We start from the raw sequence: 114187 nt of genomic DNA, 5'->3' as shown, positions 1-114187 counted from the left end.
TCTGTCCCCATCTTGACAGGGGCCTTCTGTTATGGGGGGGGGGGGAGGTATGTCAAGGATCCCAAGCAGCTAAGAGCCGACTTGAGTCGGACAGCAGATGGGGAGGAGGGGGTGGCACTGCAGTGAGCAACCGGGCGTCCTCTGGGCTACCTGACCACCTCCCTCTTAGGACCAAGGGTGCTTGGAGGAGCGGGGGAGGGAGGGGTCGGGCAGATCTTCAGCAGCGGGAACATGCTGAGGGTCAGCCAGTGAGGAAGGGACCAGACGTTTCATGACTGGCACAGTTTATTTAGTTTACCACGTCCTGACACACCTGTGACACTTAGTCTCATAGCGGCCCAATGCAGTCACTGCTGTTTTTGTCCGCAGTCTGCCATCGAGAGATTAACTTACTTGCCTAAGTTCCCACCATTAGTAATCAGTGGAACTTGGACTAAGCACCAAGTTGGGTTTTTTCTGCCTCTGCAGCCTGGTCCCAGGTCCAGAAGCACCTTCCCAGGACACCTTGGCAGATGTGCATCCCTGGAGGAGACGGCGTGGGCTCAGCCCAGGGGTGTCCACATCCAGCCTGTCCCTTTGGCCATTCTGCTTAACGCGCTGACCGTTCCTCCAGGGCTCGGTGGTTCCTGGTGCGCCCAGACCAGTGGCTTCCGAAAGGAGAAAGGCCCTGATCTGTAGCCTTTGTCAACTTTCATGGTGTAAGTGTTCCCACCACGCCCTGTTTCAGGCCACCGACCCGCTGTCACTGTGTGGGTAGGAAGGATGCAGACACGGGCTCTCACAGCCGTCTGAGAGCCAGTTCCACTCCGCCACTGGCCCAAACCCGGCGACCTTGGCTGGTCTGAACTGTGGACACAGCGTTTGGCCAGAGTCCATTGAAGTGAGCGAGGCAGCAGCGTGTGGAGGCCTAAGGATGGGCCAGAGCGAGACCTGAGGTCAAGTCCTGGCCTCCCACTTGTTAACTGTGTGGCCTTGACCTCTTTGCCTGTGTTTCCTCAATGGTAAAACGAGGGCACAGTAAATAGTCCCTACTGTGTAGCGTTGCCACGAGGATGAAAAGAGTTCATGATGTACCAAAAAAAAAAAAAAAAAAATGAAGCCAAGTGCCTTGCACAGTGTCTGGACATAATGCTCAATAAATGCCAGCTCTTTATTACTGTTGATCATTGATCCCAATGGCAGCACCGGCTCTAGAACAGTATTTGAACACTCCCCTCGGTTAGAACCTCCGGCCCAAGTTGTGGGCAGGTGCCAGGCAGGGAGGGGAGCTCCTGGGACTTCTTCCCGGCTGCTCACATGAGGGTTCAGACCCTCCCCTCCATCTCTGGTTGGAGAACAGCACCTCGACTACTTAGGCCCAGCCGGATTCTTGGGCCTTTTCTCCAAGGGGACAGAGGTTAGACTGTGCTTAGCCCTCTCCCGGCTCCTCCTGGCTCTAGAAAGGCAGAGCAAGTGCTGACTTCACCACTGAACTCGCTAAGGCCATCACCTCCCATGTACTTATCAGACCCCAGACCCTGTCCCAGGGACAGAGGCGGCGGGAAGGGTCCAGGACATATAAACAGGGTGGAGTGGGGAGACTCCAACGAGCCAGGTGGCCTGCATGGAGCACTGGGCGCCTGGGCACTGAAAAAAAAATGTCACTGGGCGCCTGGGCACTGAAAGGAGGTAGATGTCACTGGAGCCGCAGCAGCCTGCGACCTCCTGCACCTGGCTGCAGGGCCACAGGCTGGCCCTCTGGAAGTCTGGTCCCTGAGTGTCCTAGCCTTCTTCTCCCTGCAGCCTCTGGCCCCTTTGTGCTCTTCCAAGAGGCTCTCTCGGACTCTTTAGGGCACGAGCCGGGCTGCCTTACAGCCTTGCTCCCCTACTCCAGCCCAGGGACCTGAGATGCATGGCAAGATGGGAAGAGAGGAACAGGGTTCTCAGACTCCGGGGTCCTCAGAAGAGGGAGCGCAGCTGGGTGTACTCACTGGGCTTGGTTGAACGCAGTGAAGACCAGTTCCACTGAGGCCCTTGATCCTGATTTAGGGCCCGAAGGAGAAGTTCTAGGAGATGAGGACTCAACACGCCTTGCCTAGCACGGGGCTGGCCGTGGAGCTGCAGCTGTGCGTGACTGGTGGCCCAGGACACCCCCCCACCTCCTGTGTATCCGTGAAAACAGGAAGTGGGCTGAGAGGTCCCTGGAGCACTCAGTACCCACCCCAGCCAGACGCTAAGCACAGGTGAGGTAACCGCAAGGAGCGGACAGACGGAGAAGACAGGCTCAGACACGCGCATGTAATAAATGGGGCTGAAAAATGTGCTGCTGTCTCCCAAAGTCGGGCCACTAGAGCTGGGATGGGGCCTGAGCAACTTCCGTGCTTGAGAGAGAAAGTTTAGGTCTGATGGACAGGAGACCAGCTTGACACCCTGAATGGCAAGCCTGAGGTTCTGTGCTTGAACTTCTATTTAATAACATAAATGGTGCTTCTATTTAACCTTTTTTAAAAAGATTTTATTTATTTTTAGAGAGGGAAGGGAGGGAGAAAGAGAGAGAGAGAAACATCAATGTGTGGTTGCTAGGGGTCACGGCCTGCAACCCAGGCATGTGCCCTGACTGGGAATCGAACCTGTGACACTTTGGTTCGCAGCCCGTGCTCAATCCACTGAGCTACGCCAGCCAGGGCTCTATTTAACCTTTTAAAAAGTCTATTAAAAATCGTGGGATAGTAGAATGTTCGAGCTTAACCCCCTCCATACCCGGGTCAGGCAGTGCTCACAGCTGCTGCCCCCGAGACTCCCCCCGGCCCAGCAGAGCCAGGCTGGCACGGGAGCCCACAGATCTCTACAGACTCGGAAACACCCAGCCTAGCTGGGAAGGGCCCCGTCTGGGCCTGCCCTTGAGAGGCCTGGTGGCCCGGACGTGGGGCGATGCCTCAGTCACATCCAGAACCAGGGCAGAGGGCACCCCCGCCTCAGCCTGGTCACACGGGTAGGGCCCTGGCATCCCCAGTGCTGACCCTGCGGAGGAGGGAAGGGGTGACAGACTCAAGTGCGTCCAGGTGCTGTTTGCGGAGGCTTGTGGAGAGCCCACCTACGGCAATCGATTGAATTCCTGACTAGTAAGTGGGTGGTAATACTAGACCACCCATTTCCAGGTGAAAATCTGAAGCCCAGAGAAGCTCGACGATTTCTGTCAAGCTCTGAAGCTGGCGTCGCCCCTGCCACCAGGTCGCCTGGGGCCAGAGCCGGTTGCCCAGAGTCGCGCGCTTTGATGGACGGAGGGGGCGGGGGCGCGGGCGCGGATGCTTTAAAGCGCCCCAGTTGGTCGGCTCCCAGCGGTGCGAGGCGGGCACTCTCAGAGCCGCGGGGCGCGGGGAGCAGTGGCCCGAGCAGGGTCCCCAGAAGCATCAGAGGGGCCAGCAGAGCTGGGGCGCCTCCATCTACGGTGGGGAAGGAGCGAACCCCTACGGATAGAGGCGCAGAGCCTGCCAGGGGTGCGGAGTGTCCCACGTTGCCACGGAGATGGCACTGCACGTGTGGTGACGGTGCTCGCGCCCCGAGGGTCCCACCCCCGTGCCCTGCGTCCCTGGGCGAGCATGGAGCCCCCAGAGCCCGAACTGATCCGGCAGAGCTGGCAGGCGGTGAGCCGAAGCCCGCTGGAGCACGGCGCAGTGCTGTTCACCAGGTGAGGGTGGCCCGGGAGCCGCGGTGGGGGGGGGGGGCGGTGCAGGGGCCTGGTCAGGAATGGGTTCGAGGTGGCGGGCCCAGCTCCAGAGGAGGGAAAAACTGACCGTCCAGATGCGCGCAGAGGAGGTGGGAGCTGCGAGCCCTTCTGCCCTTACCCGGCCGAGGGAGCGTCTTGCTTCCAGCGCCCCACATTCATCCCGAGGAGGCTCTCTGGGGGCAGGAGTGGGTCCTCACCATTCCCTTGCACCCGCCACCACGCCCGGTGCTGTGCCTCGTGGGTGTTTGCTCCTTGGATAGTAACTCCAGGGGTGCCTACCGGGCCAGGAAGGGAGGGCTGAGGTGCCCATCCGCAGCTCCTACAGGGGGTGTGGGCTGGATGCAGGGCTGACGGAACACGGGGTCCAGACCCCAGGAGAACGCACTTCCTTCCAGCAACCAAGGGAAGGTTAAACCTTTCCAAGGAGAGGACCAAGCTAGCACATAGAACGGGGAAGGGATGACAGACGCCCAAGTCTCACCCCTCTGGGAAGAGGAGTAAGGGGTTGCCAGCCCCTAAGGGGGAGAGGGAGCCCAACCTGCAACCTCAGCTTGAGGGTCTCTTGGCAGCCTCTCTGCCAGCACCAGAGAGGCAAGACTCCCTCCCGCCGCAGTTTTCCAGGAGCCTCAGCTCCCTAAGCTAGCCCAGAACTTCTGAGGAAGCTTTTGCAAACCCCACCCCACTCCCAACTCCCAGCTCTCCACCCCTACCTCCCCTTAAAAGGGAAATAAATAACCCCTATGAGCCCTCCCAGAAGGGGCTGAGAGCTGCTGCATCGCTTCTCTGTCTCAGTGCTTTCTCCCAAGCCCACTGTTGACTCAGGCACCCTCTGTGGTTGCACCACTCCCAAGCTGTGTGACCTTAGGCAAGTTGCTTAACCTCTCTGGGCTCTTGCTGCCTCTATAAAACTGGGATAACTATTGTACCCACTGTTTAAAATTGTGAGGCATACACTAGTTAACAATGTGTAAAGTACTCAATGCTTAGCGAGTGAGTGTAAGGAGTTCTTAATACTATTGTTATCATGGCTGGCCAGAACCCTCTCAGGCCTGATGAGACTAGGAGATTCTGGCCCAAGAATGGGGAAGGTGGAGAGAGGGGGCAGAGAGAGAGTGTGTGAGGATCCCTTCCTGCCCCAGCACCCCTCTACTGCTTATGGAGGGGCTGCCACATGCCAGGTCCTGGGAGCGGCCTGGGGACACATGCTCTTTCTAGGAAGGAGGTGCTGTAGTTTACGGCTGAAACTCGGCACCCCCATTCCCACTGTGGCAGCCCAGCCCGTGCAGTGCTCGGTGCTTGCGGGTTTGCTGGGGCCTGCTGGGGCCCGCAGGGGGTCACACCCAGGGCTGACATCGGGGCCTCCCCCTACAGGCTGTTTGACCTGGAGCCCGACCTGCTGCCCCTCTTCCAGTACAACTGCCGCCAGTTCTCCAGCCCAGAGGACTGCCTCTCCTCCCCTGAGTTCCTGGACCACATCAGGAAGGTGAGGGGAAGGCCCTGCTGGAGTGGCCTCTGAGACCCAGCAGAGCGCCTTCCCGGGAGAGAATGAGGAACTGGGGAGAGTGAAAACCCCTTCTGTCTTCTGCCCCAGCCTGGTCTTACCCACCTCCTGCTCCATCCCTCTGCGCTAAGCTGGGCCCAGGCTGGGGCACCAGGGTCAGCCTCCTCCTCCTCCTCCGCCCTGCGCTTAGTCAGCTGGCCCCAGCTCTGTCACTGCCCTTCGCCTTGACCCCTAGCTCCTTTAGGTGGTGTTGGTGCTCATCCACTAGGGGCCCTCTGCCTATGAACACCAGCTGGGGTTTTCTTAGAGGCGCTCACAGGGCCTCAGTTTCCCTTCGTCTCAGGCAGACAACATGGTCTTGCAGGCGTGTTTAGGGCGTTGAGTCCCACAGAAGAGGGGGCTTCTTTCAGCGTGTAGCATTAATAGTTTGGCCGTCACACACCGAGAGCCTACTGTATGCAGGCACATGTTGCTTTCTATTTCTGACCCCCGAAAACCAAGTGTCCTGGTGACCTCTCATACCTCCAGTTGAGACCCCCAGGTTCTGGACTGTGGCTGTGAGCAGGGAGATCACTCCAGCTGCTGTTCTGTTTCACTGCCACCTTGGCCTTGACAGGTGATGCTTGTGATTGATGCTGCGGTGACCAACGTAGAGGACCTGTCCTCGCTGGGAGAGTACCTGGCTGGCCTGGGCAGGAAGCACCGCGCAGTGGGTGTGAAGCTCAGCTCCTTCTCGGTGGGTAAAGGGACTCTTCTCTGTCCTGAGCTCCTGACCGGAGGCCGCCACGCTCTGCTAGTCCTCCTTTATCTCCACATGTCCATACCCTCACGTGACTAGGGCTGGGGGCCTTGTTACATACCTGCTGTGCGACCCTGGTGCTGCCTTGACCTCTTGGAGCCTCCAGTTCTTCTCTAGTGTGACTTCTTTTAGAACCATAGAAAGTTAAGAAACCTGTGGGATTCACTGGTCTGCTCAGTTTTCTATTGCCGTGTGTAAGACCATCCCAAACAAACGAGGATTTCTAATTTCTCTGGACTCAGTGGGGTGGGTCTTCTGTTCCCCACGGGGTGGCTCGAGTCACTCATGCAGTGCATCCAGCCGGGAGCTCAGCTGGGGATGGAATGTCCAGAGTGACCTGTCATCCTTGCAGTCCCTCTCCCTGCAGCCTCATCATTCAGGGATGCAGCCGAGCTCCTGTCCAGGCAGCAGCTGGGCTCTACGAGGGAGCGTTCTGAGAGGACAAGCCCGCGCATGCCAGTGCTCTCTGGGCTCTGCTTGCATTACTCTCGCTGCTGTCCCGTGGACCAAAGTCCATCACACAGATGAGCCCAGGGTTAAGGTGGAGGGCCCCTGCTCAAGGCAAGGTTCACTGGGGGCCCCTGAGGTGACTGTCTACCACATAGTCCCGTCACCTTGCCCGATGGTCAGCACCTTGAGGAAGGGCCCAGATCTCTTGTCCTCCCTCTCCCCAGCACTGGCACCGGGCCCGGCCCTCAGTGGGTAGTCGGCAAGTATTTGTGGCACACATCAACCTCATTCTATTACGACGCACAACAAGTGAGGGCCGTTGTTTTTGTTGGAGGCCTACTGTGTGCAGATGCTGTGCTAAGAGCTTTTCATCGATGATCTCAGTTAATCATTTCAAAAACCCAATGAATTAGAACTTTTTTTGTACTTTCTCCGTTTAACTGATGAAGCAACTGAGGCTCAGAGAGGTGAGACGACTTGCTCAAGGTCGCAGCTCGTGAATGGCGGAGTCAAAAGGAGAACTCAGGTCCATCTGGCTGCAGAGCCTGGGCTCCGAGCACCGTGAATGCTGCCTGCAGGGGGCACGCTGAGGCCTGCAGGCAAAGACTTTGCTTGGTCTGAGCTGGTGGTCCTGGGCAATGCCTTGGCCTCACTTATGGGGCGGTCACAAGGTTGGGAGTGGAGTGAAGTGCTTTGTTCCCTATAAGCCCCACATTTCAGGGGGAAAGTGGGCACAAAGTGGCACCCCAGGACTGGGGCAGAGTCCTGCTCAGGGGAGAAGAGAGGCCCGGGAGCCTCTCCCAGTCACAGGCCTCGGCCTTCTCACCTGGGGAGCGGGGGACGCCTTCCTGCCTCTGGGAATGACGGCGCTCCTTCCTCTGCAGACGGTGGGCGAGTCCCTGCTCTACATGCTGGAGAAGTGCCTGGGCCCCGCCTTCACGCCGGCCACTCGAGCAGCCTGGAGCCAACTCTACGGGGCCGTGGTGCAGGCCATGAGTCGCGGCTGGGATGGCGAGTAAGAGGCGGCATCTGCCCAGCGGCCTCCACCTGGTGGCCTTCATCTGTCTGTGTCTGTCTGTCGGTCTGTGTCTATTGTAGCCCAGGCTCCCCTAGGCCTGCCTGCGTCTTGCTCCTTGTCCCCTTGACCATAGAGAAGAGGTGATAGAGCAGGCCTGGGTCTCCACCCCCGGCCCCCCGAAGTGCAGACGGGTGGCTTTTCCTTCAGCATAGGGCTTCTGGATTTTCCTGCATCCTCGGTGGCTTCTTCCCGGCTTGCCCTCTTTCCCCTCTGGAATCTCTCCTTCAGCCATGAGGAGCAGCAGCATACTGGTGGCCCTGGAGGCCTGGGGCCAGGAGGGTGTGGGGCTCTTCTGTCAGCGTCCCCTCCGGGTGAGCCTGGGCCACGTCGGGGAGTGAACGGCTGAGCTCCAGGCTCCTTCTTCAATGCTTTGCTCTCCCGGGTGTTTGCCTTTCACAAGGGAAGGGGAGGGACAGCTTGAGCCTCCATGGCGGAATCCCAGGCAGGTCAGTGGGAGAACCGCTGAGGAAGGGACAGGTGAGACTCTGTGAGGGGCTCGTCGGGGCCTCAGGGACCTACCATGGTGTCCCTGCAGTGTCATCCCCCCCCCATCCCTCCCGCAGCATTTCTGGTGGCAGCTCCCTTTTTGTCACTGTGTAGGAACCGGCTAGCCAGCCAGGGTGGGTGGGGGAGGGGCGGCTGTGGAAGGCCAAGGAAGGAGGGGTGACTTCATTCCGAGAGACGGGAGTCTCCTCTCGCCAGCCTTCCTTCCTGCCTCTGCCAGCACTGCAGGCGGGCCCTCAGCACCCCGTCTTTCATACTCATACTCGGCGTGTGCCAGTACTCGGGGGTGGATAGGCAAGAAAGCAGTCCCTCTACCTTTGCCCCGAGCTGCCTGCACTTTTATCCTTTGCTCTGTGCTGTGGTTGTGTAAACTCCTGAGGAATAAACCTCTTCTGTGTGACTCTCTGGCCCTCTGGGACTGGTCTTTTCTTGGGTGTCAGCGTGTGTCAGATGAAGCTGCAGGGTGGCGGATCTACGGCTGGGCAGGAGGATGGGGTCATGAGGGCCGCTGTGAGAACAGGTGGAAAAAAAGAAAAGGGCCTGGGGAAGCCAATGGTGGAGATGGAGCTAGGGGTCTGTGGTGGAAACTGCCGGGCTAGGCACCAAATCCAGTTCTTCTGCCTGGGCTTGACTACATCTCCCAGCCTCCCTTGCAACAAGATGGGCCATGTGACCAAGTTCTGGCCAATGGAATGTGTGGACATGGATGCTATTCCAAGACCTAGACCCCCAAACTCCTGCAAGCTACTCTGTGCTCTGTCATCCTGCTGCTGGTTTGATGCAGACCTTGCAGTGACCTTGGGGGCCATGTGTTGAAGCTGCAGGGCCATTAGCTGGAAGGAACTTGGGGTTCCCTGAATCACTGCTTGGAGGAGAGAGCCCACTAATCAGAAGTGCCTGGTGGTGCCCAGGTACTTCTCCTACAGGTAGAGCAGGGACTCATTTTGAATTTTACAGGAAAGAGACATAAACTTGTACTGTGTTTGTGTCATTATACATTTGGGGGTCAGCGACCTGCTAGCCCCCCTGCCAGGGATAGGAATGGGCCAGGACAGCAGCAAAGGGCACCAAAGACTCTGAGGAAAGCTCGTAGATCCTCCTCGGAGGGGAAGGTGCTGATCACAGGGCAGGCTTTTAGCAGACATTAAGTGAGTTAATCTGGAGTGTCTATTGGAGTTGAAGAGCAGGGGTGTGTGTGTGTGTGTGTGTGTGTGTGTGTGTGTGTGTGTGTTCAGGAGGGTCAGGCAGACAGGGGGCCGGGAAGGGTGCAGCATTAAGAGTGGACATCATGCCAACAGGCGTGGGGGTTAGCTCCCACTCCCTGCTCCTGGCCTCCAGTGTGTGGGGTCCTGGAGCTGGGCTGTGAGTGGCTGGAAGGGCTGTACCCAGGCCACTGTCCTCACCCTGAGGCTTCAGTTTTCTCAGCAAGACCGAGGCTGCTGCGGCCAGCAGAGCCTCCCAGCCCCCAGCCAGGCTCAGGTGGTGAGGCCTGCCAGGCAGTCTGCCTGCAGGCGTTGGGGCTGGAGCACGTTAGGAATGTCTTCCCACTGTGGCACCGAGGGTGGGTTTTTGTCGAGCCCCACCGTAGCCACTGAGCCAGGGCCTCCACACTGTGTGATCTGATGACAGCTCAGACTCAGGAGGCCATGCCTGGCCTACAGTCCTCGACTGTGCGGCACCCACTCAGGTGAGTGGGGTGACGTGGCTTTGGAAAGACTGAACACTCTCCTCTGACCCGTGTCTTCAGCCACCTTAAGCACAGGTGCTTTTCACCTCTCTTGAAGGCTACCCTTCTGCTTGTGCGTGCGTGCATGCGTGTGTGTGTGTACGTGTGCATGCACGGGGGGGTAGGATGGGTAGCTCCTTCCTTCTCTCAGCCCTGCAGTTCTCTCTGTCTTGTACTCCTCCCCAGTCTATCAGGTCACGTGTCCCATCTTCTACAAAGAGCCGCCCCACCCTACACCCCTCTTCTCTCTCCAGCTACCACTGTTTCTTTACTTCCTTGGACAGCAAAACTTCAAAAGAGTTGTCTTTCCCTGCAGTTTTTCATTTCCTCACTCTTGTGAGCAAACAGGAACCTATCTCACCAGGCTTTCAGCCTCACCCCTCATCAGTTATGGTCAAGCCACCAACAACCTAATTTATCCTGCAAAGTTCAGGGTCAGGTCTCAGCTGTCCTCTCGCTCTTCTGCTCAGCTGCACTTGGAAGAGTTGGTCACTCTTCCCTTTATTTTTAAACTTTTTATGATAAAAAAGTTGTTCACGTGCACAAAAATCCGAGGCTAGAGAATCTCCATGTGCCCTTCACCCAGCCTCAAGGGCGAGCGCTCAGGGCCCCCAGCCCCTTTCATGTTGCTGGAGACTTAGTTGTAAAGCACATCCCACTTCCTGTTCCTTCACCTGCAAAGTCTTCTACGTGAACTACTAGCTGATGCTTTTTTCACTACTTAACCCCGGCCCTCAACACACCAAGAAGAACAGGATCTCCTCACCTCACCTAATGCCCAGTCCGTGTCTGAAATCCCCTGATGTCTGAAAGATGTCTTTCTGCAGCTGGTTTGTTCCACTCGGGGTGTGACCAAGGGCCTCACGGCACATCTTGCTGTGTCTCTTAAACCTTTCATTCCCTACGGTCTCTCCCCCATCTCCTATACCTTGGGTTTGTGGGAGAAACCATCCTGTTTGTCCAGCGGCACGCGCAGCTGATGCTCTCCGTGGTACCTTTGAATTTGTTCTTCTACGGCCGTGTTTACCGTGTTTGGGGCTGGGGCTCCCTCCTTCCTTCTGGAGTTCCTCTTTCTCGGGCTTCAGGGCCAGCAGGCTCCCCCGGTTTTCCTCCTTCCTCACTGCTTCTCCTCCTGCTCCATCTCCTGTGGGGATTCTCCTCCCAGCTGCCTCAGACCCCCTCCTACCTCCACTTGCCCATGCAGAGGTCTCAGCCAGTCCATGCTTCAAACAGCACCCGCGTGCTGGTGGCTCTGAAGTGTACGTCACCTCCCCAGCTCTCCCCTGCTCCAGACTCCAGTATCCGGTCACCTGCCCGACATCCCCACGAGGCACCTCAAATGGGACGTGACCCAAATAGAACTTGGTATTTTCCCCACAGCCGGCCTTCCCAGCATCCTCTGGGCTACGCCAGTTCGCCCCAGTTGTTCAGGCTGAAGAACGGGGAGTCGTCCTTACTTCCACGCTCTCTGTCAGACTCCACGTTTAACCCATCTCCAGACTCTAGACTGGATTTCTCCACCTCTTTCCTCACTCACTGCCCTGTCCTCATCTGCGCTGCCGTACTGTTGCTCCTGAGGCTCCCAACAGAGCCCCAGGGGGGTTTCCGCTTCCATCCTGTCCCCACCCAGTGGCTACATGATCACTTCAGCACCTCACGGGATCATACCGCTCCTGGGCTCCGAATCCCCCAGGAGCTTCCCCCATGACTGGAATAAGCCCTGGAGTCCTGGCTGGGACCTGCAGAGCCCCGCCACCCTTGCAGCTCCGGCCTCACTCTGTTCCAGCCACTCCGGCCTCCCCACCCGTCCTCGGCTGCCCCAGACCCGCTCGGGGCCCCGTCCTGCATCACCTAGTGCCCCGCCTCTTCCCGGCCTCCCCCTGCCCTCCCGCTGACACTGGCCGAGGACGGTGCAGACCTCAGCCCCGAGGGCCACTCTGGGGCCCACTCTGGAAATCTTCATCTGGTCAAATGTGGCTTCTAGTCTGGCCAAAAGCCCAGTCTCACAGCCCAGCACTCACCCTGGAGTTTCTCTGGCCAGGGGAAGGCTGTCACAATGGTGCCTGGGTAGCGCACAGTGCAGAAAGGTCTCCTTTATTGCTCAGGGAGCTCTCAGGGTATCCACAGCAGAGAGAGCGAGGCAAAGCTCTCGCTCTCTCCACCTCTCCAGCAGACCAGGCAGCACTTCCCGGCATTTCCCTGCGAGGGTGGGGCCCCCAAAGGCCTCGGGGGTGAGGGGACCCCAGAAGGGGCAGCTCTGGCCCCAGGGACCAAAGCTGTGAAGGTGTGCTGCTCCAGCCCGGTGACCTCAGGGAGGTCCATCCCTTAGCAGCTCCAGCTCCTTCCAGGTGGAGGGAAAGCCGTGCTGGGCGGGTCCGGATGCAGAGGCACAGGCCAGCAGAGGTCGGGAGACTGTTTATTCAAGGCACGGTCACAGCATGAGTAACAAGAAGGTTCAGCATTCTGGCACATTCCTTTAGTGGTAGCGGCCAAGGGAAGTCCATACCCCTCACCTGGGTCCCCGGAGGATGCAATGCTGCTGATAGGCACTTGGCTTCCAGAAGCATCTGAGGAGGAGGCAGGCAGGCAGGCAGGCAGTCGTGGAGCTGCTCTGGACCAAGTAGGGCACTTCTCAAAGGCTCTGGGCAATACTGGGTCCCCCCACCCTGGAGGCAGCCCCCTCCAGCACAAACCAAATCTGAAAGGGGGTGCTTCGGTGGACAGGTAGGGGAGGGGCGACTGGGCAGTGGGCCGGCAGGCGAGGTGGAGGCCAATGCGTGAGGCAGGTGTGGGCCAGCTCGAACTGGAGGGCAGGTGCCTGGCTGTGGGCTGTGAGGAGCCAGAGTACGCCCATGCTCCACACGGCGGTCAGCAGTGCTCTGGCAGCGCAGTGTGGCCTGGCCCTTGCCCTGGGTCTCTAGGAAGGGTAGAGAAATGAGCGGACTCTGGAATCTTCCTAACATCTGCCTTCTCTCAGAACCAGTCTGCACTTGACCCACATTCAGAGGGGGAAGCCCCAGACACGCTGCCGTGTCATCTGCTGGGATCACTTCAACACCCCACGGGATCACACGGCTCCTGGGCTCCGAATCCCCCAGGAACTTCCCCCGTGCCTGGAATAAACGCTGGCGTCCTGACTGGGTCCTGCAGAGCCCCGCCGCCTAGCCACAGGGCTAGGACCTAGCCACAGGCAGCTTCCCCAGGCTGCCGGGTGGGCAGTGGGAGGAGAGCGGAGGGCCAGCGGCGGCAGCAGCAGCAACAGCCCAGGTGGGGCTGCAGAGACTGGAGGCAGGTGTCCGCAAGTAGCGTCCTGGGAGGGCGGGTCTCAGGCCAACTGCGGCCAGGGCCCCCCCACCGCCCTCCTCACACACCACGTACACGCTCTGGGGGTTGCGCAGTGCCTGGAACTCGCTGCTGGGGCCCTGACCACCCTGCTCTGGAAAGGACCCATCCCCTCGGTGGCTGGTGAAATGCTTGGGGGAGGGGGCCCTGTGGACCACTGGTTTATGAAGGGCTGGCTGGGGATGGTTTCCTCCTTTCCCCAGCTGGACAAGGCGGGGAGGGCCTGCTGCTCCCTGGCAGACTCCAGCTCTCAGGAAGATGCCTCAAGCCAAGGTCTGGGCCAAGGAGAATCTACGGGGTGCAGCTTGAAACTTCTGGAGCGGGGATGTGGGCAAGGATGAAGCAAGGACAAGGCCCAGGTGATCTCAGTTCAGGGGCACCCATGTGCCTGGGACTCAGTGACAACGCCCAGGTGAGGGGCTCCTGGAGCCCACCTTCAGCAGCTTGGCTGCGAGGACCCTTGCCTTTGGAGCACAGGTGGCAAACACAAGGCCTGGGGGCCGAATCCGGCCCTCCACCTTGTTTTCTCCGGCCTGGGACCTTGTTTCCACCCGGAGGCAGCACCGAGCTCTTGCTTAACTGTTAAGGAGCAGTTACATGTATGCAGTCCTGAACTTACATTGGGCCCTTTGAAGGCAACTCCGAGGCTGACGTGGCCCCGGGTGAAAGTGAGTTTGACCCCCTGCTTTGGAGGAAGGAGCTCAGGAGAGCTCCAGAGCCTGCGGACCCCATTAGACTTGGCTTGTCCTGGTCCACGGAGGCCCCGGTGGCCCTTCGCTGTGTCCTCCTCTGCTGGACGGCCTTGTTGTCCAGATGTCCCCGGAGGCAGAGGCCTGCCTCCCCCTCCGCCCGGGGCAGAGGTGCTGGGTGTCCGCAGCACTGTCTCTGCTCGGGACGCGGTTCCAGGACGCAGGACGGGGAAGCTCTGGGAGGGCTTGCTCTGCCAGAAAGGGCTTCTCTGCGGCAGACACAGCTCCACCCCAACATCACCCTGGTGACGCAGGGCATCACCGGGACCACCCTGGAGACCCCTTGAGTGGTCTGCAGTCCGAGAGTAGAGGAAGGGCCCTACCTGGAGGGCCGGGCATGACCAGTGCCTTTGGTTGCAAGCATGGACCCCTTACCCTAAGCTGGGGCCCACCTTGGCCACACTGGGGGCCCGTGCACTCACGGGTGGGCGTGAGGCAGAAGCAGCTGGCAGTGGCCACATCCTCGGCCTTGGGGTTCCCTTCATTAGGCCCTGGGGCTTGGGGAGGTGTATCTGGTTTCCCTCCATGCAACATTTTGGGAGAAGAGAATTCCGTGAATTCACTCGGTCCATGAATTCTGCCTCTGCCCCTCCCACCTGATAGTAACAGCCGAGGTTTGCTCTCATCAAAATGCACACAGGTCCCATTTAATGAGCCCCGAGGGATCGTGTCCCAGCTCCCCTTACAGGAATGGCAAGGAGAAGGGTCTCTGCCCTGCTGCCCCTGGGGACATCCGTCAGGGCCAGAGGAACAGGAAGGGCCTCGGTCACCTTCTCTCAGGTCTGGGCTCTCAGCTGCCCCTTGCTCCGGTGGGTGCAGAAATGTCTTCTTTACAGTCCCTCATGCAGGGCACCTGGGTGAGTCAGTCACCTGCGTTGTGTTGACGAGGCCCAGCACACACACCTTCACTTCCACAGACCGCAGGGGAGGGGTGGGCCACGAGTGGGGGTGGGGCAGGGGCAGGCGCAGCCGCAGGAGTTCCTCGGTGGGGTAGCTGGTGGAAGGGTGCAGAGACCCGGGAGAGTCTTTCGTGGGTTTCTTTCTGCCTCTTCCTTTATACACACATTTCTCCATCTTGACCCCAGGTAGGTCCCCCAGCCTTGCGTCTCTGTGCCCCAGGCTTCGGCCACCTCTCCCAAGACGTGGTGCTGGCCGGCATCCTCTGCTCCGTCCGGGGGTCCCTGTGCACCGCCCAGCACCTCCCATCCTAGCTGGCTGGCAGGCCGGGGCCTTCACTCAGCCAATGGCCAGGTTGGCAGACGTCTTCATCAGGCCTTTCTAAAGTCTGCAGGAAGTGGTGGGGGTCCAGGCCGCCCCCTTGCCGCTCCCTGCCTGGCCCTCCCATGGCCGCCACTCCCGGCTGGAGTCGCCAGGGGGAGGCCTCGGGTCCTGGTCAGTGGTACTGGCTCTGGCCCTGCAGTTCCAGGCCTTCCTGGAACTGGGCCGAGTCCAGCTCCCTGTCGAAGCCCCTCACAGCGTTCTCCTCCTCCTCTTCTTCTTCTTCTTCTTCTTCTTCTTCTTCCTCTTCCGGCTCTCTGTCCATGGTGCCGTAGGTGTGCTGGGCAGGGGAAGAGGCTGGAGTCAGGTTCATCTCTGGCTCTTGCAGCACGGTGGCCACGTACATCTGCTCAGGACAGAGAAGGGAGATCAGGGCGAGGTCACATTTGGGGCAAGGCCCTGGACATCCCCTTCCCCCTTACACCCCACGCCTCAGATGGTCTGCCCCTCTAAGCCATAGGCCCTTCCTCACCAGCAGCCCGAGGCCAGGCCATGCCACCTGCGCGGCTGCTTCTGCTCATTTAGTGAGCACCTGCGAGCTCCCAGGGCCAGTTAGTGCAGGTCTCCTAACTTCTGGCCACTGTTCCTTCGGCCCACGTGCCATTCACCCCTGGTTCCAGGCCGGGCTGAACCCGGGGGAAATGACATCAAGGCTCCCCTAGGCTGGAGTCTGGAGAGACCCCCCCTCCATTCCTGAGCTAGTGCATTTTCTAACTCGGCCTCAGAGGTGCATCCACACTTCCCTCCACTGTGTCACTGCTTCGCCTGTGAATCAGGATTTGAAACCGAGACGACTATCTGAGGCCTTGGCCATGTGACCTGCCAAGTCCAGGAATGGTCCCAGGACCACCTGGGAGGGCGGCAGGACAGAGAAGCTCAGGAAACGCTAGGCATAGCGCTGTCTGCCGTCCTCTGAAGTGGCTTTTAAACCAACCCCTTATTTTGAAAATAGGTCATTATGGGATAGAATTAAGCCTTTCCTGTGGCAATTCACTTCAGCGAAATCAAAGAGCCCTAGCGGATGAGGGAACAGCTTTCCTACAGGAGAACCTAACTGTTGCCTAACACCCAAGGACACCCCATAGATGGCCTTCTGGCCATAAGCAGAAAACGCATAACTGGACGATGGAAGAAGCCAGCAGTCACCCTCCTGCTTGGGGAGTCATGTTACCATCATCAATGGGGACAAACGGGAGATTACGTATCTCTTGGTGTGAGGCACAGCGCGACCTGTAACGTGCTCTAGCACTGAGTGTTGAACTTGAATCTATCAGGCCTTTGGCTTGAACTCCTCATTTTTAGGAGATGCAGGACCCAGTGGAACCTGCTCATGAAGAAACAGTCGGAACATCCCAGAGGTGAGACATGCTGTGGGATCACCGGCCTGGTCTCTCCGTTGAACGTTAAAAACAGGCGGAGCTAGAATTAGGGGGGCGTGCCCAGGTGCCAGGTTACCGGGGCACAGGTACCAGACTGGATCTTGTTTTGGACAAGCCGTAAAAGGTATTTCTGGAAAACTTAGAGCAACTTGAATGTGGACTGGGTATTGGAAGTAGTAAAAATGTATATGGAAAGATGGCGATTGTTAACGAAAAATGAGGGTTATAAAACATTTCATTTTAGCAAAAATTATATATATATGAGAATATAACTTGGGTATCATTCTTCATTTCTGGGTGGTGGAAATATGGACTTTTAATTTTCTTATTTTTAAAGACTTTATGTATGTTTAGAGAGAGGAGAAGGGAGGGAGAAAGACAGGGTGAGAAGCATCGATCGGCTGCCTCTCACACGCCCTCAGCTGGGGACCTGGCCCGCAACCCAGGCATGTGCCCTAGACTGGGAATTGAACCGGTGACCCTCCAGTTCACAGGATGGTGCTCAGTCTACTGAGCCACACCAGTTAGGGCTTTATTTTCTTATTTTTGCTTGTCTGTTTCCCCCCCGATAATCTTCACGATATTCATATACCCTGTTGCAGTACTAAAAGATTCACAAAATCAGTTCCAGTCCTGTGTTTAAAGCTCAAGCTTCAGAGGCAGACCGGGGTCCCACTGTGTTCCGCCACTTGCCTGCTCAGGAGCACCCTGGGGTCTAAACTCACGGACTGCTTTGAGCCTCAGTTTCCCCCTCTGCAGAATAAGGACAAAACCCTTCCTGTGTAGGTGTGTCCTGAAGATCAGGCGCAGGAGTGGCGGCCCGGCACTGCTGTGTGTCTGTCTGTGCTCTCGCCCCACTGCCGCAGCTGCTGAGCCTGCTCCCTGCCGGGCCCCGCCACCCACTCTGCTCTTCCAGACAGCTGCCGACGACTCCCCGAAGGTTCCCCATGGTCTCCTCCAGGCCTCGGCACAGGCTGATCCTCTTCCTCAACTGCTCTTTCCCCAAACCCTATTCCACTTGGCAACTCGGACGTCCACTCCTGGAGTTGGAGCGGATGTTCCCTCCTCCGGGAAGCCTTCCCTGATTGCCCTTGTCAATGTCCCTCCAGCACCCAGCTCAGGGTGTGCATCCGTGGCCCTGCACTCACACTTGTGGCTGGGACATGGTAAGGGCTCATTCCCCTCTAGGCTGAGCCTCGGTGTGGGTGCCAGCGCCCAGCCTGCTGGACCCCTGCATCTGAGTCTGGCCTTGTCTCTTCACGTGCGGATGGGCTCACCCATCTGGCGCCGCCCCAGGCCTTCCATTCAGTCCAGACCTCCAACAGCTCCCTGCAGCCCTGTCTGCGCACCTGTGCCCCTTGGAGGCAGCCTTCGGTCCTGAGGCCGGGCCCCAGTGCATCCCTGCGTCTACACGACTGAGCTTGCTGTGGCTGGGTTCTCCCTGACCTTTCTCTTCCTCTCTGAGTTCCTTCTAGGGACTGTTGAGTTAAACTTGTGTCTTCTATCTTCCTCAATCTTCAGCCAGGGCCACGGCAGCAATCGGACCTGGGCCAAGTCCTGCTGCATCAGCAATTGGACCTGGGCCACGTCCCGAATCCTCCCCAATACCCAGGGCGGGCACTGAGTGCTGGTGCCCGCCCCCCCCGCGATGCTGCTGGAGTGGCCCGCCCCCTGTGGGCACACCCCACCCCCGGCCCGGCCCCCAGGGTGAAGGCACTGACTCACAAGGGAGGTGGGCGTAGAGGACGTGCTGCTTGGCTCCATGTCAAACACGGTCTCCATCTCCTCCTCCAGCTGCAGCAGTGGGGGGAAACACGGAGGGTCACAGGAGGGGCGTATCTGCCCTTTGCCCCCTCCCTCCCCACGTCCGAGTAAGTCTGGGCCCTGCACCTGGGCCTGTGGCTCCCTTTGAAATCAACTGATCTTCTGTTTTTCCAGGACTGCAGCCCAGATGACAGAGCTGAAGCCCAGGGGGACAGAGAGATGACTGGGGTGCTGGGGTGATCCTTCCAGAATGCTCTGTTCTTGAGGACCGTAACGGTGGCAAGTAAGCAGGTGTGGGACTGGGGTTCCAAGAAGATCCTTCTTGGAGTCTAAGAAATGCCTTGACGTCAACTCTTTCTTCTCTCCCCCCCCACCCCGGGGTTCCCCTTTCTGTCTGGAACGAGTTCTAAACCACTAAGGTCTAGGTCCCCTGCCACCGTCCTTCCCCAGAGTGGGCACGTGGACAGCCAGATCACGTGGCAATGTTGCAGTGGGAGGGAAGAGCCAGAGGCGCCATGCACTCTGCCACCTCTGCAGCGGGCGCTCGGGCCAGGGCACGAGGAAGGGCTGGGGAGGGGGCAGTGGGGGCTGCTGCCCTGGGTCCCAGGGACGGCGCAGGCACCTGAGGCCAGAGAATCCTTTTCAAAGGGGCTCCCTGCTCTGACTCAGCTGGGTGACAGTATTTCAGATCAAGTTACTTTCTTTTCTTTATATAAATTCATTTAAAGAGGACACACTTTACTATTATAAACAGATAACTGTGCCATTTGCTACAAGTGGAAAAATAAATTGATGTGAACCAGTAGAAAACCAATGTGTAACCATGGAAAGTAATGCTTTAGTCCCCTGGAAGTCCTCCCAGTGCGCCAATACAGATGCCTCACTGCGGCAGCGCTGGCCTGCAGCAGGGGCTGTGCGGGCACAGCTCCCCGTGGGCCCGGATCGGCCCCTTCTCTCAGAGTAGGCTGCCCCCCACCAGCGAAGAGCAGAAGGAGTCCTGGGGCCCAGAGAGCCAGGTCCCCTCCAGTGAGCCTCCAGTCAAAACCCCAGAACTCCTAAAAGTGACAGCGATGCCCCCTGCCCCAGGTCACTGTCCTTTACTGCCCCCACCCCTCTCCTTTACTCCACCCCCCCCCCCAGCCCTCCCTCCGTCCCCTGGAATGGTGCTCGCAGTTCAGTGGCTGAACAGGCTCCCACTGTGGGGGTGTCAGAGGGGAAAAGAGAGGACAGCTGTCTTCCAGATGTCCCCACCCTGTGAGGGGAGCAGTGTCAGGGCCAGTGCGAGACACACACACACACACACACACACACACTCTGAATTGGCGCATCCCATAATGAGAGAGGCAAGAACCTTCATCTATGTGGTGCTGTGGGAGCCCAGGCCAGGAGGGCGTCCTCGGGCTCTGTCCCCCAGGGACCAGGGAGACGCAGTGGAGGAAGGGCAGGCTGGCAACTCACCTCATAGGTGCGTGTGCTCCGGAACTTCCCCAGAAGAATGCCCACGACGGCGATGACCATGGAGATGATGAGGGTGGACAGGGAGAAGATGGTGATGCTGTGCAGCGACCCTGCCGAGGGGAAGCAGAGGGGCTTGGTGCCTGAGGGCTGGGGCGTGGGCAGGGTCCCCCGCTGAGATGGCCCCGGACTGACAGACGCCTGGGGCCGCTCAGCACCTCTGCGGGGGCTTCGAGCCCAGTGCGGAGAGGCCCCTGCCCAACTCTCTTCCTAACCACTGGCCCCGATGGCCTGACACAGTGACGTTGTCCCTTCATGCTAGGGGACCAGCTTAGCACTGGGCATCTTGTGGATTCCACTGAAAACAATTAATTCACTTAAGTATCCATTTAAGTGCCCATGAAACACGTCCTTCTCCACCCATGAGTTGCCTCCTTTATCACGGTCCCTGCCAAGTGTCGCTGAGTCACTCGTTGGTGCCACTGCCCCGTGTACGACCCCGGCCACACCTCCCCTTCCCGGTGCCCCGTGCACAGTGTCCGTGCTGAGCGCCCCGAGGCGCCGTCCTGAAGTTGTCGTTTTTGTTCTGCTTGGTGATATTTGGTGACTTTTTCAGGGCAGCACTTTCTAACTAGGTACATGTTAAAAATCGGTCTTTACGCCATTACGGCATAACAGTGCTTATAATCATGTTCTGATAACAGCAAAAAAGGTAAACCGCCTTGACATCCAGCAGCGGGGAACTGACTAAAACTGAGAAAGGTGAATTCGGCCACGGAAAAGAAATGTGCTCACACAGAACCAACGTTGTAAAACGAATTTCAAAATTGGAAAGCAACAAACCAATAAACTCCCTTCTGCTTTGCCATTCCCCACTCCCATCCCCAAAATAAAATTAACAAAAACAAAAAAGCACGTGCACAGAGTGAGGTCTCAGAACAATGACCTCAGGCTTCCGATGGCTCAATGTTCATCTTTCTATTTTTGATAATAAACAGGTCGTCCTTGACGCTTAGAAAAAGGCATTATAGAAAGTGACACCTGCGAGGTGGAGGGAAGGCCGGGGGTGAGAAACGGGGGCTGGCAGGACCCGGGCGATGCGCACGGGTGCCGGAGGCCCCAGTGTTTGCAGGTGCCGCCGTGACAGGGAGAGTAAGAGAACATGGGCCCTCCCTGCTCAGTGCCACCGAGAAGGTTACGGCCAAGTGTCCCTGAGGGAAGGCCAGTGAGGGACGAGGCAGAACACGGGACGGGGCAGGGAGGATGATGGGGGGGTCAGTGTGTGCGTCCTGCCTCGGAGGGCACCTCCAGTATCTGACCAGTGGGGACGGGGACAGCAGCTGCCCAGGGTGGGGAAGTAGCAGCTGCAGGGCAGACTCTGACTCCTCCTCCAGGTGTTGGCGGCTCGAGAGACCAGGCATCCTGTGGACCCCCAGGGGGCATGTCACGGGAATGGAGCCTGAGCGCTGACCTCTCACATCCTGCCAGCCGTGGTGAGAATGAAGGAATGTGATGCTTCTTGCCCACCAGAAGGCGGCACACCAGAAGGTGCACGGTTCGGATGGTCCAAGCCTTCCCCTCTCCTTCAAAGGGCTCTCGTACAAGCCCCTGGGACCAGAGAAGACACCCAGCTGGACGGTGCTCAGTCTGTCCTCGAGGCCTTTTCTGCTCTAATGGAGCTGTGGTGGAGGCAGGCAGGGGTGGAATGGCTGGGCAGGCCTGGTACCCACCTAGTCGGAGGATGGAGAAGAAGAGCATCCAGAACAGACCCAGCAGCGGCGCGAAGATGGCCTGGTTGACGGCGGCCATGTGGATCTGCTCGTTGAGCTTGGTGGGCGCGTAGGAGTAGTACATGTTGTAGCGGTCTGAGATGTGCTTCATGAACAGGTACAGCAGCCCTGGCGGCCGGAAGAGGAGGCACACTCAGTGGCTGCTCCCCAGCCGGGGCCTGTGCTGTCCCAGAGTCCCCACAGAACTGAGAAGTCAGATTCGGGGTCTGTCAGAGCAACAGGGGCCAAGGACAGGCTGTGGCAACTGCGGTGCCCACCCGTGGGACTAGAACTCTGCCGGGCTGGTGAAGAGTCTTCCACTCACGCATTCACTCGACAAATGGCCTATGTAAATAGCCGTGCGGCCTCAGCCCCCCACCTGGCCTTGGCCCTGACGCCTCCCGCCCTGCTGACGGGCCCTCCCAGGTTTCCTCCTGCTCCGGGACGCAGCCTGATGTTGTGGGTTCGACTCCTCCTTCCGGTCTGAGGGCGCGCAGCCCCAGGTGTGCCTGAGGGGTGACTCACCAAAAGGGACGATGATGGGGCAGGTGATGCTATAGGCCATCACCACGCTGAAGACGTTCATCATCCACGCGTATTCTCGCCCGTACTGGAAGTCTATGGCCTGGTCCTAGGGCAGAACACAGGAGTCGCCCTCAGGCGGCCTGGTCCCCTTCGTGGGCTGCTCCTGTGGCTCCTCATCCGTCCTCTAGGAGCTGGTCGGCAGCCTGGCTTCCAACCCTGGAGTCCACGAAGCAGCCCCCCCCCGCACCATGCCTCCCGCACAGTGATCCCCCTCCCCAACCCCCTACCCCATGGGGAAACTCGGAGAGCTGCGCTCGGGGAAGCGCCCGGACCTCACCTTTCTGATGTGGACTCTCTCCGGCTCCGACCTGGAGAAGAAGAGGCGGGTGCTGTAGAGGAAGAGTGAGCCCAGGCGCATCAGCTCCATGCCCGTGCCGAGCAGAGAGGCTGTGATCACGTAGTTGACGAAGAAGGCGCCGTTGTCCGGCAGGAACACACACCTGGGTGCGGAGAGGGGCAGACAGGGGCGGAGGGGAAGGGCAGAGGTGTTGAGAGGGCGGAGGAGGGAGAGCGAAGAAAAGGGCCAAGGGAGAGGGGATTACAGATTTGAAAACTAGGACTTTCAACGTTTGCCACCCTAACAAAACCAGAGCTGGCTGGGTGTCCGACATGACCTGCCTGTTGCCGCGCCACAGTGGGGAAACTGAGTGTCGTGTTCATGTGCTCCCAGCCCTGTTGAAGTGCACAAAGGCCTGTCAGAGCGGGGATGGGGACGGTCTGCGTGGAGTGTGGGTGTGTTAGGTGACACCTGTGCTGGCTTGATCTAATTCGGGCCGTTTTACCTGGCCCCATAGACCCTGGAGTGTCCATGAGTAGATTGGATCGGTGAACTCGAATGATGAAAAAATTACATCTTTCTTTCTACTAACCTCTACCTGCAATTAGCATTTCCTCCCAGGAAGAGTGTGGACAAGAAACCACAGTCGTGGACGGCTGACGCGGCTGTGGGCCTGTCCCCACTGAAGTCAGATATGTCCTATCATGCTGCAGTCGCTGCTGATGCCTTCCAAGGTCATCTGGGCTCATCAGCATGTCATAGTGAGGCCAGTTACTGGACAGGCCGCTGAACTATACACGACTGGAAAGGTCCTCTCCACTGATGTGTGTGTGATGTCACTGGCCAGCATCAACCCGGAGTCATTCAGCCACCTACAGGCCGTGCTGCCTGTCCTCACACTGGTGACCCAGGCCTGTCTTGCTTTCCAGTGCCCCGCCCCCCAGTTCTGTCAACTTCCTTGACAAGAGAAGCCTGTGAGCCCTGGACCTATTTAGGACGCCTTCCACCACGGTTCCCCCTCGATGGCGTCCGGGCTGCTGTGGACTCGCAATGTCTTTCTTTCTCCTATAGAAGCGCTGAGATATTCAATGGCCAAAGATGAACTCATTCATCTCGGGAATAAACATGCAACTTGTTACAATTACGGTTTGCAGAAAGCACAGAAGCCTAGGAGAATTCTGGTCCTTGCTCTACAGAGCAAGCTATGGAAGCCCGTGTGTCATTTGCAACATGACACCTTTAGAAAACTGGGATTTTCAATGTTTGTAACCCTAAAAATAAAAACATCGAAACTGGCTGGCTGTGCAGCACGACCTGCTTGCTGCCGCGTCAGAGATTTCTGCCCGCTGAGTCACATCAGCGTTCACACTGGGGCCCTTGAAACGGTAAAAGGTAACTTTAGCTTGCTACGTTTAAAATGGGTCGTCCTGTTATTACATGTGTTGCAAACATCATGCTACAACTTTGATTTTTTAAATATTTGATAACTACATGTCCGTGTAGTTGTTGGAATCCAGGTGTTCTGTGTATTTAAAAGTGTCTAATCAGAGTCTGTATAAAACCGGCAGGATCTGAGTAAGATCTGCGACTTGTTTCCATTTCTTGTCTTCTTTTGTACAGCTATGACACTGTACGAGTCATACAAGAAATGACCACTGGGAGACACTAGATGGAGGGTACCCAGGACGCTTTTGGGGGGCAATTTCCTGTGAATTTACGTTTATTTCAAACACTCCACAGAAGGGGCCCCTGGGCTCTGCCAGATTGCCAGAGGCGCCCGTGGTGCCGGAGAGGGCAGGGGGCTGCCCAGTGAGAGTGTCTGCGTGCGTTCCTTCCACCCGTTGGAGCAAACGAAGGGCACGCAGATCCACTCGGCGGGAGCCCGCCGAAGCCCCGGGTGCACTGGGGGTACTCACTGGAACCTGATGGATGCCTCCTCCAGGTAGTAGATGTCGAACAGCCAGCGGAGAAAGACGTCCAAACTGGAAGCAAGGACAAGGCAGGCCCTTAGTTAGTGAATCTATGAACCCAGGCCTGGGGTTCAATTCTCCCTTAACTGGCTTCCGTTGCCCAAGCCCCAAGGCCTCTTGCGCCCTAACATTCCAGCTGGCCAGCCCACATCGCCTCTTCTCCTTCTCATGCTGGGCCTTCCTGCCTCTGACCCTCTGGCCTCCCGGCTCAAGGCCACCTCCTTCAGCAAAACTTGGCCCGCCATGTCTCCCACAGCGCTCTCTCTGTTCTCTGAAACTCTGCCGTGTGTTGGCCGCGTTTTCCCCAGCTGGGGCTTTCAGCTAACGGGTGGGGTTGGCTTGTCACCCCAGCACAATGATACAGTCTTTGAAGGCAGAGGTCGTGGTTGGCACCTTAGAGTTAGCATGGCACCTGGGCCACGCTAGGCTCATGGCAGGCACTGGACTGTCCACTGAGGAATGGGTTTACCGTGGCCACAGGGCGACCTACAGTGTCTGCGTGAGCAGGTTCCAGCGCGAGGGCAAGCCGGGCTGAGGGAGGAGGAACGCTCGGGCGGGAGGTACCTGGTCAGCCCCATCGAGGGCAGAATGACCACCATGAACACCAGAAAGATGTAGCACTTGTGCACCACGAACAGATTCTGACTTGACCTGGAAGGAAACAAAGAGAGATTCATCTGTGAGGTAGACACGCTAGGAGCCAAAGGCTGCAAACCCCAGGAGGAGGAGAGAGAGAGAGGCCACTCCCTGGCCTAGAAAGTTAACAGCTGCAGGAAAGAACAGCATGATCGACTCGTGATGTCTGCTCTGGGCCCTGGAAGGGGGGGCGTAAGGGCCTTGAACTTTGCGTCTGTTAAAGGGACATGACTGGGGATGCTCAGAATCCCTTTAGAGTGTCCATAACTAACGTAAGCCCTGCTCTTGGCCACGGGAGGAACCAGTGAGGATTTGTCAGGACAAGCCTCCTGGCTTGCTGCCCGGTAGAATGGTAGGTAGGAGCTATTGGTGCAGGAAATAGCTTTGGAGACCCATGTAGCCTTCAGGCCAAAGCAGGCCCACCTGCGCCGGGAGGTAATAGCCACTCTCTATCCGGCTGGCCCCCACAGAACCAGGAGGGCTAACAAAGGGGAGACAGTGCCTGACCATCTGAAAGGGGGGCACTCTAGGGGCCGCACGGGTCTGTGGTCGGTCTGCATGTGCGGGCCCCTCTGCCATGGCCTGGCAGCCTTCCTGACGTTCTCCACGCGAGTCTGGTCCTCTCCCTCTCATCCGTGCCCTCCGCCCGCCCCTCGGCCCACAGCTCCCTCCCCTTGGGGCGCGGTCGAAGGTGGAGGGAGCTGCTCAAAAACACCTGGTCTGGGCCCCACATTCCTTATGGGGGGTCCCTGTCTCAGCATCCCTGAGGCCAGAGGCCCAGGGACCACCCAGTCTCCCCTTTCGGGATGGTGTCAGGTAGCCAACTCCATTCCTCAGGCCGGACGGGAGGACAGCACACCAGGCAGGTGGGTGGTGGGGGGCTGGCAGGGGAAGGGCTGGGAAGAGCAGGCCTAGGAGAGGAGGCCCCAGCTCACCTGGTCCAGTGGGCCTCGAGGAAGGTAGAGAGGTAGACAATGAGAGGCAGGATCACTGTGAAGGCCCAGAGCATCAGGGAGGGGAAGAACTGGGTCACGATCGGGCTCTGCAAGGGTGGAGCCGAGGACGGCAGAGAGACATCAGTGTGAGAAGGTCCCTTCTCCTTCTGGGCCTCCTCTGCCTTCTGCCACATGCCTGGCCTCTTCTCCAGCTCAGTCCCTGAGTGGGCCAGGCTCCCCTGCAGCTGCACAGTGGGCCCGGCCTTTCTCACCTGTCTCAGTGGCCAGAGGTCTGCCTGGATGGGGGCGGGTGGAGGCCAACACCCCCAGGCCAAGTGGCACCCTCAAGGGGCACAGACCTATGCTGAGGTCCCTAGAAGGGCAGCCTGGGCTGGAATCAGCTGCTGTCCCTCACGTCTGGTACCCCAGAGAGATGACACCGTCTTTAATGTGATGCTGTGTGAGAAGTGGTGAGAAGGGGGAAAGGATGTGAATAAAGAGTCCCCAGGGACAGCCGTGGAGCCCCAGCCTGACCCTATTGTGAAGGTGACAGAGGAGGGCAGAAGTAAGCGGTGGGAGTGTGAGTGTGTGTGTGTGTGTGTGTGTGTGTGTGTGTGTGTTGCTAGAACAGAGAAGACAATAATCTGGAAAGAGCGGCCTTCCAGGCCATGGTGACAGCCTGGAGGCCACGGAGTCAGGAGTGGGCCAGTCGGCTCCTCTGGACCCCTGTCAGTGCAGAGCCTCCCCTGGCGCCAGCAGGGGCTCCTGCGGGGCCCAGCTCACCCATCCCGCACCCCGTGTGCCTGTAGTGAGAGATCCAGAAACAGGTCTGGGCGCTGCTTCTCCCCGAGGGCCGTGCTGGAACTTACCTCACTCTTCCCGCCCTCAACCCTGTCCCACAAACGTGGGCCCCAGCTCTGGAGAACTCGGGGAGAGCAGTGCTGTCCCACTGGCCGCACCCTCTGATGCCCCTTCCGTACCCCTCGCAGGCCAGGGTGGCTGACTGAACGAAGCCCTCAGAGCCCACGAGGAACTGAACACCCCCTCCCCCCAAACTCCCCCCAGAACCTGCCTGCAGCTCCTCCGCTCTCTCTGTGCTCCCCAGCCCCAGGCCCTAACGTGGTGGGCAGCCACCCGCCTCCATCCCCTTTGGAACAAAGGAAACTCAATGCCACCATTTACACTGCTGCCACCTCTCCCAGGTGGGCTCCGGAGCTGTGCCCCCCGGGCCCCCCACTCCATCCTCGCCAGAGCTCCATGCCTGGCCTGAGCAGAGGAGGTACCTGCAGCTTCTCGATGGGGCGAGTGACATTGTACATGTCAAAGGTGTTGATGATGATGGCCGGTGTGGTGAGGAAGAAGAAGAGGAAGAAGAGGAAGGTGTTGATCGTGATGAAGCGGGCCCACCAGTAGAAGCGGCGAATGGACAGGTTTTTCCTGGAGAGGGGTGGGGGAAGGGGACACCCTTAGGACCCCGGGTCCCAAACCTCAGATGAGCCCCTGTGCTGTTTCCTGCAGGCCAGCGGCGGGCCCGGGCTGCCCTGGTCTGACTCAGCCCCTTGGACCTGGACCTTCCCTCAGTTGCACTATTTGCAAAAGCTCTGAATGCACTGCATGGGTGAGCCTTGCCCCCAAAACAGGTGAGTTCTTTCTGCAGGAAAAACCTTTCCCCCAAGGGCTGGTGCCCTCCACGCTTGTGGTGAGGTGGGCTTGGGGCTGGGCGGCGGCTGTGGTGACCGAGAGGGGACGTGCCCAGCCCAGTGGGGCTGCAAGTGGGCAACAGAGTTGCCAGGGGCCCCAGTTCCTCTCCCCATCCTGTTGCCTGTTGCTTTCTCCAGTCTCAGAGGAGCTCAAAGGAGAGGGGAGGGCAGAGGGGGCTTACCAAATGATGTCTTTGGGGTGTGGGGCAAGGGCAACCCTCCAGTGGTAGGATTTGAGGACGGTGGTCACCGAGGACTGTTGGGGGTACACGCCACACTGGATGTACTTGTAGTCCTCCAGGATGCTGTGGAGATGGGGGGAGGGGACAGAAGTCTGGGGGTGAGGATGACAGGCTTGGAAGGGTCCCAGGCCAGGGCTCCATAGGTGGGGGCTCACACACTTCCTGGGGCCTCTTGGAGCCTTGGGCATGTCTCCCAGGACCCTGCAGGTGGGCAGTCCTTGGGGTCTAGGTGCAGGAGGAAAGGGGCGTTAGAGGAAGGGACTGCCCAGGGAGGGAGGGGTCCACATGGTTCTCGGTTAATGTCTCAGACCCTTAACAGCAGTGACAGCACACAGACCTGCGCTTTCTCCGAGCTTGACAGGGGAGTACTAATCTCACCCTCATCTAAATATCAACGTCTGCAGTCAGTGCGTGCTCTGCCTGTGCCCGGCACCGTGCGAGGTGGTGATGGGCATAATCCCAACTGGGAGAATTACTGTATCAATTAAGGTGCCTGAAGACACAACCAGAGGGGGGCACGTGCTGGCCCTGGACCCCCATCTTCGATCTCATGCACGTGTCCGCTGTTAATTAAACCTCACATCTACTCTACTGAGTGATGATGTCACAGAAAATGAGCAGTATCGTCTTCTGTAGGTGTGTTGTTTTATGTAACACACACTAATTAGAAAATCTACCCCTTCTTAACCCTCTGGGAGCTGGATGGGGAAGATAGAAGTAACCAAGTTTAACATATAAGAAATCTGAGAGTGTAAGTGGTGTGCAAAATTGCCCACGATTATCTGCAACGAAACTCTAGGCTGCCTGCTCTTCCCGCGCGGGGCTGGGTGGGCGAGGGCGGCTCCTCGGGGAGAGGTGGGCCCACACGCCTCAGGAGGGTGATTCTGGGGCTCTCACCCATTTGACCCAGTCCTAAGGATCTAAGGCTCCTTCCAGAACATCCCAGAGTGGGCCCCATCCACTCCCTATTGAGGCGGGGCTGCCAGAGGCTGGGGCAGAGGGGCGGCCAGCAGCAGGAGAGGGGAAATGGCGAGCTGAGCTTCTCTGCCCTGGGCGGGGGCAGGGGGGACGTGACGTGTGATGAGGGAGGAAACTGGTATCATTCTTGTCCCAGAACAGGGGCCACGAGCTCAGAGGCTACTCTGACTGCTTCATGCTGAAGCAAGGGCGCATGGGGAGGAGGAGCCCACGGCCCGATATCTCTGGGGACAGGCTGGGCCTGGCAGCGGGGATGGGAACAGGGATGCAGCCAAGCTCAGGCGGGCAAGGGCAAGAAGGGGGCTGCCTGCGAGGCCCGGGAGGGTTGGGGGGAGATCAGGGTACGGCAAACCGGAGGGAGGCTCGCTCCTCCTTCCCTCGGCTGGAACGAGGGTGAGGGAAGGTGGCGTCAGGGAAGCAGAGGCCGGCTCTCGGGGCTGGGCAGGGCTAGCCCTGGCACTCACTGCTTCGTCATCCTGGAGTCCTGGAAGGTGACGAAGATCAGGTCCAGACGCTTCAGCCGAACTCGGTTGAACTCAGCGTTGAACTCGTCGGTCAGCTGCTCCTCCAGCTCACTGTAGTACTGCTCTGCGTCTACCTGGGGCGAGACACAGCCCTCCGAGCTGGTGGGGCTGAGCTCCATCCAGGGAGGCCTCGCCCGGGTGGGCTGAGGCTGCTTTCCGCTCAGCAGCCCGGGGACGGGGATGGTGGGCCTGCGGTCTCAGTTCCACCCCCAGCTCCTTCTGCAGTCTGGCTCAGGACCCCAGGGGGGCTCTAAGAACCCAACTGTAGAACAGGAAGAGGCCATGACTCTGAAGTTAGCTCTCTGCTCTTACATCTGGGGGAAGTAAGGCACAGCTGGGGGCCGGGGGCGGGGGGTGCGTTCAGACTTAGGATGGACCCCAGAGAAGTGAAAGAATGCGTCTGCGGCATTCTCAGGAAAGGGGGAGGATTGTCTCTGGACCAGGGTTAAGAGCTGTCCTGAGGCAGGAGTTCAAGTCTTGGGGCTGCCTTTTAGGCACAGCTGGGTGAGTGACGAGATGGGCCTGCCATCTTCACACGTTCACGTCCTATCTCCCTGTCCTCGGGGAGGCTGGCAGGCCGCAGCAGCCTACTGCATTCCCTCCGGTCCTCCCGGCCAAGACCGGAAGTGGGCCGGAGCCAGCCTCCCTGGGCGCTCTGCCGGTGGCTGGGAAAGTCTTCCTCTCCTCTGCATTCTCAGCCCAAGGCAGGCGGGGTGGGAAGGAAGGGAGGAAGGTGCTGCGGCCCCAGAGCATGCTGAGTGGGCCTGGGGCCTGGGGGTGCGCTGCCCGAGTCCTGGACACAGTCTGGGGACCCAGTGCCACAGCCCCTCCTCTGTGGTGCCCCCGGACACCTGTGCCACTTACCTCTTTGAAGCAGGTCCAGCACTTGCAAAAGCACAGGCGAGAGCAAGGGTGGGTCTTGATCATCACCTTCCCACTCTTCTTGGCCTTGGCTGTGTAGTAGAGCCGGCCCCGCATTGCATGGCGCCTGTCAGCCAGGAGGCAGTGGAGGGCGGGGCGGGGAGGGAATCTCGTGGTCAGGGGCCAGCAGAGCCACATCCTTCCCTGCTGCCCCCACCCCAGGTCTCGACAGGCCCCACTGCAGCCTCACCTCTGATCGTCCAAGTCAATCAGGTTCCTGACGTCGTAGCAGAAGTGGACTCTGGTCACCACGCACCCTGGGTAGGCCTCTCTGCAGCCACAGACAACAGATGCTGAGCCCGCCGTGGGGCTGGGACGGTGCCCCCGGCCCTGTGCCCACAGCGACAGCCCGCAGAGCTGGGTGGCACCACCGCCTGTGGTTCCCGGGTCCTGGGTGGAGCATCCAGCTCTTGCCCCTAAAGCCACACTTCAGGGTTGATCCCTGGTGACCTGAGACTGGCCACATCCTCCCCAGATGACCCAGAACAGGGCCAAAGGGCAGAGCTGGAGGTCGCTGCTTACGGAGAGATAATCAGCTCCTGCAGCTGGGAACCTGGGTCACATAAGATGTGTCGAGGTGACCTATTCTAGATGACTGTGGCCTAGGACCTCCCTGGGCTTGTCATTACAACAACAAGGGAAAGGAAGACGCGTTCTCCCCACCGTCCACACCCAGGCCACTCGGGGAACTCTGATGTCAGAAGCCCTGCTGTGGCTCTAGGACTCCCCCGCCCTGAAAGCCTGGTCCTTAGCCCAGTCCCCGGCAAACCTCCGCCTGGGGCATCTCTCTCCCCACCCACCTGTGCCGACTCGCTATCCAGCACGGGGACCGGGAGGGGCGACCCGTGCTCAGACCGCCAACCCACTTACTGGAAGTGCTTAATGATGACTTCTGGGTCTTGGATGTCTCTGGGGACATAGGTGATCATCAGTGTCCTTGAGACCTAGGTGGGGAGGGTGAATGAAGAAGTGAGACGGAGTGCACACAGGGCTCCTGGGTGTTGGGGGCTGTGGGTGGCCCAGGAGCTTCTGGAGCAGGCCTTCCACTGGCCACCCCGGCAGGCGGGAGCACTCGGGGGAACCGTTCAGGGGTACGTGGGTCTGGGTTCTGGGGTGAGGTGAAGTCAACCAGTTGATTAGGGTGGGTGGTCTCGAAGGAGCTGATTCTGCCCACTGAGCCTCTGAAAGGCTGAGGGCAGAAGCCAAGGACGGTCCTCCCCTTCCCCACCAGAGCCGGCCAGTTCGCACGGCCCTCCCTCGCCCTGCCTGCCCCCACCCCTGCTCTGTCAGCCCCCAGAGACCCCCAAGCATTTTGAACACCGGGACTCTGCTGAGGCCCTGTCCTGGCCTGGGGAGCACGCCCAGCCCACTTGCATGCGGGGCGCAAGGGGTGGAGGAGAGTTAAAGCCCCCAGACGCAGCCTCAGCCTCAGCCACTGACGGACAGGGCACCGCCGGGAAGTGCCGCCCCCGGCTGCTCCCCACCGCTCTCCCTGGGACGCTCTCTGGCCGTGCTCTCCTCTGACTCTCCCAGCTCCCCGTGGGGTTCGGTGCCAGCTCCCACCGTGGTGAGTTGCCCCTTGCTGCCCCCTTTTATCAGAGGTCTTCTCTCCCAGGATCACTGACCCCCCCCACCAGTGGTTTTTTCTGGGATCACCTCCCAAATAAGCCAGTGCTGTTCAAATCCTGTCTTAGGGTCTGCTTGGGAAGTGGTGGTTGGGGGGAGGGTAGATAACACAAACCAAGACAGTGGGGAGACATGGGGACTGAACATGGAGTCTCTGACCTCAGGAAGATTCTGGAAGGCTCAAAAGGTCGGGCATGGCTGGAGTGGGCAAGACTAGGGAAAATATTTAGCCAGTGGCTCAGCAGGGGGCACTGGCCCTTTATGATGCCGGTCTAAGCATTTCCTCACTTATGAGTTTCCAGACGGTGAGGAGGTCCTGAGGTCCCTGGAGAGGGGACAGGGCAGCAGGGGTGGAGGGGCAGGAGGCACCTAGGAGCAGCTGTTTACCGACAAGATTGGAAACGGCTCAGTGGTTTAACACCTGGGGTGCCAGGTGCTGGTTCGCAGGGCTAAGCGGGGACTGCTCCCCACGGCGGTGCAGCTGAGCAGCCCTGGAGGCTGGGACTGGCGGGGTCCAGCTGGGGAGGGGCCTGGCTGGGGGAGAGCAGTCCTGGGCGTTCTTTTCATTACCTTGGAGCTCTTCTTGAGCACAAACCCTGAGCAGTGATGAGTCATAAACAAGAGGTTGGTGATGAAGTAGAGGAAGGAGAAGAAGCTATGCAGCCACAGGATCTTACTCCTGCCAGGAGCAAGACACAGGAGGGTGAGACCCCCTCTCCCACCCACAGTCTCCCCATGCCCCCTCGCCCACACACACAGTGTCCCCCGACCCCCCTCTGGCGCTTCCAGACACTGGGGCACCTGGAGGGAACAGCTGTGGTGGGACGAGTGTGTCCCGCTCTAGCTAAAGGAGGTTACCGTTCTCTGCGTGCTTGCTATATGCCGGGCCCAGGGCGGGACTAGATGGCTTGGCATACGTGTTCTCACTAGACTCTCACACCACACAAGGGCAGGACTGTGACTATCTTTATTTTACCTCTAGGGAAACAAGGGCCAAGGTGGTAGGGGAGCCGCCTGAGGTCATTCCTAGCCGCAGCAGAAACAGTGAGACTTCACTGCTATGTCACCACTGGGTCATGCTGCCAGTGGCTGCGACTCCGACCTCCACTGCTGCCTGACCTCTGGGACGTGGGAGTCCGGGGTCCCAGGCAGGCCTGGAGGGAGGAGGGCCTGGCAGACTGGTGATACCTCCCACGGGGCAGGAAGAGCGGTGACACTTGGGCTGTGGGCTCCCGTGACACTGTCCCAAGGCATCTGGTCAGGATGACTGTTCAGAAATAGGGCTACCGTAGCTGGTGCCGTTTGAGAAGAGGAAGGCTTGCCTGGCTTCGAAATACCTCCTCGCCGTTTGCGCCGGTGCCTGACACTTCACCTAACGCTCCCCATCTAGCTGGGCGCTCAGTCGGCAGCTTCCTCAGAGGGGTCCCTGAGGGGCATTCCAGCTCTGTAGCCAGTGTGGATTTATGGGTGTTGCAGGGGCTTTGCTGCCTTAGCTAAAACTGTTGGGAAGGTGTGGGAGCCTCATGCCAGTGGCGGCCTGGGCAGAAGCTGGTGAGCCCTGCTCTGGGGTCGGCGGCACTGCAGGAGGGGCTGGCTGAGAGGGCGGTGAAGAGAGACCACGGCTGCATCCTGCTGGTTGGGGAGCTGGTTGCTGGTTGCTGAGGGATCGCAGGGGTGCAGAGGCAGGGGGCTGGGAGTGGGGAGGGCGGGCAGGAGCATGCGAACCTCCACTCACACCTGCTGGAGCTACCGCTTCCCCTGTCTCAGGAAGTCGGCCGAGCCTGGCCAAGACACCTGGAGGGCCCATTTTCCCAGCACGGACCAGGGAGGTCCCATCTGCCAACCTGATTTGGATACCCATTGGGTTGGCTGACATGAAAAATCTATGGTTCCTAGGCCGCGAGGCCTAGAGGAAGCTTAGAGATCATGGCCAACAGCCCTTCCCCAACCACAGACTAGTAATGCAGCTCAGAGGGGCAGACGCACTGTCCCAGACCCGGGGCCGGCTAACGGCAGACGGGGGGCATGAACCCAGGTTCCTCCATCCCTCCACTGTGGTCTGTGCTTCACTCCATTACCTGGCCCCATTTTGTGGGCAGCGAAGCAATACCTCAAACCTCTACTTGCTATGGGGTCATGGCCTGCTGGGAACTTGGACACACTAAGCAAATAGGGCCATCTGTCTGAGTCTTCAGGAGCGGCTGGTCTGGGTTGTTCCACCCATCATAGAGACACTATACAGAGACGCCCATTACAGGGGACGCTGAGGCACCAGCAGTCCTGCCCCCACCAAGAGAGTTCGACTGTTGGCATCTCACTTAGCACCTGGGTTCCCAAGGAAACCAGGCCTTTCTTGTCCACCAAGAGGCACCCATGTTACAGACCCACACACTGGACTACCCCCCCTCTTCCACCAACACCCCCGCCAGTAGAATGGGAGGTAAGAGGGTCAGGTACCTACTCTGTGGAGACATTGATGATGGTAGTCCGGCCAAAGTGACTGTTCTTTTCTGAAGGAGAAAGAAGCTGACCTCAGGCATGGCGCTTGGTGTGGTGCCAGAATTCCAGCTTCTCGAATAAGTGCCCGAGGCCCACGATCTGCTCGTCCTTTGAGTTCCCCAGAACTGGCCCCCAACTCCCAACAGAAACAGCAGAGGCCTCCTCTTCTCCCTGCGTCTGCTGACTGGGGCTCCTCAACCAGGGAGCTAAACCCAGTCTTGGTGCGGCATCCCCAGAGCATGGCCGACACACAACTGACACCTGGTAGGTGCTTGTTGGGGGAACCTAAGTCCCGCCCTGGGCAGAATGATGGACTCAGTAGCACCGTCACCACTGGCCGTGGCTACAAGAACCCGAAACTCCAGAAAACGTGGGGCTCCCTCATTTGGACAGACTAAACCCTCCGGCCAAGTGTGCCAGTTTGTCAGTTTAGACACCTCCAGGTCTGGTGAAATGTGTCTAGAAACCCTGCATTCTCCTGTCACTGCGGACACCCTGGCTCAAGATGGGAATCTGGGCGGACGGGCTCAGCAGTTGTTTGCTTTGCTGGTGGTGCCTGGTGGCGTGGACGCCGCGTGCTACGTTGAGTTCACTGAGGTCTACTGGTCTACCTCTGGCCAGAGGGGAGAGAAGTAGAGACCTGAGCAATCAGGTAAAGCTGGCTGCCGCCTGGGCACTTAAGGTACAGCTCTACACCACCTAGTTGTATAGCCTTCATACAGCCCTTCCCGTGTCCAGGTGAGGCACTGGCTGTCACTCATGGAGCACCTCCCACAGCGGCACTGTGCCGGGCACTCGGCACGCACTGTCTCTCCATTCCCATGATGGTCCGGGAGACCAGGGCCTGGGGGGATCGACTTACCAAATAGAAGATGAAATAATTTGCTACACTGGGCAAAGGCAGTTTCTGGGAAGTAGACGTGGGAATCAAGATTTTTTTTTTTGCCTTTGAATCTCAAGCCCTCGCCCACGATGTTATTTTGTCAAAAGGACTTAACTCATTATAACAAGTGTGGGAAGAAGCCTCATGAGACAAATTCTGCACCTACAACCTGTGCCCATCAGTGTGAAGACAATCAGGTCCGAGGGCTTCACAGGTCAGAAAAGGGCCTCCAGGAATACCTGGCCAGGTCTGCGCTGCATGGGGTCAGAAATAAACGTTCGGTTCTAGACTGAGTTACTACTAGTGTCTGCTAGGTGCCAGGGGCCAGGTTAAACTTGTGACAAAAGAGGGATCATCTCCAGTCTCCAGGTGACAAAAACCGAAGTGTGGGTTGCCCGAGGTGACATAAGCACGGTAATTACGAGACGTGGAGTTAGAATGTAGACTCCTGGGACCCAGACTCTGGCCCGCCTACCAGCCCAACCCCGAGGTCTAGTGGCCGAGGCCCAGGGCCTGCCGAGCTCTGCCTACCCAGTTGGTTCCCAGTGTAGTTGATGGGGAGGATGATGCCCAAGGACGGGATGCAGAGGATGAACACAAATATGATGAGATGGTACTGGAACGAGATGTAGATGCGGGCATCGTCTCCACACTTGCTGATCAGATCTTTGTTCCTGGAAGAGACACAGACAAGGACATTCATGCCCCAGGAGCCAGGGCGGCCACGGCCTCAGTCGGGGGTGGGGAGCGGGTAGAGGAAAGGGAGAGAGGATCACCCCCTTGGCCCCAAGTTGGAGTTTTTGTATGAAATATCACCACTCCTTCTAAAGCCACTGCTATGCCTGGAACATACTCCACTGAATTCCACAGGCTCATCAGAGACGGAGGCTGTGTCGCGCGTAGGAACACAGAGGCGCTCTCGTCTTTCCACAAGGAACAAGACCGCTCCCACCTGCTCCCGTGACTTCGGCTGCAGCCTCTGTGCCCCCATCTAAACCACCGGCTCCACATTTTGTCCTGAGCTCTCATCCTGTTTTTCCAGTGGCTTGCTGGTCAACTCACATGCTTGGCCTGGCCGGGTCTCAGCATTTTCCCAACTCATCGTGTCCCGCCGTCTTCCAGCTAGAGGCGTCACTGTTCTCCCCAGAAACGAGGCCTTGGTCTCGCCCTCTTTCTAACCCAGGTGGGAGCCGTGGCCCACTGACTGCAGCCCCTGAGCTCTGGTGCCTGTGCCCCCTCCCCGCTGTTTCCCTAGCCACCACCTCCTCTCACCTGGGCACTGGAAAAGTCTCCTCGGCTGCTCACCTTGCCTTCAAACCTTCCCTGCTGCCATTCACTACCCACCTGCCCCCTGGAGTCCTGCCTGTACACGGACACCATCCTGAGTTTCCTGTTCAGAAAGAGTAATTGCTGCCCTGGCTGGTGTGGCTCAGTTAGTTGGAGCATTGTTCCATAAACAAAAGGTTTTGGGTTCGATTCCCAGTCAGGGCACATACCTAGGTTGCGGGTTCTATCCCTGGTCTGGGAGCGTATTGGAGGCAACCAGTCTATGTTTCTCTCTCACATCAGTGTTTCTCTCCCTCCCTTCCTCTCCCCAAGGAAAAAAAAACATGAAAAAATGTCTTCAAGTGAGGATTAAAAAAAAAGTAATTGCTCCCTACTGCCTTAGGATGGTAGTCAAGATACCAGCTGAGCCTTCGAGACCTTCTCTTGCCACGCACCCTTGCTTCCAGCCACTTCAGAAGAACTGCCACTTCGGAACACCTCCTGCCCATCTCTGCCCCAAACCTTTGCTCTCACAGTCCTTTACTTCCAACAGGCCCTCCACATCACAGCGGTCGAAATTCTTCCCATCCTTCAAGGCCTAGCTCAAAACCCTGCTTCTCCTGATCCTCCTAGATGGAACTAATTTTTTGCTCTCCTAAATGCCCTTCGCACAGCAATTATAAATGCCCCCCATTATGAAATTATACATAGCGAGTCTTGTTAACCCTTCACTTCTCCAACTAGACTGCACGGCCTTAATGCACTGGGATGCTGGCCTCCTTATCCCTGCTCAGTAAGTGTGTTAGGCTGTCTTCTAGGCATTGCCCTCAAAGTGAGCAGGATGCGTAGTGCACTGTGCAGCCTCCCTCCCTCCCCTGACAATGTGTTCCTGATGGAGGGGCCTTTGGGGGCAGGCAGGGGGAAGAGGGTGCTCACACATGCACACACGCGCGTGCACACACACACACACACACACACACTGGCCTCCCGCTGGCCTCCACGCCCAGGCATGCACACACAAACAGTCGTGCACACAGACACGCACCAGTGCAGTGACCTGCATCTTTTATTTCATACTCACATGCACACCACAGACGCTGACGACATGAAGCTTTATGTTCTACACATATGCCCTGACCTCCGCACACAGACACCTTTTCCCCTGCCCCTTGAATATCCACTGACAGGCCGGCAGGCAGCAGAGCAAATCCAGAAAGTCGGCCTCGGACCTGAGTATGTGGGCAGTGTAGGCAGGCTCCCATTCTCCGTTTTTCCTCCCCTTTCCCATGCACAGGCTGGCTGATTTGCCATCATTCATCAGCTTGCTAAACCCAGGGACCTAGAGCTAACCCATATAGCTTCCCAGGGCAAACAAGCTCCAAATGCTCTCATGCATTATTGGTTATTTTCTAAATGCAAAAATAGTAGACACTTGTTGAAAAGAAAAGAGAATCCCCTGAAACTGTGACAGGATTGCCCCTGCAGAGCAGGTTCGTGAAGAGGGGCATGAGAGACACAGGTGGACTTTCATGTTTCTCTTAACGAAATGCATGCGTGTGAGCTTGTGCATGTGTGTGAGCTTGTGCATGTTTCAAAACCTAACAGAACAAAACTAGAGAAGGTGCCCAGAAAAAAAGTCTCCTCTCCGCTCTCCCCAACATGTGGTTGAGCTTCCTGAGCCACACACAAATTAGCCACATTGCTTTCTGGGGACTCTGAAGAATCATGAAGGAAGGCTGGGGGGAGTTCCCCATCAGTGGGGTTGGGGCTCCAACACCAGGGGTGGCCAGGAATAGCAGTCCTATGCGTGTCTGCAAAGAAGCAGATGAGCAGGCCGTCCAGGCCCCCTGAAGCAGGCGGCCCCTGGAGGCAGTGAGGGGGCGCCCGAAGGCGGGCACCACCAGGCAAGAAAGGGCCCTGCAGGAAGGGCCTGAAGGACGAGCCGGGCAGGATGAGTGGGGATGCTTAGGGAGAGCCCAGGAACGCACAGGACGCTGAGGCGGAGGCAGAGCTGTGTGCGTGTGTGCGTGCATGCATGTGCACATGTAAACACATATGTAGTGGGCATGGAGCTCTGGTAAGTATCTGCTTGACCGATATGTGTGTCTGGTATGGGGGAAGAAGGACGACACAGGTGACTTGGGGCCTCTCTCCTTGCCAAACGGGGTCTGGCCGTACGAGGTGCAGAAGGTGAGGTGGGCGAGGGGCTGTCCCTCCGCAACCAGGCGCTGGTTCATGCAGAGAGGAAGCCTACCCTTCTGCCCTGTGTGTTCTTTTTTTTTCTATTTGACAAGCGTGATGAGTGATGGTCACAGAAACAAAGCAAATAGCACACAGGAAGGAGTTCTTTTTTCCTGGTTTGGAGTTCATAAAAGCATTTTTACAAGCATCTGAAATGGTCCTCTCTTGAGAGCTGGGATAGGGACAGAGTGGGCTGCAGGCCACGTCCAGTTCCCATGCCACCAGCAGTAACCCGGAGCACCCTCTGCTGGAGCCATGCGGGGGTGGTCAGTGGGGAGTGGGGTACAGAACTGAGGCCCGGGCCTGTCATGCAGGGTAGGCGACTCCGCCCCACCCCGCCCCCAAATAAGGCAACTCTGCTGTCACAAACTCGGAAAGCTTGGGCACTTACTTCATGGTGATGGTGTTGAAGAACCAGGAATAGAAGCCCTGGGGGGAAAGGAGAGAAAGCATGAGAAACTCCAGCTCTGGGAACCCAGGCAGCAGGTGCGTCACCCAAGGCTGTGTCCATGTGGGGACTCCTCCTCAGGTGGGAGACCTCAAGACAGAACCTGTGTCCTGGGAGGAAGCTGATATGGCCTGGAATCAGTAATGACTGTGGAGGGAGATGCCCCATTAGTAAGTCACCATCCCTGCCATCTGGTGTCCGGCTATGGGAAATGAGGGCCTGGGCTAGAGGGAGAGAAGGGACTCCTCTCTGGGGTGGACATTGGTTGCTTTCCACCTGCCCCTCATTGCTTCCTTCTGGGAACTGCCCCTCCCCATGTCTGATGGGCTGTCCATCAAGTAGGCAGCTGCCACCAATGGTCAGGTGACCAAGGGGACCATGACTCAAGTAGGGCCAATCAGAATTCTCTTACGGGGATTGATGTGGGTGCTGGGAGAGAGGGTCCCCCTCCCTCTGAATGCCATGAAGCCAGAAGTGGCGTGGTGCTGTTGATGCCAGGCGCAGGATCATGTCTGATGGAAAAGGCCCGTTCGGATGAGAAAGAACCAGAGAGGGGATCCTGCCGGCAACTCTAGGCTTCCTGATCTAGCTGTACCTGAAGCAGCTGCTCCTCTTGTACTTCCCCACACTCGAGCCACACATTACCCTTTATTGTAAGACTTTTGAGCTGGGTTTTATCTCGCGTATCTGAGGGTCCTGCTGGTTATGCCTTTCTCTTGGGGTCTTGCTGTGTGGAGTTTCTGGGTGGTGGGGAGAGGTGGCCTCGGCCTTGGGGGGTGGGGCTGGGAGGGCCTAGAGAGGGAGTCAGCTAAGGGAGACTGTGTGAGCAGGGGCTGGGATACATGGCTGTAAAAGCTGCCAGATCTGGTTAAGTTACCCTGGTGCATGCGTCTTTTTGGGACCCCAGAGGGTTTATAGCAAAACCTTGGGAAAGGTTGCAGCTCCTGATTGGCCCCATTTGGGTCATGAGCACGTCAGTGAACCAGGCAGTCCCATTGGTTGATGGCCCTCTGGAACCACAGGCACTGGGGAAGGGGGTATGTCCCAAAAGGGAACAACGCAGGGCACACAAACAAGAAAAGGAGGAAGTTCCTTGCTGCCTTCTGCATAAGGCCCACCTTCTAGGTGCCCCTCCTTGTGTTGGGTTGATTGACAATGGGAATGTCCACTCAGGGAGTGTCCACTGCAGGGGCCCCATTTCCCCAGCTACATCTTGGAGAACTAAAATAAGGTCGGATGCCCAGGAATGCGTCAGAGCCATGACGAGGACCAGCAGCATGGTGACGGCAGCAGCGGCTGGGAAGATCCCCAGGGAGGGGCTGACGTGCAAGAAAAGACTTGGGCTGAGAGTCCCCACGCCACCCCTCCCCGCACAGAGTCTCTCCCCACAGCCTGCCTCTGGGCAAACAGGGCTGTGAGTTCCTGAGGGAACAAGCAGGTTTGTTGATGGCTCCTCGGGGTCATGCACAGTGGAGGGCACACCTTCCCCGGAATCATTGCCACCCCTTTGCTACAGGTGCACAGGCGTTTGCCACACAGGGTACATACATGTCCTGGAATTCACACAGGACAGGACCATTGCAAAAGGGCAGAGCCAGAAAGTAGAAGTGTGGCCTGGGTGCCCATGAAAATCACAGATGTGCGAGTGAGCACGTGTGGGCTCACCTCTCTGTCTCTCCTCACACGCACCCCCCTGTATGTACATGCCGTAGCTCAGAAAGGCATAACCCATTCAGAAAACTTAGCAGCTGAACAGTGGGCCTGAGGAGCAGATGCCACCTCCCCTCCACTCCCCACCCCTGCAGGAAACGGCCACACGTTTCCAGGGGCCAGCTCAGCTGATAAGACCGAATGACAGTGCTGGGTTCACTGCACGTGTCTTGGTGGCCCTATCCTCCCCGCTCCGCTCTGACACATGCACAGTGGCCGCTGCCCTGGCTGGCGCGGGGCACGCTGGGAGCCCTGTTTGCGTCCCACACCCCTCAGCCCGGCTCGGACTGCCGTCCTGGCTGGGGCACTCTCCCTCCTTGCCGCATTTCTACTGTCTTCAGTTTGACTGCCCTTAGCCACTGTAACAATTTCGCTTCTTAGATACTTTTTACATAAAATGATTTTTTTGGTCATTTTAAATTTAACTACCAACCAAAGTGGTGTTTCTACAAAGAAACCCAAGAGCCACGTTGCAAGGTAAGTGCGCCTGCCCCTACCCTATGGAGGAAGGACCTGTCCGAGGCTCCCCACTCCGACTGGCAGATCCTGGCCAGTAAGGGGACTTGGTGCCGGGAGGGGTGACAATGGGAGGAGCACGTTCCTACTCACTCACTGGGCCCGGTAGATCTGTGTGGCGTCCTAACCACACAGCAGGCCGGGCTGGGCGCCGGGACAGCGGTGAGCACGACCAGGTCAGCCCCGGCTCTCACTGGAAAGCAGGCACACTACTAGCCCGATGGGGTGGGTGTGACATTATACAGCCCGTGAGACGAGCGTGCGGAAAAGGAATGCTTTTTCGGCGGATGCAGACCCAGACGGGGTGGGGAGCGGTGCCGCGCTGGAGTCGGAACAAAGGGTGGGCGTGTGGGCTCCGAGACAGGCCAGTGGGGAAGGTGGGGCGGGAAGAGCAGGGGAAGGAGGTGGTGTTTTTGGGGACCTGAAAGGTGGCTGATGGGCCAGGGGAGGAGGAGCTGGAAGGAGAAGGAGAGACGGACAGGTGACAAGAGGCCAAGCTGCGAGATCACAACATCTGCAATTTGTTCCGAGAGCATCGGGAAGCCACTGAAGGTTGGGGCAGGGGAATGGGTGTCCCCGTTCTTGCGGGCCACTCTGGATGGGGCAGGGGCAAGTGTGGACCTGGAGACCAGTCAGAGCCCACTGCAGGCGTCTGAGCAAGAGACAGGCAGAGGCCTGGAGGGGGGATGGGGGTGGGGGGGGTGGGGAGAGTGGAGAGAAACGCAGCTGAGAAGGTAAAAGCAACAGTCTGGCCGGGGAACTGGCTGTGCCCAGGGGCCTGGGAAAGAGCAAGGGAGGTGCAGCGGGCGGGCGGTGGGAAAGTCTGAGACCGGGGCTCTAGGGAGGGCGGTCACGGCGTGTCTGGGACGAATTAAACACGAATGCCTTTACAATACCCAAGTGGGGATATTTTGAAGGCCACGGGATAAACAGGACAGGAGGCCAGGGGAAGGTTTAGCGGAGACAGGAACTCAGGGGGGATCAGTGTAGAGGCGGTGATGGAACCCATGAGCCTGGCTGACGTTTCCAAGAGAGGGGGAATGGAGATCCGGGGGGAGAGGGTCTGGGCTCAGCTGTGGGGGATTCGTAGTGTGGAAGGGCTGCCTGCTGAGGGGTCAGCGCTGAGGGGTCAGCACCGAGGGGTTGGAGAGGAACAGGCAGAGAAGCAGAAGGAAAACCCACAGAGCGCGCTGTCAGCAGAAGCAACGGAGAGTGCCCGTTCGAGAAGGAAAGACCGCCCACAGGGCCGGCTGTTTCCGAGAGATCAGACAAGACCAGATGAGAGTGGAGGGCAGCCCGCTGGGTTTCGGGCATGGGGCCACCGCGCACTCTGGGGGCCGTCTGGAGATACTAACCACATGGGGTGGAAGGAGGGGGTGGAAGCCACACTCGAGGGAGCGGAGCAGTGAAGGGGAGGCGAGGAAACAAAGACAAGCAAGCACAGCCGGCTGCAACCGACCGGGCAGAGGGAGGCAGGCTGTCCTGGGGGTGTGGTGGGCGAGGGAGGTTTGCAGGGCCCCCTCTCCTGCATTTCGTCCCTGCTCAGGCATCATCTTCTGCCCCAGACCATCCCTGGCCACTGACTGCAATGCTTCGGCGCCATTCCATCGCCGTCGGGTGCCTTCCCTGCCCCCTTTCCCTTCACACACCTCCCACTGCCCTGCATGCGTCTGTCTGGGGGTCTCTTGTCCAGGAAAAAAGTGCCGGGAGGCAGGACTGGGCCCCCAACCAGCGGCTGGCACACGGCAGGTGCTCCACCGCCACTGGCTGAGCGAGCAAAGGAGCCCCAGTGGAGAGCTGGCACTCGACAGGAGCGAGAAGGAGAGAGAAGACAGGGCCCTGTGAGGCAGACTGGCCAGCAGGAAGCTGAGGGAGTCCCTGCCTGTTTTCTTGAATCTTCTGTGTGAAGAGGAAGGTGAGCCCTTGGCTCAGAGTGGGAGCTCGGGGCAGGATGTGGGCCATGAGAGGGGTTGGTGATTTGGGAAAAGTAGACAAGTTAGTTTCTCAAGTCCCTTTAAAATGCTAGAATTAGCTAACACGTCCTTGGCACCCTGGGAAATAGGTGCAGTGACTACCTCCGTATTTCTGGAAACAGCCTGGTGAGGTTGAGGAGGGTGTCCTCGGCCACACTGCGAGACGAGGCCGGGCCTGGCTGACCGCAAAGCCCTAACAGTGAACATGCTCCTTCCTTGCACACAGCAGGGCGGCCGCCCAGAGCCAGGACCGCCCAGCCCCGCCCCGCCCGGCCTGGCCCACCCAGCACTCACCTTGTCCTTGTGCTCCATCTCCAGGGAAACATCGGAGGGTGACGTCTTCTCACTCTGCTCCCCATAGATCAGCGAGGTCAGGCTGCAGCGCGGACACGTGGCAGGGAGGCGGGAAAGGAGAGGAGAGGCCTCAGGCATCTGCCTTGCTTCTCCCCTGCTCCCCATCGAGGACCAGCTGGTGGTAGACCCGCCTCGGCTTGTTTGCTGAGCACGCCGCTTTGGGTACAAACGGTGACCACCCCTGTCGCCAGGTGCCCGACACATCTTGGGCATCACAGGATCCAGAAAGCCTGAGGTCTGAGAAAAAGTGGCCTCGTGCCCAGAGATGGCTGCCCTCCAAGTTGCCTTCGTGTGGGGAAGACCAGAGCAGGGGAAGGGTGGGCGATGGGATGCCACCTGCTGATGCGACGCCAGCTGCAGCTTGGGCCCTGGTCACAGCCGTGTCCTGGTGGCAGCCATTCCCCCAGGCAGCGAGAGCAGCTCTCGGTCTGACCCCCAACCTCTCCTCACCTGTCGTTGTGTATCAGCAGAGCCAGGCGCCCATAGTCCCACGCAGCTTTCCGGAGGAAGGAGTACACCAAGATGATGAGCTACAGGCCAGGGAAGGAGATACAGGGCAAGGGAGCTCGAGGTGCCTTCCCCTCGGCTGGCCCCTGCATTTCCCTGGGAAAATCCCTGTTCCTGAGGTCACCAGGGGGTCCCCCACTAGGTGGCCAGCTCTGTCAAGGTAGGGGCCACGCCTTTTCAATTCTGGATTCCCTGGGTCCACCCAGCAGGGTCCTGGCACAGAGTGGATGTTTGGGGTTTGTTGAATGAGGGTGCCGGTGATGTGTTTAGAACTACTGGGCGAGATGCTCCTTGAAGAAACCAGCAAGGGGGAGGGCGAAGGGAGGCCCCAGGGCCCTGGCCAGGTGCGCCTTTGGACAGCAGTGCTTGGGAAACGTCCTGTTTTTCCAGCCCTCTCTTCTCCAAGGCCCACCGACTAGGGCCACCCTGGGTGGGACAATCATTCAGGGAGTCCCCATCACTGCGGCTGGGGTCCACGTGGACTGCTGGGGCCCCTGCTGCATCACTCGTGAAAGCTCCGCCCCAGCGGAGACCCCAAGGTCTGCTCATCACGGCGCCCTGGACTCACCACCCACAAGACCACGTTGAGGCACAGCACAGTGGGGATGCCCCCGAAGGGCTGCCCCCGAAGGACGGTGCTCCGGTACTGAAAGCATTCGCTCGCCGACATGTTCTGTGTCTTTTCCACCACGTTCAGGTTGCCCGGCGAGGCAGCCATCCTGCAAGGCTCCCTGGTGAACAGAGGGGTGTCTGGGTCAGACACCAGGAGTGTCTCCCACTTTGCAAAACGCAGGGGCCTGAGGGGGAGCTGGGGGAGGTGCACTGGGTGCACCCCAGGCCCCGGCCCAGTGCCGGCTGTCGTGGCGGGAGAGCCACCCTCAGACAGCACGCAGCCCCCGCCCCCCCAGGCAGGAGAACTGCTTCCTCAAACCCTGGGCCCTGCTGCCAGGACAGCCCAGATCGCCAGGGATCATTGGCATTCCGTACCACTTGATCCCTTTGCAAAAAGAACTGTAAAATGCACATCTAAATGGTCTTCTTCATGCTACCTTTGTAAAGCTTTTCCTGTATGTAAACAAACGTCACAAAGGCCAGGCAGTCCTCAGAGGGAAATGCGAGGTTTGGAGGAGGGAGCCGCTGCATTCTCGGCACCCCCTGCAGACGGGGCTCCCGGGTGCCCACCTGGAACACCCTGCATCTCTCCGATCCAGTTCCCAGGAGAGGCGATAGCTCCCGAGACAAAATTAGGTGAGGATGGCGAGCACCTGGCATGCAGCAGTGACTCAGTGACGTCACTAGCTCCTGACTAGAACCAGGGAGATCAGCACCTGCCCAGGGACCTGAGCCAACCCAGTGAGCCTGAGCATTCTGGGGAGACTCTACTGCAGAGTTCACGGTCACCGGGTCGGTGTTCTTCAGGCTCGGGTGAGAGCGGAAACCACAGGTGAAAACCAGAGGAGACTGGGAGCTGCTTGGGCTTATCTGCAAGGTTGTCCTGGGTTTGAAAGATCATGTGTTTTGGCTCCAGACCTCATCTGGCCCTAGAAACTCTGCATTCCCATTCAGGAGTAGGCTCATTCATTCCTTCAACAAATATTTAGTGAGCAGGCCTTGGGCCAGACTAACACCCAGGATGCATCAGTGGACAAGGCAAATAAAATCCCTCCTTGGTGGGATTCTGGGGGGAAGAACCAGTGTAGGGGTGAGGGGGAGAGGAGACTTGTAAAGAGCGGGATTGGGGGAGGATGCACTGAGGACATGACCCTGGAGCAAAGACTTGAAGAGAGGGAGCAGAGCTCATAGCTGCTGGGGGGCCAGGGTGCTCAGGCAGAGCAGAGGCCGGGGCTGCAGTGCTGCCTGGGGTGCAGTGGAAGAGCAAGTCAACCACAGTGGCTGGACCAGGGAGAGTGAAGGGGCCGGGAGGGGTGGCACCAAGGAGTGACACGAAATGAGTGATGAGTGATGTATTTAAGGGTTCACTCTGATCCTTGGGTTGTGAATAAACGGGGGAGGGGGTCAAGCTGAAAAGAAGCAGCAGAAAGGTCAATTAGGAGGAGATTGTGTAATAGAAATCCAGGCAGCCCTAGCTGGTGGGGCTCAGTGGACTGAGCACCGGCCTATGAACTGGAAGGTCACTGGTTCGATTCCCAGTCAGGGCACATGCCTGGGTTGCAGGCCAGGTCCCTAGTTGGGGGTGCACGAAAAGCAGCCAACTGATGTTTCTCTCTCACACTGATGTTTCTCTCCCTCTCTTTCTCCCTCCCGCCCCCTCTACTTGAAAATAAATAAATAAAATTTAAAAAACAGAAAAGAAATTCCTGCAGAAGATGATGGTAGCCTGGGCCAGGGAGGAAGCAGTGGTGAGAAGCGGTCAGATGTCGGAACTATTTTGAAGGTGTCGCCAACGAGGAGTGCTGACAGATTGGATAGGGAGGGTGGGGAGGTGGAGAGTCCAGGATGACTGTTTGTTTGTGACCCGGGCACTGGAAAAATGTAGGTGCGTTACTGGACAGGACAGACAGGGAGTTCAGGCGGGGGAGTGAGTGCTGCGGGGGGAACCAGAGTTGGGTCTGGGCAGGCTGAGCGCAGCGTGGAGCAGATGGATGCATCCGTGAGCGTGCAGCTCAGAGAGACTGGAGGCATACGCGTGGGGGTCACCAGCACAAGGGGACCCAGGGCCGAGGGAGGATCACCAGAGGGAGAGTGGAGAGTGAGGTGCGAGATCGGAGCCTTGGGAAGCTCCCTTGTAAATGCGGAGGAGACAGAAAGAGAGACTGGGAGGAACAGCCGGTGAGGAAAGAGGAAAGGCAGGAGAGGGCGGTGCTCTGGAAGCCAAAGAAAGAAGGTGTTTCCAGGAAAAGGGAGGGACCAGTCGCGTCAATATGGTTCAGTAAGATGACAACGGAGAATTAGCCGTAGTTGAAACACTGTCAGTAAAATGTAAACGTATAGTGTTTACAGGGGACACGGTATGTTTCAGCAGCCTTCAGCCAGAGGGTCAGAGCAGCAGGGCTGGCATCTCTGGGGTCTCTTGGTGGATGGGGCAGGCATCCAACCTCAGGAAGTCGGTCACCTGCAGCGGGAAGTTCTGCTGGTGGCCACTGGGGGGAGCCCGCGCAGAGGAAGCCAGTGGAGAAGTGGGGAGGGAGGCGCCCCTGGCGGGTCTGAAAGCCTTGGTGAGACCTCCTACCTGAGTCAGTTCTCCAGGGAGGGTCCAACTCCGGCCTGGAGGCTCCGCCCCGCTGCCAGGCTACTGCAAAAGAACAAATGCAGAGGGGAGACCGTGAGACTTAGAAACCCAGGTCATTGCTCGTCTTCTCATCTTTATTGTGGTATCTTCTGAGGCACCAAAGGCTTGAATTGTGACAAAGCCCCGTTTATCAAGTTTGCTTTTGTGAACCATACTTTGGTATCCTGTCTAAGACATCTTTGCGTGACTCAAGGTCTTCAAAGATTTTCCACTTAAAATCTTCTAATTTGAGCTCCATGGAAGACTGTCACCCATTTCAAGTTCATTTTTATGTTTGGCGGGAGACGGAGTCCAAGCGCTCCTTCCGGCACGTGGCTGTCCGATCGTCCGGGATCGTTGGTTGAATCCTCTGCTTTGTCTGGGGAGGGGGTTTGTCTGGGGAGCGGGGCCAGGCCCAGGATGTGGGAGGGCTGGCAAACTGCTACACAGGACTGGGACTGTTGTCACTAGGTGGTTAATACTCTGTCTGAGGAGGGGAGGGGGCTCCTGGGCTGTGAAAAGCTCAGTATCCATCTGGCTCTAAGGAGGTTTGCGTTCTGGATGCTGCTCTTTTCCACTCAACTCCCACTCCCTCATTCTCTCTCATTCCAAAGGCTCCCTCCCCCCTTCCCTTCCTTCCACAAAGAAGGGCTGAGCACCTGCCCCAAGCCAGGCATCCTGCTAGGCTCCGGGGTCCTGGAAGACTGGTTCCTGCCCACTCGAGGCTCCCAGACTCCCCGAGGCCACACGCAGGCATGAAGGTACCCGCCACTGCACACAGGGTAAGGGGGCACGGGGAGGAGTCAGAGAGGCCTTCTGCAAGGAAGTGACCTCCATGCTAAGCGGGAAGCAGGTGCGTGGATGGGCCCGGTGCAGTGGGGAAGCGTGGCAGAGACCCAGAGGGGAGAGTGAGCGTGGCGGTGAGGGAAAGTGGGGATGGCTATGCATGGCTAGCAGGTAGGATGCACCACTGATTTGTCCTTTCATTTGTTCATTCATTCATTCATTCATCCCTGCAACAAGAATTCACTGAGATCTGCCCTTGCCAGGCCCTGCACAGACCCCTGGAGGTAGAAACATGAGGTCCTCTTCATGCAGTTCACAGCCTTTGGGATTTGGCAAGAGGATTGCCGTTGGGAGGCCTGCCTGGCCATGTTGCTGTTCCACCTGGGAGGACCCCAAGCTACAAGGTGGCGGCATCTAAGCCTGGAGTGGGGTGGGATCCACCCAGTGGGATTGGGTTGGCACAGGGAGGTGAGGAAGGAGAGACGAGAGAGCCTCACTCCCACCTCACCCCCTCCTCAGCTTTCTAGCAGCAAGCAGAGGCAGTAATGAGGGAGCTTGTTGTCATGGAAACCTAGACCACCACCCCACCTTTTCTTTTCACCCCTAAACTATGTCTGGACCTTCCTCCCCTTCTAGAGGGAAGGCTAGCTCTTGGGTGTGAAGAAGAGGGATGGAAAGCTTTCCGGAGACCAACGCCCCGGCACTGGAAAGAACAAAACTGGAAATCTGAGTAGGATAAAGGCACGCAGAGCAGAGGCCCCAGTCTGCCCGGTGCAGGGGACATCCTGGAACTCCTCTCTCTGGCTGTGACTCTCACGTCAGAGCACAGGGAGGCTGTTCAGGGCATCGGGGAGACGGGGGCTCTCTGGGGCAGGCTGTCTGGGCTTCAGTCTCCAACCCACTGTTGCTAGCTCTGGGTGACCACGGACCATCAGTGACTTCACCTCTCTGAGCCTCAGTTTCCAGCTCTGGACAGTGGGGGTAATGGCAGCACTGCCTCAGGGGGTGGCTGTGGACATGAGATAATTCATACAAAGCCCTCCGCTCTGTCCTGGAGAACTGTATGTGCTCAATCATTAGCCCAGACTGGACCACTCCTAGCCTCTCCTTCCACTGACTCCATTCTGGGGCAGGCAAGGGGAGAGGTGAGGAGTGTGGGAAGCTTGCCCAGACCCCACAAGCTGCAGCCTGTGGGTGGTGGCTGGCTCTGTTCTTACTGTGCTTGAAAGCAAATGTCAGCCTTGTTTTGGGGGCCAGAAAGGCCAGTGAGAGATGGTGCTAATGCTGGTTGGTGAGTCAGGATTCTCAGGTCCCTTCCTCAGCTGCACATCTTCTCTGACAGCAGGAGTGCCTGGCCTTCCTCCCTTCCCTTTTCTCCCCCATCCCGGCCTCTAGTGGTGAAGTTGGAGGCTTAGCAGTCAGTCCTAGGCCTGGGCAGTTTCCCTCAGCAACTGGGCAAAGGCTTTGCAAAGAGCTCACTTTGTCTTTATTACTTCTCTGGCCCATTACTCATGCCCATCCTTCCAGACATGGCCTGATTTCAGCTGCTGCTGTCCTAACTAGCCAGGCCAGCCAGCCCTTTGCTTCCTGCTCCCCATCCCAAGGCCAAGTCCACTGTGTGGGGAGTCCATATCCCAGAGCTACAGTGGTCCAGGAAGCCCTAAGGAGGGGGCAATTTTATTAATGGCTAGCATTTATTGAGCACTTACTGTAGCATAAGTACTTCCCATTTAAATACTAGCTAATTTAATCCTCACAAGCACCCTAAGGTACTAGAATCATCCCTAGATGAAAGAGAGAATTAAGGCCCAGAGAGGTTAAATAACTTGCCCAAGGTCATGGTATTTGTAAGCAGCAGATCTGGCTCTTGAATGGGGCCAGTTCACAAGCCTTTGCTCTGCTACCTCCTGGCCCTGCTGGGCCTCTGCTGGGCTGGCAGTGCTGGGCAGGGGCAGAGGAAGGGGGGGCCTCACTCAAACCTGAGTCCAGGGACAGAACCCTGCCCAGGCTTTCAGGGCATGGCAGTGGAAAGTGCTGTGGACCGCGGGATCCAGGAGAGCGGGGCTCTGGGCCACCTGTGTGTCCTTGAGCAGGTGCCGTCTCATCACTGGGCCTCCTGTCTGTCTAAGAGGGGGGTTCGGTAGTAGGTCTCTGAGGGCCAGGTTGGAGCTAGGATTCTAGGTGTCTCAGAGACACCGTCTGCAGCCACACAGCCTACATGTCGTGGTGCTGCCCAGGCTCACTTGCTCCACCATCCCCGTGAGTTCTCCAGAGCTGGCCCGTAGGCACTGCGTTTTGATTTGGAGAAGCAAACCACTGTAGCCATAGGCCATGACCTCGGAGAAGCAGCTGTGGATGGGGGGAACCCAACCCTGTCCCCACCAAGTGCACAAAGCCAGAGCGCCTCCCCCTGCCTTGCCCCTCCCCCACCGTCTGACCTTCTCAGTCTCTTCAATAATTCATCACCTTTTTGTTAACAACAGGAAAGGTTACTTCCCATGGCACTGGACCTTGAGAGGATAAACTGGAGTTTCTGTCCATGTGCACATCCTCCCCTCTCCCCTTCTGCTGGGACTGTCCTCATACCCACTTCCATGCTCCCACCTCGCAGATCTGCCCCCCCCCCTTTCCAGGACATCAGCTCAGTGGCCCACGTTCATTGTCACTGCTAGGAGGCCAGGTCCTTTGGAGGAGTGGAGGAGGGGAGGAAGTCTTACCATAATGAGGGTTCTGGTTAATGTCCTTCCCTGCCCACCATGCCAGCTGGCCTCGCATCTCCTCCCAAGTGTCAGGAAGCCCTTCCTTGGTCTACACTGTTCTCGAGTCTCAACCCCCTCACTTCTTCACAGCAAAGAATGGTTTGCCCAACTTAAGGTATGAAGACACTGGGGTGCCAGCAGGCTAAGAGATTTGCTGGAGGTGAGGGAGACCAGATTTGGGATCAGAGCCAGGGTTTTTTGGTTCCCCTTGCACTGCTCTCAGGCTTGGATTGGCGACACCTCAGCCTGGGGTGGGGGTCAGGGCGCTGGAACCACCTGGAAGGTGTTCGGTAGATCCAGGAGCTCACGCCCCACTCCAGGCTCTAAGAACAAGAATTTCTAGTCAATTCTTATGTGCAGCCAACACAGAGAATTACCAGCTTAAGGATTTCAGGGTTATTTATGTCTAACTAAGAGGTTCTTGCAGATCCGAAATGTCTTCTGACTCCCCCTAAATGAGGAGAGAGAACGGGGAGATTCGGGGATGAATCGCGTTGCACTGGAGCAGCTCACAAGACCTGCCCCATAGTCTCCTCTCAGCAGATCTCCCCCCACCCCAGGTCACTCTGAATCTGTGGAAAGTTGGCTGGAGAGCTACAGAGGCCCATACCTCCTCTTCACTTGAACCCCCAAGCTCTTGCATTTCTCCCTGTGCCAGAGGTCATGACCACTTCTTCCTGGGGCACCATGCCTGCCCTCTGTTCTGTCCTCGTATCTCAGAGCTGCTTGCTCTGCCCTGACTGAGCTGGAGCTGCTTCCTCTTGGGCTAGGCTGAGACCTTGGTCTCATCAGTATTTACAGCGTGTGGGTCAGCTCAAACCCTCCTCCCCGAAGCCTTCCTCAGGTGGGCAGCCCAGTCTGTGCCTTGTCCCCACCCTCTTTACAGAGCTGGCCTTGGCCACCACCACCTGGCACTCTTCTCTCGTTTTTCTCTTCACACACATGAGCAGCCGGTTCCCCAGCAAGTCTCTTGATGACAGGGCTCATGTCACTGTGGTTCCCCCACAATGACCAGCATGCAGGTAGTAGGCCTCAATGAAAGAAAGACGGCCCTTTATCCAGGGCTCCACTCAGGAGCAGGAAATGATACAATCCAGGTGAGTGGCATACCTTTGCACACACACACCTTTGCCTCCCCACAGAACACCGCTGGCTGCCAGGCCTTGCTCCCTGCTCAGAGCGCGGAGTGACGGGAACATGTGATGTGGGCTCAGGAGACCGGGTGCACATCTGGATCCGTTGTTTATTAACGGCGACTTGACCTCTTGCTGCTCAGTTTTCTCTTCTGTGAAATGGGTTTAACTGTGTCCATCCTGTCTGCACCGGGGCAACTGTGAGAGTCAAGGATATGGTGCGTGGAGACGTTTTTGTAGACTCGGAGTACCACCAACGGTGATTGTTGCCTTTGCTATCTTCTTCCTAGGACTGAGGTCCGCCTTCTGTCAGAAGCCTCACGTGGCCCTCTCAGAACCCCTGAAGCCCCAGCAGAAGGTGAGCAGATTGGGGTTCCACCTTCCCATCTGGCCCTCTAAAATAATAAGGCAGCCAGCCCGCAGCTGAGACCAGCAGAAGGATGCTCAGCACCATGGACAGCACCACGTTGCTGCTGCTGCTGCTGCTGCTGCTGCTGCTGCTGCTGCTGCTGCTGCTGCTGCAGCTGCAGCTGCAGCTTCCGTTTGCCAGGGTTCTGTGGGCAGGGCCCAGCAGTACCCACTGATGCCCCTGGCCCAATAACCGCTAACATCTATTGAAAGGCTTCTATGTCCCAGGCACTGTGCCAACTTTCTTAATGCACCTATCAGATTACATGTTGGATCTAGTCAACAGCCTTTAAGCACCCATCCTCACTTCTTTCTAGAGCGCCTTCCTATACTGCCGAAGCCAGAAAGCTAACAACTGCATTTCCAACATTTCCTTGCAGCAGGGGTTCTGAATACAGATCAGCTTCCAGCAGTCAGAGGCACTGGAGGTAGATTTATAAGGAGGGAGGAAGGAGGAAGCCACCTTCCCGATGCTTGGGCCGTGTTCAGCCGACAAGCACTGCGGGGAGGAGGAGGTTCTGTACAGCAGGTCAATGCCCAGCCTCTGGCTCCTGGAGGGCTGGGGGTGGGGCGAGGAGCGAGGGGCAGCAGCGGTGCAGGCTGCAGAGGCTCTCTGGCCTCGGGCTTGCAGGTGAGCCTCCAGCAGTCCCGTCCTGGCTATGGCTGAGGAGTGGTTTGTCTGGTGGGTCAGTTCTGCTCTGTTCTGAAGACCCAGATTTTAACCCTTCCAATGATTTTGTGAGCACACAATCCCCTGTATTAAACTCTGTTTTGTTTAAAGTTTTTAGAGTGGCTTTTGCTTCCTACACAAAGAGTAGACAGGTTCTGTTATCAACCTGTCTTACAGAAAAGGAATCTTGGGCACCGAGAGGTTGAGTGACTAGTTCAGGTCCAGCAGCCGGTGAGCAGACCTGAACCTAGAACAATGGACTCCCCAACCCCCTCCAGGCATGATGCCCCCACACTGAAGACCGAAGCTAAATGGAGAAAAGTCAATGCTGACAGGAAATTCTGAGGACACACTCCAGGCCACAGTGGGCACAGCCCCTGAGGAGGCCTCGGAAGGAGGCGGAGAGGACGTGGACATCGTCAAGGGCCGGGCGTGGTACCAGGTACCTTCTCATGGTCACTCCACTGACCGCTACTGACGCCTCACAAGCAAGCTAACAGGTAGCAGCCTGGGAGGTGGGTGTCACTACCCCCACGTTACAGGTAGAGAAACCGAGGCTCACAGAGGTTAAGTAACTGGCCAAAAGTCACACAACTGGGGAGAGACAGAGGCAGAACTGGAATCTAAGTGTCTGGCTCCACGACATTATGGGGTTTCTGCGGCACCACTGGGGACAGAGCTGCTTTGCCCACTCTGTGGGGCTGCATCTCTGGGGTACGGGAAGACAGCCTTACCAGATCTGTGCTGCGTCGGAGGGACCCTCCACTGGCAGGAGAGGAGGCTGCAGGGGCAGTGGGGGCTGGAGTGCAGCCAGGGGAGAAGGTGGCCATCTGGTCCTGGGCTGGCAGCTGGGAGTGGAGGCTTTTCCCTCACCCTGCTCGCCCTGGGATGCCCCTCCTGGCCGAGAAGTTTCCTCTCCTTACCCTGAAGACCCTGCAGCTCCACCCAGGGCCCCATGCCTTTCTGCCCATGGCCCTGAGCCAGCAAGTCGCCATAATGTTGCCCAGATGGGGCTGGAGGCAGGAGGGAGAGGCAGCTGGGGGGATGTCATCAATACCCAGGCCCCCAGGGAGCTGCTCAGTGGTGGCTCAGAGATGCCAAGGGGAGAGGGGGTGACTCGCCGCTTGTGCTAAAAAAGACAGAAAGTCAGCACAGCAAGACATAATGCTGTTACACTAGATGGTCTCAATTCTAAAAATTAAAAAAAAAAGGAAAGAATAAAAAACAAATGTATGCCTGTAGAAAAAAAAGACCATTTATGTCTGGGTGGTGGGATTGTGGTCTTTTAATAACTTTTTGTGCATTGGAAGAACTATTTAATATGAGCATACATTATTGTTTATAATGAGAAACAGTTATATTTAGAAAGGAAGGACTTGATATTTCTAGGCATGTATATGCTCGTCTTTCCTTCTTCCTTTTGCATCAAATCTTCCTTGCCTCTTCACATGCCCTCATTTTGATCAGCCTTCAGGCAAGCTCGTCGATGGGGTGGAGGGGCGGAGGGGCCCTGTGGTTTCGGTGCAGGCTGCTTCCTCAGGAAGATTCAGGGCCTGAATCCAATGCCGCCTCCCCCCCTACCCCACAGGGTCTGGCTGGCCCAGATGCAGGAAGATCAAGCCTTGAACTTGCACCTTGTGGGCCAAGGTAGCCACCAGACCCCTGGGAGTCTGCCTGGAAGCCGGAGGCACCCTCCCCCTCCCTCCCACATGGATAACCCCCACTGGCAGATGTGGTGTGGTGCTGGCCACAGCATCAAGGCCCAGATGCAGTGCTCAGGGAGGGGGCTCTGAGCCCCTGCTCAGCACAGCTCTCAGTTGGGTAAGCGGGGTGGGGGGGGCAGCCTGCGGTGGTGTAGCATTTAAATGTGGGTCCCTAGGGAGAGCTAGACTCCTTGGGTCCAAATCCTGCCTCTGCTACTTACCGGCCACATGTCTTTGGGCGAGTCTCTTAAGCCACGCCCCAGCTTCCCTGTCCGGGAAAAGGAGACGTGAACAGCACCTCCCCTCCTGGGGTGAGTGTGAGGACGCCAGGAACCAATTCACGTGAGACACCTAGAACAGCGCCCAGCACATGGCTGGCTCGGTGCGGTTAAGGGTTATTTTCCTCGTGAGTACCTAGAACTTTGACGTTTATTTATGGATGACATAGCCGAAGGCCGGCTCCCCGGTGGATGGAGAGCTCGTGGATGGCAGAGGCCGTGGCTGTGCTCGCTCGTTTTCTGCGGTGCTGGGCAGAGCACGGTGCTTCCCACGGGCCGTGGGGCTGGGGCGGAGCTCACTTGGCTCCGGAGGTCTCAGACCCAGAGTTTTGTGGCTGGAGGGGCCATCCAAACCCTTCGACCTGAGCCACTCCTTCCAAGTATGAGCAAAGCTTGCTGCCGGCCACCATTCCCTTGGCTTCCAATCGGTCCCTGCCCACCTCGGTCTCAGTCTCCCTCCCTCCCCAGGGACTCTGCTCAACAGTACACTGAGGGCAATCTTGGACAGAGGCAGCCGTTTCTGTCTTGGTTTAGAAAAAGAATGCGGCACATCTCCTATCTGAGTGCTGTGCAGCAAACGCACTCCCACCAGACCCGGGTGAAGCTGAAGCAGTTCGACCCTGAGTTACTGCGGTAATTCCTGTCTCCGTGGTAACAAGTCTGGACCAAGCCTTCCGCTAGCAAAGACCCGGTGAAGGGTTCGTGGGCAGCAGCTCCCCCCACCCCGCACAGAGCTGTTCTCTCCCCAGCCTCTTCCCTGCCAATTCCCCCTCGGGAGTCCCCAGTGGACGGAGAGGGGAGGGCAGGGGAGACGAGACGCAGTCATGGCAGAGGCCCCCCGAGGAGCGCAGAGCCAGCCCCAGCGAGAGCGCCGGGATGGAGGCGCCCCGCGACAGGAGCAAGCAGGCAGGACGCTGTTGGGGGTCATGCCACCCCAGCAACTCCTGCCACTCGGATGGGCTCGGGCGGATGGTGCCACCAGCAGGGGGTGACAGAGAGACCCAGGTCCTAGACGCAGGACGCGGAGTCCTAGCCCACGCCGACCCAACCAGCTGCGGACAATTGGTTCTGGTGCGGATGGAAGCAGCCTGAACTGAACACGCGCTGTGTGTCCGCGCTGGGCAGGAAGTGGGGAGGAAAGAACAGAACGGGCAGATCTGCCCTTGGTGAGAGCACAGTTGGGTGGGGGAGACCCGAACAATGCGGAAAGCAGCCAATCAGAACAAAGAGTAACAGATGCCTTTTTTCCTAAGCAAGATGCGGGTGGGCGGGGCTCAGAGAATGCCGCCTCCAGTGAGCTGCCTGCGCCTGGATTTTCTCTGGGAGGAGACCCAAGAAGCTCCTGACCGTGGGTGCCTCCAGGGGAGAAGCCAGGTGAGGGCCGAGGCAGGGTGAGGGTGACTGACTTCCATTACACTCTCTCTTCTACTGTTTGAAGTCTGCACAGTGTGCACATTGAAGCAAAGCAAACCAAACAAAGCAAAAGATGAAAAGCAGCACCATGTGACAGGAGCTGTAACAGGGTGTGACCTACTTCATGCTGGGCCCAGAGCAGGCATGAGCAGCTCTGACAGTGGGGGACTGCCCTCCCCTCAGGGTTGCACTGAGAACGCTCATCTGCCAGGGGCGTGTGCGTGTCCGTCCCTCCGTCTCCGTACCTGTGCGGTGTGGGATGTGTGGATGTATCGGACTGAACAGTGTTCCTCCAGAATTCTTGCCCACCTGGAGCCACAGAGTGTGACCTTATTGATGCAACTATGTGCGGTGATGGATGTTAGCTAAATCCACTGTGGTGTCATTTTGCAACATACACATCAAATCACTGTGTTGTACACCTGAAACTAATATTACATTATGTCAATTATACCTCAATTAATATACATGTATACATATAGCCTCATTTAGAAATGGCTTCTCTGCAGATATAATTACCTAAGATGAAGTCATATGAGAGTAGGGTGGGCCCTAAACCCAAGGGCCCGTGTCCTTTTAAGAAGGACGCTTGGAGACACACAGAGGGGAACGCCCCTGGAGACAGAGGCAGAGCCTGGAGTGAGGCAGCCCCCCCACCCCCACCCCAGGAACTCCCAGGGCTGCCGGCAGCCACCAGAAGCGGGAAGAAGCAAGGAAGGACGCTTCCCTAGGCCTGCAGGGGGAGGGTGCTGCCAACACCTTCGTTTCAGGCTCCCAGCTTCCAGACTCTGAGAGAATGGCTTTCTGTTGCTTCACATCACCCAGTTGATGGCGTTTGTTACAGCTGCCCAAGGAGGTGAACACAGTGGGTCCAGGCATCCGTGGTTTGTGGGCTTCGATGCGTGTGTATCGATGTGTTTTTGTCTGTGTATGTGTGGGGGGTATCTGGGTGTGCTTGGGAATGTGTCTGTGACTACAGTTTGGGTTTTGGGTGCTTACATGTGTTTTTGGGTGCATGCCTGCTTAGGTGTTCATATATGTGCATGTTGAGTTGTATCTGTGCACACATTCATGTGTGTCTGTGTATTTGTGTGTGTGAGAGCATATGTATATGTAGACAAAAGTCTCTAGGGTCCCTCTTGCCCCTCACATTCCAGAATCCTGCCCTGGGGCTCCTGCTGGAGGGGCTGGCCGTGAGGAATGCTGGCCAATGACTGTACAGGTGGGGAAAATGGTATCACACCCAGGTTGGAGCAGGGATGCTTCAGATCTAGGGCCACCTGAGGAAGGGGAGGTCTGGGGGAGTGTTCCCCATTACACCTGCCCTTTCAGCAAAAGGGTCTCAAGGGCAGGAGTGTGAGTCTGGCAGGAGCCTTGCCCTGGGGGCGCAGTGGCCACCCTTCCTGGAAGCCTTCAGCACAACAGAAACAACCGAGAGGCTCTACCTCCGGTGAACGGAATTACTTTGAGACATTAGAGCCACAGTGCATCATCGGCATCACCTGGAGGGCTTGCTAAACAGGCTGCCGGGCCCACCCCAGAGACTCTGATGCAGTGGGTCTGGGGAGGAGCCTGAGAGCTTGCACCTCTGACGAGTTCCTGGGTGATGCTGACACTGCTCAGTGTGGGCACCCTGGCCTTTCAGGGCAGGCCCTGGGAAAGTCTTCCCCAGCAGGCCCAACCCCATCCTCTCAGCCCGTCTCTCCCAGCCGCCCACATGCCACTCAGGAAGTCATTTATTCAGCAAAACGACGGGCCAGACTCTGTTTTCTGCACTCAAAGTACTTCTGGTCTAGGTATAAGTTTCTAGTGGGTGCACGGGCCCCCAAAGACACAGTGACAGACCTGCATCAGTGCCCTCCAGAGGCCTCGTGAGGGAGTGCAGGGAGCACAGCAAAGGAGTGCTTGCCTGAGCCCTGGGCAATCTGGAAAGGCTACCTGGAGGAGGTGCTAGCCAAGGCAACTCTGAAAGGATGGACAGCAGTAGTCACATTGACTGAAGGCTTTCTGCTAGGCACTCTGCAAGCGTGAGCTCTTTTAATCCTCACAAAACCCCCAAGATGGGAACTACGTGGCTGAAGGAGATTTGAGCCCAGGCAGTCTGCTTCCAGCAACCATGTTCCCAGCACTGAGCACAGGTGGGGCTTCCCCTGTGAGGAAGGAGCCACCACGTGGAGGCCAGGGGCAGGACATTCCAGGGGGAGACCGCGCATGCACCAAAGTGGAAGAGGAGGTGGACTCAGATAGTGTTAAGGCTTTTCCCGGAGCGTGGGTCCCCCAGCTGAGAAGGGAGGGACACCAGGCTCTGGTCCCATCTGTCTAAATAGGGCAGGAATTGCTGGCTGCCAAGCATGGAGGTGGGGGAATTGGAGAGAGGGGGAGGGGGCCCTCTCTGTGAGCTCAGCTGCTCCAGCGATTGGTGGCAGCCAGATGGCAGAGGCTGCCAGTCTGGCTTCCAGGGCTTCTCAGAGCCCACGGGGCAGAGAGCCCGGAGCATGAGGGGCTCAGAATCGCAGTGCTCCTGTGGCGGGGCCCTCGGTGGCTTTGCTGGTATGAAGCTTAGCTCTGAAGATGTGCTGAGGGGCAACTGGCCGGCACAAGCGCTGTGACCCGTGGTGGCCCTCACACTTTGGCCCCCCAGGCAGTCTCTGTGTAGCTCTAGGGGTCACTGGGCACCTCAACTAAGGCACAAGTCCCCAGGACAGGGGCTGGCCTCACGATGACCTCACTCCTGCTCCTTGGGTTTCCGAGGGTCAGAAAGTCACTCTGATTCATGCTGAATGAGGACTCAAAGATAAAGACCTGAATTCAGAGGATGGAACCAGAGGAAATGAGCTCCAGCTGCAGCAAGAGGTATTCTAGTTAGACATAAGGCAGCACTGGCCTGAGATGTTGAGGGGTGCAGTAGCTATTTTGGAGGAAACCCATCATCCTCCTGTCTCTGACAGCCTGCCTCTTGGGAGGAAATCTGGTGGGGATTTCTCTTTCCCTTTCCTTAACTAGCTCCTTCATCGAATCTCACCTACATTTTACTTCCCTCCCCCCTTTCCTGCTGGCCTCCCACTTCTGCCTCTTTGTCTGAGTGGGCCAGAGGTTCCCCCAACCCTGGCTCGTCCCCCTGTTGCTGGGGGCCTTTCAGCTCGGGCACCCTCAGTTCAGCCAGTGTTTGCTGAGCCCGCCACCTGCTGGGGTGGCAGACCTCCAGGCCCCGCCCAGGGCACTTCCGGCCCAGTGGAGAGATCGGTGAAACCCACATCCCCGCCCAAGGTATGGTAAGGGCCATGCAGTGAGAAAGGTACGGACCACGGTGACAGGGCTCAGAGACCACGGCCCCAGGGGCCAGGGGAGACTTCAGAGAGGTGCAGGTGGTCATTTGTGGGCCGACAGAAACCAGTGGGAGCAAGCAAAGGGGACCGTGAGTGGAGGAGGGAAGCACAGGGAGGAATAATCCAGAAATGGTGGGTTGACTGGCTTGGCTGCAGAGGTGGGGTGAGAAGGGCCTGGTGGGGCCATAGGCAGATGGGGGCCAGCCCACGGGGTCCTGAATCTCGGGCTGAATGATGTGCGCTTAATCTGTAGGGTTTTGGAGGAAGGGCACGACATCTGAGCTGGGACTAGAAAGGCTTCCAGGTTTCGCCCCTTTCCTGGGATCTCATAAAAGGCACCTGGCCCTGACTGGGAGCCTATGGGCTTTGCAGGGTCCCTCAGGGGAGCAGGTGACTGGCTTGTCAAATGTTACCTTCCCGTGAGCCCTGGGCCGATGACGCTGTTTACTAAGACAGCTCCCCTGGCGCTCCGGAAACCCCTGCCTTCAGTTCCAGCGCATGTGCTGCCTGCTAACACATTTCACCCGTAGTTGATGCTGCTGATCATCGCCTCTGCCTCCACCCTCATTAGAATGCAGGCCCCACGAGACAGGGCCCCTGTCTGCTTCGCTTGCTGCTGAATGTGCCCGTGCCCAGCACAGTGCCTGGAACCCCAACAAATTCCCTCATTTGTTGAATGAATCAAGAGAAACATACCACCCTGCCTGAACCAGCAGGGTCTGTCACTTTGCTTTTGGTTTCCTGAGCTTGGCATCACCCGAGTGGAAAAATCTCTGAGAAAATCAGACAGAACTCCGCTTCGCCCCTGCTGCGCCTCTCGTGTTTGCCAGGAGTCTGGGAAGATCTGGAGTGCTCCTCTGCCCCTCTTCTGCCAAAACACCAGCACTTTCCTTCATCTTGGAGTAAAAGCCAGGCAAGGAAAATTTCAGCTAAGGAAAGCAAGGGGCTGCCAGCCCCACTCGGAAGCCTGGAGGACCCACTCTGATGGACCGATCTAAATATCTGCGAGTCACTGAGGGCCCACCCCACGGGGGCCCTATACAAGCGCTCTCAGCATTCATTTCATTCCCACAAACGTGGGGGCTACCCTCCCATTTTACAGATGGAAAAACAGAGACTTGGAGGAACTAACTGACATGGCCCTGTTCTCTCCGCCAGGTGAGGAGTCCTGTGTTGGACACAGGCCTTCCCACCCCCACCCAGAGCTCCTTCCTCCAGGGCACATGGCCTCCCTTCTGCCGGAGAAGCAGCTGAGACGAAGGGCGCGAGGCTTGCTGTGTTCTCTGCCCAAGGCCCCTCCATCCAAGATCACCAGGGTCTCTGCGGGCCTCGGCCTTCCCACCTGAGCTATGAGCCACCGCCTAGGCCAAATAATTGACACTCGCCCACAAGGGATAAGTGAGGACGATGATGTCTCATCTGCCACCTGGTCTGAACTCGTCGGGGAGTGCAAGTTACAACTGTGGTCACTGCCTGTTCTGGCCTGGGCCCAGGCATCCTTCCTCGCTCGGATGTGAACCCTGAGGGCTGGCGTCCAAAACAGGGCTCCCTGCAGCTGAAGCCCCAGCAGATGCAAGGGCAACCAAACCACCCCTGGTTTGGAGGGCAGACGCAGCACCTGGCCTCCAGGGCTGTCACAGGTGGGCCACAGCTGGGGGGGGCAGAAGAGCCTGGACCGAGCTCCCAGCCGTGGGGCTGCAGGTGGCTGTACTTCCGTTCCTGTGTTCCTCGGGGTCTCAGTTCTCCCACCCTGAGAATGGAAGGTCTCTCAGCAAATGTTAATTATTCCCCATTATTACTCCCCAGGAAAATGAAGGTTTCTCTCTTTGAGACCCCTAAAGGGCAGGTTAGAGTCGAGTCACTCAGTATGCAGTAGGGAGCCACAGATGGTTTTAGAGCAAGGGACCTGACCGCACTGTGCTTTAGGGAGGCTACCTGGGCACCAGGGGAGAAGAGGCTTTATAAACACAGAACTAGCATGTTAAGTACTCAGTCAGTGCTAGATGCGGTTTCAAGCACTTTACAGGTAGTAACTTCACGGTGCCTGAGGGCACGGTGGTTATCCCCATTTTACAGATGAAAAGACTGACCTAAGTAGAGATGACAAGGCTGGTAGGTGGCAGAACTGGGAATCGAACCCATCCGGCATCCTAGCCTGAGTTCTTTACCACTATTCGGTGCTGTCTCCCACGGTAAGCTAGGCTGGAGGGACCAGGGCTCAGCACGGGGCTGGGCGGGAGGCTTGGCCAGAGGGGCGGAAGTGACACGCCCGCTGCAGCTAAGGCTCCTGGCCCCAGAGAGCTCTCGCCAGGCTGGGCCAACAAATTATACGGGAGATGCGCACATCGAGTACTGTGATCTGCACAGAAAAGAGCCATATCTGAGATTACTTTTATTGGTAATAACGCCACTTGCAATGTTCTTGGCCAACAGCCCACAGGGGATAACTTCTTTCACGGAAAAGAGATTTTAGAGACAATCTCAGATAAAGAAATCGTATCACAGTTATTGCTTTTCCTCACTAGCAGAGGCTGCGGGGGCAGAGTGGGAGCGGGGGTGGGGTGGGGTGGCGGGGCAGAGGCTGTCGGCCTCCTGGACGGGCAGGAAGCAGCTGGCCCCGGAAGGCCTGCCTGAGACCCAGGGCTTCCTGTGCTGTCCTGCTGAGACTACAGCTGACTCCTCTGAGCTGTTCGCTCACAACACTTTAAATGACACTATGGATATAAGTAATGCTGGAGAGGTGAGACGAGACCGAGGTTGCACGGCATTGCTGAGATCCCTCCCAGCTCTAACCATCCACAAAGATATCATTTGTCATAACCCTTTCCAAAGGAAAGAGTGTCGAGAGGCGGGACACCCTTGGAACAGCCACGACTGGCTGGGTTCTGGACCTGTCCCAGACCAGTGCCGGCTGGGCAAGGGCCTTCAGGGGACCCAGAGAGCAGCGCAGCCATGGGGCGTTTCCGTGGAGGACGGAGCCTCCTAACCGGAGCCTTTGGCCCCCTTCTTAGGCCTTGGGCACCAGGGTCATCTGGGCTAGTGTCCTTTAGAGATGGGACTGGCCCTTCCTGTGCTGCTCCCCATCTGAGGGGCTCCACATGGGCCATCGCCCAGGCACTGATCGCAGAGCCACAGGCCCCGTTCCCCAGGCTTGAGGAAGCAGCCGGTGTGAGGGGCTCAGCTCTGCTGCGTGGCAAGAGCACCTACCTGGGCAGCAGGTGAGGTCTGGGGCTTAGGCAGACGAGCTGTCACCGGCTGTCCCTCCTCTCGATCTGTTGTCAGGTGCTTCCGAGCGGCCCGGCCACAGCCCTGCTCGACTCCTGGCCACCAAGGCGGCTGGTCCGAGGCTCTGTGGCACAGGGACACAAAGCTCTGTCAGTGCAGGCGGGCAGGGATCCCAATCCTCCGGGGCCTCCCGAGGCTCCTCCCCCGCCCGAGAGGCCAGGCCCTGTGCGGGCCCAGCGTGCTGGTCAGCATCTTCCTCCAAGGCTTCAGGGGAGCTCTAGTGGGGTGAGGGGCACCCCAGATGCAGCCATGACACCCAGTCTTCCCCCCACCTGCACACCCAGCCCTGGGGTGACTGAAAGGGGGCCATCCTTCATCTCAGCCGAGCAGAGGCCGGAGGGGAGGGGTCCAGGGAGGGAGCACTGCCTTGGGGGTCCAAGCCTCTAGGACTCTCTGCCACTTCCACTGGAGCACCCCACTTTCCCTTGCTGGGGTGAGGGACTTCAGCCTAGAAACATGGACTCCACCAGCAGGATTGAGCTTGGGGGATCAAAGGGGGCCAGAACCATCAGGTGAAGACTCAAGGAGGACTTCAGAATCATTTGGTGGGGACACCGCTAAAGTGCAGGTCTAAGGGCCCTGCCCCAGCCCACTAAATCAGACTCTTCGGGAAGGAGCCCGGGAATCTGCATTTTAACAGTTCCCCATGTGGATGCACGTGGAATAAGACTCGCTGGACTACGTGCTGGGAAAAGGCCAAGTCCAAGGAGGACGCTCTGATCACATGTACAAAGGGGTCGCCAGTCCCTCTCCTGAGAGCAGCAGCGTAGGAGGAGCCTGGTCTCGTTTTTCTCACGGACCAAGCGGAGACGGGTCACGGCCTCCGGGGCCCTTCCGGATGTGAACTTGCACCGGGAGAACCGGGGAACCACTGAGCGAAGAATTCAAGAAGAAAGTTCACAGTGAGGCATTTTAAATAGTCTTCTCCCTTGTAACTGGGCTCTTCTTAAATGTTCTTTTTAAATTCCGAAAATAACATGCTTGTGGGGAAAAAAATCAAACCACTCAAAATAGCCGGCAACGAAAAGTCCGCCTGCTCTCCCGGCCTTCCGCGCCGCTCCCAAGCGTGCTCGCTGCCAGGCTTCCCGTTTAGGTTTTCTTCAAACACTTTCCCACAAATACCGGCCAATATATACATCTGTGCCTGCGTTTTTATTTTAAACCCAACCAGGAACACCTCTCCGGCACTCGGTCTCTGTTTTGTCAGGTGATACACAGCACACGCCCGTGCGGAGCAACACAGGTCACTCATGGAGTGGCGAGCGGCGTCGCAGCGGAGGGGGCGCCCTGATGCGCGTGAGCTGACCCTTCGATGGAGGATTTGGTTGTTTCCACATCTTTGCTGCACAAACAAAGCCGCAATGATCGCCTTTGACTACATATCTTTGCGCATGTGTGTGAGGTTAGCTGCAGAATAAATCCTGGGTGCGGGGGTCAAAGGTTAGTTGTATCTAATATTCTGATAGGTATTGCCCAATTCCCAAGAGGGTGAACCCATCAGCGCCGCCCAGCCACGCATCAGAGTGCCTGTTGCCCGTCCGTCCCGACAGCACTGTGCGACGTTCCGCATGTTTGAATGGTGCCGGTAGGAGAGATGAAAAGTGATATCACGTTTCAATGTGTAATTCTTAATTATCGCAAAGGGCAGATATTATTTTCATGTTACTGATTGATTGGCCTTTGCATTTATTTTTCTGTGTATAGCTTTTCTCATTTATCTTACTGATTGTTAAGAGGCTTTTTTTTTCCCCTAAATTAAGGCAGCTCTTTATCATATGTATCACACAGGCAAATGTCATTTGCCTCTTTTTGAAAGATTTTATTTATTTTTAGGGAAAGGGGAAGAGAGGGAGGAAGTGAGGGAGAGAACATCAAAGTGTAGTTGTCTCTCTCGCACCCCCAACAGGGAACCTGGCCCGCAACCCAGGCATGTGGCCTGACTGGGAATCGAACCAGCGACCCTTTGGTTCACAGGCCAGCACTCAACCCACTGAGCCGCACCAGCCAGGGCTCATTTGTCTCTTTTTAAATGTTACTTATGGCATCTTTTGCTTACAGAAATTTCAGATTTTTCTGTAGTCAAGTACTTCCTACTTACAGGATCCTAAAAATATTTCTCCTGTTTTTCAACAGTATGGTTAGGGTTTTCTTTCATTTTAATTTTTTCTTCTTTTAATCTTCCTAGAATTTGCTGTGGTGTAAGGAGTGTGGTAGGGTTTAGCTTTATTTTTTCCCCAAGGGGCTAAAGAGTTGTCCCAAATCATGTTTGAACCACCCCTTTCCTTCCCCCGCCATCACCTTCTCTCTAGATTCAAAATCTCAGTTTAACTACATTGTGGGATGGATGCTCTTTGTATCCGAGTCAACTGCCAGTTCAAATTCCAGTTCTCTGGATCTAGAAGAAGTTACCTAACCTTCCCATGCCTGGGCTTCTTCGTCTGAAAATGGGGACAGCAATAGCACATAAGGTTATTGTGAGAGTGAATGAGTTATTTCAGGTGAAGGATGGTGAAAGATGCAACCATGTGCTGTCCGCAAGAGGCTCGCCTTAGCTGTAAGGACACATAAGGCTGCAAAGGAGGGTGGGAAAAGAGATTCCACACCAACGGTGACACAAAGAGAGCAGGGTGGCCTGACTTACATTGCAAAGTAGATGATTGGTCAGATACTGCCGTGAAAGACAAAGGAGGATATTACAGAATTATAAGAAGGTCAATTCTCCAGGAAGATATAACAATTATAAATATATGTGCACCTAAGCGCAGAGTACCCCAATATATGATGCAAACACTGAAAGAAGTGAAGGGAGAAATGGAAACATAATAATAGTAGATTTCAATAAGCCACGTTGAATTATGGGTAGGACACCAAACGAAAGATCAATAAAGAAACAGAGGCCTTAAATGTGTTCAACACACAGACTGATTGGATGTGACAGACTCTCTCTCTCTACACACACACACACACACACACACACACACACACACACGTATCTCCAGCCATTATTAATGTAACGAGAACAGTTTGCATGACATGGATGTAACCTGGCAGCCAAGGAGGGTGGACTGGAATGCACATGTGTGAACAACGACAACTTCACTGTACTAGTCAGTGGGAGCAGCAGATGTCGTTGAGTGAGCTGTGTACTGTGTGGCCATCACATTCAAAATGACTGAGCAAGTAGAACAACAAATCTGCATCACATTTTGCGCTGAACTTGAACATTCCTCCATAGAAACGATTTGGATGATTCAGAAAGCCACAGCTGTGGGCAACTAGTGATTGGCAGCTTCATCACAACAACATGCCCACTCATGCATCACGTCCTGTGCAGAGTTTTTTGGCAAAACATCAAATCACCCAGGTGGCTCAGCACCCCTATAGCCCAGATTTGGTGTCCTGCGACTTCTGACTTTTCCCAAAACTAAAATCACCTTTGAAAGGAAAGAGATTTCAGACCCTTGATGAGATTCAGGAAAATATGAGGGGGCAGCTGATGGCAACTGGGAGAACTGTGTGAGGTCCCAAGGTGCCTACTTTGAAGGGGACTGAGGTGTCTTTCCCACGCTGGAAACATATATAATGTTTCTTGTATCTTCTTCAGTAAATGTCTCTGTTTTTCATATTATATGACTGGATACCTTCTGGACAGACCACACACACACACACACACACACACACACCCCGCTCTGCACAACGGCAATAGAATACACAGTCTTCTCAAGTCTGGCGTATTCTCTGGGACAGATCCTGTGCTGGGCCACATGCAAGGGGTGCAGAGCAGTGCCTGGTGCACGGGAAATGCCATATGTCGGTGATGACTAAGACCCTCATGGCGAGCAGGGGCGCCTTGCCTTTGTCTGAGCGTACCTTCCTGCCCCATCGCCCTGCATGCCAGTTCCACCGCTGGACAGATGTCTACAGGGTGGGGCAAATGCAAGTTTGCTGCTGTTCATATGGAAAACAATACAGTAATTAATAAGTAACGCTACAAGAATAAACCCCGTGTTTTGCGTGCTCACACCTGTAAGCCTGCGTTTGCCCACCCTGTGTTGTTCGGTGTGTGAGTGCGGGGGGACCGGGCGTGAGTGGCGTTAACGAGGGCTGTTCTGTTCGCGCCCACTCCGGCCAGCCTAGCTTGCGGCTGGTTGAGTGCTTTTACTGGTACTGTAAACGTTTCCTTCCACTGTATTTTAAAAGAGGCTAACATTTATGCACAGAAAAGCTATACATTTAAAAAACATGTATTAGTGGTCACCTTAGTATATTTTTGTTATTTATAGCAGTTTTTTTCAGTGGACTTATTCTTTTTTATTCTAGGGGATCAGTCTTATCATCTGCAATTTTAATTGATAGATCAGCCTCTTTTTATAACTTCAATTCTCAAAATTTGTATTGATTTGTACTTCTAGAAAAGTGTTAAAGAATATGCATACAACATATATATATATACACACACATGCATAAAATCATGTTCAGCAATATCTATCTACTCCTACTAAACAAGAGTTAAAATTAGGGACATATGTTTACCAAATGCTTTTTGGACATTTTTAACATTTATGGGGCTGTTTATATGATTTATCATCTCTTTTTAAGTATTACTTTGCTCAATTATATTAATAATTCTCCTAATATTGAATGTATATTTCTGGAATAGAGCCTCATTTGCTTGTGGTATAGTCATTTTTTAACATAATGATGTGTGAGTCTATTTGTTCTTATTAACTCATGAAATTTGCACCAGTATTTATAAATGAAATTTTTGAAGGTAATTTTCTCTTTTCTGCGTGCTATCTTTGTCCGTGTTGTGCTGGCTCCGTAGAAGACTTCGGGGCCTTCCCTTATCTGTGATTTGGTGCAGTCAGTACAGTTTAAGCAGCCCTGGAACTGTCTCTTCCTTGAAGCTCCGGTGGAGATTAAAGCCTCTCAATGCCTGGGCATCCTCGGAGTGGAGTTCTCTGAAAACCTAGTTGCTCCCACGGTTATTGGTCTGCTAGGTTTTTCTAGTTTTCCCGGTGCCAAACTGATCATTTATCTTTTCTCAGAAAACTCTCAGTTTCACCTGGTTTTCAGAATTTGCACGTGGTCAAGCACAGTATCCTCTAAAGAATTCTCTTTTCCCTGGACCGGTGGCTGTTTCCCATGTCAATGTTCCATTTTATGTATTTGGCTATTAGATTATTAAGACTTAAAAAATCATCAAATAACATGTGATTCCTCCCCCCCCCCCCAGGAGCCTATTTACTATGCTCACAGCCCAGAAATAGGGGGGCTGGAATCAGGGACAAGGGTGAGGAAGGTAGCGAGGGAGGGGCAGCTTGACAAACACCAGTCATTCCTCAAACATTAAAACAGCACAAAGAGCCTGCTCAGATGTTCCCCAGCCTCGAACCCCTGCATCTCCTTCCCCAACTCCTCCCAACCAACCCCCCCGCCCAGTTAAACCGCCAGCTGCCACCCTGCCTTCAACACCAGCTGTCACCTCCTTTGGAACCTCTGCTGACTTCCCAGGGACAAGTCGGCACCTTTCTTCTGACATCCCAGATTACTTTTTTGGTTTAATTTAGAAATAATTCCAACATAAAACCGTTAAAGGTTCAGGGTCTGGCAGAAGCAAGGTCTGCTTGAGTGTGGTTGGCAAAGTTCATAATATGGGTGTAATATTCTATATAGTGTTAATTTAAACGTTTCACCTGAAGTGTCACATGGTGTGCTTGAGTGTGATATTGTCATGTTATAGAATTACATGCTTATGATTTTGTAATAAAAAAAGGGGTGTTATTTGGTCCAGACCCTGTATAAAGTCAACAGAACTGACAAATGGTAACATTCTGTCATTTGTGCCTCAGAGGTCTTCTGTGAAAAGAGGTGTTGCGGACACACCAGAAGGTCCCGTTTCCCCTTCGGCCCAGCCCCCTCTCGGCGACCACTGCACACACAGACTCGGCCGGTGCAGTGACGTCGCAACAGGTTTGCGTCCGTAAGTCACAGCGAGTCTTGTTTGCTGATCGTTAGTAACGTCAGGTTTTCACTAATGGTATCATTCTGCATTTCCCTTTTTTTGCAAAATTGCTTTTGAGATTTATTCGTGTTACTACAGAATATGTGTATATGTGTATATACCAGCTTTATTGAGGTATACGTTACAAAACATAAAATCCCCCAATTATATATATATATATATATTTTTTTAACTGCCGTCGAATAGCATACTTTTAGTTGTCTGCTCCGTTATGGTGGATACGGAAGGTATTGAGGTGGAGCCTGCTTCTCTGCGTCTCAAACATCGCTGCCCTGCATATCCTCGGAACTGTCTCCTTACGCACACGTACCAGTTTCTCTAGGTAACGATACACCCAGATTTGCAACTTTTGGCCATAAAGTATCTACATGTTCAGCTTTAACTGCCATTGCCAAAACATCCCCGTGCTTTGTGGCACCGTTACTGCAGCATTTCTGAAGCTGTTATTGGTCCCCGTTGACTTGCCCACCTGCCCCTTCCCCATGAATCACCAGAGGGCGTGTGTGTGTGTGTGTGTGGCGGGCACCCAAGGAGCACTTGATAAATGAAAGGATGAGCTCACTGTCTAGCAGGAGAGACAGACTCAAGTGGGACACGTGCATTAAAGGCTCTGAGACCTCCTCTGGCTGGCATCCAGGGAAGGCTTCATGAAGGAGGTGGCATTCGACTTAGGTTTTGAAGGGCAGAGAGACTCTGGACAGATGAGGATGTGGATACAACGAGGGCCGGGAGGGGAGGGGAGCGGGGGGATTCGTTTGGGCCTGTTTGGTTTGCCAGGGTAGCGGTTCTTGGCGGAGCTGCGAGTGGGCAGGGTAGAAAAGCCGAGTGTGTGTTTTGTGAAAACTTCGAAGTGATCGGATTCATGCCCTGTCCACCCTGGACGAGCCTCTGAGCCGGAGCAGACTGCAAGGGGAGGGCGAAGGAAGCAGGAGGATGGACTAGAAAAGACAGTTTGCGTTTGATCCCAGATGAGTCTCGATGGGAGGCTCTGGGGAGCTCGTGAGGAGTGACTGGGTCAGAGCCGGGCTCAAAGATGACTCATCCGATGAGCGGGCAGACAGGAGAGAACCAGCCCCTGGAATGAGGCCTAGACCGAGCGCCTGCTGCTCCCGATCCCTTTCCCTCCTCCGTCTGGGGGAAGGAGCTACACTGCTCAGCCTGGGTTCCCCCCTCAGACCCACAGAAGAGCCCCAGGACATGGGTTCTCCTGCTCCTCCGTTTTGCAGCTCTGTGAGCCCCAGGCCAGGGGCTAGCACATTGCTTCTTGTCCCCTCCAGCCCCACTGCTCCGTGCAGGTGCCTGGGCCAGGGCCCCAAGGAGCCCCCTCCGTGAAGCATGGGGCCCGGGCCTGGCTGCCCCCCACTTCCTCCCCCTGCCTCAGCTCAGGCTCAGCCCCCCTACACTCGCCTTCCCGGGAGGCGAGTGTGTCCAGGGGTGTGGGGTGGGGTGGCACGAACCCTGTCTTTCCCTTCCCCGCTGTCCTTCAACAGAACCAGCTCTGGGCACCCTGCCCAGAGTGGAGGGGAAGGGGAGAAATGCACGACCTTCACTTCCAGGTCCTTTGGTCTTAAGCAACTTCAGCAAAACCACCAGCAACGCAAGAGCAGGTGAGCTGAGGATGTGTCGGCTGGGCTCCGGCGGGAGGAACTCGCCACTGGGGCCGGACTGCCGGGGCCCGCGTGGGTTCTGCCACTTTTGTGCAGGTGTGTGCTTGTGGCTGGTACTTCCTCTCTGAGCCTCAGCGTTCTTGTCTATCCAGTGGGCTACTTGTACCCGCTCCGTCCTCCCCTGGGCCGTGCAGAGGGTTAAAAAGTAGCAACAAGGATCGTGAGGTGGCTGAGTGGGCCCAGGACTCAGGCCGATGACACTGTTCAGGCTGTAGTTCTTCTGGTGCTCGAGGGGGTCTCCCCAAAGCCTGGCCTGGTTCACAGGCCTGGGCACATGAGGTCCCAGCCCATGGGGGATCCCAATCCAGCCACACTTGTGTGCTGTACCCCAGTCCTTGCCAACACCCCCACCCCAAACACGCTCCGGTTCTGAGAAGACATGTCCCTCTGCCAGGTCTTCAGGGATCTGACTGAAGTTCTTTGGAAAGGAACAGCTGAGTTCAAACGGTGCCTGGAGCAACCCACATGGCGGGTCAGCATACACAGCCCAGAGACCCCTGCGCAGCCGGCACTGAGCAGGTACAGAGGCGAGCGAACAGAAGGAGCAGGGCTCCCAGGCACCAGGCTCCTGCTGGGCGCCTTCCTGCTCCCCCGCACCGTGCCCCGTCCGTCAGGCTGGCCCTGTGCTGGGGATTACAGCACCGTGCTGTGAACACCAGGCTCATGGAAGAGAAGTGAGCAGGTGACGAAGCAGGTGGGAACCCAGCTCCTCAGTGCCTCCCAGGCAGTTTGTCTGTGTGTCTTGTCCTCCCTGCTCCCGGGACCACCCCAAAAGCACACTTGGTTTCTCCACGGAGCCCAGGGCAGGTGTCCAGTGGCCTATACTTTACGGCCTATGGCCAAATCACTGCCACGTAAGACACACAGGTGATGAAGCCACCTCATCAAAATCCCCACACAGCCATACCCCAGGCTGCCTGGGCGTCTGTCTCCAAAGGCCTCAGGATGCCTTGCTCTTTGCCAAGACCCCACAGCCTGAGGCCAGTGTCTCTCTGATTGGACACAACTATGAGAAGACTCAGCCGGCCTAGGGAGAAGTCTCCTGTCCCCAGGGCCACCTTCCTTGGTGAGACCACTCAGCAATGGGGAGGGGAGGCGTGGCTTCCCACTGGGAGCTGGCCTGGCCCCTCTGCCTCCGATCCCCTGAGGACGCCGAGGCCCTGACTTGGCATGAACATGGCTCTGGGGGCACAGGGTGCTGCTGTATTTCAGCCACCCCCAGCCCAGACTTTCGACCTCATCTTGAGGGTGCTTGTGCAAAACATCAGCATGGAAGGGTGGGAAAAGCAGAGGGTGGGAGCCCAGGACACTTGGATCCTGGTTTGATAAGTGGGTCCAGGCTTCGTTCCCTTTTGAAACATTACTAACCACCAGGAAGAGGCAGGAGGTCACACGATGGCACCCCCCCCCCCACCCTGGCTCTGCATGTTTTGGAACCAGCCCCAGGGGTGCTGGGAAGTCACATGGCAGCTCAGGCACCTACCCTGCCCTACAAACACGGGACACGGAGTTCTGGACACAGGTGCTCTTCTAATGCGCCCCCCTCGGGTGGCCCAGAGCCACGCACACAGACCTAGAACAAGGACCCGTCATGCCTCATTGCTGCTCATGTTCTCAACTCCGTGTTCCCTTTGTGACCCTACTTTGCAGCATGCGTTGCACCAGCTAACTCGTGAGCAAGAACAGGAGTCTGGCTGACACCACGCACGCTGATGTACACGCTGCAAAAACCACCGCTCCCCCAGAACAGGCAAGAGGTATGGCTGCCCGGCCCGCCGCAGGCAAAACACCACGCTGAAAGCTGCTGATCTCACTTGGAGTCGAGCACTTCCCCTAAGCACTTTGGCTACAGCCTTTCCCAGGGCGAGCCTGCCCATAGCCCTGAACGCCCCGTGGACTCCCCCACCCTGAACAATCTGTGCAAAGAGCTCCCAGCACTTTATGCCCATTATCTCTGTGACTCTTTCACCTGCTGCTTTTCAGGAAGAACCACAGAAGAGAGTCCATGGGGCTCAGGAAGCCGTGGGGAGGATGCAGGCCTGTAGGAAGGCCCGCTGTGCTGCCAGGCACCGGTGTTTTATGGAAATCCTATGAAATATCACAGGCAGCGAGGGGGAGGGAAAAGAAGTCTTCGGGGCCAAAATACAACCAGAAGTGGGTGGGGCAGGGTCAGCCTGCCCTCCAAGCCTAGAAGGGCGCCCTGGACAGGCCGTGGGGGTCGAGGGAACAGCCACGAGTCCCCTGTGGAGGCCAGGGACAGATGGCTTCAGCTGAGACCAGAGTCCAGGAATAACACTTCCCGTCTATAATAAACACCTGACATGTTTCCAAAGCCCTCCCATCCATCTGGGGAAGGTGTTTGCATGCCCAGCTGTCAGGTAGAAAAACTGAGGGCCGACTGCCAGCCTACAGGGACTCTGGTCCAGCACTAGGTGCGATGTTCTGCAGGAGGTTCTCTTCCCACAACCCGGGAGCCTCTCCAAGGCCTGCCTCTGCCTCTGCTGGCCGGGAGGGACACGCCGCCCCTTTCCCGGGCCTGTGCGGCAGTGGCCTTCCTCCTGGAGAAGAGCTGGTGGCACCCCAGCAGAGGCGCCTGACCCGTGGCGGGTCCTCTCCCCTCTCTGGCATTGTACTGTCACCCCACGGGCAGCCGGGTCTGATCTACTTTCCTGGGAAGCCGCCCCCTCCCACAGGTCACCGCAGTGATTAATGGGGGCCGTCATGCAGCTGGGGCATGCCGTGGTCACCAGGAGCCAGCTTCAGGGCCTCTGATCTCAGAGGGTGTGTCTGAAAGCAGCGACTCCTGTGCAGACACACAGCCACTCCCCTCCACCCAGAATAACGGGCTGGCAGAAGCTCCCTTCCTGCGATGCTGTCAGAGGTAACTGGAGTCCTTCTGTCACGGGCCCCTCCTGGCCCTGCTCAGAGCTGCTGGCCCCCCGCCGGAGGGTTAGATGCTCTTGGCTCTGAGAAGCCCATGGAAATCGTGTGTCCCCTGTGGGGGGGGGGCCACAGTGAGAAGATGACCAAGTGACTCTGGCCCCCTGAAAGTTGCTTCTTTCCCAAGGAACTTGAAAACATACATTAAAGGAAGAGAAGATGCTGGAGCATTCGCTGACACCCTCTCCACCCAGAGGAGGCGCTCAGAGCCTCGCCTTTCCCGGGCTGGGGACTGTGGGGGGAGAAGAGGAGGGAGAAGGGGCCTCACGTGTCCCGTCTGCCGTGTGGTGGGCCTGCGTGCAGGTAAGAGGCCTGGGGCGACTCGCCGCCTGTTTCCTCAACCGCACAGGCAGGCTGGCCGGCCCCGACTCTAAAATATCAGCGTTCCCCTGCCTCAGTGTTCCTCCCAAGGAAGGCCTCTGCCCCATGGAAAAGGAGGACAAGATGAATTCAGGAAAAGTCCACCTCCAAGGGCAGCAGATCCGATGTCGTCCACTTCTCCTGGGGACAGGCGTTGGGGACAGAGCAAGGATACGGTGAGGCACCGCGAGGGTGATGCCGAGAGAGGGCGGGCTTGCCAGCCTGGTTCTCCTGCCTCCTCTCCAGGTGTGGGCTGTCAGAGGAGCGCGTCATCTCCTCGTCCCCCATGCTTTCCTTCCCCCGGCGGCCTGGGAACTTCCACGTGCCTTCCGTCAAGGCTGGGACAGGAGACTGAGGCCCGGACCTGGGCTCGCTCTCCCCGAAGCCAAGGATGGCAGAGGCCACGGTCCCCTCTGCTCAGATGAGCGCTTTTCATGAGCAATTTTGTCCTGTCTCTGGACAATTCTGATCCCTACAGGGTTCACACCCATGCCACCCTGGAGGCTCATGCGGCAGTTTCAACTCCATCCATTCTCGGGGATGAGGAAAGAGGGTGTGGGGTTGGGGAGTCCACTCTAGACTGGACAAGAGGTCTAGAGAGCAAGGTTGGCCCCTGGCCTTCCAGAGGGCACCCGGTCACAGGCACCCTGTGCCTGGGAGGCCAGCTCTGTGGGACCTACTATGCCATCTTGGGGAAACCACAAAACCCCTGGACCTGTTTCCCCAGCTCCGTCACACAAATCCAAACTTTCTCTCTCTGGGCAAAGGTGAGGATGTAGTCAAGAACACGTCTGTGAAAGCGCAGGAGGAAAGGTGGCAACCTTTGTCCCTGGGGCCCAGCAGCCCAGCCCACCCAGCAGAGAATGCGACCCCCCGCCAGCAGCAGCACGGCAGTGACAGTGACGCTGTCATAACTCATCCCCCAGCGGAGTAGACTGCAGAGGCAGAGCGCACCCCTCCCAGCCCAGCCCACAGAGTGGGCGGCACAGCCCGGGGGAATCCCTGGGTGGGGTGGTCCAAGGAGGCAACTCCCAGCTGGCTGTCAGGCAAGCCTCCCGCCCACCGTCCTCTCCCACCACCCAGTGAAGACGGTCGACCAAGACCCAGCCCTTCCTAGTCAGCGGCTCATTCCACCCTCTCCTGGGTCCAAGGCTGGGCTGTGGCCAGCGTGGCCAAGGAGTGTGGCGCAGTATCCCCTACCCCCACCCCTCCCACTCCAAGCTCCCTGAAAGCACAGAGCATGCAGCCCTTCCCCACCCCCTCCCCGGGCGAGGACCCGGATTCTGCGCCCCTTCTCCCGGCCGAATTACTCCCGGCTCAAACCACCCGCGTGCTCACCACTTCCGCGCCCTCCGTGCCACGGCCCCAACCCCAGGCCAGATGCTCAAGCCGCCAAGATGCCGTGACAGACTACACGCTGCCTACCTGCGAGGAGACTGCCAAGCGGTCCTCCTCACCGGCTTGGTGAAGCCAGCCCCACCTGCCAAGGGACTGTCAGCAAATTCCACCCTGCATCATCGTGGGAGCGGCATCCCAGCTCCTCCCCGGCAGGAGCCAACCTTGGCCCCGCCCCAAGGCTGCTCCGACCCGCGGCCGCTGGGGAAGCCGGGCGGGACTATCCTATACAGAGGCCCAGGCTCCGCCTCAGAGACCTTGGCCAGGAACCATCTGCAAATTACCACCACAAACGCGCAAGGCTGCTGGTCCCTGAGGCTCTGGGCCTCGCCTGCTGTCTTGCTACTCTCTCTGCCTGCCCACAGCTCTCACGCCACCCCAAGCTGGCCACAGAGGCAGGTTCCTTACAAAGCTCCCCAACCCTGCCGGCCTAAGCATAAAAACAAAACAAAACATAACATCAAAACATATAATCCCACACAGGTAGCAGCACTCTGCCCCACCCAGGGACCGCTCCTTGCACCGGCCCAGTGGCTGACACCTAGTTCCGCCTCCTTCTTCCCCAGCAAAGGAAAGATCCACAAATTGGCCACAGCCCCACTCAGGAAGTCCAAGGGCTTGGGCTGGGTCATTTTGAGTTTGCTGTGGGGCCCAGCCTTGCAGGTCTTCAGTTTCATCAAAGTCTTGGTTACTCTGCTAGAAAGGGCCAGTTTGGAGGTGGGAGCGTGTTTGAACCCCCACAGATCAGTATGAAAAGTAGGGGGCAGTAGTAACAGCCACTCTCACTGTCTCCCAGGCAGGGGTCCGGGAACATTTATTTAATCGACATTGCCCAGTACTTGCTGCACAAAAGCTAATGGGAGAGCAGGGCTGCTAAATAGAATGCTGAAAGTGGCTCTCAGTTTTATAAAGGGAAGAAACTGTTCGAGTTGTTAGCGATATAATAAGGTGATAGAGGAAGCAGTGTGAATTCAAGGCCAAGAGTGGGGGGGCAGTCAGAGGGCAGCTATGGTTTCACGGGGTGCTCCCCCATAACCAGCTGCACAGTGCCTCCTCCAGGTGGGCACACCCTGGCCACGTCTCTCCCTGCCGTGCACCTGCTTCCCTCCCCCAGCCCCCACCCTCCGGTTGTTCTGGTCCAGCCACTCTGTGAAAACCTGAAGGGAGCCACTTGACACATTCTGTCAAGATCTGTTCATTTCTTCTCCCACTCGCCTGCCCATTAGTGTCTTTATTCTTCCGTGGGGCAGGAAGACTTTTGGATGTCTATCGTGCAGGGGCAAGAGGACACCAGGGGTCTGGGGACTAGCTCTGGCTTAGCCGTTAGGACGCTGTGCAGTCCCGGGTAACTCGCTCGATCTCTCTGTTTTTCCTCTCGTCTGTCATACAGAAAGCACTGGGCTAGGTGGGGTCTAAAGCCCCGCTAGCCCTAACCTTTCTATTATTCTCTCCTAGGATTAGGTCTGGTGGGAACAAAAATAAGCCAAATAAACTTTCAAGAACTCTAGCTGCCTTGATTTAAATAACAGCTGTCCCACCCAAATACGGGACTTGTCCCCTTTGAGCTTCATTCTTTGCATATGTAAAATGGGGGTGATATGTTCTGGCTGATGTGGCTCAGTGGATTGGGTGCCAGCTTGTGAACCAGGGGACCACTGGTTCGATTCCCCATCGGGGCACATGCCTGTGTTGCTGGCCAGTCCCCAGTGGGGAGCACGCGAGATGCAACCACACACTGATGTTTCTTTCTCTCCATCTGTTTCTCCCTCCCTCCTCCTCTCTCTAAAGGTAAATAAATAAAATCTTAAATAAATAAATAAGTACAAAATAAAATGGGGGAAATAATAACAACCTTAAAGCGTGGTTGTGAGGATTAAATGAGATATTAAGTACAAAGTAGATGCTCCGTAAACACTGGTTGCTGTTGCTGCTGCTGTTTCAGTTCTGGTGGGAGAGCATAGAACCCGGACAGAAGCAGTTTGTCCTCTCTCAGCGTCCTTATTACAGAACTGGTGTCTGACCCTGTGAGGAAGGATCGAAGGTCTTGTGCATGCGGGTAATTGCTGTTCCTCTAGAAAGGCCCCATGTGCAGTGGAAAGTGCATGGTCTTTGGATCCAGTTGAACCTTGGTTTAAATCAGGGCTCTCCCTCTCACTAGCTGTGTGTCCTCGTACTAGTTACTTAACCCCGCTGGGGTTAATTTTCACATCTGTAAAATGGGCACCACTTGCAAATGAAAGGAGTCCAATAATAGCACCTACCTCCCAGAGTGGCTGTGACTAATAAGACTAAGTTCTAGCCAATGGGACGTGAGTAGAAGGCATACGCTTTACTTCTGGGCCACATTCTTCAACGGTAGCTGCAGGCTGTCCACGCCCCTTTGTGCAAACTGGACCGTGCACATGGGGGTGGAGATGAGGGGCAGTTTGGATGATGCTGACAAGGGCAACACCCTGGCCAATCACCCAGACATTAAGAACCCAAGCTTCATGCTGACCTGGAGGAGAAGCACCCTGGACTGCTGACCACCTTGCTCTCTCTGACACCGGCTGAACCAATAACCTCACTTATAAACCTACTTTCCTACTTTTCAAGCCCTCAGCAGATGAGCAGGGGCATACTGGAGGGAGAAAGAACATAAAAAAAAAAGCAGCACAGTGAAATCAGCAACAGTCGAGAGCAAAAGGCAATGGAACAGTTGTTAAAACTCAGAAGTCTGGGGCCATGTGGTTCAGAGTCACTCCAAGAGGCCTTGGGGCCATCAGTGTGTGACAGGGTGATGTTGGAAACAAGCTAATAACAACAATCCCAAATCACTACGAGAAACAGAACGTTCTGATTGAAATTTTACTTTAAAAGGAAGGCAATTATAGGCTACATTTAGAAAATATTGTTGAGCAAAAATGGTTAACATAAAATAAAATGCATAAAATAAGACGTATGCCTCAAAGTGAATAAATGACTTAAATATAGGTTGTGACTCCATAAAAATCCTAGAGGAAAACCTCAGGTATCCCACATAGCAATATTTTTGCCAACATATCCCCTAGGGCAAGGGGAATAAAGGAAAAAATAAGCAAATAGGACTACATCAACTACAAAGCTTCTGCACAGCTAAAGAAACCATCATCAGAATGAAAAGGTGACTGACTATATGGGAGAACATACTTGCCAATGATACATCAGACAAGGGTTTGATCTCCAAAATATATAAAGAACTCATGACTCAACACAAGGAAGACAAAAAATCCAATTAAAAAATGGGCAAAGGACCTGAACAGACACTTCTCCAAGGAGGACATACAGAGGGTCCATTGACATATGAAAAGATGCTCATCACTAGCCATCAGAGAGAAGCAAATCAAAACCACAGTGAGATGCTACTTCACACCAGTCAGAATGGCCATCATTAACAAATCAACAGACAACAAGCGCTGGCAAGGATGTGGAGAAAAGGGAACCCTAGTGCACTGTTGGTGGGAATGCAGACTGGTGCAGCCACTGTGGAAAACAGTATGGAATTTTCTTTAAAAACTAAAAATGGAACTGCCTTTTGACCCAGAGATTCTGCTGCTGGGAATATACCCTAAGAACCCTGAAACACCAATTCAAAAGAACTTATGCACCCCTATGTGTATAGTGGCCCTATTTACAATAATCAAGTGCTGGAAACAGCCTCAGTGCCCATCAGTAAATGAGTGGATCAAAAACCTATGGTACATTTACACAGTGGAATACTACGCAGCAGAAAGAAAGAACTCCTACCCTTCCTGACAGCATGGATGCAACTGGGGAGCATATGCTAAGTGGAATAAGCCAGGCAGTAAAAGACAAATACCATATGATCTCACCTATAACAGGAATCTAATGAACAAAATAGAGCCACAGGCATGGAAACATGGAACAGACTGAAAGTGACCAGAAGGGAGGGGGAGGGGATAATGGTGGAAAGAAGGGGAAGGGACTAGACAAAGAACATGTATGGATGACCCCTGGACACGGACAACTGTGTGGGAATGGACTGTGGGAGCAGAGGATGAAACGGGTGGAGGAGGGCAAAGGGGAAAAATTGGGTCAACTGTAATAGAATAACAATTTAAAATATTTTTAAAATAAAATGTATGCCTACAGGTAAAAACCTTTAGTATCCCCCAAAACTCAGCCATCCAAAATGATTCTCTTTTCCAAGGGTCAGAAAGCAGAGATTTCAATTCATTGATGTTTACCTTCTCCCCCACCAGATTATAAATCCTGTTAAGTTCAGATCATATCTCCTTTTCCTTTTTCTTCCAAGTAGCCAGCACAGTGCCCTGACTCCACAGGTACTTCCTAATGGTAATGGGAGTGAAGGCTGTGCTACCTCAGATGCCAGAGCTTAGCAGAGGCCCACTTGCTGATTTGAACTACTGATCACTGAAATCGCTTGAGGTCCTAGATCATTCCAGTGAAGAGCCGCAGAGGTACAGCCCTCGCAGCAGAGAGTGATCAGCCCATGGAGGCTCTGGGGTCTTGCCCCTGTGGTCTAGAAATCATTTCACCAGGAACTGTCCCTGGGCTCAGAAAGACCTTCGTGCACAAAGATGTTCACTGAAGAACTGACTGTAATCTCCTAAAACAAGCACACGGTGTGCAGCCCACACAATTGCACGTGCTTTTCCGCACTGCCAGATTGCACTGTTCAGGAAAACTCAAAGTGAGAAGGAAAGGCAGGAGGCTCAGGAAAGAGTCAGCTAAGTGTGCTGCTCACTGTCTGCCTCACACCAGTTCAACTCCAGGGATTTTAGCCTTCGAGGCGGTGGGGGAGCCAAGCTAGTGTCTTGTGCTGCTCGGTAGGCAGTTAGCAGGGTGGGGTGGGGCCTCCGGGAGGATGGGCGTGAGACTCAGCGGATTTTGCTGCAGTGTCCAGAGTGCAAACTTATGCCACTGACAGGAACAGTATTTTAAAAGCAGAAGCACGTCACTATTCACACATTAAGCGACAATCCAGATACGCTAGGGTGTCCCCTGTCCTCAAGAGCCCAGTTGAGGTTCTCCAAGAAAATGGGTCCATTTGGGGAGCTGGGGCTTCCATCACCCCCTCTACTCTGCTGTTCTAACAGAAAGGGAACTTGATTTCCTGTACACGAGGGAGAGAGCAATGGATTAAGACGGAAAACTATTTTTCCAGTCTCCTCTGTTTAAGCAGACCTGGGGCTGTGGATTTCGAGAGGACAGCCCTCAGGCTGAGGTCCAGACCACAACACGCACTGCCCCCTGGCCTTCCCCGGGTCGGTGGGGCCGGGGTGGGGACATCAGGGCCCTCTGACCGCTTGGCCTTCCATGACAGAGAGTCTGGGACTCCCTCTGTGGGCCCAGCCCTGGCCTCCCGGTCCCCCCTTACCTCTGGCCTCAGGCTCGGGCCCCACTCATCAAGACCCCAGCAGGTAGATGCTCGAGCCTCTCAGACTAGTACTTCTCTCCTGGAAGAGGGGAAAGCCACCACTGGTGAGAGGTCATTGTCATCCACCACCAACAGCCGCCACCAGTTATCAATACAGGGAACTTCTGATGGGCCAGGTCAGAGGCAAATGTCGATGACATCACAAAGGAAGCTCCACTGTTGTGCTGGAATCCTGGAGACCTTTGAGAGGGAGGGTTCCCCGAGGACAGTTTGCCTAAACAGCATTTCCTGGCAGATCTGGGGATTTGAGGCCTACATCACCTCTCCTTGACTCTGTCGTGAGCCTGGCTGCCGCCCTGCAGGCATAGGCCATTGAAAGATGCTTGGGTTCTTGTGTTGATATTTTGTTGAGGTTAATCTCAGCCCCCTCCCCGCCAGCAGATCCTCATGGGACAGAAATATGGCTTTCCCGTTGGGTTTCCTCTGGGCATGGAGTGAGGGTCTTCTCGCTCCGGCCAGGCTCTCGGAGGCAGCTCTGCTGGGCTCACTCCACCGGGCATTGGCATCTGTTCCCAGCAGTGGGAGCTTTTTTTAATAAACTACTCACTTTGTGAAGCACGGGACACATGCAGAGAAGCGTGTATAAGACCCACGTGAGCACTCTAATGGATCTCACAAGGCAGGCCCTTGCGTAACCAGAATCCAGCGCAGGAAACACCACGTTACCCCCAGACGTGTCCTTGCTTCCCAGTCACACCCCTCCCTCCCCCGCTGTCCCCCACCCGAAGATAACCTCTCCTGGCCTTAGTGGACGTTCCCTTCCTTTTCTTTATCATTTTATTATCCCTAATCAATATAGTTTGGTTTGGTCTGTTTTTTCTCTTTTTTTTCTTTTTAAAGATTTTATTTATTTATTTTTAGAGGGAGAAGGGAGGGAGATAGAGAGAGAGAAACATCAGTGTGCGGTTGCTGGGGGTCATGGCCTGCAACCCAGGCATGGGAATCGGTACCCTGACTGGGAATCGAACCTGTGACACTTTGGTTCGCAGCCCACGCTCAATCCACTGAGCTACACCAGCCAGGTGGTTTGGTCTGTTTTTTCGATGGACATTCATGGAATCATATTCTTTCTTTTTTCTAAGTTTCAACTTTTTCTTTTTTAAAGGGATTTTCTTTCTTTTTAAAAGATTTTATTTATTTATTTTTAGAGAGGGAAGGGAGGGAGAAAGAGAGAGAGAAACATCAGTGTGCGGTTACTGGGGGCCGTGGCCTGCAACCCAGGCATGTACCCTGACTGAGAATCGAACCTGCGATGCTTTGGTTTGCAGCCTGCGCTCAATCCACTGAGCTACGCCAGCCAGGGCAGAATCAGATTCTTTATATATGTCACATTGGGCTTTTACTCAACATTGTGTTTTAAAGATCCGTCACCCTGGAGCATGCAGCTGAAGTGTATTCTTTCCTGCTGCCGTATGGTGTGCCTTCAGCTCTCTCCTCTGGCTGGCCCGCTACCTCTGTGCAGTCAGAAAGGGGACATTAGAGCAGGCTTGTAAACTGCCCGCTGAGCTTGGAAGGCGTGCCCCAACACAGACCGTCTGCAAGGACTGGGAGGTTTTGTGTCGTTTTTCTGTTCCAGGTGTTTAAAGAAATCTCTATCAAATCACTAGTTGACCACAAAGCTAATGGAATAGGGTCTTCAGTGGCCACATGCAACAAAAAGCGTAGATTGTACAAAATTAGTTCAGAAAAGACATTCAACAAACAGCTACTACTACAGTGAGCGGCAACAACAGACCCTGGAGAGAGGAAGAATCTGATTCCCAGAATTGCCACATTATAATAATCAAAATTTCTAGTGTTTAACAAAACATTGTGAGGCTTGGAAACACACAAGAAAGTATGGCTGATAAGCAAGAAAAGAGGTGGATAATAGAAATTGTTCCTGATACCCTGACCGGTGTGGCTCAGCTGGTTGGGCATCGCTCTGCAAAACAAAAGGCCGCTGGTTCGATTCCTGGTCAGGACACGTGCCTGGGTTGCAGGTTCGGTCCCAGGCTGGGGTGCCAAGGAGAGAAAATCTACTGATGTTTCTCTCCCTCTCGTTCTTCCTCTTTTCCCTTCTCTCTAAAAATAAATAAATAAAATCTTTTAAAAAATTGTTCTTGAGGAAGCCCACACATTGGACTTCCTTAAAAAGATTTTAAATCAACCATTGTAAATATGCTCAAAGAGCTAAAGAAAGCCATCAGAATGATGTCCCACCACATAGAGAACAGCAATAAAGAGATAGAAATTATTTTTAAAAAACAGAAATTCTGGAGTTGAAAAGTACAATAATGGAAAATAAAATTTCACCAGAGGGTTCAGCAGCAGAACTGGAGGAGCGTGGGGTGTCGGGTGTCCCTCAGTCCCCAGGGAGGTGGGGGTCCCTGGGGAGGGTGGCACTTCCTGGGGCAGTTCCGGGACCGGCACCGCCCCCAGCCCGCCTTCTATAGGCAGATGAGGGTGGCCAGGGCAGTCAGTCCCGGGGACGGGGACATCATTCTGGGGTGCCAGTGAAAATGAAAAGGAGTGATTCCTTGTTCAAAAATTATGCAGAATTTCAAGACAGCAGAGCATTAGACCATTAGCGTGGGGGGCTTCTGGCAGCGGGCCCTGTGCAACTGACCACACAGGGCAAGTGCCCAGGCTAGGGCAGGGGCACTTGGGTTTTCCCCTCCAGTTTCTGCAATGCTGGGGAGGGCTACTAGAAATGCATTCGAAGAGAGCGGGGTGCCTGTGAGGGGAGGGGTGGCTCCCATTCCCCAGCTGGAGACTTGAGGACAGCCCCACCTGTCCCATGTGTTACAGGAGGGGGAGTGGGAAGGGGAAGGGGCGGAACAAGAGGGACCTGCATGCCTCCATTTGTCTGGGCAAGGCTGCAGGAGCTTCCTGTGGCTCAGGTAGACCCTGGAGAGGTGCTGGAGGGGGGTGGGGTGGGGAGCTGGTGGGGAGGTAGAGCTGGGTTACAGTGGTGGGCTCTGAGGTTCAGGTTGCCAGGGTGTGTTAGGAAAAGGCTAGCCTGAGAACTTGACCGCTCGCCCCACTTGGAGGCACTGATCACAGGAAGTGTTGGCCAAGAGACCTTCCTGTGGTTGCTGCCTTCCAGCTCTCATTCCCCTGTCACACCCCAGCTTCAAACCCTGGAGGGGAAAGCACCCCAATGCGGGAGGGAGAGAAGAGAAATTGCCGCCTCCCCAGCCTTGCTTGGTACTGGGGGAAGAGGGGAATCACCCAATATTTGCATATGGTGTTTAACTTCTCTTTTGATGTTTAACTTTAAATTGGACTACATTATTATGGATTCTTGATCGTAGAAAAAAAATCTAGGAAATCTGAGAAAACTAAGAATCTGCCAGGAATACCGTCCAGGGCCAGAAGAAGAGATTGACCAACTTGGTTGCTGGCTATGTTCAAAGACAAAGCAAAGCCATTTCCTGCCTGAATCCCGTCGGGTTCAGACTTTCCCGAAAACCGGGTCCGCAGGAATAGAAGTGAGTGGAAGTGTGCCCAGGAGGGTGAAGAGCCGGTGTCAGGCAGCAGTCAGTTGCTGGGATTTTGTTCTAAGGCAAGAAGCGACTTTTTAAAAAAGTTTAGCAGACATTTATTCCTTTAGTTGAGCATCTACTTGTAAAATAGATGGTTTAAGATTTTTGAGCGGAAAGGAATTTAGATCTTTAAGAGGTTTTGTGAGTCTGCTACAGGTTTTCCGGAAATCATGGACCTGAGCCTTTTAAGATCCCTGCAGCCAGATGGAAAAGCCAGAAAGTGACTTGTAATGGGCGGAAGCACGGTGTCTTCCTGCAGCCTGCCCTCCGGGTCTCTAGTCCATCCAGACCCTTGTCACTTAGAGGCAGCCCCGCCCTGCGGGGCCCAGCACCCACCTAGCTCTGGGGAATAGCTTCGCCCTCAGCCTTTCCCCACCCTCAGTCCCCAGAGTATAAACCCCTCTGGTCACAGGGGCCCAGCCTCCCTCATCTCCGTGCAACAGGCCAGGCCCACGAAAATCTGTTACATGGAAACACCATCTCAGATCCAGGAACCTTCTTCTATCGCCCGAGAGGGGTCAGGTTGGGGTGAGGACAGGGGACCGCACCAGGGGGCAGGTGCAGGATGAGGAGGAGAGTGGAGAAGGACAGGTGGGGTGGCCCACTCGTCCTGGGCCTGTCTGTGATCCCAGACCATCCAAGACAGCGGTCCTGAGGCCAAGGACAGGACTGGACAGAGAGCGGGTTGGAGAAACGGCCGCTGGGAGAGGTGGGCGGTGGGAGTAGCCTCTGTTTCCGAGGCTTTCACGTTTCCAGGAGAACAAAGCCTCGCTCCGCTCCGCTGGGAGGGGCTCCTTTTCCCTGAGCTGAGCAGCATGGGGGGTGGTGGTGTGTGCTGCGTGTGTGGTGTGAGTGAGTCTCTCTCCCTCTGTCTGTCTGTCTCTTTCTCACACAGCAGTCCTGCCCCCGTCCTTCAGAGCCCCGGTGGGAATGACTCAGCAGGAAAGCCAGGCCTGCTCCTCCCTCTGGCTCCAGAGCAGCTCTGGGCCCCTAACCCCCTTAACTCACTCCCCTCATCTCCTCCCTGAGGCACCCACACTGGCCGGCCAGAGGACCCAATCTCTCTGACCCCAGTCAGAGGGTGGGGAACCTCCCAGGCTGAGCCCACCTGCCTGTGGTCTAACCTTGGCGGCCTTGAGCAGAGGAGCCCGGCAGGCTCCTGAGGGGCAGGGTCAGCCTGGGGCGGGGCTCATTCACCCCCAGTCCTGGCTCCTCCCCTCAGAATCTAACACCGAATGTTCCTGTGTGCTGGGCACTGTGCTAGGTGCTCAGCCTGCACGATTTCATATCACCTCCCCCTTTGAGGCCCACGTTCTGATTATCATCATCTACAGATTCAGAAAGTGAGGCGGGAGAGGCCAAATCACGGCCAGGTCGCTCCTTCATGCCCACTTCTGACAGGTGTGCACGCCCACGTGGGCTGACCTGTACACACAGGTATGTGTTCACTAAAGAGAACCAGGTAGCAGTAAATAAAGCGACACGAGCGGCTGAAACAACCCACGCTCGCCCAGTCGGGCACGTCAGATAAACCGTGTGCGCCTGCGTGATGGGACAGCAGGCCGCCGTTAAAAACGCTGAGACACTCGGGGTGCGTGTTCACGCACATGCGCTTGAGCCGTCACCGGGGATCGCCGTCAGGCTGAGAAAGGGTTTCAGGTGACCTGTCGGTACCCCGGAGCCTGGCGGATGTTCACCGACACTGCAGATGGCCCACAGGGGGCGTTCGCACAAACTGGAACTGAAACAGAATGCAGAGCAGTGGGCCCACGTGTGCAGCTGTGCGCACGTGTATGCGCACAAGCGTGTGCTGAGATAGAGGCTGTCATCTGCAGAGCAGCTCTGGAAGAAGACACATGAAGTGGTGACAACAGCTGCCCTTGGGGAGGGAGCAAGAGACTGGGAGCAGGGCCAGGACGCGGACCCTGTGCTCTCGGCACCTCCGTGGTCCCGGTCTTGCCTGCGACCTTCTGAAACGAGGAAGTGTTGTTCAAGCCCATCCTGCGGTGTGGAAAAGCATCTGTCTGACCTCAGAGCTTGGACTCTGGCCCGTAAGAGCCTACTGCCTTAGAGGAGTTTGGACCAAGGTGTATATGTGTGTGTGCGTGTGTGTACGTGTGTGTGTTTGGGAGTGTGTGAGTGCAAGCATGCTGGCATGTGTGCATGTGTTTGCACACGGGAGCAGATGTGTGCATACATCCAGCTCCTGGGCTGAGCGGGTCTCAGCCCCTGACCGCCCTCCCCCCTCTCTCCTGGACTGATGAATGGAGCTGCGTGGGGTGAGCGCCTGCTGCCCAGACAGGCCTCCAGGGTCAGGGCTCTCTGGGGAACTGGCCCTGCAAGGGGCAGGAAGCCCCCTTCCCCTCTTAGGACCCCCTGGGAACTCCCTAGCACTACCCTGACCTAGTAGTCCTGAGGCTGAGGAGCAGGGAGGGAGGAGCCAAGGGGTGGAATGGGGGAAATGAGGGCAAGGGTGCAAGGGATGTTGGGGGTTTCGAGAGGTGGGAGAGAGGGCAGAGCCCGTGTCCCTGGAGATCAGGTGTAGGACTGTGGGGAAGCTGCCCAGGGAGCTTGGGGCCCAGAAGTTGGGGGCAGCCTTTGGCGCCTACAGCTTTTCCTCTCCTGCCCACCCACACCACAGGGCAGTGATGTGGTGCATTGCTAACATGACCAGCCAGGTCCTGTGTTCTCGCCCTGCGTTCTCGCCCTGCTCACGCTGGCCCCTGTAAAGTAGGGAGGGGGCTGGGCAGTCAGTGCCTCAAGCAGTTCTTGCTCCAAACGTCTCCTCTGCAGCCGTCTGGCAACCTGCTTGAAATTCTTCCCTCAGAATCTGACCTGGGACAGATAACTCCTGAAGCTGTAGTCGGCTTCAGAGTCCGAGGGCTATCTCCAGTCGCAGGGCTGCCACCTAAGAGCCAAGTGACCAGGGCCAATGGGCGAGCAGCTCTCAGGCTCAGTGCCTCCATCTGTGAAATGGGCGCCAACTACCTGAGGCACAGGGTTGCTGTGAAGGTGCAGTGGAAAACAGTGCAATGTGATCCCACTCCTACACCCTGGGGTGCCTGAGGGCTTGAGATCCCCTTCCTGCAGGAATAGGTAACGATCTGAGAAATGAGTATTTGGAGAGTGGGGGAGGAGGGAGAGCGTGGGGCTCAGAGGGCTCAGCCTCCAGAGGTGTTTCCTGAGCCGGAAAGAGAAGGCAGGTCAGGAACACACATTTAGCAGCGTCCTAAGAGCTTCTTCATCCAACTCAGCCACCTCCTGCTCTTTCCGTGCAGCAGCCACTGTCGCAGGGCCTCCCCCTCACTGCTCCCCTCGCAGTCACTTCAGTCAGATCCCCTCCTAGAAAGGGTCAGGGGACAGTGTTGGGTGCATAGGAGGTGTGTGTCAGGGGTGACAGAGGGGATGCTGTCGCTAGACCAGCAGCTGAGAGCGAGGGGTTTGCGGTACTGAGTGTTGGCAATGGTGATAATCACAGACAAATGCAAGTGTCATTTGTACTCCGAGAGCAAATCGCCTCATTACTGTCTTTGTATAATTCTTGTTTTGTGATCTTATGGTTATTGGGTCAATTACCTTGGTTAATTTATGCTGAGGAGACTGCTAGGTAGGGGCACCCTCTGAAGGCAGGAGATGAGACTTCCTAGGCAAGATGTGGTAGATAGAGAATTCTCATGGTCCCTCAATAACCCAGGAATTGAACCTCTCAGGAATAAAGACTAATTTCCCAGCCTTTCTTTTTGTTTCTAGATATTGTCATGTGACTAAGTTCTAACCAATGGAAATATCATCAGTAACTTCCAGAGCATGTCCTTAAACAGAGAGAATGCACCTATTCAGCTGCCTTTTCTACTTCATTGAACCTGCTGGAAAGTTGACCTGATGGTTGGAGCTTGAGCAGCCATTTTGGACCATGAGGTAGAAGCTGCATGCTAAGAATGGTGGAGAAATGATATATAAGGAAGCTTGGCCCTAATATCATGAAGGGCTTTGCCAGCCCTAACCGCCACCTCCACAATGATGAGAAATGCACCAGAGGAATGACAGAACAGGGTCCTTCCTGACACTGTAGAGTAACCATATTAGCTCTGGACTTCCTGCCTCTGAACTTCATTTACATGAAAGGGCAACACATGTCTACCTAGTTTAAGCCACTACTACTGTTGGGTTTCTTGTCCCTTCACAGCCAAACCACATTCTAGGTGAACTTATAGTGAGTTTGTTCTCTGCTTCCTTCACTTGTGCTTCCCCCAGTAGGAGAGGGGCAGGGAAGACCCCAGCTAAGCCTTTCTTGGTCTGGATCTTGGGGGGTATTTACCATGATGGGAGCCAAAGGTAATGTCCAGTCATTAAGTGGTCTAGGAACTGGGAAGTGGAGGGGGAAGGGAAGGGGACTGGGCAAGGTCTCTTCCTCCTTAGAGTTCCATAGGATTGGGATGAGGTCCGAAGATTCAGAAACGAGATGATGACTATGCTAACTTTACTGCCCCCAGGGGACTATGAGCAACCAGAAGACACTGGCTCAGCCCCCAGCACATAGTAGTTGCCTCGTGAGTGTTTGTTGACTGGCCATCTGACTGTAACGTACTAAGGAGTTTGGAGCAGAGACTGAAAGGGGCCTGAGGATGGAGCGGTAGTGGAGATCAGGAGAGAGGTGACTGCAGGTGGCGGATGACAAAACTGGAATCCTGTGGTCTGCAGCACACCCCTTCCCAGTAGCGCACAACAATCTCCCGGGGTCACCTGGGAAAGCCCTGCATTTTATTCACGCAGGAGACTCCTAGGCAGAGGTGCTTCACAGCTAGAGACACACGGTGACTTCAGGGTGGGGATTATTACTGCACTCTTTCCAGAAGAGAAAACTGGGTTCTAGAGCTGCAGGTCAGTTGCCCAGGACCACTCACTAGGAAATGAAGCAGCCGGGACCTGAGCCCAGGGCTTCGGATCACAAATATTACCTTCTCTGGAACAAAGGATGCAGTAAGTGACTTCTGACTCTAACAGCCCTTTCCCTTGAAGTTCCCAGGCCAACTCGAATGAATACCCATGGTGTCGCTTTGGAAAGTCTTGAAATGAAGAGGAGGTGGGACAAAACTGGTGAAGGGTGTCAGATAACCTGTCAACAGACTGGAGGGCTGGCAGACAGATGCGCCCAGCCCTGCCTGTCGCCTAAACAGTGCGTTTGCACAGAAGCAAAGTGCCCAACCCAAGATGCTTTACTGCCATCTACTGGACAATTGTCATAATAACCATACACATTTGTGATGACTGAAGTTTGAAAACAATGCCCCCTGGAACGGTCAAGTGCAGAGCCTGACCTACTCTGTGGGGCAGCCCTGGATGCATCCTCTCTCACTCGAGAGAATACAAAGTAACAGAGTTCCCGTCCCCAGGTCAGCTCGAGTGCTGCCCTCGTCTTTTGGTCCAGCAGTCCGCAGCTCAAACCGGAGTCTGTAGCGGTCTGCCTTCCATAGCTTCTCTCTCACCCAGGCCCCTTCGGGCCCATTCATTCTTCCTTCTACTCTGTGCACACGTCCTGAGTATCTACTCTGGGACAGGTTACATGCTGGACACTGTGGGCACCGCGTGGGCAGAACCTAGCACCTGCCCCCCTGACCTCACAGTCCAGTGGAGGTCAAAGGTAATAGAAATACATTACGGTGTACTTGCCTGTCTGGATCAGAGAAGTACGTCCATCTATCCTGGACGATTTGGGTCCTTCCCTGTTTACTAGCTCTCAGCTCTTAAACATTGTCCTGAGCCTCTGGCTCCTCTCCAGTAAGATGTGGCTAAAATCTCACCTGAAAGTTGGAGACCTGCATGAGATCATGTATATAAAATCCCTGGAATGTGGCCACCTACCCCTTCCCCAACGTGGTCAACTGTCGGCTTGCTGCGGTGGGAGACTCAGTGGCCAACAGTCTTGATCTGCTCCTGGCGCTGTTTGAGTCACACCACACGCGAGTGTATGTGTGCACACACACACACACGCACACACCAGGCAGAGGGACAGCTCACTTGGAGAAGACAGAGGCTCTGGTGCACTTTCCTTCAGGAACGACCGAAAAACGATGCACGTGCATGCACATCAAACGCCCAGCCCAGAGGCAGGCCCAGAGTGGAGTGGGCTCAGCAGGCACGGACTCTCGCCTTTCTTATACCCTGGCTGGAAAGAGATGCGATGCGGGCTAGGAAGGCTCGGGGACCCATTAGCCCCCAGGAGGCTGAACAGTTGGGGACATGGGGGCTGGACCTTACAGGTTTCGTTTACCTGCAGGAAAAGGCTCACAGAGAGTTGCATGGCCAGGCCTCCGGGGCTTCCATGAGGACCAAGAGCAGGGCGGCCCAACCCTTGAGCTTACCTTCTCTTCTATAAAATGAGGCCAGTAATGTTTACTTTGTGCCATTGTTGTGAGGATTAAAATGCAAAAAGTATCCAAAGGATCTACAGCAATGCCAGAAACAAGATAAACACAAAATAGGGTAAAGTTTGATCACAGTGACGGGTTCCAGGGTGGGCAGAGCTGTCTGAAGGATGCCACTCAATCATGCCAGGGCCAGCGGCTCTGGGAAGTTGAAGAGGCAGGCGACAGCTGACCGGGAGCCAGGACACCATCTTGCCTACGCCGCTCCTCTTCTGGGAGGGAAGCCGGTGCAAACCTTCTGGAGGGTACTTGGGCCACAGGGATCCTTTCGACCTAGCGGCTGCGTTTCTAGGAATTCAGCCAAGGAAATCATCATAGAGCGCCATCAGAGTTGTTTGTGCTAGGACATTCATCGGAATGTTGCTAATAATAGTGAGAAGCTGGAAATAGTCTAAAGTTAGAGATATTCAATATACACTTGGGCTGGATGCCGAAGTGTTAAGATCAGTATTCAGCTGAGATCTAGGCCAATGCCTGTTATTGCCTTATGGGGCAACTGTCTTTGATAAAAAGGTACATCTAAAATGTTATCAGAGATTATTTGTGATGATAACTTCATTATTATTAAATTTCATTGTCTCTGCTTAGCAGTTTAACGTTATAGTGCAAGGACAAGCACCTTTCCTAGTACTAGCAGCTGGCCTGCTTCCAGGTTGTATGTTGCACACACGTGTGCTAATAAGTCAGTGCTCACTTCCGGCTGAAAATGGTGCAGGTGTGCGATCCTCCCTTTTATTTACTATTTCTTTTTTCTTAGTATCCTTTACAGTCCCTACATGATTTATCATGAATATTGCTACATGTGGTTATTAGAGGTTTTCCTTTTTATGAAATCGGGATGTTGTCCGACATTCTGTTCTTAGTTTATCTTTACAAGTTGCAAAGAATTACAAATAAAGCTTTTATTGAAAGCCCAAAACCTAAGTAGAATAAAGTAACTAAAATTGATTACATTTTAAAAATTATTTCGTTTAAGTATTGTGAATGCTAGTATGCATATGATAAAATCTAATCTCTATGATTTTGCTTCCTGTTATTATTTTAATGTTTTATTGTTGTTGCTTCAAAAAGTATCTTCTAAAAAGCATCTGGCTGACATACTTTCTCAATATTTGCACTAGCTACCAATGTTTCCTTCTATATTTAAACACTTGAAGTCTCTTAAAAATTATTTCTGTACAATAAGATGCAATGTTTATAACTATCATGAGAGTTACAGAATTTTACTTTCAAAATTAATTATATCACATACATTTAATCTTTGGTAGAATTTCAGCAAATAGAACAAGAAAGAAGATATTCATTGCGGGTTACACCTGGAAGGCTATTTGTATTTGAAAGTGACTATGAGCAGTAAACCCTGTGTATATATAACACACAGGCCGTGTGTGTATAACAGAGATTAGTATGCTCTTTGGATGCGAAGGTTATGCGACACGGTCACAGGATCACGGATCGTACGCAAGTCCAGGGAACCCAGGAGTGACGCTGAAGTCTGAACTTGGCTTTTCGGCCTCTCACAGACCAAGGCTGAAAATGAAGTCAAAGAGCATATTTTGACCAGATACTAAGGTCAAAGACAAATTTTGGTACATCCTTCTGAAACTGTGTCCCTTCCGTAAGAGAGGCATGAAAGTTGTTCATTAAAAACAATGTTGACAAAATATATTTATTAATGTGGAAGGATTATTTCACTGCTGCGAAAGTGAACCATGGGTGGTAACAGAGGATGCAGATGCAATCCCAAATTGTAATTAAGTGGGAAAATCTGGATAGATAAAAGACTGAGAGACACACACAAAACATTAATGATAATTATCTCTGGGCTTGGGATTAAAAGATTTCTGCCTTATTTTTAATTAAAATTTTTTTGCATTTTACAAAATGTGTTATTCGCATGGTTTTTAAAAATAAAAGTATCTGAAGTGTAGTTTTTCTGTCTCTGTTTCCTTTTTCGTCCAGGGCCGGATGTCAAGCTTGCCGGGCCGGCCAGATGGTCTGGGACGCCGGCCACAGCTGCCCACAGTGCCCGCTGTCTGTGTGCCCTGGACGCCGAGGCTTCAGCAGGCAGGGGCTGCCTTTCCTGGGCCTGTTGCTGGGAGAGAAATGCCTACAGGGGGTCCAACCCGTGGACCAGGGGCCACATGCGACCCAGGATGGCTGTGAATGCACTACCACAAAATTGTAAATTTGCTTAAAACTACACAACATTTTTGTGATTACGTGTCATAGTGTATTTAGTGTGTGGCCCAAGACAGCTCTTCTTCTTCCAGTGTGGGTGCCCTGGAGGAAGGCAAGGGTCTGTGGGAGGGTGGGACAGGGCGGAGGGTGGTAGCACCACCTGACCAGTGAAGACTGGGAATCTCAAAGAGGCTGGAAGGGCCGGGAAAACCCTGCCTCTGTCCTAAGGCCTGGGGATGATAACTTGAATGTTGAAACTTTTCCATAGTAGAAGACTCAACTCCAAGACTGTCCCCCAAACTAATTTTCCTCTTCCTCTTTATCAATGCAGGTCACAGACTTTATTTGGTCACATAGCCCCCTGTAGCTGGGTGTGGCCGCGGGGTGGAGTTCTGGCCAACGAGAGGTGATTGGATGCGTTGTGCGCAACTTCCAGGACGCGTCCTTCAAGAGAGTGGGTCCTTTCTTCTCCTCTCTTTCTTGCTGGCTGCAGCATGGATGTGATGGCTGGGACCGGAGCCACCACTCTGCACCGGGAGGCAACATGCTCAGGATGATGGAGCAACAAGACAGAGAGAGTCTGGGTCCCACATCGTGGCGGCCCCTCCACACCAGCCCTGGACCACTGCCTTTAAGCTTCTTTAATGTGAGAGTGAAGGAAGCTTCCATCTTCGTGTACACCAGTGTTTTCTTGGAGTTTCTGTCACAGGTCTAGATCTAATCTTAATTAATTACAATAGATATCACTTATTGAACACCTACTGTGCCAGCCACTGTTCTAGGTGCTTTACAGCTGTTATCTGGTTAATCTGTGTAACAGCCTACGAGGTGGGGACTGACTGTAATTAACCTTGCTACACATCAGGAACCTGCAACACACAGGGGCTGACTGATCTGCTCACGGTGGAGCTGAAATATGAGCCCAGATCGCCTGCCCCCAGAGTCTGCACTTGCAGCCCCTCCTCCTGCTCCTTTCTCTGCTCTGGTCCCTCTGACACATCTGCAGGCCTGTTCGAGTTACCTCTACTCCCATCCCTCCAGACCCCCAGTCTCCAGCAAGAAGCCCACCCCTCTTCATCCCGCCTCACTGAGAAAAGGTTGTGACTGGCTACATCAGGCTGAAGTGCAGAAGAGCAACCAGAGCATAATACGTCACCTCTCCACACGGAAAACAAGCTCTTTATGTCCATGCCGGGGTCAGGGTGGATGTGAGAGACATGGAAGCAGAAACTTCGGGTGAGGCCTGGGCACAGAGACCAGGTGACCTGGATTTCATTTCTACTGCCAGCGGGCTCTACAGTCTTGGCCAATCTTGTAAGCGCCCTGGGCCTCCCCCTGCCCCCACTCCGTGACACAGGTAGAGTCAGACTTTCCCCGGGCAGGGCCGTGGTGAGGGCTAAATAAGACAATCAGTGCAAAGGCACCTGGGCCTCGTTCAGCCTGGCACATAGTAGGTGTCAATAAATAGGAATCTGTATTTAGTTGGTTCCGTTTATCTGCGGCTCCCTCTAGCCTATTGTTTCAAGGTCAAACAGTGAAGCGTAGTTTACATGCAGCAGCATCCACTCCTTGGAGAGGTACAGTTCCATAGTTTTGACAAGTGTAGTCATGTAACCGCCATGACAACCATGGTATAGATGTCCAAAGAGCCCCCTCATGCCCGTTTGTCACCCGGGATTGTTTCCTATTTATTCTTAGATTTATCGAGCATTCATTAGATGCCAAGCTCTCAGCTGAGTCTAGACCACAGAAACAAAGATGACAGGTAAATCCATGACCTTGGGGTTTTATAGTCTATGTGCTGATACAAAGAGACAATAAGCAAGTCGATAAACACACCAACAAAATCAGCACAGAGGCAGTGAGTGCTCTGTGACCTAGCAGGGTTACTTGGTAGCTGGTAGCTGGGGGACCATTTCAAGGGGAAGGGCAGGTGCTATTGAGTTGGTGTCTTTGTCCTTTAAAACTCATGACAAATTCTACAAGTTGTAGCTACAATTCCCATTGAATGGACAGGGAATTTGAGGCTCAGGGAGGGTAAGGAAATTGCTCAAGGTCACACAGGAAGTGGATGGGAAAACAGGTCAACAGATTCCAAGCTCACGCCAAAAGCTCCTGCTTTCACACCACACGGCCTGGCCTCTCTCCGGAGCCCGGGCCATCTCTGCTGCAACAGGGCGGGGGTTGGGGGGTGGAGGTAGGGCTGCGAGGTCTGTGTCACCCGCTATTTCATGATCACAACATATTTAAGGGTCCTATAAACAGCCAAGGGCACTGCAGTGAACCCCACTGCTGACTGCACCTCCCTCCTCCTCCTCTAAGTAGGATGTCAGCCTTGTGTCTCAGTCCCTCCCATCCTGGACACGGAGCACTGCAGGGTGCTCCACAGAGACAGCTGATCACCCCCTGCCCCTCCTGACCTCCTCCATCACGTAGACGTAAACCCAGGTCAGGTCATCTCTGATGAGCCTGCACTCTCTCTCTCTCTCAGCCCCCCTTTGTTTCCCTCTGCTCCTCCTCCTTTCCCTCCCTGTAGAGCCTCTCCCTCCCTCCTGCATGCTTGGAGACCAAAGAGCTGTTAATCTTGCTGCCACCATTTCTGCTAAGCTGCACGCTGGTCCACAGGCTCAGGCCTTCCCTCCAGGACTGCCCGAGCGCTCCCTGGAAACCAGGGCTAATTGGTAGAAGATCACAATCATTCCTCCACAGCCTGAATGCTGGGAAGGAGGCTCTGCCAAGCCAAGGCTTCCACCTGGGGGCATCAGTCGCCAGGGAGACGGCTGGGGTTACCTGTCGCCCAGAGGCTGACGTTCAGACCTGCTGTTTCTACCTTGACATGACAGTTTGGGTGATGAGTGAGCACCACCACCCCCCACAACATACACACTCTCTAGTACCACAAACTGCACAGCGCTTGAAAGCATTTGATTAACGTGCTGCATGCTTACTTAATCCTCGTAATTTTGCATAACTATCTTACACAAAGAGAGATCATGCAGGTCTTTTATTCTGAGGGAGTAGGTTATATACCTGCTTCCTTTATGCAAGTGACACGTTCTAGAAAACCTAGGTATCAATGCGATGTTTGCATGTTAAGTAACATTTTAATTTGAACATAGGCAAGGCTTGCAAATTACTGTACGGCAAATCTCTGAACCTCAGTTTCCTCATATGAAAAATGGGCTTAATCATGTATGCCCCAGCTAGCTTACAGGGCTGCTGAGAGACTTGTGGAATGAAATTTTAATTTTGTGGATGTACTTTGTAAGGTTACAAAGCACTTTATTACATCAAAGCAATGTTACTGTTAAAAAGACGATGTAGTTGGCCAAGGAAATGACCACCTCTGAAAAGAAATTCGGTGATAACCCAATTTTCATGTACTCAGTTGGCTGAGATGAAGATTACACTTGTATTGTATGTTTTCCAAATCCAGGCAGGCCAGATGGTGTCTCACTAAGCCTTCTGAGACTTGGGGAGCACTTTGTGGTTGCCTCTGACTTGCTCTCAGCATTAAGGAGTATCCTGTCCAAGAATGTCTATTAAAATCTTAATTTCAGGGCACCAGTTAACCTTGAGACCCCAGGCTATCTCCCGCAGTCCCTCCAATCACTCTGAAACAAGAGCATGAGAATGAAGGAAAACCTCCAGAGCTTCCTTAGGGGTGGCCCCGTGCATTTGGAATGTTCTCCACCCCAAACCCTTGGGATGTCACAAGGCCAGACAGATGTGTGCGGGGTCCCCGCGCCCACCCCTCCCAAGGGAGAAGCGGCTTGCTGCATACAGTTCCTCTCTTCGTACGCACTTGGAGCCAGAACGGAATGACTGCCAGCTGGGAGGGAATTCATTTTATCCCAATAACGCCACCAAGCAGCGAGATTTACGGCACCCACTTCTGGGAAAGCGCTCGGCAGCAGTCAGACGCCTGCCTGCGCCCCAGTCCCCTCGGGACAGCCTGCAGGTGTAGTCACAGCTCAACTCTGAGGCTGTGTGACAAAGGCGATGGAGAGTGTGGTTTACAAATTGTTTTCTGATGCAAGATCAGTGGCAACTGTGTCCTCGCCAAACATTTGAAAGACCTTGAAACACCACTTTTCCTCTCAGAAAAGGACCGGCATCAACTCATCAGTCAATACACTTTAGCTCAGTGTCTCTTCTGGGCAAACCATCGTGTTAGGGAATATGGAGGAGACCCCACCCCACCCCCCAACATATTTCCAACCTAGACCAAGAGCTCTCATCCTAGTTGGAAAAATGAGACTTTCTTGTGGATAAAGATAAGGGCCCAGAAGAGAGCTGGGAGGAAGAAGAAGCTAACAGCACCCAACCCCCTGCTGGGATGGAGACACTTGAATTGTCTTGCCCCCTCTGATTGCTGTCACCACAAGGAAACGCCTTCATCCCATCCTGTTGTCCTGTCGTCATCCTGTTGGTGAGAACGCTGAGAGCACAGAGGTTACCGGACTTGCCCAAGCCCCACAGCTGGTGAGTGGCAATAACGTGTTCGTTCTTGGGAGTGTTAGAGATCTTGCTTTCCAGCCTGTCAGCGGCTCATCTCAAATATACCCCTTTTTTTAAAGTGTTCACCCTTAGTCTGCTTCATTCTGATGGGGCCTGAAAATCAAGGCGAGATTTTTAACTTGACCCCCCTATTGATTTTGTCAGGAGTAAGCTCCCACTTCTGAAGACCAAATCCCGTTTGGCTGTACTTCCTCTGGCTCAGTTCACTTAAGGGGAGGGGGCTGAGGAACTACTAACTCCAGATCCGAAGCTTTGCGGTGCTTTTCTGTGGGTCAACCATAGCTCTGAACAAACCATTGTTCCTGTCCCTTCCACAGCCAGATCTCTGTCTGTTTCCTGGCTGGAGTCTCCCCTCCCCCACTAACATCTTCCCACACTCACTTAGCTTCTCTCTCTTCCCCTCCCCTCACACACACACAAATTCAGACACACCTTCCCACCACACACCCATATGCCAAATAAAATTAGAACTACCGCTGGAATTTGAAGGTATTTAGGGAACAGAGATCTTCAATCAATACAGCCCGAGCTGAGCCCTCTGGGCTCCCTGCCCCCGGCGCCAAGGTGAGAGGCGGCAGAGCCTGTGAGAAGGGCCCGGACAGCTGGACAGCTGTCATCTGGACACTGTGCGGCTCTAACGGGAAAAGGCCACTCGTGCTCCCCTGTGGCCACCCTGTGGCCGCGGCAGCTCACAGGGCCACCAGATTCTCAGAGGTCAACACCTGGCAAGCTGGGCTGTTTCCGCTCTTCTGTAAGACCCTTTCAGAGCCTGAGGTTTCCTGGCCCCCCTTTTCATTGTGAGGTACACGGATGAAATACAGAGAAAACGGTATCTGATGACTCAAACACATAGGCTGAGCTGATAAGCATATGGCCTTCATTTTAAGGGATTGCTCTTGTTTTAATCAACCAGTTGAAAAAGCCAATAAACAGTGATTTATTTATTATGTTTGCCTTCACCCAGAGATGTGGAACAGGGCAGGTGGGGGGCAGGAGGCATGACAGCCCAGGGAACTGAGGTAGTTGAGGGGGGGGCTCCCATATGCCCGCAGTATTTCTAAAGCTCCCTCTGCCTTCCTCACCCGTACCGCCTTTTGACACACACTGGCCGAGTGTGCCCACCTTCTCGGTGCCCCTCAGTACTCACCTCAGAACAGTGAGTTTCAGAAGGAGCACATAGGAATGGGGAGATGGGACAGGGTGCCAGGCAGATGCTCCTGGCTCCAGCTCTGTCTGGATAAGCCCCAACGTTGTCCTCCCTTCGCCCACATGAGAGCTCCTGCTGGGTCTCAGAGTGATACTGGGCTGCGCAGAGGCCGAGAGGGGGTGCATTAGTTCAAATCCAGGCTCTGCCACCACCCCGCTGTGTGACTCCGGGCATGAGACTTAGCGTCTCTGTGTCTCAACCTCCTCATCGGTACAGGGGGGACGGACATCAAGCTTCTGCTGGGCAGATGAACCAAGCTGCCTTATGATAAAGGCTCAGCACAGTGCCCGGTGCTGAAGGCTGATAAACAGTGTCAATAATTATGCACTAATACTCAAATAGTACTTACCATGGGCAGGCCCCGTTTCAGGGCTTTACACATAGTATCACTTAATCCCCACACCTCTGTTTTACAGCAGAGGAAACCGGAATCTGAAGATCACACGGGGGTGAATGGCGGATATGCAGACCCTGGAGACAGGCTCTGGCGTCGGGGTCTCAACCCGTCCGTGACAGTGACGCTGATCTTTATGGCTTTTGCCCCCGCAGGCTGAGCTGTGAGCCCCCCAGGCTTCTCTCTGTCCCAGAGCGGAGAGCAGGGAGAGTGTTCAGCCACAGTGGAAAGGCAAGAGCAGGTGATGGCTACAGCTTCCACACTAGAGCGGAATCAAGATCCCAGGTGGAACCGGTGGCTGAAGTCAGGCAGGGCGCCCCAGCCGGCTCCGAGGGAACTAGGTAAGGGAGGGGTGGGGGGCAAGTCCGCGGCGCCGAGAGGGGTGGCCAGAGCGCCGCCCCCAGAAGGGGAGGAAGGGGTGGCGAGGGCTGGGGGGTGGGGGGGTACCCAGCTGCCATACCCGCCGCTTCCTGGCCCCCACTCGCCGGCGCCCAAGTGGGAGGACCACAGCTGCCCGCTCCCTTTCCACACCCCCGCTACCTGCCCAGTCCCCGAAGCGAATCGTGAGGAGGCTCTGAGCCAGCGGGGCCGAGCCCACAACTTTGCAGCTTCGGGGAGGGCGAGAGTCGGCGTCCAGGGCTCCTCTTATCCGCGACTAGAGCTGGGTGAGCTCCTTTCCCCACCCCTCTGCGGCGGTGCGGCGGCGGCGGCGCAGGGGGCGGCTTCCCCGGCGTCCGGGAGGCGGTGGCCGAGAAGCCCGCGGCGGCCGCCCGCGCTGTCTGCCTCCCTGGGGTTCCGGCCGTGCCTCCCGCCGCGGGCGAGGCCGGCGCCAGTGCTGAACGGACAGCTCCCCTCGTCCTCGGGCCGCACCCGCGGTCTCCGTCGTCTCTCCTCCCGCGCAGGGCCCCGGCCGCAGCCGCCCGCCCAGCGCGGCTCACTCCCCCAGCCCCAGCCCCAGCCCTTCGCCTTCCAGGCGCCGCGGCGCATCTGGAGGCTGCTCCTGCGCCCCCCTGGCGACCGGCGTGGGGAAGACACTTGCTTCCCCGGAGCCCGGGGCCGAGGGCTCTCTCTGGGGTGGACAGCGCCGCTGCAGCCCCAGGGAGCGCGTGGCCAGAGGCAGGGCCGGGCCCCCAGCGACCACCCCTGAAGGTGCCTTGGGCTGGGCCCCTGCCGCGGAGAGAGGCCCGCGGCTCCCAGGGCGGCTGCGGGTCCCCGCGAGCACTGGCACCTGCAGAGGGGACTCCAAGGTGATGCTGGGTCGCCCAATTGGACGGGACAGCCTGGACGCAGGCCCTGTGGCATTTGCCCACCCAGGGTGCAGCAGCCTTCCCAGAAGTTTTCTCGCGCCTCGGGCTCTCCTCTCCTTAGCCCCTAGAAAAGTTCTCTTGGGCGCCCAGAATCCTGTTTCCCGGTGGCCTCCGACGCTGGGCAGGAACCCGGGCTGGGGGGAGGGGAGGGGGCGGGAGGAGTGGGGATGCGGCCGGGGGCTGCGCTCGGCCCCGGGGGTCGATCAGCAGAAAGGCTGGCGGAGCACTTACTCCCGAGCCCAGGGCGGGCTTGTTGGTACCGAAAGGGTTTCGGCGCCATCGGCGTTGTTTGGGTTTCTAGCTCCAGGAGGGCGGGAGGCGGGTGCGAAGGGGGGATTTTAATATCGTCGCCTCAAATGAAAATGCTCTTTGCAAAGAAATAGCCGGGGCTGCCGGCGTGGAGAGGTGGGCTGACCAAGACCGGCTGACACAGGTATTCCAGCTGCCCCCACCCCACCCCACTCGGTGCCTGAGCGCGTGTGTGAATGTATCGATTGCTTTAATTGATTTTTTTAAAAGGCAGGTGGCAGCGGCTGCTCGTGTGTACACAGATATACACATACACAAACACAGACACCCAGACACACATAGATTACACGTACAGAGTCACACAGGAAACACCCCCCCACACACACACACACATCACGGACCCACAAACACACATACCTCCAAAGAGTCTTAGGTTACCGGTGAGGTCCCTGAGTATTGCCCAAGATGGGGTGGGGGCGGCGGCTGAGAAAGGGGAGGTGAAGCAGGACTTCCATCGTTTGCCTCAGTCCCCACCCCAAAGCCTGTCCTTCTCCTCCTGGGGGGTCTGGAGGAGAAACCCCAAACCCGGGCTCTTTTCCGCTGCAGTAAAGGAGCGGCGCCCTAACCCCTACCCCCATCCGTTGCAGACTGCGCACAGGCCCAGCCTCATTCGCCTTGTGCCCGGCTCCGGGGCGCCCGGGGGTTGCCCAAGTCGCTCAAAAGCCGAGGGAGCGGGCACCGGGAAGTACAGCCCGACCCCCGGAGGCCGTTGTGGTCTCGGGGTCGCATGCCCGCTCGGCCCGGGTTAGGAAAAGAGGAGGGTTGATCGAGGAACAGGGACCCGAGAGCGAGGATGTGCGTGGAGCGGGACCGACAGACAGCGCCGGAGGAGCACCCTAGGGCGCCCCCTAGACACCGCAGTAAGTCTTGCTCTCACCCTAGGCCCCTTAGGAATGTAATCGAAGATGCTGGCCCTGAGGCTGCTCAACGTGGTGGCCCCCGCCTATTTCCTGTGCATCTCCCTGGTGACCTTCGTGCTGCAGCTCTTCCTCTTCCTGCCCAGCATGCGCGAGGACCCCGCCGCCGCCCCCCTCTTCTCGCCCGCGCTGCTCCACGGGGCACTCTTCCTGTTCCTCTCAACCAACGCCCTGGGCAATTACGTCCTGGTCATCCAGAACTCCCCCGACGACCTGGACGCCGGCCAGGGGACCTCCTCCAGGAGGGCTCCGTGCCCCCCGCCCAGCACCCACTTCTGCCGAGTGTGCGCCAGAGTCACCCTGAGGCACGACCACCACTGTTTCTTCACCGGCAACTGCATTGGCAGCAGGAACATGCGCAACTTCGTCCTGTTCTGCCTCTACACCTCCCTGGCCTGCCTCTACTCCATGGTGGCGGGCGTGGCCTACATCTCCGCAGTCCTTTCCATCTCCTTCGCCCACCCCCTGGCCTTCCTCACGCTCCTTCCCACCTCCATCAGCCAGTTCTTCTCTGGTGAGTGGGCCTTGAGAGGCAGGTTGGGGCCTGTGCAAAGACCCCCCCCCACCCCAACCCCAAGTTTGCCAGATTTAGAAAACAAACAAATCCAGAATGCCCAATTAAATGATAAATTCGGATAAACAACGCATACCTTTTTAGTGAATAAGTATCTCCTAAATACTGCATGAGACATATGGAAAACATCTGCTGTTGCCTATCTGAAATGCAGTTTAACTGGACATGTCGCAGTTTGCCCGGTAACCTCTCGTCCTGCCCCATCCTCATCACTTCCTCCTTGCTCACCACTGTCCATTTGCTCATAGCATCATGGTGATCCAGGCAATACACTGGCTCTGTGCCAGGCGGGCTGGGTGCTGGCCATCCTTCCATCCTTCCATGCAGCCTGGGAGGTACACCCATGCCATGACCTCCCTCTGCCCAGGCCCCGGGACCTGCTCACAGGCCACCCCAAGGCCTTTGCCCTCCAAAGGTCTTGCCAGCCCACCACAGTAAGGTCCACAGGGTGCCAGGCCAGCCCCAGCAGGAGACTAAGCTCTGCCCTCCTGCCCATTGTGGTTGACCCCTCCCAGGCGGCTGAGGTCTGAAGATGCGTTGGAGCAGGGGGCGGCTTGGTTGGGGATGCAGCCATGGATGACGGCTCCATCCTCACATGACAGAGTCACCGCACTGGTGTGGGATTTGTGCCTCCAGGAGGTCCTCACATGGGCAGGGGCCAGACGTGAGGGGCTTCGCTGAGGTGCTCAGCGGGGCACCCTGGGGAGGGCTGTATATAGTGTACCCAAGAACAGCTCCCTGGTACCTGGCCCAGAGGGACCCAGTGGCAGTTCTTACCACTTTACCTGGCCTTGAAATCTGTCCCTTCTCATTTCCTTCCTCTCCACCCCTACCCTGGCCTTGGACTCGGATTGGCTTGGTTCTTACAACTGATAGTGTGCACCTGTGTATGTGTGACATCGTTACCTCCCTTTCTCAGATGAAGAAACTGAGGCTCAGATGGGATTAACTGGCTTGCCCAGGATCTTCCTACTCCTGCAAGGCAGCCCCTTGCCTGCCCCTCCCCCCTCCAGCAGCAGAAGGAATACAACCCATTTCCTCACCCACTGGCATTTCAGGGACAAAGAGAGCATGCGGCTACTGCCACTGAGAACCCAGGGTTTTCTTGATGTGCCTGGGCTGGACATTCATAAACATTCTGCTCCACTCCGGAGGCAGCCATCATTTCAGTCTTTGCAGGCACAGAACCATTGTGCCATTTGGCAGTGGGAACACAGAGACACAGGGAGGACCCAGCTGGGGGGTTGCCGTGAGGTCTGGTGGCTGGGCTGAGCCCAGAACTCCGCTCTCGGGCCTTCTGGATTCCGACGCTGGCATAGGAGGCTGCTGGGACTGAAATAACCAGGAGGAGGAAGGGTAGGTGGGCGGGCTAGGGGGTGGAGTGTGAGCACAGGCAGGTGGAGGGAAGAGGAGAGCCAGACAACCTAATTACACTTCTTTTCCAAGTGGTTTTATCACATAAAACTGGGTGGTTCCAAAGGGAGGGCCTTGAAATGGTTGCATCTGAGATAAGCCCAGGCTTGAGGCCTATCCACACGTGCGAGGTTCGGGAGGCAGGGAAGAAAGGAAGAAGGGTCTATTTCTCCGATCTGACCGGAGCACTGAGCCAGTAAGCGCCTGCCTGGAGGCCGGGTCCCTACTGCCGCAGAAGGATGAGCGCCGTTTTCGTCTACCCCCTCGCCGTCCCCAGCAGGAAAAGAAGGCCAAGATTTCTCATCTCCAGCTCTCCCATCGTGTCTTCCTCTGTTGCCAACCTTCCACCATTCCCCTTGCCAGTCCTCATCCCCCCCTCCCCAGCACATGCCCCCCCACCTCTTCTGCGCCTCCCTCCCTATCTCTCCCCACCCTCCTCGATTCTCAGCCCAGGTGGCTGAGGCCGCTGCCTATCTCCTCCGCTCAGGAGCACAGGAGGGAGTCAGAAGGCCCAAGTTCTTTGCCAAATTGAGCTCTTAGTTCCCAACTGTGGTGCTTTTTGTCCCCGACTGTGGCACTGTCACTGAGTCATATCTGCCACCAGAACACGGGATGGCTGGGGGTGTGGGCCCTGTGCGTTAGAAGTGGAGGGGGTCTTGTGGTGGCTGCTGCCCATGGGCCTTTAGCAGATGCTAAAGAGGTAGGAGGCTGGCCAGGTGGATTTTAGAAGCTGTCTTTTCTTTGGTCTTCGTGCAATCTGTACAGGTTGTGTCACCTCTCTGAGCCTCATTTTTCTCACCTAGGAAAAGGAGATGATGCCATTGGACCTGTGTCATGGCATTTGTATAAGTATGCCAGCATGGCAGATGCCCTCAGAATGTCCAGTAGAAGGGAAAGGAGATTAATGTATGTTGAGCACCTATTATGTGCTACCCACTGTACAGGTCTCATTTCATTTAATCCTCACCGCAAGTCAGTGAGGTAAGGATTATCATCTCCATTTCAAAAGCTCAGGAACCAAGGGGTCAGCGAGGTTAAGTTGCTTTGAGGCCGCACAGAGAGCATGATTCCAAACCCAAAATTTGGACTCAGGGTTACCAGCCTCCAGAGCTCATACTCCGTCTCCTCCACCACACTGCCTCTCTAAAACTGCTTCTGGAGGAATGAGCCATTTTGGAAGTGAGGGAGCTTCTTGTCCCTGAGTGTGTATTAACGATGCTAGGCAATGACCTGTCTAAGGTGTCATAAATGCTTGGCAGGAAGCAGGGAGGGAGAGATTGAATGGTGTGACCATTCAGGTCGTTTAGAAAAACTGTGATTTTTCTAGAAGAAACAGAACTATTATTAGATAGTTGAAAGAGCCAAAGCAGCTGGGTTAGGCAACTTCAAACATTTCAAGAAAAAGCAGGTCCCCAGAAGAGCTTTTGGTAGCTGCCGCAAGGGGCCAGGAGAAGGCCACAAGGTCTCTTCCACATGCCTTGATTTAGTGCCAGAAAAAAAGCTCTTGGAAAACAGCTTGCATTAGCCCAGGCTTGTCCCTGCGGCTGAGATGCAAGGCAGGCCCGCGCCTGACAGCTCTGATGCCCTCACACCCCAGCTCGAGGGCCATCATGGCCTGTCAGTACCCCTGGAGCCCAACAGGAGCCAGGTTCCCTGGACCCTTCATCTCACGTGGGGCCGCCTGAGCTAACCTGTGCTGACAGGAAGAAGTGGGTCGGAGGGACGGCACAGCCTAGTGTGAGGCCTGTCCTGCTGCTGCCCCCAGCCAGCTGACGGGGCCCTCAAAATGCCAGCTGGAATGAGCTCTCCGTCCCCTGGGCAGATGGATTTATTTTTCTCCAACTTTGCAAATAGAAACCTGCTATCAAAGCTCGTAGGGCTGAAGGCAAGAGGAGGCTGCTAATGAGCAATCCCGAGCCAGGCCCGCATCCTCCTGGTGGCTGAGAACGCCACTGCTCAGGCTGGACACGTTTGAAAAGCCCAACCCTCAGGGGCCTGAAAATCGGAGCCTGGGAGACCGGGGAAGAGGTACACCGGGGCCAGGGGATGCTGGCGAAGGGAGGGACATGGCTGATGTTTTCAGAGGTCAGATAGGTGGTAAGGGCAGGTCTGGAGCAGGCACCTCATCACCCTGGAGGAGGTGGCGGTGGGCGTGCCCTGCAGGACAAGACAGGCTGAGAAGGGCTCTCAGATTCTCTCCTGGGTCCACCGCCCTGGCTGCTGGGTGGGACAAGGTAGGTGCCTGTGAGCCCTGGGATGGTCTAAGGCATTGAAGTTGAGAACGTTTGGGGCATAGTCTCCTCATCTGTGAATGGGCCTCAGCAGGGAGCACCGCGCTGAGTGTGAACCGGCCACTGTGCACACACTCTTTCTGAATCATGCGGCCCTATGGGACCAGTTCACAGATGAGCAAACTACAGCTCAGAGAGGTTCAGAGACTTGTGCGAGACCACAGAGCTGGGAGATTTGAACTTAGCCTGGGCTGACCACCCCAGCTCTGAAGAAGAGTGTGGAATCTCTCAGTGAATGTTTAAAAACTAGTAACAGAGAAAACTTGTCTAGAGGAGATTACAAGAGGTTCTGCCCAAGGCAAGGGGCTGGACTAGTGACCTTGGGGGCCTCCTTCCTCCTCAGCAAGCTCTGATTGACGGGACATGTTCTGGTGGCCCAGTGTCCCCTTGTTAACATTAATGACTAAAATATTCTCTAATTCAGAGCTCTGCGCTGCCCTGGGAGCCTGGGACCTGTTCGCCTTGATGACTAGACACCGCTCTCCATCATGCTGTCACTTTCCTGAGTGCCCCCCCCCCCCGCCCGCCATGCTTCCAGCTCCACAGGGAGAAGATGCTTCAGTCTAGACAGCTGCCCGGGCGCCAGCTCCCTCTCTAGGATCCTCAGCTCACCCCTCTTGCCTCCTGAGAAAAAAACCCCTCTCCCTGATTCCAGAGCAGAAAGGGAAGGCAGAAAGACAGGCATGTCTGGTTCAGGGCACGTTTGAGTCTAGGTTCTACCCAAAGAAGCATCCTTCCCGACATCCATTTCTGGCCTGGGGAGTCAGTCATCAGCGCTAAGAAAAAGTTGGGACAACTAGTTATTCTTTCTCTCCCTCGCTGCAGCGCTGAGATTGCTATAAAATGTAGCTTCGGTCTCATCCGTCTCCCCCCCTTCGCAGCGGAAAGCGCCCGCAGAGCCGGCAGGCCGGTACGTGGCCTGGGTGTAAAGCGATTCTGTGTTTCCCCGCCCCCTCCCCTGCAGGAGCTGTCCTCGGTTCTGAAATGTTCGTCATCCTCATGCTCTACCTCTGGTTCGCCATCGGCCTGGCCTGCGCCGGCTTCTGCTGCCACCAGCTGCTGTTGATCCTGCGGGGTCAGACCCGCCACCAGGTGCGGAAGGGGGTAGCCGTGAGGGCCCGGCCGTGGCGCAAGAACTTACAGGAGGTGTTCGGGAAGAGGTGGCTGCTGGGTCTGCTGGTCCCCATGTTCAATGTGGGCAGTGAGAGCTCCAAGCAGCGGGACAAGTAGCGGGCACTCCCAGCATTTCTCTTTCTGTGTCTTGACTCCTCCTGAGCATACGACCATGGTACCCTTGTCTCCACCCATGACCCACTACAACCTATGGCTGGGGATGTCCTAACATCCACCCCCCACTGGGCCACATAGAGAAAAACGTTGGCTGGTGGATCGCGACAAGGAGGAAAATGAGGTCCCCAGCCATTTTTGCCCTCCCCACAGGCCAGCCAGGTGGCTGTCAGGAGGCCGCTGCTCTGGTTTCTTTTCCTCGGGTCGGTCCCTGCCTTGCCCTTCGGCCAGCCTATCGGCCCCCTACCATGCCCCCTGGCATCACTGCCATGGGCTAGAGCTCCTCCTCTCAGCCCCATGTTGGGAGTGCGGAGTGAATCCTTGCTGCTAGGAGCCTGCTCCCTGGGACCTGGAGGCTGGCAAAGATGTTTAAAATTACAAAATGTTTAAAATGACCAAGTCTGCTGTGCCAACTGCCAGGAAGGTTGGGAAGGTGGGGGGAGTGTCCTTGTCCCCTCTGTGGAATTGTGGGCGATGGGAAGGAGAAAGCACTCAGTACCCAGCACCCAGGCCGTGGGGTTGTGTGTGAGTGCCGCTAGCCTGGAGGTTTCCCGGCAGGGGCTCGGCAGGCACGCCATGGAGAGACTCTCTGCACAGGGTCAGGAGAGGGAAGGTCTCTTCCCATCCCAAGGTTCTGGAGTCCTCTCTGTGATTGCCAGGCCCAGGGGCAGCGTCTCTAGGGGTGCCTGTGAGCCGTGTGCTTTCGTGCAGGGTAGACCGGGCATGGAGGAGTCTGAAAATCACGATGCAAACTTTTAGGACCCCACCCAGCCACTCAGGAGAGTCTCTGGAGGGAGAAAGTCTACCTGGGTTTTAATGCTAGTGAAAGGGGTTGGCATTTGAGGACAGAGAGATGGAGCAGGTCAGAGGCAGGTGGGGACAGTGGTGGGGAGAGCAGAGCTGGAAGGTCATGCTCAACTCAGAAGGGTGAGATTTGGAGCGTTGAAGCTGTGGAAGGGGGAGGCCAGAGGAGGGGTGCAACGGCCAGCCCAGCCCTGTTTATCTGACTGGATCTGAACAGGGACACAGCTGTACGTTCTGACATACGAGGGAGTGGGAACAACACATGTGTCCCCTCCTGACTGGGTCTCGGGGTCAGTCAGCCATCCATGCAGGCAGCAGGGCTGAAACCCACACTCCACAGTGTCCAGCTGGTGGCCGTGGCCACCCCAGTTGTTGCCACACATCACCCTGCGGTCTTGAGCAGAGCTTGGAAGGACTTTCCCTTGGTCCTGCTTCATGCCCCCTAGAGGACTACCATAGTAATGACTCCACCCCATTAAACTCCCTCCCCTCTTCCTTCATTCGTGAGCCCTACACGTGCTTATCTATTTAGTGCCAGCTAAGTGCTCTTCTGGGCACCGACACACAGTGGTGATCAAGACAATGAGATTCCTGCCATCGGGGGCATCTCGTCACTGCCCCCATGCACTGCCTTCCACCCCCTGAAAAATGGTACCTCTGCCATCTTGGTGGTCAGCAGGGCAGGTCGTGTGGAGGGAAAGGATGGGGCAGAAAGGGCTGAAGGAGAGCCCAGGCTGCCTGGATGGAGGAGTCACTGGGGGGCATCCCCACCCAGCCCTGGCCATGCTTAGGTGGTGGGAGTGGAAGGGTGGGGGAGAGGCCCTGGGTGAGCCAGGCCTCGGCTCTCTGTGGACTGCAAAGCTCCAGCCTGGGAGCCAGCAGAGCCATTCGCAGCCTCCTGGAGCCTCAGCCCTGTGAGGCCGGGCACTGGGGGAGGGGCCAGAGGGAGACCTGCAGGGGATTGGCTCTGGCAGACTGGGCAGTGTGTGTGTGTGTGGGGGGGGGGTGATGGGGGGGAGGTTGCCAGGTGTGGGACTTGAGTAGCGTTTGTATACATGGCCCTGTATTGTCGATAAAGAACATCAATAAAATATGTGGTTTTTAAATTGGATTTGATGTGATCACATGGGTACTGTGGTTGGTAGCAGGGCCGCAATGCACTGATGCAGTCATACCAGCTGTTAAAATATTTAAGGTAAGTATCAAAAATACTTCTGCCTAAGTAGGTACATCATCTTTGTCTAGACTGCTGCTGCCTCGGATGCTCCTGCTCCTCCCCTGGGGCCCTGGCTCACCCCACAGTCTGGTGATTAAAAGGGCATCTGTGTGGGACCCCCGGGCCCCTGCCCCAGACTTTCAGCAGCATCCACTGTGATGGGTCAGGGTTGTGCAGTGTGGCTGAGAAGCGCGTGGATGTCAGCCCTGGTCGGCAGCAGGTCTACAGTGCCGGGGTCTGTGAGCCCATGGGACCGGGGGTGACTGGTTGACCCGGGGACTGACTTCCTCTTCTCCCACTTCCCCCTCCTCCCACCTCTCTCCATGTCGGAGGACAGGGCGGGGGAGAATGAAGAGGCCACCTGCTCCCCCAACACAGCCAGAGATGACCACCCCTGAGGATCAGCCAGGGCCCCTGCCCTCTCAGCCCCTACCTACCACACCTGGAGACCTTGGGCTGCCCAGCCCTAGATTTCAGGGAGTGGAGCCTTGGCAGCCGGACTGGAAATGGGAGGGACCCAGTAAGAGGCATTCTCGAGGATCTGAGTGTGCTGGGACCAGGGTCTGGGTGGGAACGCTGGCTGTGGGTTGGGTCAGGAGCAGAAGGTGAAAGAGTCCCTTCACTGACAGGGAGCGTGACCGGTGGGGTGCTGGGGTGGGGGCCCAAGGTGGTTCTGAGTGTTGAGACAGAGCGATCAGGGTGACCTCAAAGGACAGGCCCTCAGGAGCACTGCAGTGGGGAGGAGACCATGACCCTGGGGTTCAGGGCCACCCGAGCATTCTCCTCTGTCATTGGTTCATTAGTTGCCAGGTGACGGCATCATTCTGAACCAACACTCTGCAGCTTTACCAGGAGGGAGGGGTTCAGGGCGATCAGCATGTTGACCTTTGCTGCACAGCTCTCTGACCCCCCAAGCTGAACGGAACCATCTGCCTGTGGCCACAGAGATCACGGGTCCTCTGGCCACACACCCTGCAGCAAATGGAATGAAACGCTGGGCTCCCCAGTGCCTTCATATTCCCATCTGGACAGTGGGCACTCTGCTTTGGCCCTGTCCTAGTGTCAGATTAGGCTGGCTCGAGGGGACCTCAGCCACACCCTCCTCTGCTATGATGAAGCCAGTCCGTAGGTCCCAGTGGCCTCTTTTTAGCAAGTCTCTTTCCCCTAGAATATGGTTGTCCTTGTCACTTTATGCATTTGGTCCTCTAAGTGCCCTGGCCCCTGTGCCCTCCAGCTGGGCTCACTGCTCCCCTTATCCCCCTCCGGCCCTGTCTCTGGGCACGCTCTCAGGGAGGCAGCCCCTCCTGCCGGGGAAAAAGGAGGGCATGGGCAGGGAGCAAGGATGCTGTGTCCTGCACTGCCTGAGATGGCTTAGAGGGGCGGCAGAACCTTGGACCCGGTCACCCGCCAGGGCGAGCCTTCTGGAGGGGCAGGGGCCGTCTGGAGAGCCCGGCTGCCTCGACGTCGGCCTCTGCCTCTGCCCTCGTTCCTCTCTGTGGGTGGTGCTGGCCCAGCTCCTCTGTTCATTCCTCAAACATTCACTGATGCTGACTGGATGCCAGGCCTGATGCCAAGAACCAGGAATTCAGAGATGAAGGAGACCTATTGCCTGCCCTCGGGGAGCCCATGGGGGAAAGGACCAGTTGCAGAGGGTGTGGTTCAGTGGCTGCTGGGAGGGAGAAGAACGGGGAGCTACGGAAGCCCAGAGGAGAGCGCTCACTTGGCTGAGGGTAGGCTGGAAGACTTCCCAGAGGAGGAGCCGCTGGGGTCATGGAGGAGGAATAGGAGTTGGCCAGACGGAAAAGCGGGGCCATGGGTGGGAGTGGGGGCAGGAGAGACTGGGCCGAGGCGGGGACGGCAGGCGGTTTCTGGGACTGCAAGTCTCATTTAGGAGTGGTGGGCACATGAGTACACCTGCTGAGCCACACTGCCCGTGACCCCTGCCTCCCCCTCCTCACCACTTCTCACGAAACCCTGACTCACCCTCGATCAAGGTGGTTCCTCTTGGATAAGTCAAGCACAGACTGACGTTTAGTTTTTCTAATGGTCAGCAGTGTTCTCCAGGTCAGAGACCACAGGCAGGGGTCATGTTCATTCCCCAGGGAATCAGCCTGGGGACATCAGCGACCCCTAGACCTCTCTCTCTCTCTGGGTCCCGAGACTGGCCTCTGGGAGCTCCCTGTCTGTCCTTCCTTCCCACACCGCTTCAGTAAATGGGGTTGGAAGGAAACTGTTTCTACCAAGACGACTTCCAGGAGATAAAGTCGAGCCAAAAGGCGGAAGACTCTGAAACATGGGGATAACACTTCACACTGCACAGTCCCCCACCCCAACTGGGGAGGCCTCTGCACCCAGGTGGGCACCTGCAGCCCCATAACCTGGTGGCCTGACATACCTCTTCCTTCAGCCTCGGCCCGTCCAGGCCCTCTCCATCCCACGTCCCACGTCCCACAGGGCCCTGTCTCCCAGGTTCAGCCCCTGGGGGAGTCTTCCCTGCACTTAGCCCCAGCCCATTGCTCTGACTGCCTCCCTCCTGCGAGGGTTCTGTCTCTCTGCTCTGCTGTAAACCTTGGCGGGCAAGCAAGGCGACGGCGGACTCCTCTGGTTTCTCCCATGCCCAGCACCAAGTGTAGGGCACAGTGTTGTCACTGTAATTCATCCACAAGTAGTAAAGACCAACATTTACTGAACTCCCTCCATGCCAGGCCCCTGTCATGCACACATTTTACCTGTAGGAATTATTTAGCCTCATAGCAATCCTTGTGGTATGCTTTGTTACTCCCCCCACTTTCCAGGTAAAGAAACAGAGGCATGGACAGGTTCTGTAACTTGCCCAGAGCCTCCTGGCTAGTAATCCGCAGAGCTGGGGTTCAAACCCAGGCTGCCTGCTTCCGGGGTTATCCTTTGAACGCAGACCCTACACTTTCTTTCTATTGTGGACTATTGTAGACACCCAATCAATTTCCGCTGAAACGTTACAAGGGGTTGAGTTTTTATTCATTCAGCCACTGATTGATTCATTCATTCAAGATGCTTCCTGAGCACCTGCTCTGCAGTGGGCACTAGGGGGTACAGAGAAAGGAACTAGGCTCAGCCTCCGCAGCCTTCCCAGAGCTGCTGAGGGTGACTCTGCAGATGAGAAGAGGCTGGCTTCAGGGTGTACACGGAGTGTCTGGCCCCTCTGGGGCTGATGATAATGGGCAAGTTGCCTTGCATGCAGCGGTCTCTTTCAGAGCTTTATCGTGGAGGTCCGAGGACAGTCCAGGCTGGGACCCTACCCCAGCGCTCAGGGAAGATGCGCAGCCAGGGAACAAGACTGGAGCTATTTCTGGGCTGCTGCTCACCCAGGCAGTGTCCGGGCACCTGCAGGAGGGGACCAGACGCTGTCAGAGGGCTGAGTACAGCCACCCCCCAGAACCGGGATGGGGCACTGAAGAGCCTTAAGGAGAACAGTGGCTGCCACAGCTCCTCTGGAGAAGTCGTTGGAAAAGAGAAGCCTCTGGTGGGGCCAGGGGGATGGCTGGTGCTGCAGGATCACATGCCCGTGTCCTCCCCACTGAAGGCAGCCTCGGCACAAAGCCCTGCGGTCTGGAAGCAGGGCACTGATCCGGAACCCGGAGCCCAGAGCAGTGGAGAGGAGAGCGGGCACTGGGGTGCTGTGAGGCCTTCCAGAGAGGAGGCAGGCCCTGTGTGCGCTCTGCCCCAGAGGTCCTGTCCCTGAATGTCCCCGGTCTTGCTTGTTAATGATGCTTCAAATCCCCACCATTGATATCTCCTTAAAAATAGCATTGCTCCCCACCCCACCCCCAACTCCTTTCAAATTCTGGGAGGGATCGGCTTGAGCTGCCCTCTTTTCCTGCCTGACAGCTGAGGGTTGGGCCTGAAGTGTTAGATGCAGGGGAGGGGAGAGTGGTATCCAAGGCAACTCTCTGGGGGGAAGCTGAGGGGACTCGGAGAGCAATGGGGCCCCTGCATGAGTGGTGGTGGGGGCGCGGTGCCAGCCTGGGTAACTCCTCCAGCATGGGGCAGGAACTAGGCCTCTGATGGGCAGAACTGAGTGGGGGGGTAAGGGGTGGAGGTGGGGCCACCTATCCCCAGCCCGTAAGTGGTACCTTAGAAAGATCACTGTAGGATGAGTCCAGAGTGGCCACTGGCTTTGCTGCTGAGTCCCTGTGTGACCCTGGACAAGTCACTGCCATCGCTGGATCCTGGACTCACTCTTAGACTTATCAAGAATTGGACACTCTTAGCTCTGGCTGGCATAGCTCAGTGGATTGAGCTTGGGCTGTGAACCAAAGTGTCGCAGGTTCGATTCCCAGTCAGGGTACATGCCTGGGTTGCAGGCCATGACCCCCAGCAACTGAACATTGATGTTTCTCTCTCTCTCTCCCTCTCTCTCCCTCTCTTCCCTCTCTAAAAATAAATAAATAAAATCTTAAAAAAAAAAGAATTGGACACTCTTGGCCTTCAGTGGAACACATGGCTTGAATTACCTCCCCCAAAGGGGGGGTCTGCTTTGTTCTACTTTGCCACAGACTCCGCCACTCCCAATTGTCCCACAAAGAGTTACTCGCCCTCTTTCCCAGCCAGTAGGGTCCCTGGAGGCTTCTGAGTTTGTGATCCCTGAGGGACAGAGTTTCAGAAGATCTGAGCTCTAGCCCTGGCTGTGCCCTAGATATGCCGAGTGACCTTCCATGAGCCACTGG

The 114187-nt window shown here is 56.0% G+C and overlaps 3 protein-coding genes across 6 annotated transcripts; 2 read left to right on the top strand and 1 right to left on the bottom strand.

The window, feature by feature from the left end:
* The first annotated feature begins 3084 nt into the window (after positions 1 to 3084).
* On the top strand, positions 3085 to 8419 carry NGB (neuroglobin). The gene is made up of 4 exons (XM_045822173.1): positions 3085 to 3667; positions 5078 to 5189; positions 5824 to 5943; positions 7341 to 8419. Exons 1-4 carry the CDS (start codon positions 3579 to 3581, stop codon positions 7473 to 7475), a joined length of 456 nt encoding a protein of 151 aa, XP_045678129.1. The 5' UTR covers positions 3085 to 3578; the 3' UTR covers positions 7476 to 8419.
* A 6079-nt stretch (positions 8420 to 14498) lies between these two features.
* On the bottom strand, positions 14499 to 75832 carry TMEM63C (transmembrane protein 63C). 2 transcript variants are annotated; one of them, XM_045823124.1, is made up of 25 exons: positions 75699 to 75832; positions 63204 to 63345; positions 47482 to 47544; positions 44860 to 45022; positions 44235 to 44314; positions 43725 to 43806; positions 39175 to 39212; positions 35808 to 35950; positions 34356 to 34404; positions 32465 to 32573; positions 31139 to 31212; positions 30459 to 30539; positions 30212 to 30335; positions 29288 to 29421; positions 27786 to 27908; positions 27187 to 27340; positions 25904 to 26010; positions 24897 to 24983; positions 24279 to 24344; positions 22363 to 22525; positions 22026 to 22131; positions 21462 to 21629; positions 19735 to 19844; positions 18238 to 18306; positions 14499 to 15479 (listed from the first exon to the last, which is right to left on the bottom strand). In XM_045823124.1, exons 4-25 carry the CDS (start codon positions 45007 to 45009, stop codon positions 15249 to 15251), a joined length of 2448 nt encoding a protein of 815 aa, XP_045679080.1. In that variant the 5' UTR covers positions 45010 to 45022; positions 47482 to 47544; positions 63204 to 63345; positions 75699 to 75832; the 3' UTR covers positions 14499 to 15248. The 2 variants fall into 2 exon arrangements, with proteins under 2 accessions (XP_045679080.1, XP_045679081.1); XM_045823125.1 differs by lacking the exons at positions 44235 to 44314; positions 44860 to 45022; positions 47482 to 47544; positions 63204 to 63345; positions 75699 to 75832 and having other exon boundaries at positions 34352 to 34404; positions 43725 to 43800.
* A 23707-nt stretch (positions 75833 to 99539) lies between these two features.
* ZDHHC22 (zinc finger DHHC-type palmitoyltransferase 22) lies at positions 99540 to 107920 on the top strand. 3 transcript variants are annotated; one of them, XM_045823466.1, is made up of 3 exons: positions 99540 to 99704; positions 101862 to 102410; positions 107139 to 107920. In XM_045823466.1, exons 2-3 carry the CDS (start codon positions 101885 to 101887, stop codon positions 107402 to 107404), a joined length of 792 nt encoding a protein of 263 aa, XP_045679422.1. In that variant the 5' UTR covers positions 99540 to 99704; positions 101862 to 101884; the 3' UTR covers positions 107405 to 107920. The 3 variants fall into 3 exon arrangements, with proteins under 3 accessions (XP_045679422.1, XP_045679423.1, XP_045679424.1); XM_045823467.1 differs by lacking the exon at positions 99540 to 99704 and adding an exon at positions 99958 to 100028; XM_045823468.1 differs by lacking the exon at positions 99540 to 99704 and adding an exon at positions 101044 to 101103.
* The last annotated feature ends 6267 nt before the right edge of the window (positions 107921 to 114187 follow it).

The sequence above is a fragment of the Phyllostomus hastatus genome, unplaced genomic scaffold (genome assembly GCF_019186645.2).
Source record: "Phyllostomus hastatus isolate PE091 unplaced genomic scaffold, TTU_PhHast_1.1 phas_scaffold_501, whole genome shotgun sequence".
In the NCBI taxonomy this organism is placed as follows: domain Eukaryota; kingdom Metazoa; phylum Chordata; class Mammalia; order Chiroptera; family Phyllostomidae; genus Phyllostomus; species Phyllostomus hastatus.
Note: the sequence above shows the minus strand (reverse complement) of the source record. Positions and strands in the feature narration are given on the sequence as shown.

Bases quoted from the DNA above. Each gene is read 5' to 3' on its own strand.
- TMEM63C (XM_045823124.1), bottom strand. From the start codon at position 45,009: ATGGCTGCCTCGCCGGGCAACCTGAACGTGGTGGAAAAGACACAGAAC. The intron at 43,807-44,234 runs GTGAGGAGAGGT...TCCGCGCTGCAG, and splicing joins CTGCTGATACACAACGACAG to CCTGACCTCGCTGATCTATG. The intron at 35,951-39,174 runs GTAAGTGCCCAA...TGTCTCTTCCAG, and splicing joins TTCAACACCATCACCATGAA to GAACAAAGATCTGATCAGCA.
- ZDHHC22 (XM_045823466.1), top strand. From the start codon at position 101,885: ATGCTGGCCCTGAGGCTGCTCAACGTGGTGGCCCCCGCCTATTTCCTG. The intron at 102,411-107,138 runs GTGAGTGGGCCT...CCTCCCCTGCAG, and splicing joins CATCAGCCAGTTCTTCTCTG to GAGCTGTCCTCGGTTCTGAA.
- NGB (XM_045822173.1), top strand. From the start codon at position 3,579: ATGGAGCCCCCAGAGCCCGAACTGATCCGGCAGAGCTGGCAGGCGGTG. The intron at 3,668-5,077 runs GTGAGGGTGGCC...CTCCCCCTACAG, and splicing joins GGCGCAGTGCTGTTCACCAG to GCTGTTTGACCTGGAGCCCG. The intron at 5,190-5,823 runs GTGAGGGGAAGG...TGGCCTTGACAG, and splicing joins TCCTGGACCACATCAGGAAG to GTGATGCTTGTGATTGATGC.